The sequence below is a fragment of the Lutra lutra genome, chromosome 9, assembly GCF_902655055.1.
Source record: "Lutra lutra chromosome 9, mLutLut1.2, whole genome shotgun sequence".
NCBI lineage: Eukaryota > Metazoa > Chordata > Mammalia > Carnivora > Mustelidae > Lutra > Lutra lutra.
In genome coordinates, this window is record NC_062286.1 from 89,151,544 (window position 1) to 89,272,808 (window position 121,265).

A 121,265-nucleotide genomic window follows, 5' to 3' on the forward strand; every position below is an offset into this window, starting at 1 on the left:
CAGGAGATCGAAGAGAAGAGGAGCAGCAATTCTAGGAACAGAAAATCAACCACTTTCTGAAAGGTAGAATGTGCAGAGAAGTGAATCTGAGGTGATCAGAAGATAGACTGTGGGGAAGGGGCTGGCTCCTAGCAATGGTGGAGCAACAGAGCACAAAATCCCCACAGAGGGACATCACTCCAGAGGCCAAGTGGGGGTGGAGTCCCCCCAGGGACACTGTGGTCTCAGGTCCCATGGGGTCATGAAAGATCAGGGGTGTCTGAGTATGGCAGAGCTCCCAGGTATCAGAGTGTGGAAGCCGACTACAGAAAGCCAAGGGGTGAGGTCTCACCTCAGGGTTACCATAAACTATGATCTGCAGCACATTTGGACCACTCTTTGAAGCAGAGACCCCACAAGTGGCAGATTCAGAGAGACTCACCTTCCTCCTATGGAGGCAGGAATCTGCTGCTGGGTTTCGAGACTCCAGGCAAGGCTGCGCATCAGATACAGAAATGCTCGGTCACAGGCCAGATGAGCCCAGAGTATGGCCAGAGACCAGGGAGATGGGAGTGATTGACCCATTTTCTCCGAGGGCGCACTGAGGAGTGGGGCCCCAGCTCTCAGTTCCTCTGGGCCGGAGATTGGGAGGCCGCCATTTTCATTCCCAACCTCTAGAGCTCTATGGAAAGCATTCAGGGAAGTCCCAAGAATGAATCGGAACAGATTACTTAGCCCGGCCCCTGGCAAAGGCATTGCAATTCTGCCTTGGGCAAAGACATTTGAGAATCACCACAACAGGCCCCTCCCCCAGAAGATCAGCAAGAACATCCAGCCAAGACCAAGCTCACCGATCAAGAAGAACACCAGAATTCCAGAGGACGAGAAAGCAAAGCATGGAATTCATGGCTTTTGCCCCATGATTCTTTAGTCCTGCAAAGTTAATTGAATTTTCTAAATTTTATTTTATTCTTATTCTAATTTTTTAACTTTTTCTCTTTCCTTTTTTAACATTTTTTAATTAGTTTATTTTAATAATACCTTTCTAAAAAAAATCTTTTTAGGGGTGCCTGGGTGGCTCAGTGGGTTGGGCCTCTGCCTTCAGCTCAGGTCATGATCTCAGGGTCCTGGGATCGAACCCCGCATCAGGCTCTCTGCTCGGCAGGGAGTCTGCTTCCCCTTCTCTCTCTGCCTGCCTCTCTGTCTACTTGTGATCTCTGTCTGTGAAATAAATAATTTTTTTTAAATGTTAAAAAAAATAAAAAAATAAATCTTTTTAAACCTTCATTATTATAGTCATATTTTATCCTTTCTTGTATCTAACTTTATTTTTTGTATACATATAGGATTTTTTCTTCTAAAAAAAATTTTTGAGATATAATTTCTTCTAATAGATCAAAATATACCCTAAATCTAGCACAGGGCTTTCTTCTAGTCTCCAGCCTCAACAAATTCTCTTCACATTCTTTTTTTTCTTTTTCCAACCAACTTATCTTCTCAATTCCTTTCTTAGAATTTTTTTTTAAATTTTCATCATTACACTCTTATTCCATCCCTTCATCATGTTTGCCCTTATTTGTGTGTGTGTGTGTGTGTATGTTTTTGTTTCTTTAAAATTGTGAGAGGTAGTTTCTTCTAAGAGACCAAAATACACCCAAAGTCAAGTGGGTGACTCTGTTCTATTCACCAGTCTAAAATATATATATGTTTTACTTTTTTAATTTAACTTTTTAAATTTAATTTAATTAAACTTCTTTTTAAACCCTTTCTTCCCCCCCCCCCAATTTGGTGTCCCTTCTGATTTGGTTAGTGTACATTTTTCTGGGGTCTTTGCCACCCTTTTAGCATTTTATTCACTTCTTCATATATTCTTATCTGGATAAAATGATAAGGCAAAAAAGCTCACCACAAGAAAAAGAACAAGGGGCAGTACCGAAGGCTAGGAACCTAAACAATATGAACATTGGTAATATGTCAGATCTAGAGTTCAGAATGATGATTCTCAAGGTGCTAGCTGTGCTCAAAAAAGACATGAAAGATATTAGAGAAACCCTGTCTGGAGAAATAAAAGCCCTTTCTAGAGAAATGAAAGAACTAAAATCTAACCGAGTTGAAATAAAAAAAAGCTATTAATGAGGTGCACTCAAAAATGGAGGCTCTTACTCCTAGAATAAATGAGGCAGAAGAGAGAATTAGTGATATAGAAGACCAAATGACAAAGAATAAAGAAGCTGAGAGACAAAAGAGAGACAAACAACTACTGGACCACGAGGGGAGAGTTTGACAGATAATGATATCATAAGATGAAACAATATTAGAATAACTGGAATTCCAGAAGAAGAAGAAAGAGAGGGGAGCTGAAGGTATACTGGAGAGAATTATTGGAGAGAATTTCCCGAATATGGCAAAGGGAACATGCATCAAAATCCATGAGGCACAGAGAACTCCCCTCAAAATCAATAAAAATAGGGCTCCACCCCATCATCTAATAGTAAAAGTTACAAGTCTTAGTGACAAGGAGAAAATCCTTGAAAGCAGCTCAGGACAAGAAGCCTGTAACATACAATGGTAAAAATATTAGATTGGCAGCAGACTTATCCACAGAGACCTGGCAGGCCAGAAAGAACTGGCATGATATATTCAGAGCACTAAATGAGAAAAATATGGACCCAAGAATACTATATCCAGCTAGGCTATCTTTCAAAACAGAAGGGAGAAAAAAAGCTTCCAGGACAAACAAAAACTAAAAGAGTTTATAAACACCAAACCAGCCATACAGGAACTATTGAAAGGGGTCCTCTAAACAAAGAGAGAACCTAAAAGTAGTAGACCAGAAAGGAACAGAGACAATATACAGTAACAGTCACCTTACAGGCAATACAATGGCACTAAATTCATATCTCTCAATAGTTACCCTGAATGTAAATGGGCTAAATGCCCCAATCAAAAGACACAGGGTATCAGAATGGATAAAAAAACAAAACCCATCAATATGCTGTCTGCAAGAAACTCATTTTAGACCCAAGGACACATCCAGATTTAAAGTTACAGGGTGGAAAACAATTTACCATGCTAATGGACATCAAAAGAAAGCTGTGGTGGCAAACCTTATATGAGATAAATTAGATTTTAACCCAAAGACTATAATGAGATATAACAAAGGACACTACATCATACTCAAAGGTTCTCTCCAACAAGAAGATCTAAAAAATATCTATGCCCCTTACATGGGAGCAGCCAACTATATAAACCGATTAATAGCAAAATCAAAGAAACACATTGACAATAATACAATAATAGTAGGGGACTTTAACAGCCCCATCACTCAAATACACAAATCATCCAAGCAAAAGATCATGAAGGAAATAAATGCCTTAAGTGACACGCTGAACTAGATGGACATCACAGATATATTCAGAACATTCCATCCCAAAGCAACAGAATAGACATTCTTCTCTAGTGCACATGGAACATTCTCCAGAGTAGATCACATCCTGGGTCATAAATCAGGTTTCAACTGGTATCAAAAGATTGGGATCATTCCCTGCATATTTTTAGACCAGAATGCTCTGAAGCTAGAACTCAATCACAAGAGGAAATTTGGAAAGAACCCAAATCATGGAGACTAAAGATCATCCTTCTAAAAAATGAATGGGTCACCAGGAAATTAAAGAAGAATTTAAAAATTCATGGAAATAAATGATAATGAAAATACAACAGTTCAAAATCTATGGGACACAGCAAAGGCGGTCCTGAGAGGAAAATATATGGCAATACAAGCCTTTCTCAAGAAACAAGAAAGGTCTCAAATACACAACCTAAGTCTACACCTAAAGAGATGGAGAAAGAAAAACAAAGAAAGCCTAAACCCAGCAGAAGAAGAGAAATAATAAAGATCAGAGCAGAAATCAATGAAATAGAAACCAAAAAAACAATAGAACAAGTCAACGAAACTAGGAGCTGGTTCTTTGAAAGAATTAGTAAGATTAGTAAGATTGATAAACCCCTGGCTAGACTTATCAAAAAGAAAATAGAAAGGACCCAAATAAATAAAATCATGAATAAAAGAGGAGAGATCACAACCAAAACCAAATAAATACAAACAATTATGAGAATATATTATGAGCAAATATATGCCAGCAAATGTGATAATCTGGAAGAAAAGGATGCATTCCTAGAGACAGATAAACTATCACAATTGAACCAGGAAGAAATAAAAAACCTGAACAGACCCATAACCAGTAAGGAGATTGAAGCAGTCATCAAAATCTCCCAACAAACAAGATCCCAGGGCCAGACGGCTTCCCAGGGGAATTCTACCAAACATTTAAAGAAGAATTAATAGGTATTCTCCTGAAACTGTTCCAAAAAATAGAAATGGAAGGAAAACTTCCAAACTCATTTTATGAGGCCAGCATCACCTTGATCCCAAAACCAGACAAGGATCCCACTCTAAAAGAGGATTACAGACCAATATCCTTGATGAACACAGATGCGAAAATTCTCACCAAAATACTACCCAATAGGATCCAACAGTACATTAAAAGGATTATTCACCATGACCAAGTAGGATTTATTCCAGGGCTGCAAGGTTGGTTCAACATCCACAAATCAATCAATGTGATACAATACATTAATAAAAGAACAAGAATCATATGAAACTTTCAATAGACGCTGAAAAAAGCATTTGACAAAGTACAGCAGCCTTTCCTGATCTAAACTCTTCAAAGTATAGGGATAGAGGGCACATACCTGAATATCATCAAAGCCATCTATGAAAAACCCACCACGAATATCATTCTCAATGGAGAAAAACTGAGAGCTTTTCCGCTAAGGTCAGGAACATGGCAGGGATATCTGTTATCACCACTGCTATTCAACATAGTACTAGAAGTTCTAGCCTCAGCAATCAGACAACAAAAAGAAATTAAAGGTGCAACTGCCCCTCAGAACAATGTATTACTTAAACTATAACCCCTGGATGATTTTACTAGTTACCAAGCACATTTAGATATGGCCTTAAGAAAAACATATATTGGCAACAGGTCTTTGGGGGAAAGGATGACATATGACCTTAAAGCTGAGCAACTGGGGATGCCCAACGCCACCTGCTTCCCTTTTCCTTTGTCTCTCCTTTCTGCTCCCAAAACCACCTGTTGTTAGTTAGATGAGTCCTTTGAATGTGCTTGGTTAACCATAAACTTTACCCTCCTTCTTGTTTGTCCACAAGACATGTGACTAACGTTCGACCTTCATCGGCTTTGTTGGTTATTGTTTCTATCTAATAAAAGTGAGACTGTGGAGTTGCTTGGGGCCACAGTCTTTTCGACTGTTGTCCCCTGCTCCCTTTCTCTTGCAGCTGACTTGTTTGTGTCTAATTCTTCTCCCGTTCGCCAACGGAAGCGGCATAAAGGCATCCAAATCGTGAAAGAAGAAGTCAAACTATCACTCTTTGCAAATGATATGATACTATATGTGGAAAACCCAAAAGACTCCACTCCAGAACTGTTAGAACTTGTACAGGAATTCACTAAAGTGTCAGGATATAAAATCAATGCACAGAAATCAGCTGCATTTCTTTACACCAACAACAAGACAGAAGAAAGAAATTAAGGAGTGGATCCCATTTACAATTGCACCCAAAACCATAAGAGACCTAGGAATAAACCTAACCAAAGAGGCAAAGAATCTATACTCAGAAAACTATAAAGTACTCATGAAAGAAATTGAGGAAGACACAAAGAAATGGAAAAATATTCCATGCTCTTGGATTGGAAAAACAAATATTGTGAAAATGTCTATGCTACCTAAAGCAATCTACACATTTAATGCAATCCCTATCAAAATCCCATCCTTTTTTTTTTTTTTTCAAAGAAATGGAACAAATAATCCTAAAATTTATATGGAACCAGAAAATACCCCGAATAGCCAGAGGAATGTTGAAAAAGAAAGCCAAAGTTGGTGGCATCACAATTCCAGACTTTAAGCTCTATTGCAAAGGTGTCATCATCAAGACAGTATGGTACTGACACAAAAACAGACACATAGATCAACAGAACCAGAGAGAGAGCCCAGAAATGGACCTTCAACTCTATGGTCAACTAATCTTCGACAAAGCAGGAAAGAATGTCCAATGGAAAAGAGATAGTTTCTTCAAAAAATGGTGTTGGGAAAATTGGACAGTCACATGCAGAAGAATGAAACTGGACCATTTCCTTACACTACACATGAAAATAGACTCAAAACAGATGAAAGACCTCAATGTGAGACAGGAATCCATCAAAATCCTTGAGGAGAACACAGGCAGCAACCTCTTCGACCTCAGCCGCAGCAACTTCTTCCTAGGAACATCGCCAAAGGAAGGGAAGCAAGGGCAAAAATGAACTATTGGGACTTCCTCAAGATCAAAATCTTTTCCACAGCAAAGGAAACAGTTAACAAAACCAAAAGACAACTGACAGAATGGGAGAAGATATTTGCAAACGGCGTATCAGATAAAGGGCTAGTATCCAAAATCTAGAAAGAACTTATCAAACTCAACACCCGAAGAACAAAGAATCCAATCAAGAAATGGGCAGAAGACATAAACAGACATTTCTGCAAAGAAGATATACAAAAGGCTAACAGACACATGAAAAAGTGCTCCATATCACTCAGCATCAGGGAAATACAAATCAAAACCACAATGAGATACCACCTCACACCAGTCAGAATGCCTAAAATTAACCAGTTAGGAAATGACAGATGCTGGCGAGGATGCAGAGAAAGGGGAACCCTCCTACACTGTTGGTGGGAATGCAAGCTGGTGCAGCCACTCGAAAACAGCATGGAGGTTCCTCAAAAAGTTGAAAATAGAGCTACCTTATGACCCAGCAACTGCACTACTGGGCATTTACCCTAAAGATACAAATGTAGTGATCTGAAGGGGAACATGCACCTGAATATTTATAGCAGCAATGTCCACAATAAACAGAACTATGGAAAGAACCTAGATGTCCATCAACAGATGAATGGATAAAGAAAAGGTGGTATATATATATACAGTGGAATACTATGCAGCCATCAAAAGAAATGAAATCTTGCCATTTGCAATGATGTGGATGGAACTGGAGGGTATTATGCTTAGCAAAATAAGTCAATCGGAGAAAGAGAACTATCATATGATCTCCCTGATATGAGGAAGTGGAGATGCAATGTAGGGGGTTTGGAGGGTAGGAAAAGAATAAATGAAACAAGATGGATCAGGAGGAAGAGAAACCATAAGAGACTCTTAATCTCACAAAACAAACTGAGGGTTGCCAGGCGGAGAGGGGTAGGGAGAGGGTGGTGAGGGGGGGAAAAAAAAAAAAAAAATATATATATATATATATATATATATATATATATATATATATAAAATATTGCCAGTATTCAGTTGTGAATTACTTGGGTTTTATTCTTTGTTCGGTTTTGTTTAGTGTTGTTCATTGTTGAGTTCTATAAGTTCCTTATATATTTTGGATATTAACACCTTATCGGATATACCTTTTGCAAATATTTTCTCCCATTCCATAGGTTGCCTTTGTATTTTGTTAATTGTTTCTTTTGCTGCGCAGAAGCTTTTTAATTTAATGTAGTCCCATTTATTGATTTGGGCTTTTGTTGCTTATGCTTTAGGTGTCGTATCTTAAATAGCATTGCCAAGACCAATGTCAAGGAGCTTTTTCTCTATTTTTTATAGGAATTTTATGGTTTCAGATATGAGGTATAAGCCCTTAAGACCACCTACCAACTTTGGAATCACTGAAATTTGATTTTGAATCCTGACACCACTATTTTCTACCTGTTGATTGCTCTTTTTCCTGTGGTTCTCGTGTTTGCCCCAACGACATCCAGCCAGAAGATGGTGGAAGAGAGAATAAAGGATTTTTTGAAAATGTCTTAATAGGCCAAACCATTAAATATGAATTCAAACCAATATGAATGCCTCATATACCTTTGGATTGAAAAATCTAACTATAAGTGAGGTTGAGAAATGTTGTCTCACTGTGGACCCAGGAAAAAGAAATGAGTGTGGTGATTAGTTAACAGTCTCATTGAAATTCACCCTTCTTGTTACCAAATACCCATTTTTACCTTTCTCTCCACTCATAGAACACAGCCCCTCTCCCCACAGGTAAGAGCCCCAAAATCCCATCTAGTTACAGCTTCCAACTCTAAGCTGAGAATATCTGGATGAAATGTAGTCATCACCAACAGGTTTGAATATGGTGCAACTTCCGAACCAAATGATAACATTTTTGACAGCCTATCCATACAATTTATAGTTATATAGAAGGCACAGGGCACTTCTATTTGGAAAGAGAAAAGAATAAGAATTGCACAGCAATCATTGATACAGTAGTTGGTGAAATCCTACAGGGCAGGTATCAGGAGATCTCTCTGCTCTCACATTGCACAGAGTTCCTCCATTAGACTCAATTCTTCCCCCTTAGAAATGCCTTCCTGTACTGTCTTCCATAATCCCTAAGTTCTTCCTTGTCAGTGGCCACATCTGTGCACATGAAGGAATCATTCTATAAAAGGATTGACTGTGGGGGAAAAAATGTAAGGATTCTGAAAGTGATGAAAATGGAAAATTCTTTAAGAACATTTTTACTCTGTCCTTCAGCCCATTTACAAAACAGCATTGTAGTCTATGAGAGTGACTCAATTGAATTCTCAGCATAGTTGTGATGTGATAACTGGTTGTTTTGTTTTGTTTTATTTTTTGGCCCTAAATCCAATAACAACTCAGAACAAAGGGTCCTTCAGTCAGACTGGCTAAAGCCCAAATAGATGAGTCCCAGGGGAGGAGTCAAGATGGCGGAGAAGTAGCAGGCTGAGACTACTTCGGGTAGCGGGAGATCAGCTAAATAGCTTATCTAAAGATTGCAAACACCTACAAATCCAACGGGAGATTGAAGAGAAGAAGAACAGCAATTCCAGAAACCAAATAGATGAGTCCCAGAATTAGTAACTAATAAAAAAGATATTTCAAAGGGATCACACTGAACCAGAAGTGGGAAAGAGTTATCACAAATATACCATCTACTTCTGTATTATAGTTGTGCTCGTCAAACACCGATTTTATATTGGCAATAATTTGTAAGCTGTATTAAATAAGATTTCAAGGCTTATAAAATTCAGAATATATAAAATTTAGAAAAGCCTTCTCACTTTTCTTATTTATGGTACCTTAAAGAAACTAGTGTATCTTAACAATTACTTAGCTCATTTGACTGGCATATGGTTGTATTCCTACCAAACTATGAAAGCACATACCATATAAATTAAATAATGAACAATTATTTTGCAAAATAAGTAAGACTTGTTTATAACTCTTAACAAATACATGATATTTTAAAATTATTCATAAAATGTACCTATGTTTAGAATTATAGACTGGTTACAACTGTAAGAGACTAGATAAGCTACTCAGTTCACATTTTCATCTTATACTTAGTCCCGTAATATATTATCATTTAGGAAGAATAGTACCACCAAACTCTTCATCTAGAAATACATTTATTTGAGGAATTATAAAAAGACACATCGATGTTATAAATTAGATCCAAATATATGCATCATAAAAGGCAATTATCTTTTTAGGTTCATAAGGCACAAATATTAGTTAATTAAAGTGTTAAGATATTTGAACGTCTTTGAAGCATCAGATAAAGACTTAGAAACTTTTAGGTGAACAAACATAAATGATATTTATGATATCATGTGGGTCTATGTGCAAAAGAAGAACTGAACCATAGCAGTAATTTGTTGATTTTGAGCATGTCGGTGGATCAGTGAGGTTCAGCACACAACCTATTTGGCATTATTATACCAATCGCAAAAATAGTGAAAAGGAAGAGAAACTATAGCTGTGCTCAATTCCATGTGACCCATTGCCACCTGAAATACAGGTGCACCATCTACTTCAGTCATTTACAGACACTTAAAATGCCATTGATAGATTCCATTTAAAAACTAGAGATTTCCACCAGATGGCAGGGTAGGAAGATCCTGAACTCTCCTCAGACATACCAAACCTATAGCAGCATATGCATCAATTCTCTCTGAAAAATAAATTTGCAAAATAGATGAACTGCCTCTCCATAACAAAGGATAAAAAGACCACACTGAGATTGGTAGAAGAGGGAGAGATGTGGTCTGGCCATAAACCCCACTTCCAGTGAAGTAACACACAATAGGGAGGCATCTCACAAGTTCAAAACTTGTCCCAGAAGAGCAAGGAGTTGGTATACCCCAACCCCTGGCATCTGCACCAAAGGTATAAGCCCCAAAAATGTCTGGATTAGATAACCAATGGGACTGATGTCCAAGGGACCAATGTGCTAGAGGAAATGGAGAGTCCTCTTTCAAAAGGCTCACATGCAGATTCATTGGCCATGAAAGTCAGTGATAAAAAAACAGCACTTTGAAAAGTGCCTACATAAAATTCAGAGGAAGATGGAGCTAGGAGGATGCTGAGCTCACCTCCTCCCACAGACACTCCAAGGTAACAGCTACATCTGGGCAACTCATTCTGAAAATGACCCAGAGACTGACAGACTAGACCTTCAACAGTTAATTGTAGAAAAGAGGCCCCAATGAAAAGAGTAGGTGGAGCAGAGATCCAGTTGGGAATCAAACTCCAAATGAGACTAACCACAAATGAACATTGAGAAGGGAGATCAAACCCCACACCAAGTACTCCAGGTACTGTGGACCCACAGGAAGATGAGTCCCCATAACATTTAGCTTTGAAAATTCATAGGCCTTGGGACACATGGGTGGCTCCATCAGTTAAGCATCTGCCTTTGGTTCAGGTCATGATCCCAGGGTCCTTGGATGGAGTCCCGTGTCAGGATCCCTGCTCAGTGGGGAGGCTGCTTCTCCCTCTGTCTCTGCCTTTCCCTCTGCTTGTGCTATGTCTCTCTCTTCCTCTCTCTCTCAATCTCTCTCTGATAAGTAAATAAAATCTTTTTTAAAATTTTCTTAAAGAACTATTTAAAAAAAAGAAAATTGATAAGGCTTAACTTCATGAATTTTTAAAAACAGTGGGGCTTAACTCCAAATACATTAAAAATCAGCAGTTCTGGGGTGCCGGGGTGGCTCAGTGGGTTAAGCCGCTGCCTTCGGCTCGGGTCATGATCTCAAGGTCATGGGATCGAGTCCCGCATCGGGCTCTCTGCTCAGCAGGGAGCCTGCTTCCCTCTCTCTCTGCCTGCCTCTCTGTCTACTTGTGATCTCTGTCTGTCAAATAAATGAATGGAATCTTTAAAAAAAAATCAGCAGTTCTACCATGGGAGAGTTGGAAGGTAATAGGAAATAGTCCTTGCCCTTAAAGAGCCAACATAATAACTAATCCTGCAGAAACACAACATAGAAGTGGCAGTTTGAACACTGACTGGGGTATATATATGTGAAAGAAATTCATTTACTAATCTCAGAATGCGCACTGGAGGAACAGGGATCTTGAGGAGACTTCTCCAAGTACAAAACTGTTGGTGGGTACAATTTCTCTTCCCCTCCCACAACCTAGATAATCAGACATTTGCAGGAACCAGCATGGACACTCCACCTATCTTGCTACACTGTGTGCCCCCTCCCCAGGTTCCCCAGCCATCCTGTCCCATACAACCAGCCAGCCTCCACAAGAGTCCCTCCAAAGCAGCCCCTGCCCTTGCCACACCTGGCAAGCAGCACCAGCAGTGACTAGTGTCACTTCAAAGTGACTCTTGTCCCAGGGAGAAGGAGAAATAATCCTACACACCAGCACACCTGTAGTTCCAGCAGGTAAGCCTCTTACCTGGTTGTGCAGATTAGTGCCCAGGAGGCTGTGGCAAAGGAACTGAGTGCAGACATCTAATCTGATTGCCAGCTCTGCTCACCAACAAAAGCCCCTCAAGAGGCCACATAGGGAGAGCCCTGTCAGTAGTGAAATTGCAGCTGTGGCAGACAACTAGCCTGACTGCTGACACCACATACCTGTAAGCCAAAGGCCACCTCAGATAGGCATCCCAACAGTGCAGGGGCCCAAACCTGCCCAGTGTGCCCTGCAGATCACTGCAGCCAAGTGGACTGAAGGCAAACATGGCTTAGCCACAACATTAAGCCTCATTTCATCTACAGAGGAAATGTTCTTAGAGTGCTGGGTTTTGGTGACTAGAGGACATTATGCTACAGAACATCAAAGGCCTCTTCTACACAAGGCCACTCCTTCCTATACCAGGAGACATAGCTGAACCTATTATATAAAAACAAACACAGAGTTAGACAAAAATAAGGAGACAAGAATATGTCCCAGATGAAAGAACAGGACAAAATCATAGCAAAAGAGTTGAATGAAACTATCAGGCAATATGCCTGATAAAGAATTCAAAGTGATAGTTATAAAGATACTCACTGGATTTGGGAAAAGAATGGAGGATCTCAGTGAAACCTTCAACAAAGAGATAGAAAATGTACAAAGGGACTAGTCAAAGATAAAGAACTCAAAAATAGAAATAAAAGTACACTAGAGGGAATCAGCAGTAAATTATAAAACTCAGAGGAATGGACCAGCAATCTGGAAAACAGGATAATGGAAAGCAACCAAGCTGAACAACAAAAAGAAAAAAAATAATAATAAATGAGAATAGAATAAGAGAAGATCATCATGGTATCCTCATTGTAGGGATATCAGGAGAAGAGAGAGAGAATTATCCCAGTCATGCTTACGTGATAGCCTAAATCAGAGCAGCAATCTATAGCCCATATGCCAAAATCCACTCCACCACTTCTTCTGGTAAATAAAGTTTTATTGGAACACAGCCATGCTCATTTCTTTATGTGTTGTCTCTACAACAGTAGTTTAGTAGTTGTGACAGAGACCCTATGGCCCCAAAAGCCTATTTTGGACCTTTATCTGGATCTTTATAGTTTGCTTTCTGAAATAGAAAAGAATTAAAAGTCACTATTCCTAATATTTGGGATGGGAAAAGAAAAAAGAAACATCTGTCTGCAAGTATTTCCAAGATATCATACCCAAGAGGGGACTTGGAGGCAAGTAACTTCAGTTATGGATCCTGAAACTTCAAAGAAGCCTTGAAGGAGTTTCATGCCCAGACACCCTCTTTCCCCTCCATGAACTAAAGCCCAATTCCCCACCTCTGTTTGTGTTCCTAGGATCAGATTCTGAATTTGCCTTACATCTGAATAAACCAATGTTCTTAATCTGCTCCCCCATAAAATCTTTAATGATTGCTACACAGAGCAACTGACACGGTTAATCACACTGATCATGGGACACAATGATTAGCTTCTATACTATGCCCAATAATATTTACTCAATAAGCCACACAGTCCTACTGAAAGGTCTATGCTCTGAACTGCTAATAAAATACCAGCCACTTGGGGGTGATATGGTGTGTGGAATCCTTATGGAACTTTAGTCCATATTTTTAGGCCATTTTTTTGCTACCAAATAAGGTCTTCATCTAAAATGCAAGATTAATTAGTATCTCAGATATTTTGGAGCCCTCTGCTGGTTGTTTTTGTAGTCACTTAGAGGCATGGAATGATGCAAATTCTGACTATATAAATCAATCTGCTATCTTTACCAGGTTCACAGAGGTCCTGTGACATCCATCCTACCAAGTGGCAGGTTACACATCCCAAGATAATTATGCAGTGGCCAGGACTGAAAACAGTCTATATACATGAAAACAAATAGGATTCGATACAAGGCAATCCATATTCTCTGGCCCACACATCTATCCATCACTTCTTCCATATCTACTTCTTTCATGGACCCTCAGTGCTAAAAGCAGAAAAGCCAGGTGGTTGTTAACAAGTTTTGTCACTAAATAGTATCCACTTATCTACCTCACTGTTAAGTTTTTATTTGATCACAAGAGATACTTAGTATGTTTCAACATAAAGGTTCATAAATTAAATAATGCATTCATTCTTTCAACAAATAATCATTAACATTCCTACACTCTTCCCTAGGCACAGGAAACAGAGTGATAAACAAGAATACATCTCTATCTTAGGGACTCCTCCATTCTGGTAGTAGACATTAAACAAATAAACCAATAAATACAATTTCAAGAAGTGGTAAGTGTCATGAAGAAAATAAAGCAGGATACAGGGCAAATATCATTTTCGTGAAAGTGGTTACAGAAGGTATCTCCAAAGAGAATGATGAGAAATTAAGTGCAAATAAGGGTGGAAAGCATTAAAAATAAGGCTGAAGACTACTGGGTATTTACCCCAAAGATACAGATGTAGTGAAAAGAAGGGCCATCTGTACCCCAATGTTTATAGCAGCAATGTCCACGGTCGCCAAACTGTGGAAAGAACCAAGATGCCCTTCAACGGATGAATAGATAAGGAAGATGTGGTCCATATACACTATGCAGTATTATGCCTCCATCAGAAAGGATGAATACCCAACTTTTGTAGCAACATGGATGGGACTGGAAGAGATTATGCTGAGTGAAATAAGTCAAGCAGAGAGAGCCAATTATCATATGGTTTCACTTATTTGTGGAACATAACAAATAACATGGAGGACATGGGGAGATGGAGAGGAGAGGGAGTTGAGGGAAGTTGGAAGGGGAGGTGAACCATGAGAGACATGGACATTGAAAAACAACCTGAGGGTTTTGAAGGGGTGGGGAGAGGGAGGTTGGGGGAGCCAGGTGGTGGGTATTAAGGAGGGCACGTATTGCATGGAGCACTGGGTGTGGTGCAAAAACAATTAATACTGTTACGCTGAAAAGAAATTAAAAAAAAAAAAAGAAAAGAAAAAAATAAAGCTGAAGTTATGGATTGAGCAATGGGAAGGAGTTTGAATTTTATTTTAAACATGCTAAAAAGCCATCAGAAAATTTGGAGCAGGAAAATGACAACTGACTTGCACTTTAAAAGTATTATTCTGGGGGGAAAGGCAAAATGGCTGAAGAGTAGGGGAACTCATTTCATCTGATAATTTAGCTAGGTAACTATCAAACCACTCTAAACACCTATGACTTCAACCTGAGATATAAGAAAAGAATTGTTGGAATTCTACAAATAAAAAAGCAACCACTTTTTGCAAGGAATGAGGTGCAGAGAAGTGAATCTGAGGATATATATCAGAAGTCAAATGGCAGGGGGTGGGAGCATCTAAAAGCTACAACCATAAAGTGATATAGCTCTCGAGTTCAAAATCAGAACTTTTTGAAATCTGCTCTAGTAAGACATCCCTGCCTGAAAGGTGCTCAGGTAGTGAAGCAGAGCAGAATCCTAGGTGGGACAGTGTGGTCTCAGAATCCCTGGATTCTCAGAAAGAATGGAATGCTTGAGCTGGTGGAATCCCCAAGCACTGGAGCAAGGAAACTGGCTATGGTCAGCGAGCCCAGGATGGGGATCTCAGCTTGGTTTGCCATAAACCACAAACCACAGCAGGACTGGGCAACCAGTCTCCATGCGGGAGCCCTGCAAGTGTAGAAATGTCATGACCCTCCACCTTCCCCTGGGAGAAATGGCACCGAGGTGTATCACAGGAGTCTGCAGAGTTTGGGGCATGTCTCTTGGACATGATGCCTATTTTCTTCCCCAGATCAGGGAAGTTCTCAGCTATGATTTGCTCAAATACACCTACCATCTGGCCCTCTCTTTCTCTCTTCAGCCTCAAGCACCCAATAATTATTTACTCATTTAGTTGTTCTTCATGCAATTAACAAAAATCTGATAATTTTTAGTTATCTACTCAAGTTTACAAACGCATAGCATCTCTAGCTAGTACACTAACGTCACTGCATCCTTATCTTGAGAGCAGAGCCCTGGCCATGACAAATGGACAGAAAAGTGAAGCCAGAAAACTGCTTCTTATGCCTTTGGGGGAATTTGCTTTTATAAAGCAAATCTCTGTGTCCATTTTGGTGACTAGAAACTAAATTGTCTCCGGCTCCAAGGCTCAGACATCCCACCCCTCCAAGGAAGATGCACCCACCCCACACCAACCCCTGCCATTTATGAAAAACAAGGCTATCTTCAGCTATAGCTTCGAGGGGGAAACTCTCTGGGCCTGCCTCAGCTCCAGCAATCTTAGTATTAATGATCCTACCAACTGCCCTCAGCCTATTCTTACCAACTCCTTCCTCCTCCTTCCAAGATTCTTTTTTTTTTTTAAGATTTTTTTTATTTATTTATTTATTTATTTATTTATTTATTTATTTATTTGACAGAGAGAGAGATCACAAGTAGACATAAAGGCAGGCAGAGAGAGAGTGGAAAGCAGGCTCCCTGCCAAGCAGAAGGCACAATGTGGGGCTTGATCCCAGGACCCTGAGATCATGACCTGAGCCGAAGGCAGAGGCTTAACCCACTGAGCCACCCAGGAGCCCCATCCTTCCAAGGTTCTTTTAAGAAACTCAACTTTTCAATAGTCCTCCCCCACTACATTGTTAATATCTTTGCTTTTGCCAAAACTCTAATCCTTTCCTTTATATCTTCCAGACATCCCTCCTTGTTTCTCTTTTTGCCAATAGAATGTGCTTGGTTTCCCTACTGTTAATCAAGGCAAGATCTGGAAAGGAGTAGAGAGGTGAACTGAGTCAGTCAGCCATCTTGAATCAGGTAGCTGTTCAGCATTTAAACACACTAAAGTCCTTTTGTTTAAAAAACACTTAGATTTGACTTTTAAAATAGTTGACTGCCTGCGCCTTCTTAACTCTCTTCTACTCCCTTCTCATGACAAGCGCAGTCAGGCTTCTGTCCCCAGCAGTCCATCAAAAGTATTACGTCAAGGTCACCCAGGGACCTCTTGCCATTAAATTCAATGAATACTTTTAAGTCTGTATCGCCTGATTTCTCTGAAGCATTTGACAGTGTAACCATCATCATCTTCTTGAAATGCTCTCATCTGTCAGCTTCTCTAATAACAAACTTTCCAGATTTCTCCTCCCACCTTTTTTTTAAGATATTATTTATTTATTTGACAGACAGAGATCACAAATAGGCAGAGAGGCAGGCAGAGAGAGAGAAGGAAGCAGGCTCCCTGCCGGGCAGAAAGCCCGATATGGAGCTTGATCCCAGGACCCCAGGATCATGACACAAGACAAAGGCAGAGGTTTTAACCCACTGAGCCACCCAGGTGCCCCATCCTCCCACCTTTCTTAGAGTACTTTCTCATCTGTCCTCATCCTCTTCTTCAGTGATTCTAAACTCTCTCCTCTTTTTTTGCCCACTCGCTCCCTGGATTATCTAACCCTCATTCTCTCCAGTGGCACTTGGATATGTATATTCAGGCGAAATCTTATTCTTGAGCACATCAGTCTACCATTGAATATCCCATTGGCACCTCAAGTTCAACTCACACAAAATGAAGCCCACAACCTTCCTCCACTAAATCTATTTTTTTCTCGTTTCTTATTTCATCAAATAGCTCACCACGCTCCCAACTTCCAAGGCCAGACACCCACATTTCATCCTAAGCTTCTTCCCTCATTCCCCATAACATATCACTAACACATTGCCACCTTGATATTTCTTAAGTCCTCCTGCTTCCTTCCATTCCCAATGAATATTGCTGACATTGCTGGTTCCCCACCCAGCCACTATGACAATTCCACCCCTTTGCCATGCACCCCATGTGCTTCAAGGAAAATTGATCTCACCCCTTGCTCCATTAGCTAGTCTGATTGGTTAAGTATAATCCCATTCCCTCGGCAGTGATTAGTTTAGGAATTAGCATAGAATATATTGTGGCCATGCAGAGGTTTGCAGAGAATTTTGATTTGCAGGAAATTTCTCACTTGTCTCAGATGCTTCAAGAATTTATCTTCTCAGGGACACCTGGGTGGCTCAGTGGGTTAAAGCCTCTGCCTTCGGCTCAGGTCATGATCCCAGCCTGGGATCGAGCCCTGCATTGGGCTCTCTGCTCAGCACAGAGTCTGCTTCCCTTCCTCTCTCTCTCTCTGCCTGCCTCTCCACCTACTTGTGATCTCTGTCAAATAAATAAATAAAATCTTAAAAAAAAAATTTGTCCTCTCACTTCTTTTGGAAATTTCATGTGTAGGAGTTGAGGTTTGAACCTGTTGCAGCAATTTTGCTGCCACACCCTAAGAATAAAATAATTAAAGAAAATCAAGGCCAATAAATTCATTTCTTATCTGTCCAGACCATGGATCATCACCATGACTAGGCCAATGATAACAGATATAGAGAACTCTGTTCTAGAAAATAATCAAAATTTTCCTCTCTAAGAGCACAAAACCAACAACATTTGTAAGTAATACAATGCTATCTAAACAATAAAACAATTCAATTTAAAAACAAACTCCCAACAAGAGAAATTCAACTAGTCAGAAGAGACCAACTGAGGAGAGACAAAAATTAAACTGAATTGCTCTAAACTTACTGGACAACCAAACCAACTGTCTTTCAGCATGTATCTTGTCCAGGTGAGTAAATGGTGTTTATTTTATAATAAAATTTATAATCAGAAGCAGAACAAAAATGACTTGCATTTCTTTTCTTATGATCGAACAGACCTGTACTATGTATAAGTAGGTCAAGCACCATCAATATGTACCTGTGACTTACTTAAATAAACAATAGCATCTTTATGCAAAGAATGTGGTGGCTTGTGTAGAACAAAAAAACCTGAATAACAGGTTCTTGTGGGAGCCAGGTGTCCAGGGATTGAGAAAAGAATAGTTTAGTATAGATTTTAGTTCAAGGCAAAATCCTGGACCAAAGGATGACAACACGGTTTGGGTACTTGTACAAGCATCCCGAAGCTTCTGAGACTGAATTTGGAAACTGATGATCAAAAAGTCTCTGTATTAATTCTGTGCATGAATTCTACATTGTTAGCAGGCATAGAGTTTTCACCAGTAGACTGGAATCATCATTGGTTCTAGAACTGTATTAATTACTGAATTTAGTAGCCTATATTCAGCCTGTGCTGACACAATAACATAAATTGAAGAAGTACAGAATGAGGTAAGGCAAGGGACCCACTGTCTTTTATAACACATTAGATGCTACATTTGATGCATCCTTCACATTGTTGGACTGAAATGTATACATACATGTTCTCAAACAAGAGACTCCCCAAATGTTCTGAAAACAATGAAGGAAGTAAACTAGCTTGCAACCATCTACAAGACAGTTGTTCACATAGAAGGACACTATCCCTTCTTAAAATTCCAACCATCCCATTCGTCTTCCCCCCAAAACAGCTTGCATTGTTTATACCATTTTCTTTTTAACCATTAGTCCAGTTCTTCAGAAATGCTTTTCTCTTTTTGCCCAAATTTTAAAGTCATACGCCATCTCTAAATACCACACAAAATTTTAGATAGGAAGGTGTTGCAATAATTACCAATGTCTCTTCTTAGGACTACATAAAGTACACTTAAAGGACAAATATTTATTGAGAACCTACTATGTGCATTACATAGTGTGAGGCCATCCCAGGTGTGAAGAAACACTAAACAAGTCAGACATGGTCCCTTCCTTCATGGCTGCAAGTGGGGAGGTTCTTGATCTTATTAGGAATCATTATAATTACAAACGAAACCAACATTTTAAAAGTATATAGGACCTAATATGGATGCAGTTTGTTTTATACTAAAGTTATACATGTAGAATCAGGACAATAAATTTTCTTACCCTTAAATAAAGACAAGCTGTGATAAAGCAGGAAGATAATATTTTAAAAGTTTGAATCCCTTGCTCCTAACAGAAGTTCCAAAGTAATAAAAGTTGAAATGCTTGCTTTTTTCCTTTATTTTGAGGCAGTGCACATGAGTGTACTTAATCTTAGCTTAAAGATCCCTAAAACACTGGATATGGAACTTTTGCTTTCCTAAGCCACATCAACCTGGGGAAGAGCTATCAAGGAAAGGGAGTGATGATTCAGAGAGTGACTAAACTAACTTTGCCTCTGAACCACTTTATTACACCATGGCTTTGGGCAACTTACTTAATTGTCTCTTACCCTGTGTCCTCCTCTTTGAAATAGGAACAATAACCTCAATGAAGAGTATGGGCCTTGAAACACTGAAGTATTTAGGACAGAAATGATCATATCTATAATTTGCTCTAAAATATTACCCAAAAAAAGGGCACATGTAGGAAAATGGAGAAAAACAGGTTAAACAAAACCAGTCATGTGTTGATAATTGTTGAAGCTGAGTGATAGGGGTACTCATGTACTCATTCATGCCTATTTAACATGTTTAAAACACATGTTTAAAAGTTTCCATAATAAAAGTTAAAATAAATATATATAACACTTAATACATGTTCTAGAGTTAAACTGGGTTTAATCCTAGCTCTTATAAATTTTGTGACTTAAATTTTTGTGACTTAAGCAAGCTATATGACCTCTCTAAATTTGTTTCCACTTCTACCCTACACCAACATCCCAAATTTTAAGACTTCTCTTCTGAGATCAGAGTGTGTTCTTTTAACATTTATTATTCCCACACTCTTAAGAAACCCTCTCTTTGCTTTCTTTGCATCTCAGTTATATGAGTCCCTCTTTCTTTCCCTATCCTCATCACCATTTGGTTTCATTACCTAACTTGGGCTCTACGGTTTGGCCTTCCAAAGGTGCTTTAATCACTATGCTGGAATCCCCCTCCTTTACTGTTTGTCAGGTCCAGTTTTTGAAACTATAAAGTTGTACAGTTCTCTTTTCCCTTGACTCCACTTTCCATTTCCCCCTCCTATTTTTGAGCTACTAAGACTTGCTAGACAGAAATTATAAAAATTAGGTGATTCATAGACCTGTACCCCTGGGGCTAATAATACATTATATGTTATTTAAAAAAAGAAATTATAAAAGTTATTGTGAGACTCATGATGTTCTTCTATCTAATTTCAGTTGAAAACTCACTGCCTCTTTGCATTCCTTTCAGTCTTTGCTTATGAACTCCTGTCAAACTTTTTTCAGCAACTGTTTCAAACATTTTCCACTCTTTTCAAGTCTCAAACCTACTGGAAGCCGAAGACCTTGCCTCCCACTTTATCGAAATCAAACTACAAACGCCCACAACCTATTTTCCAGTAGGGGTCAGGATATCCCCTCTGTACTTGAGACTTACACATCCAACTGCCTTTGTGACCTCTCCCTTTGGATTTCAATGGCACCTTTCAATATCCTACACAATTACTGATGTTCCTGAATGGTTTCTATTTCCCCTACTTTTCCTTGAGAGAAGAGACTATATTTATTTATCTTTGGATCATCCAATTGTATACAACGCATAATTAGTTAACTAATTAACAAAGTTCCTGATCTTCCCCAATCCTACTCTTCCCACAGTCTCTGCCAGTTCAGTAATTGAAAATATCATCCTTCTGTATGGAACCATCCTTCGGATGGATGGATGGATGGATGGATGGATGGATGGATGGATAGCAGATGATCCATCTGCTAAGATTATGATCCATCCATCTGCTAAGATTAAGTACATTCACGTGCACTGCCTCAAAATAAAGGAAAAAAGCAAGCATTTCAACTTTTATTACTTTGGAACTTCTGTTAGGAGCAAGGGATTCAAACTTTTAAAATATTATCTTTCTGCTTCATCACAGCTTGTCTTTATTTAAGGGTAGGAAAATTTATTGTCCTGGATCCATGGGTGTTTGCTTTTCTGCACCACTCACCTCTGCCTGCCCATGTGCTGAGCAGGTTCTCACTACAAAGGGATTGTGGAGAACCCCTAGGGCATGAAGTGAGACATACAAGAGCACAGGCCTGGCAACATGCCATCAGGCTATATCTGTGCAGAGGTGATTGAAGCCTGCATGATACCAATGTCTGCATCATGACTGAAATTAGACTGAGGCAGAAAGGATTTGAATGCTATATGTCAATAACTGAGGGTTTGTGATTTTACCCTACTCACAAGCTCACTAAGTAAGCCTGCCACAGTTTTATAGATCCTGACAGAAGATACTAGACTCCTAGGTCAGAATCCAAGGACTTTTTAAATTTACAACAATAGCAATAGCCAGAGTAGCAGTGTTTTTCTAAACCCCCAGCTCTCATAGGGCAGCGTAGAGACAAATTCTTAGCAGTGGGCTATATTACAAATGAGGACCTGAGCTTAAAAAGCCTCAATTCTTTAATGGTCAGTAAACATGCCTTACATCTTCTTCAGTAAGAGACACCATTTCTATCTTTTAAAAACTGTTCACTATTGGAGTGCCTGGCTGGCACCCTTTTAAAAGAGAGATTGACAACCCATAAAATCACACAGGGCCTGAAAGATAAAGGTCCAGAAAAGTAAGTCACATAGAAGCAAAGATACAAATGAATGTGGCTTCACTTAGTAAAACACAAAATTTCCATGCCTTTAGCCCTGGAAATGAGATTCACCAAACATCAAAAACCAAAAAAATAAAAAAGAAAGAAAGAAAAGAAAAGAAAGAAAGAATTTGACCAAGAGCTCTGACTCTCTACCCTGGGTCCCCCTTTTCCCATGAGGATCCTTCACTCTGCTTCCCACTGCCACAACTACAACACTGCAGGGACTACCCCTTCTCTCTGGTCAACTGCTTGCCAAAAATTCCTCCTTTGCTTCTCCTGATTATAGCTGAGACAAGCCTTGTTCTAAAAAGACTACAAAGGGTTAAGGAAAAATCTCAAAGTTTAAAAAGGAGAAAACCCTAAGGAAAACACATGAAGCATAGAAGGCAGGTCAGTTTGCACAGATTAGTGTGTTCCTAAAACAGTCAGTTAACTCTGAAGGTCACAAATTATGGCCCAATCTCTGTGCTACTGAAAGTAGCAACACTCTAGGCCCAAACAATATTACAATATTGCCAAAGGCCCTCAGTTTCTCAGTCTCCACAGGGTAGTCTCCACATCTATAGAGATGGCTGATTCCTTTCCACGGTTAAAGCCATAACTAGGGCTTCTGGCTGGCTCAGTCGCTAGAGTACACTATTTTTTTTTTTTAAGATTTTATTTTGCAGGGCACGTGGGTGGACCAGTGGGGTAAAGCCTCTGCCTTCGGCTCAGGTCATGATCCCAGGGTCCTGGGATCGAGCCCCGCATCGGGCTCTCTGCTCAGCGGGAAGCCTGCTTCCTCCTCTCTCTCTCTGCCTGCCTCTCTGCCTACTTGTGATCTCTGTCTGTCAAATAAATAAGTAAAATCTTTAAAAAGAAATTTTAAAAAAGATTTTATTTTGGGGGTGCTGGGATGCCAGGGTGCCGACAGTCAGTTAAGCTTCTGGCTCAGGTCATAATCCCAGGGTCCTGGGTCAGGGTCCTGGGACCGAGCTCTGAGTCGGGCTCCCTGCTCAGTGGGGAGTTTGCTTCTCCCTCTCCCTCCACTGCTCCCCCTGATTATACTCTCTTGCTCTCAAATAAATAAATAAAAGCTTTAAAAGAAAAAAATTTAAAGATTTTATTTTTAAATAATCTCTATACCCAACATGGGGCAAGAACTTACCACCATAAGATCAAGAGTCACATATTCTAGGGAAGAAAGAGAAACAGATGGAGCACAGGGGATTTTTGAGGCAGTGAAACTATTCTGTATAACACTGTAATGGTGGATAAATTTCATCATATACTTGTCAAAATGCATAAAACGTACAAAACAAAGAATTAATCTTAATATAAACCATGGACTGTAGTTAATAATAATGTATCAGTATCAGTTCATCAATGGTAAGAAATCCTACTAATGCCAGATATTAATAGGATAGATGATGTTGGAGATTCCTGTCTGGGTCTGAAGGCCTGGGAATAAGGAGCACTGGGCTAGGAGATCAGTGCCCCACTCAAACAGTCAGGCAGGAAGGGTGAAATCTTCTTTTCTCTACATTTTTATTCTATTCAAGCCCTCAACAGGTTGGAAGATGTCTACCCACATCAAGAAGGGCAAAGTGCTTTACTGAGTCCACAAATTCAAATGGTGAGTTCATTTGGAAATATCCTCCCAGAAGTCAGAAATAACTTTTAGCCAAATATCTGGTTATCACATGATCTAATCAAATTGACACATAAAATAACTATTGCACTGAGTGTACCTTTTTTTGAGAGCCCTGACTTTCAAAACTATATTAATGTTTCACATGGATGGGAAAATAAAAATGTGATATAAACAGAAACAAATTACTCTAACCATATCTCAAATGAGTAATGAAACCACATTAACAAAAAAAGTGACCCAAGTAAATTTTGAACATAGTATTTTGTTTATGTAAAGTAGCAAATTTTGAAATCTACATAGTAGGTTTATTTCTCACAGTAGTATGGGCTAGAAATTCTGAAACCATTTTCTCTTAATTCAATTAATGTGCAAGAAACTAAATATATGGTAGATAATGAGGTCAGGTTATTCGCTATGAGAGAAGAGAGTTACAAAAGTGGAAAGGAGGAATCCAGCATGACTCCTGTGTATTGGAATGGAACTTGTTGTATTCATATGAATTCAATTTTCACTAAATAGACAAAGAAATACATATCAACATATGTATGCATAAATATATGTACTTATAGACATATACATATACAGACACATATGTATATTCCCTAGTTCTGTATTAGTTTTCTATTGCTGCTGTAACAACTTATCACAAATTAGTATTTAAAACAACATAAATCTATTATCTTAAAGTTCTGTAGGTCAGAAATCCAAAATCAAGGTGTTGGCAAGCACCTTCTAGACACCTCAGGGGAGAATCTGTTTCCTTACCTTTTCCAGGTTCCAAAGGCCACCTATACTCCTTGGACAACAGTTTTCTTCGTCCATCTTCAAAGGGGGCAGCACAAGGTCTTTTCTTCTTCCTGACTTCTTCCATCCCTCTTACAAAGACCTGGCGATTACACCAGACCAACTCAGATAACCCAGAGTAATTCTACTATCTCAAAATCTTGAATCTCATCTGTAAGGTGTCTTCTGAATGAAAAGTAATATATTCATAGGTTCCAGGGTTAGGATGTAGACAACTTTGGGGAGCCATTACTCTGTATACCACAATGTGTATATATATATATATATACACACACACACACACACACACACACACACACACACACACGCATACATATATTCCCTAGTTCTTACAGCTGAGAGGGTCTAGGAGCAATAACACCCAGTAGCAATAAGCACACTGTTTCCCCAGATCCTGGCTGCTAAACACCACACTCCATTAAAAGGAACAAGAGCACCTCAAAGAAATTATTGATTCCATGACTAGATCAGGGAAAGTATAAGGTCTAGAATATATTTTTGCAACAGAAAGTAAGAAAGGGCTCTAACAATGATAAGGACATGTCTAAAGAACAGAGGAATTGACTAAAAAAGTTTCCTATTAATGAAATCTAGTACAATTCACACATCAAAATAAATAAAATTAATATTGAATTATAATCCACAGAACTTTAAAAATGAATCCACAGTGTTAGAAATAAATCAAATTAAATAAGTAAATAAATAGAGGTGAAGGGAAGGTTCCTACAGTAGTAGAATGCCTAAAAAAAAAGTAGGAAGAACAATGGAATTAGAAACTTGTCATAAAAGTAAAGAGTGGAGGAGTAGGAGACTGAAATAGCATTAGGTCCCAGGAGTTCAGCTAGGTAGTTATCAAAATATTCTGAACACCTACAAACTCAACAGGAGATAGAAGAGAAGAAGAGCAGCAATTCTAGGAACAGAAAATCGACCACTTTCAGGAGGAAGGACTTGCGGAGAAATGAATCTGAAACATGGAAAGATAGACCACAGGGGGAGGGGCTGGTTCCCAGCAAGCAGTGGAGTAGTGGAGCACAAAATCAGAACTTTAAGAAGTCTGCATCACTGAGGGACATTGCTCTAGAGGCTAAGCAGGGGTGGAGCCCTCACGGGGACAGTGTGGTCTGAGGACCCATGAGGTCTCAGAAAGACCAGGGGTGTCTGTCTGAGAGCAGCAGAGCTCCCAGGTATCAGAGCAGGGAAGCCAACTATAGAGATGGAGATGAGCAGTGGGCTCTCTCAGGTCAGGGTTACCTTAAACTGTGATCCGAAGCACAGTGAGGCCACTGCTCTTCAGGCAGGGACCTGACAAGTGGCAGATCCAGGGAAACTCACCTTCCTCCTCTGGAAGGATTGGTGCGGGAGTGCGTGGCAGGAATCTGCTGGGTTTGGAGATTCCAAACGGGGCTGTGCCCGAGATGGAAACACTTGATCACAGGCCAGGTGAGCATGGAGTGCAGCCAGAGACCAGGGAGACGGGAGCAATTGACTGCTTTTCTCATGGAGCACTGAGGAGTGGGGCCCCAAGCTCTTGGCTCCTCCAGGCCAGAGATTGGAAGGCCAACATTTTCATTCCCGTCCTCAAAGTTGTACAGAAAGCATTCAGGGAACAAAAGCTACGGAAAGTAAACCTGAGCACACTACTTAGCCTGGCTCCTGGCAAGGGTGGTGTAATTCCTCCTCCAGCAAAGACATTTGAGAATCACTACAACAGGCCCCTCCCCCAGAAGATTAGCAAGAACATCCAGCCAAGACCAAGTTCACTGATCAATGAGAACTGTGGAACTCCAGAGCTGGGGGGAAGCAACACATAGATTTCATAGCTTTTTTCCTGTGATCCTTTAGTCTTGCAAAGTTAAATTTTTTTTTAATTTTTTATTTTTATTTTATTCTTATTCTATTTTTTTAACTTTTCCTCTTTCCTCTCAATGTTTTTTTATTATTTTATCTTATCAATACCTTTTTAAAAATATTTTTAAATTTTCATTATTATAGTCATATTTTATTCCTTCATTGTATTTAACCTTATTTTTTGTATACATCTAGGTTTTTTTCTTTAAAATTCTGGGATATAATTTCTTCTAATAGATCAAAATGTACCCTAAATCTACCTCCAGCCTGATCACATTCTCTCCTCTTTTTTTCTTTTACCAACCAACTTATCTTATCAATTCCTTTTTTAGAATCTTTTTAAATTTTTATCTTTACAATCATATTCCATCTCTTCATGTTTACCTATATATATATATATATATATATATATATATATATATATAGGCTTTTCTTTCTTTAAAATTTTGGGAGGTAGTTTCTTCTAAGAGACCAGAGTACACCCAAATTCGAGGGGGTGGTTCTGTTTTATTCACCATTCTAATACATATATATACATATATATATAATTCCCCCCCCATCAAAATCCTTGAGGAGAACACAGACAGAAACCTCTTTGACCTCAGCCACAGCAACTTCTTCCTAGAAACACTGCCAAAGACAAGGGAAGCAAGGGCAAAAATGAACTATTGGGACTTCCTCAAGATCGAAAGCTTTTGCACAGCAAAGGAAGCAGTCAACCAAACCAAAAAACAACTGACAAAATAGGAGAAGATATTTGCAAACAACATACTAGATAAAGGGCTAGTATCCAAAAGCTAGAAAGAACTTATCAAGCTCAGCACCCAAAGAACAAATCCAATCAAGAAATGAGCAGAAGGGGCACCTGGGTGGCTCAGTGGGTTAAGCCGCTGCCTTCGGCTCAGGTCATGATCCCAGGTCCTGGGTTCGAGCCCCGCATCGGGCTTTCTGCTCAGCAGGGAGCCTGCTTCCTCCTCTCTCTCTGCCTGCCTCTCTGCTTACTTGTGATTTCTCTCTGTCAAATAAATAAAATCTTAAAAAAAAAAAAAGAAATGAGCAGAAGACATGAACAGACATTTCTGCAAAGAAGACATGCAAATGGCCAATAGACACATGAAAAAGTGCTCCACATCACTCGGAATCAGGGAAATACAAATCAAAACCACAATGAGACACCACCTCTCACCAGTCAGAATGGCTATAATTAACAAGTCAGGAAACAACAGGTGTAGGGAAGGATATGGAGAAAGGGAAACCCTCTTACACCATTGGTGGGAATGCAAGCTGGTGCAGCCACTCTGCAACACAGTATGGAGTTTCCTCAAAAAGTTGAAAATAGAGCTACCCTACAACCCAGCAATTGCACTACTGGGTATTTACCCTAACGATACAAATATAGTTATCTGAAGGGGGAAAGTGCACCTGAATGTTTTTAGCACCAATGCCCACAATAGTCAAACTATGGAAAGAACCTAGATGTCTGTCAACAGATGAATGGACAAAGATGTGGTACACACACACACACACACACACACACACACACACACACTGGAATACTATGCAGCCATAAAAAATGAAATCTTGCAATTTGCAACAATCTGGATGGAACTAGAGGGTATTGTGCTAAGTGAAATAAGTCAATCGGAGAAAGATAATTATCATATGATCTCTCTGACATGAGGAATTTGAGAGGCGGGGCAGGGGATCATGGGGGAAGGGAGGGAAAAATGAAACAAGAAATGACTTGGGGAGACAAATCATTAGAGACTCTTATTCTCAGGAAATAAACTGAGGGTTACTGGGGGGTTGAGGGGTAGGGATAGGGTGGCTGGGTGATGGACATTTGGGGGGGTATATGCTATGTTGAGTGCTGTGAATCGTGTGTGACTGATGATTCACAGACCTGTACCACTGAAGCAAATAATACATTATATGTTAATTAAAAAATTAAAATATAATGCTGACTGGCTAGAGTACATTCATGTGACTCTATAATATTTTTGTATCATGGAGAGGAAGGTATTACACTAAAGGTCAAGAACCCTAAGTTCTGAAGTAAATAGAAAGATATTCCATGTTCATGGATTAGGAGAAAAATATTGTTAAAATATTGATACTACTCAAAGCAATCTACAAATTTAAAACATTCTCTATCAAAATACAAACAGCATTTTTCATACTACTAGAACAAACAATCCTAAAAATTTGTACAGAAGCACAAGAAACCCTAAATAGCCAAAGCAATCTTAAAAAGAAGAACAAAACTGGACATATCACAATAATAGATTTCAAAGTATACTACAAAGTTATAGTAATCAAAACAATATGGTACTGTCACCAAAACAGACATAGATCAATGAAACAGAATATAAAACTGAGAAATAAACCCACAATTATATGGTCAGTTAATCTGTGACAAAGCAGTAAAGAATATGCAATGGGAAAATTAGTCTCTTCAACAAATAGTGTTGGGAAAACTTGACACCTACCTGCAAAAGAATGAAACTGGACCACTTTCTTACACAAAAATAAACTCAAAATGGATCAAAGACCTAAATGTGAGACCTGAAACCATAAAAATCCTAGAAGAAAGCACAGATAGTAATTTCTATGACACCAGACATAGCAACATTTTTCTAATATGTCTCCCGTGGCAAGGGAAACAAAAGCAAAAATGAACTACTGGTACTTCATCAAGACAAAAGTCTTCTGCACAGCAAAGGAAACAGTCAACAAAATTAAAATCAACCTACAGAATGGGAGAAGATATTTGCAAATGACATAACTGATAAAGGGTTGGTATCCAAAATATAAAAAGAATTTATAAAACTCAACACCCCCAAAACAAATAATCCAATCAGAAAGGATGAAAACCCAACTTTTGTAGCAACATGGATGGGACTGGAAGAGATTATGCTGAGTGAAATAAGTCAAGCAGAGAGAGTCAATTATCATATGGTTTCACTTATTTGTGGAGCATAACAAATAGCATGGAGGACATGGGGAGTTAGGAGAAGGGAGTTGGGGGAAATTGGAAGGGGAGGTGAACAATGAGAGACTATGGACTCTGAAAAACAATCTGAAGGGTTTGAAGAGGTGGGGGGGTGGGAGGTTGGGGGAACCAGGTGGTGGGTATTAGAGAGGGCACGGACAGCATGGAGCACTGGGTGTGGTACAAAAACAATGAATACTGTTATGCTGAAAATTTAAAAAATGATTAAAAATAAAAATGAGCAGAAGATATGAATAGACACTTCTCCAAAGACATACAAATGACCAGACACATGAAAAGATGCTCAATATAACTCAATATCTGGGAGGTGCTAATCAAAACTACAATGAGATATCACCTCACACCTGTAAAAATGGCTAAAATCAAAAACAGAAGAAACAAGAGGTGTTGGTGAGAATGTACAAAAAAGGAAACTTGTGCACTGTTGGTGGGAATGTAAACTGGTGCAGCCACTATGGAAGAGAGTATGCAGGTTCATCAAAAAATTAAAAACAAAATTACCCTGTGATCCAGTAATTCCACTATTAGATATTTATTTATCCAAAGAATATGAAAATGCTAATTCATAGCATTATTTTTAATAGCCAAAGTATGGAAGCAGCCCAAGTGTCCATCCACAGATGGATAAAGATGAGGCATATATATAATGGAATATTACTCGGCCATAAAAAAGGAATGAAATCTTGCCATTTGCAATAACTTGAATGGATCTAGAGAGTATAATGTGAAGTGAAATAAGCAAGTCAGAGAAAGACAAATATCATGTGATTTGATTCATATGTGGAATTTAAGAAACAAAACAAATGATCAAAGAAAAAAGAGACATACAAAAAATAGACTCTAAGCTATAGAGAACAAATGGTTACCAGAAGGGAGGTGGGGGAATGGGTGAAATAGAGGCTGGGAATTAGGAGTACACATATTATGATGAGCACTGAATAATGTATAGAATTGTTGAATCACTATATTGTACACTTGAAACTAATAAAACACTGCACATTTATTATACTGGAATTTTAAAAATAAATAAAAATTTTTTTCTAATTGAAAAAAAAAGAATCCTCAGTTCTGGTTCCAATATTCCCACTAGCCATTTTATGGCCTCTGACCAATATCTTAAACTCTGGCCTTAGTTTCTTATGCCCATTTATAAATAAGTGGGCAAGATTTATACTGACTTTAACAAATATAGCTGAGGCTCTAATGGGGTGAAAACTAATTTCTTGAACTAAAACTTGCTAATGTACTAACAGAAAAAAGATCAGATGTCACTCAGAACCCTAAGTAACAGGTGTATTGTAATGAGGCCCTTCTGCAAATAATGCCCCACCTTTGTCATCTAAATCATATAAGGAGGAAATGATGGCACCATGTCAACTCATGAAGAAGTTATATTTACTTAAGCAGGGCCTTTTAATATCCTCAAATTATATTATTTGAATAGTGCTGGTTGACACAAAGCAGTCTCCTTCTAGCATTCAATGTGCCCAGTAACATAGCACATATTATTGACAAATGTCCCTATTTTATATTTTTATGACACATTCAAGGTGATTTTTATTTTCTTTTTGAGATTTTCCTGTATTTTCCAGATGTTCAATAATGAACCTACATTACCTGTACAACTGGAAAGAAACACATCATTAAACTGGTCAGAGTCTCATTATGCTACTATGTGTCTTAAAAACATGAACTCATCAGTCCAAAGAATGTGAAATATAAAAGATAGTTTTTCTAAAATCTAAATATGGGGGTGCCTGGGTGGCTCAGTGGGTTAAAGCCTCTGCCTTCAGCTCAGATCATGATCCCAGGGTCCTGGGATCGAGCCCCACATTGGGCTCTCTGCTCAGCAGGGAACCTGCTTCCTCCTCTCTCTCTGCCTGCCTCTCTGCCTACTTGTGATCTCTGTCAAATAAATAAACAAAATCCTTTTTTAAAAAATCTAAATATGTGTTTACTATGGACTTAAGAATATCAGGAGATCTCAAAGGTGCACAATCAATTTATAAATATCTTTAATTCACTTAAGAAAATATGAAAGATGATAAATATATTTTGGGGATTTCAGTGCTCACTGTAACTGAGATAAGTAATTAAAGAATTTTTTTCCTTCAGAGAAACAAAAGCAGAAGCTATCAAATGGTCAAGGACATTATGTCCATCTCTGTCATCTCAGAGAATAAAATTCTTGCACAAATGATATCCAGAAAGACGGGTGGCAGTGAACTGGAACTGAGTGAGGTATTTAGTTGCAAGGTGGCCTGGGGACATTGTTAAGGATGCACTGACCCTTGTCCCCTGAGGACTCCATGCTGCTCTACCTAACCTACAATTTACAGACAGTGTTACTCAACCCAATGCCGAGAGAGGACAGGATGAGGAATGCAGGATTGAAAGGAAGAAAAGAAGTCTTTTTTTGGTGTCAGATGGAGAAAAACAGAACTGTACTGTAATAACATCAATTCTTCTGCAGCTATTCACGTAGCTGCATTCCTGGAATGTAACTATTTCTTGCTGTGTTTCTCTGAACGACCTCTACAGGATTGGAGTGAGCAGAGTCTGGTTAACCTGCTGTTTTACTGCAAGTAATTTACCTATAGAGATAATGCTGCTTACCTTCGGTCACGAGGAATGAAATCTGAAGAGGGGGTTAGATTAGAGGAGTTGAAAAAGGATGGAATGATTTAGCACAAGAAGGAAGTTAGCTGTAAGTACATAGTTAGAGCATCTCAGGAAGTTTCCATGAATGGCAAGCAGAAATGAGCATCAGTGGAACAGAAATGGAGATTAAACAAGCTGACCTCTAAGGTACCATCCAACCTGGAGAGCTAAGCACCAAAGGCCTGTGTTAAAAGAACATGGCCAGCTACAGAGCCAGCTTGAGGGGGTTCTCATAAATAAAAAATGACACAATTTAAACATCAGAACAAAGAATAGCTGCAATAGATTGAAATTCATGTACCTGTTCTTTTAAAGATTTATTTATTTGTTTATTTTAAAGAGAGAGAGTGGTTGGAAGGGGCAGAAGGAGAGGAAGAAAGTCTTAAGCACACTCCATGCTGAACACGGAGCCCAACCTGGGCCTCAATCCCACAACCCCGAGATCACAACCTGAGCCAAAACCAAGAGTCAGATGCTTAACCAACTGCACCACCCAGGTGCTTCCATCAACTGTTTTTAAATCCAAGAATGTTGAATGGTTACAAGAGGGAAAAAAACTAATTTGTCAATTTGGGATAATTATTTTGAAATCCATTGCTTTGAAAACTAGTTAAGTAAAGTGAAAATCAAATGCTTACCCTCAAGATAACAAAACAGTTAATGATAGAAAGTTCTTCCTTGAAGAATCATTTCAGCTAATACATTGAAGAATGATAGGATCTGAACATCACCATTTTGCAACTCCTAATGATCTAGGCAATGATCATCAATGACTGCTCACATCACAAGACAACAGATTTTATGTATCTCCTCATGGAAGTACATAACATCCCTTATCAAATACTCTTCACATACACATTGCACACACACACAAACTAAGTCTAATCAAGCCTCTAAATTTAACTAGTACTTTATAGGAAACTGAGGAAAAGAAATATGGTAAATGGGACACAATACAAAATACGCAATACAAAAAATCCAACTGTAATGGTGGGAATGCAAGCTGGTGCAGCCACCCTGGAAAATGGCATGGAGGTTCCTAAAAAAGTTGAAAATAGAGCTACCCTACAACCGAGCAATCGCACTACTGGGTATTTACCCTAAAGATAAAAATGTAGTGATCCGAAGAGGCATGTGCACCCGAATGTTTATAGCAGCAATGTCCACAATATCCAAACTATGGAAAGTACCTAGATGTCCATCAACAGATGAATGGATAAAGAAGATGTGGTGTATCTATACAATGGAATACTATGCAGCCATCAAAACAAATGAAATCTTGCCATTTGCAACGACATGGATGGAACTAGAGGTATTATGCTGAGCAAAATAAGTCAATCAGAGAAAGACAATTATCATATGATCTCCCTGATATGAGGAAGTTGAGAGGCAGCATGGGGGGGTTGGGGAGTAGGAAAGGAACGAATGAAACAAGATGGGATCGGGAGGGAGACAAACCATAAGAGACTCAATCTCACAAAACGTATTGAGGGTTGCTGGGGGGAAAGGGGTAGGGAGAGGGTGGTTGGGTTATGGACATTGGGGAGGGTATGTGCTATGGTGAGTGCTGTGAAGTGTGTAAAGACCTGGCGATTCACAGACCTGTACCCCTGGGGCTAATAATACATTATATATTTTTTTAATTTTTTTATTTTTTTTATTTTTTTATGTGACAGAGAGAGAGAGATCACAAGTAGGCAGAGAAGCAGGCAGAGAGAGAGGGGAAAGCAGGCTCCCGGCTGAGCAGAGAGCCCGATGTGGGGCTCGATCCCAGGACCCTGAGATCATGACCTGAGCCGAAGGCAGTGGCTTAACCCACTGAGCCACCCAGGCACCCCTACATTATATGTTAATAAAAGAAATTTTTAAATTTTTTTAAAAATCAACTATAAGAAAATGCTTAGGATAAACGACTCCATTTCTTTAATAACTGAAAGGAAAAGGGAAGAGATGGGGTGGCCTATAGATTAAAAGAGACTTGAGAGACATATAAATCCAATTGCAATGTATGGCTCCTAATATTCCAAAAAATCAAACTCTAAAAAGAATATTTTGTTTGCTGCCTGGGTGGCTCAGTAGGTTAAAGCCTCTGCCTTCGACTCAGGTCATGGTCTCAGGGTCCTGGGATCGAGCCCCACATCAGGCTTTCTGCTCAGCGGGGAACCTGCTTCCTCCTCTCTCTCTCTGCCTGCCTCTCTGACTACTTGTAATCTCTATCAGATAAATAAATAAAATCTTTTTTTAAAAAAGAATATTTTGTTAAGAAATTTAACAAATATGAACATGGGGCACCTGGGTGGTGCAGTCAGTTAAGCACCCAGTCTTGGTTTTAGCTTGGGTTGTGATCTTAAGGTTGTGAAATTGAGTCCTACATCAGTCTCTGCTCTCAGTGCAGAGTCTGCTTGAAATTCTCTTTCCCTCACCTTCTGCCCCTCCCACTCATGCTCTCTTACTCTTTCTCTCTCTTTAAAACAAATAAATCTTTTTAAAAAAGAAATCTAGCAGGGGCTCCTGGGTGGCTCAGTGGGTTAAAGCCTCTGCTTTTGGCTCAGGTCATGATCTCAGGGTCCTTGGTTGGAGCCCCGCCTCTGGCTCTCTGCTCAGCAGGGAGCCTGCTTCCCTTCCTCTGCCTCTCCGCCTACTTGTGATCTCTCTCTCTCTCTCTGTCAAATAAATCAACAAAATCTTTTTAAAAAATTAAATAAATAAAATTTAAAAATAAAAAACAAATCTAGCAAATGTGAACATTAATGGGATATGTTATGGTACTAATAATTCTCTGATTTTTATATGATAATAGTATGGTTTTACTTACCTTAAAATGTTTGTCTTTTACAGATACATTCATAAATATTATAAATTAATTATTTGCTCTCTGGGATTTGTTTCAAAATAATGTAGGATAATTAGGGAGGTAGTAAATGTGAGTAAAAGGGAAATAAGATTATGCATTGTCAATTATTGAAGATGGGTGATGTATATACATGAGGGGGTAAGCATATGCTTGAGAGAGAAAGAGAAAGAGATAAAAGGATGTGGCCATCTTCCAGGCCATGCTACCACAATGGAACAAATGTCCTAAATAAACAAAACCATAACTTCTTGGGCCCCACTTAAAAGACTTAAATGCTATTAGAATATCATCAAAGAGTACACAGAATAGAAAGAGAGAGATAAAAGGGACACGACAAGAACAGAGGCACTTTCAGAAGTGTAGGGGGCTGGAGCGCATGGGTGGCTCAGTCAGTTGAGCACCTGACTCCTGGTTTTGGCTCAAGTTATGATCTCAGTGTTGTGAGATAGAGCTCCACATCAGGCTCCATGCTCAGTGGGGAGTCTACTTAGATTCCTCTCTTTCTCCCTCCATTCTGCTCCTCCCCTGCTTGTGCATTCTCTCTCTCTCTCTCTCTTGCCCTCAAATAAATAAATAAGTAAATAGTCATCTAAAATTTAGAAAAAGGAAGTATAGGGGTTGAAGGAAAATCATATTTTTAATTTCACCAGCTTTAAGTTATATTTTTATAATAAAGGCATAGCAGTGTTTTAAAAACAGAGGGTTTTATTATTGTTGTTGTTGTTATTATTATTACATGTACAGAGAGTTGATAAAGGGCATCTATATAAAACCTATAGCTAACATCATATTTAATGTTCAAAGACTGAATGCCTCTCCCCCTAGGTTGGATGGAGCAAGAGTGTACACTCTCACACTCTTAATCAACAGAGTACGAGAAGTCTTAGCCTGTGCTATAAGAAAAAGTAAATAAAAGGCATACTTCTGAAAAGGAAGAAATAAATTTGTCTCCATTCTTAATATGACATGATTGTCTATATAAAAATATCTAGGGGGAAAATATCTATAAAAAACCTCAAACTAGTAAGTGTATTAGAAAGCTTATAAGATGTTGAGAGGCAATTCTGGGGTGCCTCATTGGCTCAGTCAGAGAAGCATGAGACTCTTGATCTTGGGGTCATGAGTTCAAACCCCACGTTGGGTATACATATTACTTTGGGGGGAAAAAAAAGAAAAAGAGAGGCAATTCTGCTTGGATTTCTCATTATTCTGTGCATCTTTCAGGCAGAGGCCCTCACAGTTTTTGAACTGGACTGTTTTTTTCAAAGATCTTGTGTAGCTGAAATAAATGGTGTCAGCAGTGGGGATCTAGAGCTTTTAGAGAATCAAACACATTAGATATGCATTTGGTTCAGCTCCAAGCAGCCACCACTCTACTCAGAACAAAATGTAATATAAAGTCTTGTTTACTGGCATGTAGCTGCCCTTTCCTTCTCAATCCTGATCCCTCTCTTCCCATCCATTCCTTCTACCCAAATGCTTTTTTAAAAAAGACTAGGGTTTAAGCAAAGGTCTTCCTCTCTGCAAGTTGAATATATCAGTCTTTATGTACCCACCTGAATATGCTAGGGAACCTCAAGAGTGAGAGACTCAAATTTTTATGACCATCCTACCTAGACCCTTGTAAGGGTTCCATCAATTGATGGAGTCTGGACAAGGTTCATCATGCAGGAAGGAAGCTAAAGTGACCTTATGGGAGGGGCCCTCTTAGTTGATTCAACTGCTACTGTTTCTGTATCTGAATTTTAGGTAGGAACTTATGGGTTGCGTGCTGGTGTCTCCCCAACCCATAAGTGCCAGAGGGCATCTTCCCAATAAAAAGAGCCTCACATTAAAATGGGTTAGTGGGAGAAATTCTTCTACCATTTGCTACCAGTGGGTGGGTTAGGATTTAATGCAAATCCCTCTCTTCTCTCATGTCCAAAAGCATTCACCATAAAGATGATGTGCATTTGGGTGGTTGGCAAGTTAGAAGCCTCAATTTAAATGGCCCTGATGGGGTGTACACATCCCTTCTAACAGAGAAGGCTGGTAAATCCCAGTAAAAGTCAGGGGTTTGATAACAAGTAAAATTTCTTGGAACTATGAATCAAATGATTCCTATTCACAGAGCTTGATCCTTCTGAAAGTCAAGGAAAAACTGTTGTCTCTCTGCTTCCCTCCCCCAAAGAGCTTATTCAGCTCTTTGGAAGCAGGGGATAGTACATGCTTCATTTGGGCAGTCTACTTGGTCCTTTCTATGGCTGTCCCATAAACTGATATCATTTGAGTGTAGTACAAAACAACAGACTTCAAGGAAGCTCTATAGCAGGCTTTGGCATGCTCGCTACCTTGGGGTTCCATATCTCTAATAACCACTTCGGACCAAAAGTCTCTGTGACTGACGATTTTGTTGACGAAAGCTTCTGGGGAAGGGAGGCAGCCTCCATGAGGAAGTGCCTCTGGGGTTTTGGACTCAGTGCCCCCCATCAGGGTTACCAGGTGCACCCCTTCTGAAAAGCAGCTATTAGCTTGCTACAGAAGTGTGGTCAAAACTGAATGAATGGCCCATGTAAGCCTTATAAGTCTCTGGCCCAATATCTCATTTTTGGATGACTCAACTCAAACTCTATGACTGAAAATGTGAACAAGGCTCACAAAACCTTGATACATCATCAAATGTAAATGATATGCTCAAGAACAGCCAGCCGGGCCCCACAGACAGCCAGGCTTCGCAGAAAAAAAAGAGGCAGCTATCTCTCTGAGGAAAATTTTGCCATCCACTCAGTCATGTGAGCTATTTTACTGGCTCATTGGACCCTCAATTCACAGATTCCCCTAAATTCTGAGCTTGGCTTGGCTATGCTAAAACTCAGTGGTTTCCACTGACTGCAGTCACTGTCCAACCTCAGTGCTAGCACTGCAACTCCAAAAATGGACATGGCACCTCCACCCAGAGGACTAAACTCAAGGTCCTTTTCAGGGCTCTGGCTAATACTGCCTGATGAACCTTGCTTTGTGTTTACTGACTCTTGGGCTTTTGCCAGTGGCCTAGATATCTAGGTCTAGACCTTTTCGAAGGTCTGCCACTTCGAAAACTACAGATTGATAAATTAAAGACACCCCTTTTGAGGCTATGAACTGTGGAAACAAATTACAGCTGCTGACTAAACTTTCTGGGGCCCTCATGTAGGTGCCCACAGAAAGGGCCCATTCTCTGATGGGACTACTCAGAATCAACTGCTAACTGGGCCTGCACTGCTCTTGCTGCTACTATAATGCTGCCTGGAGCCATCATCATACCAGACATCGTAACACATCCACCATCACAAAAAAGGCCCTGAGGGAAGGGCTTTGTTTCTGTGGAGGCTCCCTCTGCATTCCAGACCTGTGACTCCTGTCCAAAGTTGGCCTGGCTATCTCTGGGCCAACAGACATTCAACATCCCTGCCCCACCCCCTCCCATACCTCATATCATTTGAGTGTAGTACAAGTTATTTCTTAATGATGCCTCATCACAAATGACACTTTATCAGTTTATGGTGCTGTTGTTTCAGCCCAATCAGCCAACCACAATCACTCCATTGTGACCCCTGAGACCACTATGTGTCACATGTTTGGTTTTGTGGACAATTTGCAACTTCACCATAGTACACCATTTATTAAAAAAAACTTATTCACAATGGGCTGGCAAGGTATTCAATGGATCTTCTATACTCTCTGCCATCTACAGGCATTTGGTATTCTTAAGCACTGAAATAGCCTTCATAAACATCAACTTGAAAAGGTTTTTAACCACTTCCTTGGTATCCTGGTCTGCATACCTTACTAAGGCAGATGGTCACTAAAATGTGGCTGTCCCTAGAAAAAAGATCATTTCTTATCTTCCACATCCTAGGTAATGATCAGGATGAAAGCTTGGCAGTTTCTTAAAGAGTTAAGCAGGGCGCCTGGGTGGCTCGGTGGGTTAAGCCGCTGCCTTTGGCTCAGGTCATGATCTCGGGGTCCTGGGATCAAGACCCGCATTGGGCTTTCTGCCCAGCAGGAAGCCTGCTTCCCTCTCTCTCTCTCTCTGCCTGCCTCTCTGTCTACTTGTGATCTCTCTCTGTCAAATAAATAAATAAATAAATCTTTAAAAAAAAAAAAGAGTTAAGCATATGCTTATCAATAGAGCCCAGCAAATATAACTTGTAGGTATGTACCCTGGAGAAATAAAAACTTGTGTTTTCACAAAACCTGTACATGAAAGTTTATAGTAAGCCTATACATAATCACCTAAAACTAGAAACCCAAATGTCCTGCAATTGGTGAATGATAAAAATTATGTTATATCCATATAACAAATAGTATTTATCAAGAAAAGAGAACAAATTATTGCTAAATGAAACAATTTGGGTGAATCTCAAAAGCATTTTGCTGAGAAAAAAAAGCATTCTCAAAGGTTTCATTCTGCATGTTTCCATTAACATGCCATTCATGAAACAACAAAACTACAGTGATGAAGAATCAACATGGAGGTTGCCAGTGATTAGGGATGGGAGGATGTGTGACTAAAGTGGAGTAGAATGAAGGAATTTGGAGGGATAGTAAAACTGTTCTCTAGCTTGACTATCCCAGGGATTCATAAGTCTGTACATGTATTAAAATTCGTAGAACTGTGTACCCAAAAAAAAGTCAATTTTACTGAATGTTAATTGAAAAAAAAATTAAAAGTGGAGAAGACTATAGTCATCAAAAATCTCAATTTTTTTAAATTCTTTTTTTAAATTGAGATATAACTCTCATCATATATATTAGTTTGAGTGGCATATAATATAATGACTCACTATTTGTATATATTGTGAGATGATCACCATAGTAAGTCTCATTAACATCTGTCGACATTAACAAAAACAATTCTTTTCTTGTGATGAGAACTTTTAAGACCACTCTTTTAGAATCTTTCAAATATGCAATACGGTATTATTAAGTATAGTCACCATGCTGTACATTATCTTCCCATGATAAATAATATCTTGTAACTGGAAGTTTGTACATTTTGACCACTTTTACCCATTTTACCCACTCCCCACCTCCTGTCTCTGGCAACTACCAGTCTGTTCTCTGTATCTATGAGCTTGGTTGTTTGGGGGGCAAGGCTGATAATATGTCAAAGATATAAAATAATTAACCAAAATGTCAATTTTATAAAAGACAAAGAAATGTCTCTGGAAACGTTCCAGATTAAAGATGACTAAAGAGACATGACAACTAAATGCAATATGACCCTAGGTCAGATCTCATACTGGAAGGGGAAAAAATATAGCTAGAATGCTTTATATTAATAGAGAGAACAAATATCACTGTAGTTGCAGGTCTAAGCATACTCAAAACCTGGAAAAAATTGATTAGTGAACTTAAGTTCCATTCTGCTAACCCTTTCCTATATCAATTAATAAATTCAATTAAGTATTCATAATGTGCCTTTATATACAGGGCAACAGAAACTCCTCTTTTTCTCCAAAGGCTGCCCAAAATGTTGAACTCTTCTAATTCTTCCTGCAAAAGTATTTACTCACTCCTCTTCAATAGTTTGCTGCCATAGAAACATTAAAATGTTTGATGGCTTTTAAGAGTTACTTGCTAGTTTTTTAAAAAGTTGTCTGAGATTATTTTTCTAGTCCCCACAAAAGTCACACATTTTTATAACATTGTACAACGTCCAGATTTATGGATATTTCTCAAGTCAGCTCATCTTATTAGAGAGATAGTTTGTGTTTTTCTCAAGCTGGCAAACTTTTCCTCCCAAGATATGTATAATGCTGTTACAAGTAACAGTAAATCCCAATGCTAACTGGCTCACTTAATAAAGAACATTTATAGACTCATTCATCATAGATTGATCAGCACTTCAGCTTCATTCTTCTGTGACTGTCTTCGTTCTGCTTTTCTCCTGATAATCAATTTTGTCCTCAGGCTGCCTTCCATCATAAGAGGCAAATGTCTATCAAAAGCAATCAGGGCTGCATGTTTCTTCAATCATATTCAAAGAAAGAGAAAACATCATCACTAAACCAAAATATTAAACAGAAGTCCCAAATGTCACTGACTGTATCCCTGACATCATGCACTATCTTTGAATCAATCTCAGCCAAAGACTAGGTACTACACACTATCAAAGAAGAACAGATGTGGGCGCCTGGGTGGCTCAGTTGGTTAAGCGACTGCCTTCAGCTCAGGTCATGATCCTGGAGTCCCTGGATCGAGTCCCGCATCAGGCTCCCAGCTCCATGGGGAGTCTGCTTCTCCCTCTGACCTTCTCCTCGCTCATGCTCTCTCTCAAATAAATAAATAAAATGTTAAGAAAAAAAAAAAAAGAAGAACAGACGTTGGGGAGGACATTGTTGTCTGCAATACTTTTTTTTCCCTCTATTATAGATCTCTCTCTTTATTTAGTAATGATTAGCTACCATTTATTTCACACATACTGTAGGCTGCCTCTTCATATCCTTACAGCCAGATCAAACTCCAGGGAACTAAGTTGTATATTCCAATTACCTCATTTAAGGAGCTTTGTTGTAAACATTATGGGAAAGAAGGGATGACGGTAAACCATTTCACCAAACAGAAGGAGGGCCAGTCAGGACACAACGGCAGCTCTGGCCACTCAAACAGCAAATCTAATGATTGTGCCCTCCTAAGTAAGGATTCTTGCTCTCTTCTCCTGTTTGGTGTCTTTCCCCATCTCTGTCCCAACTCCCTGAGAGAGGCCCTCTCTTTTGCTTCCTACCACACCAGCATGGGTTCAGAGCCCTCTAGGGCAGAGATCCCCGGGGCACCTCCTCTCAAGAGCCAAGAAATGGGGGCGCCTGGGTGGCTCAGTCGGTTGAGCGGCTGCCTTCGGCTCAGGTCATGATCCCGGACTTCCGCGATCGAGTCCCGCATCGGGCTCCCGGCTCCTTGGGGAGTCTGCTTCTCCCTCTGACCTTCTCCTCTCTCATGCTCTCTCTCATTCATTCTCTCTCAAATAAATAAATAAAATATTAAAAAAAAAAAAAAAGAGCCAAGAAATGCCTGCTTCAGGAGAAGCTCCATCCTTGGCTTCCTCAGCGTCCTAGGAAGCTCACACGACACCCTGCCCGACAACATCTGCCTTAAGAAACGCCTCGAAATCAGCGGTCTGACAGGCACTCTGAGGCTTCCCCTCAACAGCAAGGTATCTGGCCTTTCGGGGGTGCCTACCCCCAATCCTGTACTCCCATCATATTTACTGGATTTTAAGATAAGGAAAAAGGGGCCCTGAGGGGTAATTTCCCCAATTCTCATAGCCAATAAATGGCAGGGGCAGGATTCAAACCCATCAGGGTTTATGTCACTCAACACCAGAGTCTGAGCCACCCGGTGACCCCGCTGAAACTTTCTTCTTCCGTGTTGGTTAGGCAGCCGCCGCTAGGCGCCAGGGAAAGCGGAGAGTTCAGCAGGCGTGGCAGAGCGCGCGCAGGGACCCTCCTCCCGGAGCAGAAGCGGAAGCGGAAGCGTCACCCGGCTGTAGCTATGGAGACGCGAGGGGTGGGACGTCCCCGAAGAAGCGCGACCTTTAACCTGCCCGCGAGGGTACGTCAGAGGCGGCCGCAGACGGAAGTGGGGAGGCGGCGGCCAGGCTGCCGGGCTGCGGGGCCGTGGCGCTGCCAGGCTGTCGGGCCGCGGGGCTGCGTGGCCACTACAGGCCGGCTGCCATGGAGGTAACGGTGCCGGGGCGGCTAGAGTGGGACCGGGGCCCACCACCTCCCTGCCGGGCCTTCCCGCGCAGCGGATCGGGACTCGGGGGTGGGCGCAGTGTGAGGGCTTGGCAGCCACCCCTCCGCGCGCCGCAGCCCCGCTCTGCCCTCGTCTCTCCCTCTTGCCCCAGACTCAGCCCCTCGCGATTATCTGGCTCTTTTACAGCCAGACTGTATACGATTTCCCACACGACAGACCCCCTTTTCCCTAGTTCTTTCTCACGTAGGAGTTTCCTACACTTGATTCCACGGAAAGGCTTTTACCTATTAAGATTCCAGCGTTCCGTCTGGGATTAGGAGAAGAGTTCTGACACCTGGGTTTGATTTTGTTTTCCAGGATCCTGTTCAAGATGGGGTGGCTTCACCAGCCACCCCTGGGACCGGGAAGTCTAAGGTGAAAAGAATACAATACTTTAATACTGGCTCACCGAAGGGTGAAGGGGTGATGAATGGAGAACTTTGGCATGGGTAGGGGGGTGGCCTATTTAAAAGAAGTCCTTCTCCAAGGGATCTCAATTTTAATTCACACAGTAACCAATCTGTTGTTTTTTCGGTTTTTGGTTTTTTTGTTTGTTTGTTTTCGAAGTTCCCTACTATGGAAAGTGTTGACTTTGTGTTTACTTCCTGCTCCTGGTTAGCACTGCTGAGAGATTCTGCAGTTTTTCAACCATTAAAGCAATCTAATTTATAAGCATTTATATAGTGTAGTGGCAAGAGCAGTGACGTAAGTAGGATTCAAGGGACTCTGTTCTGTAGGCTTCTCCAATGTAAAAAAAAAAAAAAAAACTGAATTAGGTCATTTTTATGGTCCCATACATTTAATACTCAATGAGTATTAACCACTAAGAAGATTGTGGTTTATTGCTTGCATACTAAGTCTTTGGCATTTACCTGAACACTTAGTTACTTCATTTAAGCTCCATGGTAAGCTTAAATGGTAAGACAGGTACTTATTTATCCAGATTTTACAGATGAGAAAACTGAGCCCAGGGGTTAAGTAATTCCCTGATTTCTTAAAAAGACTTACTGCACCCTAATTCTTCTTTACTCTAATTATGCTTATGTGTTTTCATGTAGCCAAAGACTGATTTCAGCCTTGAATAGGATAATTTTACAGCTCCAAGGAACTATAAGTAGAATTAGTCCCAGTCCCCTAATTTTACAATTAAATCAAAACCCAGAACGTGTCTTAACCTAAACAAGAATGTATGTACAGAAGAGGATATGTGTTGGTTTTTTACATTTCATAGTAATTGCTTAACTAGTAATTGTTTAGTTGAAGTTGCATTTGCTGCTTCTTCAAAATATGGTTTGACTGACAGATTTATTCAGTAGGATGTTTTTAGGAGGGCATTGTTTATTTTGTGTGTGTGTGTGGTATAATAGAAACATAAGTTATAACAAACTGGTAACATCATTACACCTTTCAGCTGGAAACATTGCCCAAGGAAGATCTTATCAAGTTTGCCAAGAAACAGATGATGCTAATACAGAAAGCTAAATCCAGATGTACAGGTATTGAGTTGAAAATATTCATCTTCACCACAATCTCATTGAAACACGGTTAAAAATAGTAGGTTTTTAATAGTATATTAGCTTATTTTATCGGTATATCCAATAAAATCATAATTATAATGAAATCTATATTCTTTAACATTTTAACCATTTGCCTGTGATTTTTTTTTCCCATTTCACATCTCTAAACTGCAGTTATCTTTGAATTATTAAAATAAAATCAGGGAAGAGGATCTTAAAAAAAATTGTTAAAATTAAGCACATTTTTTTTTTTACTTCATTTGGATTGTATATTGATCTGAAAAAGCATTTTTTTTCCTAGAGCAATCAGTTGAAATGTTAGAGACATAAGGTTGTGAGCCCAAAGAGGTAAAAAGAGGCCTCAAGTAAAGTAATAAAAGATTTCCATTCCTGGAATGTTGAAGTATATTTATTTGCTGAAGTTGAATGATTGCCTGTTCACCCTTATATTCCAAAAGGATGTAGATATCAGTATCCTTTTTAATATGTGTGGTGAGGCCATGAATTTCCAATGATTAACAAATGTTAACTGCCAAGCCTAAAAGCCGAGATTTATTTTCTACTGGAAAAGGTCAAATTGTGTTTAGGGAGGTTGAATCAGCTTGTGATAAAGAGAGTAATGGATTTAGAAAGGTGTTCTAGGCTCCAGACCTAGCCATGATTTAATGAAATAGGTTAGCATTTATGCTTAACATGAGGTTAGTTGTTGCTTTAAGATTATACAGTAAGAAGTTATTTACAACTAAAATAATATGTCTGGGATTTGCTTCAGAAGTATCAGGATGGGTAAGAAAAAAGGAAAAGGGAGAAGTAAATATAGGTTGCGATGAAACATGGGAAGAATCCATGTAATAATTGTTGAATTAAGGTGTTGGGTATATTAATCATGAGTTTTCTGTAAGAAAAAGGATAGTAAAAGGTCATACTAGGTAAAGTTAATACTTTCTCAAAATATCTGCTGTTTAAATGTATTCTGATTTACAGTGTTTTTTTAAGAATGTACTTACCACTTAAGACAATAATTTCTTCATTTCTGAACTGTTTTTTTTTTTAATAACTATTTAGAACTGGAGAAAGAAATTGAGGAATTGAAATCAAAACCTGTTGCTGGAGGAACTGATGATATTATTAAGGTAATGCAATGGTTGCAAATATCGCTTTAATTTTTATGTATTTACTTAGAGGAAATGTGTAATGACAAACTGGATTTCCTTTAAAGCTGTCAGTCTGCCAGAGCCGTCTGGCTTTCTGTCCCTGTTTTTCCACTCCCTCCCTGCCCTTGGTTTAAGTTTTTTACCTCTCTGGTTGCCTGTAAAAAGAGTTAAATGACCTCTTCGTCCCTTTCTGTTCTAAAATGAGTGTTCCTCTCGTCTTCATCCCACACACTCTGTAATTAGGGGGTTGCCTTAATCACAGCCCTGCTCTTCCCTCTCCCCCTCAGAAGACCCATGCTCAGGAATTTGATGATAATTTTTAGGCTGATAGATACATATAATCTGTTAATAGACCTATATCTCTGGATGTGACTACTGACATTTATAGCTGTTTGGGGAAAGAAATATTCACCCATTTTTCTTGTCTTCATATTCATATTCAGACCAAATCCCCTTGCCTGGACAACCAGTGGCAGCACTGTTTTTCAGGACTTTTAACTTTAGAGACTCTTCAGTTTTCCTCTTTCCTTTATCCTCTACATGTGTCCGCCATCAGTGACTTCTCGTTCTTTCAGGATAGTGCTGCAGTTTATCAGTATGCTTTTTCCATTTCTATGGCTGTATGGTAAATGCCTCATGTCATACTCGACTTTTTTTGATACCTCCTTAACCAGGCTGTCTTTTCTCTTTTAAGTTTTGCGTGCTCTTACCCGATCACAGGGTACTATTTTTATTTTGGTACTTCCTGTCAAAGAAGGTTATCCTTATTTATATGCCCTTAATCCTGACTGATTGCCTCCTCACCCCCAGTTTGGCCTAACCTTCTTTACAGTTTCTTTTACTTCTCAAAGCTCTGCAGTAATTATTTTCCTTTTTTGTATTTATAATTTGAGTCTAGATACCTGTTCTTTGATTATACATTTATAAATTATCATATTCTTTTACTAGGGCCCTCCCAACTTGTGAGCAGTGTACAACTGAAGGTCTCCCAGAGAGTTACTGTAAGAAAGCTTTAAATCCTGATGCATATCATGCACTGTTGCTTTGTTCTTTATTTAGCTAAGACAGTATAAAAAGCTTGCACAGTGTGCACAAATACCACTTGGATTCACAGTGTACCGATTTACTTAAGTATTACTGAATTCATAGTAGTTTTCTTTGCTTATTTGGTCATTTTGTATTTTCTTAATCAGTGATAGCTAAAGTAAAACTACTTGATATTTACCTAAGAGTGTTGACTTTAGAGCCAGACAGCCTGATTCAGATCTTTGGGTCCCTGCTCTGCCATGTACTACCTATATGGCCATAGCTAAGTTTCTTCCCTTTTAGCTCCTTCACCTGTAGACTAGAGAAAATAATAATACCTACTTTACATAGAGGTGTTGGATTTTGAGTTAATACATGCTTAGCACTTAAAATTGCATCTGTCGTGTAAGTTCTCAATAATTAATTATAGGGACACCAGGGTGGCTCAGTTCGTTAAGCATCTGCCTTTGGCTCAGGTCATGATCCTAGGGTCCTGGGATCGAGTCCTGCATTGGACTCCCTGCTCAGTGGGTAGCCGGCTTCTCCAAGAACTCTCCGTGCTTCCCCTGTTTGCGCTCCCCCCACTTTGCATCTACTATCTCTCACTATCTCTCTCTCTCTCAAATAAATAAATCCTTTAAAAAAATAAAATAACTTATTGTAATAATGTTACTGGCATATTTTGTTTGTTGGGATATTTAACACATACACACTAAAAGGGGGGTTTTGTATCTGAAGAGAGAACCACAGAGGCTTCTTTCTAATTTAGTATCAGTTAACTCTTTAGCCCTTGAAATACTTGCTATACACTTGCATTCCAGGATATCTAAATATCTGCCCTGTATTTCCTTCTTATCCCCACTTGGTGTATTCTCCCTTTCTGCCAAAACTACTGAAGAGGAAATTAGAAAATTTGTCTAAGTTAACGAGCTTTACTTTTCAGGTTAATTTCATAGTAAAGCATGTTATCCTCACCACTCAAGTTTCAGAAAGTAACTTAGGTAAAATTCATGGGAACAAAACCTTTGGCTTGTAATTCTAATGAGAGAAATACTTCGGGGATTGATTGAAAGAGATATATATCAGTTATTCCATTGCTATCGGTAATTTTTCTGTTTTAGAAAATGCCTATACTGTGATGTAATGTATTCTCTACACCTCTGGAAAACTTCTTGCTAAGTTTTATCTCTTCATTGGGAAAAGTACCTGGAAAAATGTGGCTCTGAATACAGAACTTTCTGTTTTTCATATAATCTTAAAAATTTATGTCTTTTTTAAAAAGTTAATTAAAATTTCTGGAAATCATCTTATTTCTGGTAGTGATCTTCCAGTGCATTGGGATACATCTAAAATTTTATTCAAAGCTGAATGTTAGATTTTTATTTTAAAAATAGGAATAATAATCCATATTTTCCATGTCAAAATTTGAAGTGAACTTACTTGCTGCTTCCAAAGGCAAGGGGAAGGTGAAAACTGCATGTTAAGAGAATGGAATTTCTAGTACAGTCATCTTTGTTACTATCTCTTTGCTGGAATCAAATCTATGTTGGCTGTTTTCAGTTAATGGCCTCTCTATATCTCCTAAATTTAATAAATGTATTTAGGCTTCCCCTGATATTTAGCAATCAGAAGTTTATATCGCAATGCATTATGTAGTGTGAAAAACTAATTTTAAAACTAAAATAGTTTTAACCAAATTAATATATGCATGTATTTACAAGTAATGCTAATAACTAAAGAGCTTATTATAATACTGAGTAACTTGTGGGAATTATTTCTGTTTCTAAATAATATGGTTATACTGCTATTCCTTGCTTTATTCACTTTAGACATTTAGTTATTAATTTGCCATTACAGCAGATGAAAATTTAGCTATCTTTCACAGCAACTCCTACTTTAGAATGGTCAAAGCGATCAGATAATGTTTTCCATTTTTTTCCTGGACCATCTCCTTCTAGAGCCTTCTGTCCTGCACTGATTTGTTCTTGTCATTCTCTATGTCTGCCGCAGTTTTCCTGGAACTGGCCTATCCCGTGATCCTGTGAATTTCTACACTGCTTTCCTATATTGGCCCCTATTTGCTAGGTGACATGTCGTTGACTTTTTTGGTTAACCTCATGTTTGTAGAGCATGTCCTTCAATAGCATCCTAAGAAGGGATGGAAAATGTTGTCATCCCATATTTTAAAATAGCTTTAATCTACCCTTGTCTGAATAATGGCTATAACTTGATAGAAAACTCTAAATTTTCTGCATGTTTTGTTTTTATTAAACAAAGTTTTTCTTTATTTCATGTAAGTTCAGAGGCAAGCAGATCTAGGGTGATAGCGGACTAACACTTACTTCGTATTTTAATATTTATCTAGATTTTAACCTTTAGGATTAACTTTATCTGGATTCATGGTCAATTGGACTTATGATTTTCCTGTTTGTAAAGTCCTCAGATATTTGTATCGTTATGCAAATTTTATATAATAATTTGCGAATTCCTTCTTACTTTGTCTGAACAAGTTCATATGTAATTGGATAATCTGTTCTTTGAAAATTTGATGGAACCCACCTGTAAAACTTCCTTCTGTTTGATAGACAACTTTTAAGCCACTAGTTTGATTTTTAAGTAGTTGTAGTATTAATTGTGCTTTTTAATTTTTTCCTTGAGTTAATGAAGCTGTATTTTTCCACCAACTTTTATTCCTTTCACTTCAGTTTTTATTATCGTTGCCAAATAATTGTTCATAATATTCTCTTTAACTGTTGTATCTCTGATTTATATGTAGATATGTTTTATTTTTATTTTTATTATTGATTGTGACTTCTGTCTTCTCTTGGTCAGTCTTATTAGTTGTTTCATTAGCTTTTTTTTTTTTCAAAGAACTGACTCTTGTTGATTTAGTTTCTGTTTCATTAACTTCCGATCCTGTTTAATTTCTGCAGAGAACAAACCTGTCTCTGAGGAAGACAGGACACAGGTGATTTCTTGCCTAATGTTCTAACCACTTCCTATTCAGATTTTCAACCCCAGTTTTTCAAAAATCCCCAATTTTTGAATCCCATACATTATACTTCCCTTAACGGTATCTGGGGCCTCCAGTTTCCAAGCATTTAGTTTTCTAGAGTATTTGCCAGCTTCTTATATATGTTTCCTTGTAAAGGTACTGTAAGTTATACTTTTCCTCTTTCTAATTCAGTTCATCCTTCAATTTTCAGTTTTCAAAAAATATGGTGAAATTTCCCATATCCTCACCTCTTTTCTCCTTTTCTCTTTGTTCTTTTGTATAGACCTTTTTAAGTCTTTTATCCTTGCTTTAGTGTGGTTTGGAAAAAGTGAAGAGAAAATTATGCATGTGGTCAATCCACCATAATTAACCTCAGGCAAACAAATCATCCTGTTCCAAAACAGGCATTGACTGAACGTCTGGATGCCCTTCTTCTGGAAAAAGCAGAGACTGAGCAACAGTGTCTTTGTCTGAAGAAGGAAAATATTAAAATGAAGCAAGAGGTTGAGGTAAGGTGACCATTTGATATTAATTTTTTTAATTTGTTAACTAATATAGTCATGAATTTTAGAGCTAAGACCTTAACAAGCATCTGATCTGATGACTTTAATAATTTATAAGGAAATAAATTCATAGCTAAAAAAAATAGGATCACCTGGCTACATAGAAATGGACCCAACATTGTTGCATTGCTTAATCTTCCTTATTGCTATAATGTCATTTTTCATTAAAAATTAATAAAGATTACTTATTTTGTGAAATAGTACTTACTTAAGTAAATTGATTCTCACACATACTCTAAATATTATCTATTCAGTTCTAAGATACTGGGTCTGGGCTCACTTTCTCCAAAAGTTCCTTATTATTTTATTCAGGAGATACTAATTAAAGTCTTGACTTAATGCAATTTACATAATTTATCACTTTTTAAAAGGAAATTAAACTCAGATTTCTTATTTCTTAGTTATTACTTTGTGTTATTTGTTTTTTTAGTCGTTACTTTGAGTAGCATATTCAGTACTGTTGATATGCAGTATATTGTCATACTTAAGGTAGTCACAGCCTGCACAGAATTCTTGGAATCTCAGTATCATATTTCTCTATGGACATCTTTGCTCACTTCCTTTTTTAATTGGCCTGTGGCTAATATTTTTCCTGAAGGCAGGTGTTTCTTTTGTCTTAAATAATTGTTGTGTGCTTGTATTTATAATAGGATTCTATAACTAAGATGGAAGATGTGCATAAGGAGTTTGAAGAATCGCAAAGAAACTATATGAAAGAAATTGAAAATCTGAAAAATGAATTAGTGACAGTACATTCCAAGCACAGTGAAGATAAAGCTAGCTTGCAAAAGGAACTGGAAGAAGCAACCAAAAAACAGTTAGAACTTTGTGAACAACTTAAATTTCAGGGTGACTCCAAAGATAATGTTAAAAAACTACAAGAGGAGATTCAGAATATTAGGCCAGCCTTTGAGGAGCAAATTTTATGTCTGCAAAAACAATTAAGAGCTGCCACAAATGAAAAGGAGAAAGAAATTACTCATCTCCAAGAAGTCATTGAGGCTAATTCCCAGCATTACCAAAAAGATATTAATAGTTTGCAGGAAGAGCTTTTGCAACTGAAAGCTACACATCAAGAGCAGGTTAAAGAATTGATGTGCCAAATTGAAGCATCTGCTAAAGAACGTGAAGCAGAAGTAAATAATTTAAACCAGTTAAAGGAGAATTTAGTCAGACGATGTGAGGCAACTGAGAAGAACATTCAAGAGAAATATGAATGTGAATTAGAAAATTTAGAGAATGCGCCAAGAGCAAACCATGAAAATCAGATGTGTCCTTTGGTCTTACAAGAGGATGCTTTTGTAGAACAAGTAGTAAACGAAAAAGTCAAACATTTAGAAAATACTTTAAAGGAACTGGAGTCTCAACATAGTATCTTAAAAGATGAGGTAACTTATATGAATAATCTCAAATTAAAACTTGAAATTGATGCACAACATATAAAGGATGAGTTTTTTCATGAACGGGAAGACTTGGAATTTAAAATTAATGAATTGTTGCTAGCTAAAGAAGAACAGAGCTGTGTAATTGAAAAATTAAAGTCTGAGCTAGAAGATTCAAATAAACAATTTTGCTGTGCTATAGAACAACATAACAAAGAAATACAGAGACTTAAGGAACAGCATCAAAAAGAAATATCAGAACTAAATGAGACATTTTTGTCAGGCTCAGAAAAAGAAAAATTAACATTAATGTTTGAAATACAGGGTCTTAAAGAGCAGTGTGAAAACCTACAGCAGGAAAAGCAAGAAGCAATTTTAAATTATGAGAGTTTGCGAGAGATTATGGAAATCTTACAAACAGAACTGGGGGAATCTGCCGGGAAAATAAGTCAAGAGTTTGAATCAATGAAGCAACAACAAGCATCTGATGTTAATGAACTTCAGCAGAAGCTCAGAACTGCCTTTAATGAAAAAGATGCTCTTCTTGAAACTGTGAATCGTCTCCAGAGAGAAAATGAAAAGTTATCCCAACAAGAATTAGTACCAGAACTTGAAAATACCATAAAAAGTCTTCAAGAAAAGAATGAAGTATGTTTAGTTAGTCTCAGTCAGAAAGATACCATGTTACAAGAATTTGAAGCAAAGATAAGTTCTCTTACTGAAGAAAAAAATATTTTTGTAAGTAAAATAAAATCTTCTCATGAAGAGATGGATAATCTCCATAAAAAATATGAAGAGGAAGAAAAATTGATTATAGAACTTAGGGAAAAAGTGGAGCAAACCAGCCAGTACAACAGTGAACTAGAACAAAAGGTAAATGAATTAACAGGAGAACTAGAAGAAACTTTAAAAGAAAGGGATCAAAATAGCCAAAACCTAGAGAAGCTTAAGATTCAGTTAAAAACTATTTCTGAAGACAAAGAAGCACTGTCATCTGAAGTGAAGTCTCTTTATGAGAAAAATGAAAGTTTAAGTTCAGAAAAGAATCAGTTAAATAGGGATTTAGAGGCTTTCCTGTCCCAAAAAGAAGATTTTATGCTTAAGGAACACCTTTCTGAATTAGAAAAGAAACTTCAGTTAGTGGTTACAGAACGAGATAATTTAAGTACACTGCTTGAAAATGAGCAGGTTCAGAAGTTATCTGTCAAAACTCAGTTGTATGGTTTTCTTAAGCAGATGGAGTCCAAAATTTCAGAAGAAAACAAAGAGCAAGACGTTGCCAATGTCCTGCAAGCTATAGGTGAATCCTTAACTAAAATAAATGAGGAAAAACACAACTTGATTTCTCAATGTGATAAAAGAGTAGCAGAGTTAGAAAAAAAGATTGAGTGCCTTCAAGAAGAAAATGTGGTTCAGTGTGAAGAACTTCAGTCTTTACTAAGAGACCATGAACAAGAGAAAGTTCTCTTAAGGAAAGAGTTAGAAGAAACACTGTCACGTAAAGAGGCCTTGCAGTCTGATCTTCTAGAAATGAAGAATGCTAATGAAAAAACAAAACTTGAAAATCAGAATCTTTTAAGTCAAGTTGAAGAAGCCTCTCAAAAATTATGTAGCAAAAATGAAACCCATGATGTAAAAGAACAATGTTTTGTAAAGGAACTTGAAAATCTGAGGCTGTCACTAGAACAAAAAGAAGCTGAATTCAAGGATGTGAAAGCAGAGTTGTTGTTATTAAAGGTACTATTATTTCAATTTTATTAGTTTAAATAAATTCTTAATTCTAGTCCTAGATTTTAGGAAATATGTACATTGAATTTTTATACTTTGAAGTTAGAAGTAAATTTTCATCAGTTAAGCTCAAGTGACAATTTTCTGAAAGTACATTAAATATTTTCATGTTGTATATCCTCTGTCCACATTGGTCACTTTTTATTTTGATCATTTTAGAATCTTGATCTTGCATAAGATTAAATGATTAAGGGGTTAAATGTCTTGGTCAAAATCGTCCATCCAGGGGCGCCTGGGTGGCTCAGTGGGTTAAGCCGCTGCCTTCAGCTCAGGTCATGATCTCAGGGTCCTGGGATCGAGTCCCGCATCGGGCTCTCTGCTCAGCAGGGAGCCTGCTTCCCTCTCTCTCTCTCTCTCTCTCTGCCTGCCTCTCTGTCTACTTGTGATCTCTCTCTGTCAAATAAACAAATAAAATCTTAAAAAAAAAAAAAAAAATCGTCCATCCAGTCACCATCAAAACTAGAACATGAAAAAGACTTGAATTTCATTCTTGTGTGACATACATAATACTTTTTTTTTTTAAGATTTTATTTATTTATTTGATAGATCACAAGTAGGTAGAGAAGCAGGTGGGGGGTGGGGGCATGGGAAACAGGCTCCCTGCTGAACAGAGAGCCCAATGCGGGACTCGATGCCAGGACCCCAAGATCATGAGCCGAGCCAACGGCAGAGGCTCAATCCACTGAGCCACCCAGGCGCCCTACATAATACTTTAATTCTTAAAGAGCACTGTTGAGCAGAAAACTGGGCTATTGCAGTGTTTAACTTCAGCCAAAATTTTAGATTTTTCTCCAAAAATTTATGAAAGTATGACGAACTATAATCATTTAATCTTTTCCTTATTGCATTATGTGTTTTATATGTGTCAGGTTGTTCATCTTGGCCTTGGATACTACTGTTTTTTTTTTATAGTAAATACTGTATGCATGATAAAGTCAGTATTACCTGGTCTATCAAGGTAAGAAAAAGACTTCATCAAATTGCTTTTTATGTGAATTTTCTTTAATGAGGATTTTTTCATGCATGACATGATAACCAGTTCATCATGGGGAATGAAGTGACTTCTTTCTTGTTTTTCCTATAAAATCTAGGATTCCTTAGAGAAATCACCTGTGGAAAATAATCAATCTTCTTTAGTAAAAGAGCTAGAAGAGAAAATAGGTAAGTATGGTTTTGCCTATGGCGTTGCAGTGAATTACACACATTCTTCTAGTGTTAGAGTCTATTGAGAAATGTGGTAACCGGTTAATGAGTTGTTAAATTGTAATAACTAGCTGTCTCTTTTTTTTTTTTTTTAAGATTTTATTGATTTATTTGAGAGAGAGAGAGAGATCACAAGTAGGCAGAGAGGCAGGCAGAGAGAGAGGGGGAACAGGCTCCCCACTGAGCAGAGAGCCCGATGTGGGGCTTGATCCCAGGACCCTGAGATCATGATCCGAGCCGAAGGCAGAGGCTTAACCCACTGAGCCACCCAGGCGCCCCTAGCTATCTCTTTCTAATGTCCCCATTCTTGTTTCTCTGCCATCTGTTTGCCTTCCCTTCCAAAATTACCACTTTCTTGTGTAATCCAAAGGACTGATGTGATTCCCTTTATAAATGGTTCCATGATTGTCTTGGGACTTTCCATTGATTTAGCAAATTTTGTTTGAAGGCCAGGCTATGGTAATAGCAGAGTGATTAAGATACAGACCAAGTCTTCAGAGAGTTCAATGCCAGAAGGGACTGTCATTGCAGTAGTTTGAGGTGTGGACAAGATACAGTGCTGGCACTACAGGAAGGCATGATTAACTGTCTGTCTTGAGTTAGGAAAAACATCACAAAATAGGCTATACTTTCGTTGTGTCTTGAAGAATGAGAAATTTAACAAGAGAAGAGGCAAGAGGGAATAGGCGGATATATGTTAACATATATAACATCAGGGAGCATACCAAATAGTTCCTGAAGGGACAGGAGTCCCATCACAAAAGCAGTAGAACGTGTGCAGAGCAGCTGGGACTTTCTCCTAATGCATCTTCATCAGACTAACATTATGGGGTAGCTATTTTATTCCCCTTTAAAAATGAAGAAACAAATACTTTTAAGTGTTAAGTAATGTGACCATAATGCTTCAGTTTAGTTCCCAGTTAGTCTGGTGGGGGAGAGGGAGAGGAGGAAGTTAAAGATTTAATGATGAATCCTATTTTTCTTGTGGTGGATGATTGGAGCAAGTCAAATTAGATGAGATTAGGAACTCAGTTTGAGACATGTTTAAATAACAGCCCAAATGGAGATGTCATGTAGATTGCTAAATATGAAGGAGGTAGCTAGAGGGAGGTAGCTAGACCAGAAATAAAAAGTTGCAGTTAACATAGTAATTGCATTAAAAGCTGTGAGATGGAGATCACCATGGAAAGGAATATAGAAAAAAAAAGATCAGAGACATTATCTGACATTTAAAAATTTGAAAGATAGGAACAGCAAAGGAGATTGAGAAGGAGTAACCAGTGAGTTAGGAAAACCCAGAGTATAAAATGTCTTAGAAATTAAGACCAATGAAGCACAAGTGATGGAAGTGTTTCAAGAGGAAACAAATATTTAATCATGGCAAATGCTGCTATAGGTCAAGTAACATTGGTACAATGAACTAATCATTAGATTAAGCAACATAGAGGTCACCGGTAACCTGATAACCTGTTCTGTGATATGCTAAGTCCAGAACCTGATTGAAATGAATTCAAGAAAAAAAAATGGGAGAAGAGAAACTTCAGAGCATGCGTACACAACTCTTAACACAGAGTTTTGCTGTACAAGAAAGAGATGAGACAAAATCCAGATGGGAAATGTGGTGATTTGCCTTTTTGTGTGTGTGTGATGTTTCACTAGTCCTTTGTAACCTCTTCCCATCCTGTTTGGTGCTTCCACTGTTTGCTCTTAGCTTTAAAGCTCTTGATATTTTCCTTATTGCATGTTGGAAAAAATATATTAGGGGGATTTGCTGCGCAAGAAGGAGTGTGCATTGCTGCACTGATGCCTGATTCAGTGAGAAGGTACAGAATAAAATGCAGAAGTGGAACTGCTGGCAGGTACTGCACACACAGAGACAGTCACCTGTAGCAGCAGAGGAAGGCAGAGGCTGTGAGCACAGGTACATCTAGATTAAGAGCAAGGACAGAAATTCGGATTGTAACTTAAGCAGAAATAGCAAGAAGATCTGGAACACAGGAGTTGAAATAGAGGACATTGCTAAAGACATTAAAGGAGAGATCAGGATTGGATACATAAAACACATTATGGGTTTAGTTGTAAAAATCACACCTGCCAACCAAGAGGAGTGTGTCTATGCAGCCTAAGTATTTAACTGTGTCTGGTATTTCCCCTACATGACCCTGATTTGCACATTGCCACCAAAAGTCCTACGGTACTTGAGTTTCTAGGATATCTTTTCTTTTTTTTTTTAAAAAAAGACTTTATTTATTTGAAAGGGAGAGTGCACAAGTAGGGGTGGGGAAGAGCAAAGGGAGAGGAAGAAATTAACTCCTTGCTGAGCAGGGAGCCCAATAGGGGGCTTGATCCCAGGACCCTGAGATAATGACCTGAGCCAAAGTCAGACCCTTAACCAACTGAGCCACCCAGATGCCCTTTAGGAAATCTTCTAATGTTAAAAGAGTCCTAGCAGCCTCTCCAATTTCTAGCTGCTTATGAAATGATTTTTTTAAAAAGTAGGCCATTTTGATGGATTACAGGAAATGAACATTTTTTACATTATTTGCCTTGCTTAGGTAATGAATAAGCTTTCACTTTAAAAATATTAATATTTTTGCTACTTATTTCAGTACTTTTAATTCCAAATTACAGATTTTATGTTCCTGATTAAAGGTTAATTTCTAAGGCCAAAGTAAGTAAATAATTTGGATTTTTCTTCCTTTAGAGTTCATGTATAATTCTTTCATTTTGTGTTTTTAGGATATCTGGAAAAAGAATCCAAAGAGAAAGAGGAAAAAATAAATAAGATAAAACTGGTTGCTGTGAAGGCAAAGAAAGAACTAGATTCTAGCAAAAAAGAGGTAAGGGGACTTAAAAATGCAAGATTCAAGAATCTTACATGTTAGAAAATTTAGTTTTTCTGTTCATAAAAAACTTACCATATATTTAAAATAGGCCCAGACTCTACGGGAAGAACTAGAATCTGTTCGATCAGAAAAGGATCAGTTGTCTGCTTCCATGAGAGATCTCATTCAAGGAGCAGAAAGCTATAAGGTAAAAGTAGTTATTTTAATAGCAAGTTATGTTTGTAACTTCTAAGTTAAGGAATATTATTAGAAATGTAAAACTCTTGTCCATAACACAGTCACCTTGTACTTTTTAGTGAATCCTTTTTTCTATTGTTTTTGTGTAATGTGGTAGCATCCTAGTATCAAGATTTTAAATGTCTAAGCTTTAAAGTTCTTTCAGGCTATTATTTTTTAAAACCAAAATTCTCTTTTGGGATTTCCTAATAAAATAAGTAACAAAAAAGATGGCTATTATTACTGTTATTATTTTATATTCTGGCCAAGTGAATAAATTGAAAGTTCAAATAACAGGTTTAAAAAGGAAAATGAGGGGCGCCTGGGTGGCTCAGTGGGTTAAGCCGCTACCTTCGGCTCAGGTCATGATCTCAGAGTCCTGGGATCGAGTCCCGCATCGGGCTCTCTGCTCAGCAGGGAGCCTGCTTCCTCCTGTCTCTCTGCCTGCCTCTCTGCCTGCTTGTGATCTCTCTCTGTCAAATAAATAAATAAAATCTTTTTTAAAAAAAAAGGAAAATGAATGCATTATTTGGAGGTAATAATGCTTGTCAACCTAAAATGAGAATCTATTATTAAAAATATAAAATGAGACTGTAATGACATCATTAAATGTAAAATAAAAACCATTATGTTCTTTTATGTATCTATTCAGCAAATATTTATACAGTCAGGCCGAATACTGAGTTCTAGGGAGATGCAGCCAACCAAATACACTAATTTCCCTCCAAGGACCTAAATGTCAGTGGCAATAATAGACAAGTAGACCAAAATTTAAGAAACTTACTGTGTAGAACAATAAAAGTGGGTGGTAGGGATAAAAGAGTAAGTGGGACTGATTGAAAGAAGAAAATTCCATAGTAGCCAAAAAATAAAATTTTGGAAGAACTTTAATGAGAAAACTTGGCCTTCATGAAGAAAACTGCAAAACACATATATGGCAACTATTATTATTTGAAATACTAGTTTTCAGGTTGGTTTATATGCTCCAAAACAATTTCACTAAAAATCTAGGATTTTTTTTGATCGGGCAGTCTTGATAATTCTAAGTTTCAAATGGAAAATAAGCTTATAAGAGTAATTAATACTTTTTAAAATGGAAAAGGAAATTGGACATCTTGATTTAGCAGATGCTAAAATTTTATTAGGAAACCACAATAATGTGATACAGGTCTGATACAAAAATAAGACATTAACAGAAGATATAGAGACTTCTATATAACAACAAACTCTTCTAGGCCAGGCTCCCTTCTAAGCATTCTACTTTTCTTTATCATACTTAATTCTGGAAAGAACCCCAAGAAATATGTTACTAACGTTGTGAGTTTACAAGTGAGAAATCCAAGGCACAAAGAGATTAAGAGACTGAAATCACAGAGCAAGTAACATAGTAAAGCCAGGATTGGATTCAGGCAGTGTGGTTCCAGATCTGTTCTAATACCAAGCTTAGTTGGTATACTAAGCTATGCTACATACTATTCCAGTAAAATTTAAAAACATAGAAGCCAACAAAGAAGGAATTAAATAACTACTTCAGAATAATTAAGTCAGATTTTTACTTCACTCCCACACACCAGAATAAATCCTAGATGGATTTAAAGAATTTTGTCAAATGTGGAAGGGATTTTAAAAAACCTAGTATAAGACACTTAAATCATTTGAGTTGTAGATATGAAATACGTTTTCTTTCTTAAAAACGTAAAGCAATTAAAGAAGTTACAAAGAAAAAGATAGACTGCACTATAATAAAATATAAAATTAACATGAAAATATGACAAGAGATTAATATCCTTAATATATAAAGGTATCTGACAAATTCACTTTTTAAAACACTTATTTGAAGTTTAAATATATAGGCTTATTTGTCGTTTATGAGCCATTAGCAGCTTGCTTCTTTCAATTTTAGAAATTCCATAACATATTTTATTCATGTCCTGCATGGGTAGACCAGGTATGCCAAATTCTTTGTTTAAAATAGATTTCAAAAGACTGAAAAAAGAACAGAATATCAAAGAACTGTGAGACAAGAACCGAAAGTATAACTGCATAATGAGAATACTTGTAGGAGAAGAAAGACATGCCTTTCAACAAACGTAAAAAGTTCTTTGGAAAATGATACAGGTCAGACTCAGAAAAGGCAACACGATATTGAAGAACAACAAAACAGGAGGATTAATCTGACCTCAAGACTTAGAATAACACTACAGCAATCAAGACAGTGTGGATTTGGTGAAAGAATAAATAGATCAGTGGAACAGAATAAAGAACCCAGAAATAGACCACATAAATATAGTCAACTGTTCTTTGACAGTGGAGCAAAGATAATCTTTTCAACAAATGGTGCTGGGACAACTGGACACACACGTTCAAAACAAACGGAATCTAGATACAGACCTTATATCCTTCACAAAAATTAACTCAAAGTGAATCAAACCTAAATGTAAAACATAAAACTGTGATATCCCTAGAAGAAAACAGGATAAAACCTAGATAAATGTGGGTATAGCAGTGACTTTTTAGATAGAACACCAAAGGCATGATCCATGAAAGAATTGATAAGCTGTATATACTTCATTTAAATTACAAATTTCTGTTCTGTGAAAGATTATAGAATGAGAAGGCATAGACTGGGAGAAAATACTTGCAAAGGACATAAATATGGTGAAGGACTGTTACCCCAAAATACACAAAGAACCACTGAAACTCAAAGTAAGAAAACAGAAACCTGATTTTTTTTAAATGGACCAAAAACTTCACAGATACCACACTAAAGATGATAAAGAGATGGCAAATAAGCATATGGAAAGATACTCCAAGGAAATACAAATGAAAACAATGAGATAACCTATTATCTCATATCACACCTATTAGAATAGCCAAAATCTTAAACATCAACATCATCAAATGCTAACAAGGATTTGGAGCAATGAGGAACTCTCATTTAGGAACTCTGGTAGTGATGCAAAGGAGTAAGTACAGCCATTTGGGGAGAAGTTTTGCAGTTTCTTTTTTTTTTTTTTTTTTTTTAAAGATTTTATTTTATTTATTTGACAGAGATCACAAGTAGGCAGAGACGCAGGCAGAGAGAGATAGGAGGAAGCAGGCTCTCCGCCGAGCAGAGAGCCCGATGCGGGGCTCGATCCCAGGACCCTGGGATCATGACCTGAGCCGAAGGCAGAGGCTTTAACCCACTGAGCCACCCAGGCACCCCAGTTTTGCAGTTTCTTAAAAAACTAAACCTACTATCTAGTAGTAACCATTGATATTTACCCAATGCAGTTGAAAACTTATATCCACACAAAAATCTATACATAGGTGTTTACAGCAGCTATATTTATAATTGCCAAAATTTGGGAAAAACCAAAGTAGCCTTCAGTAGGTGACTAGATAAGCTGTGGTACATTCAAACAATGGAATATTATTCAGCACTAAAAAGAAATGAGCCATCAAGCCATGAAAAGGTGTGGAGGAAACTTATATATATACCACTACTAAGCAAAAGGAACCAATCTGAAGAGTCTACATAATGTATGATACCAAATATATGACATTCTGGAAAAGGCAAAAGACAGTTGAAAAAAAAATCAGTGGTACCCAGGGGTATGTGGGAGAAATGGATAAATAGGTAGGGGGCGGGGAATGGAAAAAGGAAAAATGGAAATAGGTGGAAAAATCCTATATGGATTTTTAGCTTGTGGAACTGTCTCTATGATAATCTGTAATGGTGGATGTATGTAATTTTAAATTTGTCCAAACCTAGAGAATGTATAACACCAAAAGTGAACCCTAATGTAAACTCTGGATATTGGAGGATGACGTGTCCTTAAAAGGTCATCGGTTACAAGAAATAAACCACCATAGTGAGGCTTGTTGATAATGTCAGAGGCTCTGCATTTGGGGTGGAGGGGTAATGGGAAATCTCTATATCTTCCTCTTAGTTTTGGTGTGAAGCTAAAACTAAAAAAAAAAAAAAAAAAAAAGTCTATTAAAACTTTTTTTTTAAATAAGTTTTATAGTTATAAAATTTTCTCAATCTTTGAGTAAGGTAGGGATTCCATTTGTGATGAAACATCAAGATTTAAGATTAAATCAGCAATGCTGATATGTTTAAGGATGATGATCATTAAAAGCAAAACAGCTGGAAACATCACATCTGGACTTCAAGCTATATAACAAACTGTAGTCATCGAGACAGCATGCTACTGGCACAAAAACAGACACATGGATCAACGGAGAAGAACAGAAAACCCAGAAACAGACCCACAACTATATGGTCAACTAATCTTTGAGAAAGCCGAAATGAATACTCAATGGAAAAAAGTTTCTTCAACAAATGATTTTGGGAAAACTGGACAACAACTTACAAAAGAATGAAACTGGACCACTTTCTTACATTATACACAAAAATAAATTCAAAATGAATGGAAAACTTAAATGTGAGACAGGAAACCATCAAAATCCTAGAGGAGAACAAAGGCAGCAACCTCTTTGACCTCAGCCATCTCAACTTCTTACTAGACATCTTGTTGGGAGCAAGGGAAACAAAAGCAAGAATGAACTATTGGGACTTCATCAAGATAAAAAGCTTCTAAGCAGCAAAGGAAGCAACAAAACTAAAAGGCAACCTATGGAATGTGAGAAGGTATTTGCAAATGATATATCTGGTAAAGGGTTAGTATCCAAAATCTGTAAAGATCTTTTTCTTTCTTTTTTTTTTAATTTAAAGATCTTATTTATTTATTTGACAGAGATCACAAGTAGGCAGAGAGGCAAGCAGAGAGAGAGAGAGGAGGAAGCAGGCTCCCTGCTAAGCAGAGAGCCTGATGTGGGGCTCGATCCCAGGACCCTGGGATCATGACCTGAGCCGAAAGCAGAGGCTTCAACCCACTGAGCCACCCAGGCGCCCCCAAAATCGGTAAAGATATAATCAAATGCAACACCCAAAAAATAAATAATCCAGTTAAGAAATGGGCAGAAGACCTGAACAAACATTTTTCCAAAGAAGACATCCAGATGACTAGCAGATACATTTTTTTTAAAGATTTTTATTTGTCAGAGAGAGTACCCAAGAGCACAAGCAGGGAGAGCGGCAGGTTCCCCACTGAGCAGGACCCTAGGATCATGACCTGAGCTGAAGGCAGAGTGAGCCACCCAGGCATTCCTAGCAGATATGTTCTAAAAAGATGCTTAACGTCAGTCATCCTCAGGGAAATACAAATCAAAACCACAATGAGATGCCACCTCACTCTTGTCAGAATAGCTAAAATTAACAAAATAACAGATGTTGGTGAGGATGTGGAGAAAGGGCAACCTCTTGCACTGTTGGTGGGAATGCAAACTGATGCAGCTACTCTGGAAAACAGTATGGAGGTTCCTCAAAAAGTTAAAAATAGAACTACCATAGTACCCAGCAATTGCACTACTAGGTATTTACCCAAAGAATACAAAATTAGTGATTCAAAGGGGTGCCTACACCCTGATATTTATACCAGCATTATCAACAATAGCCAAACTATGGAAAGAGCCCAGATGTCCACTGACAGATGAATGGATAAAAAAGATGTGGCATATATATACGATGGAATGTTACTCAGCCATCAAAAAGAATGAAATATTGCCATTTGCAACAATGTGGATGGAGCTAGTTTATCATGCTAAACACCATAAATCAGAAAAAGGCAAATACCTTATGATGTCACTCATATGTCAAATTTAAGAAACAAAACAGATGAACAGAGGGGAAGGGGAAAAGACAGGAATGCAAACCATAAGAGACTCTTAAATGTAGAGAAAAAAACTGAGGGTGGGTGGGGGATGGGCAAAATGAGTGATGAGTATTAAGGAAGGCACTTGTGATGAGCGCTATGTATTATATATAAGTGATGAATCAACAAATTCTACACCTGAAACTGATTTTACCATATGTATTAACTAGTATTTTAATAAAAAATGAAATTTAAAAAAAAGAATGATAATCACTTTTTATAAAAACAGACTTATAGGGATGCCTGGGTGGCTCAATTGGTTGGATGACTGTCTTCGGCTCAGGTCATGATCCCGGGGTTCCGGGATCGAGTCCCACATCAGGCTCCCAGCTCCATGGGGAGTCTGCTTCTCCCTCTGACCTTCTCCTCGCTAATGCTCTCTCTCACTGTCTCTCTCAAATAAATAAATAAAATCTTTAAAAAAAAAACAGACTTATAACTGAGCTCCGTTAGGCTTCTTAGGGAGCATCAATATTAGGATGCTGAGTAAATTTGTGGATTACTTACAAATTTGGCCAATTTCTTTTTTCAGTATTCATACCGCTTACAATAATCATCTTTATTAGTTTTTTTAAAGATCTAACACGCAACAGTTCGGAAGGGATGATAATTCGTAATTATTCTTTGCTGATTATAGTCAGAATTTCCTGTAGAGAGCCATTATTTACTAGAGACTGCTTTGGTATTCAATTTTTGCAGCCCTTGACAAGTGTTAGAACCATAGCGAGTAAAAACGACGACGAACAGCTAGAATGTAAGAGCATAAAGAGCTCTGATCTATAGAGTTGAAGGAATCTGCACAAATACAAAACAAGCATGGAATCTTCTCTCTGTGGAAAAGAACACAAATGATTTCTCAGTATACCAGGAAGTAACAGAATCCTCAGACAAATAAACATGGACAAACAAATTTTTAAGCCAGATTCTAGATTCCCAATTCCTGCCTTTGTCACAAGATGAGTAGACCATAAAGTTGAAACCCAGATTCTAACACTCAGCTATCAGTGTGGAGAACAGTTGATTATATATAAATCAGAATTAGAAACAAAATTAGATTTGGCCAAGAATCAGATTTGGCGGGGCACCTGGGTGGCTCAGTGGGTTAAAGCCTCTGCCTTCGGCTCGGGTTATGATCCCAGGGTTCCGGGATCGAGCCCCACATCAGGCTCTCTGCTCCATGGAGAGCCTGCTTCCTCCTCTCTCTCCCTGCCTGCCTCTCTGCCTACTTGTGATCTCTGTCTGTCAAATAAATAAATAAAATCTTTAAAAAAAAAAAAAAAAAGAATCAGATTTGGCAAGCAGGAACCAGAAAGAGCATATAATTGTAACACATGAGACCTCAGAGGAGACTGGGAGGGGGAACAAAGGACTCAAGAGGTCCTGGTCTGGATGAAGGCCACTTTTTAGGCTTTCCAAAATAAACTTTCAAAGAAAACTCAGAAAGATTTTGTTATTCTGCACACAAATTCATTTATGTGAAGAACAAGTCAGTAGTTCTCCAGGAACAAAAGTGGAAACAGGATTTGTAAGAGAGAAGAGAGGAAGGAAAAAAAAAAATCCCACTTATAGTCTGGAAACAGTGAATCTCATGTACATATTTTGGAGGATAACCTGATTTGCTAGTACGTCATGAAAAGGCCAGTCTGGGCACTTTGTTCTTGAGTAGGGGCAAACCAGAAATATTAAAGAAAATTCCATTGGTTTTAGAGTTCAGAAAATGTTAAATATTTTGTCACAGAGTTTAAGAGACAGTTTTTATAAAATATCTTCCCATGTTCTTCCATTAGCACTTCTACCTTTTATTAGGCTGGTCCTGAAACATTTCCCTCATCAGAATTCTTTAGGTAGAAGGCAACCAGGTTAAACTTTTTCTCCTCCTTCTCCAAATGTTGTTCATGTTTCAGAAGTTTATTTTTGTTGATGACTAGAAAACTTGCAGATATTATATTGTATAAATGTAAAATCCTTTTGCCAATTTAATAGTTCCCTCATACTAAAAGTCATCTGAATTATACTAATTATATAATGCCAGTTAGCTATTCAACCAAATGTTGAATTTAAATATTTTAAGCTTTATTCATAAATGTTCTCATGGACTCGTGAACTCAATAGACTCATAAATGTTCTTTCAAGATGGCTTGATAATATAGTCTGACTGCTTGAATGTATAATAATTGCCTGAAGTTAAATCCTTTTGTCTTTTTTTGAAGAATCTTTTATTAGAATATGATAAGCAGTCAGAGCAGTTGGATGTGGAAAAAGAACGTGCTAATAATTTTGAGCATCAAATAGAAGACCTTACAAGACAATTAAGGAATTCAACTTTTCAGGTAAAATTTCTTGAGATATAATTGACATATAACATTATGTTACTTTAGTTTCAGGCATACAACATCATGATTTATATATAGTTAATACCTGTCACCATACATAGTTAATTTTTTCTTGCAATTAGAATTTTAAGATTTTACTTTTTTAAGTAAAATTTTTTATTACTTCATCAAAATCAAAAGCTTCTGCATAGCAAAGGAAATAGTCAACAAAACAAAGAGGCAGCCCACAGAATAGGAGAAGATATTCGCAAATGACAGCATAGACAAAGGGCTGATATCTAAAATCTATAAAGAACTCCTCAAACTCAACACACACAAAACAGATAATCACGTCAAAAAATGGGCAAAAGACATGGACAGACACTACTCCAATGAAGACATGCAAATCACTAACAGACACATGAAAAAATGTTCATCATCACTAGCCATCAGAGAGATTCAAATCAAAACCACATTGAGATACCACCTTACACCAGTTAGAATGGCCAAAATTAATAAGACAGTAAACAACACGTGTTGGAGAGGATGTGAAGAAAGGGGAATCCTCTTAAACTGTTGGTGGGAATGCAGGTTGGTGCAGCCACTTTGGAAAACAGTGTGGAGATTCCTCAAGAAATTGAAAATAGAGCTTCCCTATGACCCTGCAATTGCACTACTGGGTATTTACCCCAAAGATACAGATGTAGTGAAAAGAAGGTCCATCTGTACCCCCATGTTTATAGCAGCAATGGCCATGGTCGCCAAACTGTGGAAAGAACCAAGTTGCCCTTCAACAGACGAATGGGTAAGGAAGATGTGGTCCATATACACTATGGAGTATTATGCCTCCATCAGAAAGGATGAATACCCAACTTTTATAGCAACATGGATGGGACTGGAAGAGATTATGCTGAGTGAAACAAGTCAAGCAAAGAGAGTCAATTATCATATGGTTTCACTTATTTGTGGAGCATAACAAATAGCATGGAGGACAAGGGGAGGTGGAGAGGAGAAGGTTGTTGAGGGAAATTGGAGGGGGAGATGAACTATGAGAGACTGTGGACTCTGAAGAACTGAGAGTTTTGGAGGGGAGGGAGGTGGGAGGTTGGGTGAGCCTGGTGGTGGGTATTATGGAGGGCACTTATTTGCATGGAGCACTGGATGTGGTACATAAACAATGAATTCTGGAACACAGAAAAGAAATTTAAAAAAAAATTTTATTGTTGGGGCGCCTGGGTGGCCCAGTGGGTTAAAAATTTTATTGTGTTATGTTAGTCCTCATACAGTACATCATTAGTTTTTGATGTGCTGTTTCACGACTCATTGTTTGGGTATGACACCCAGTGCTCCATGCAATCCATGCCCTCCTTAATACCCATCACCAGTTCACCCATCCTCTCACCCGCTCCCTTCTAAAACCCTCAGTTTGTTTCCTAGAGTCCATAGTCTCTCGTGGTTCGTCTTCCACTCCAATTTCTCCCCCTTCATTTTTCAGTTCTCTTAATGTCCTCCATGCTATTCTTTATGTTCCACAAATAAGTGAAACCATATGATAATTGACTCTCTCTGTTTGACTTACTCACTTAACAGTCTCCTCCAGTCCCATCCATGTTGACACAAAAGTTGGGTATTCATCCTTTCTGATGGCTGAGTAATATTCCACTGTGTATATGGACCACATCTTCTTTATCCCTCTGTTGAAGGGCATCTTGGCTGTTTCCACAGTTTAGCTATTGTGGACATTGCTGCTGTGAACATTAACTATAGCACCATGCTGTACATTAAATTTCATTATTTATTTATTTTACAAGTGTAACTTTGTACCCCTTGACTCCCTTCAGTGATTTCACTCACACCCCACCCTGTGCCTGTGGCAACCACATATTCTCCCTCTCTCTCTCTGAGTTTAGTTTGTTTTTTTTTTTAATTCCACATATAAGTGAAATCATACAGTATTTGTCTTTCTCTTTCTGACTTATTTCACTTAACGTAATGTCCTCAAGGTCAATTCATGTTGTCACAGATAGCAAGATTTCATACTCTGTATGGCTTAATAATATTCTGTTGTATGGATACACCACATTTTCCTTATCCATTCATCCATCAGTGATCACTTAGGTTGTGTCCTTATCCTGACTATTGTTAGTCATGCTGCAATGAACATGACTGTACATACATCTTTTTGAGTTAGTGTTTTTGTTTTTTTTGAACAAATATGCAGAAGTGGAACTATTGGATCATATAGTAGTTCTGTTTTTAATTTTTTGAAGAACTTCCCATACCGTTTTCCACAGTGGCTACACCAATTTACATTCTCACCAACAGTACACAAGTGTTCCCTTTTCTCAACATCCTTGGCAACACTTGTTTTTGGTTGGTATATTTTTTTTAATAATAGTCATTCTAACAGGTATGAGATGATATTTCATGGTGGTTTTGATTTGCTTTCTCTAATGATCCATGATGTTGAACATCTTTTCATGTACCTATTGGCCATCTGTATGTCTTTGGGAAAATGTCTGTTTAGATATTTTGCCCATTTTTAAATCGAATTCTTTGGTCTTTTGCTATTGAGTTGTAGGAGTTCTTTATTTAGGATATTAACCCATTATCAGCTACAAGATTTACAAGTAATTTCTTCTTTTCAGTAGGTTGCCTTTTCATTCTCTTGATGGTTTCCTTTGCTGTAAAGAAGCCTTTGAGTTTGATACAGTCTCATGTGTTGATTTTTGTTTTTGTTGCCTTTGCCTTTGGTGTCAGGTTCAAAAAATCATTGACAAGACTAATGTCAAGGAGCTTACTGCCAATCTCTAGGAGTCTTATGGTTTCAGGTCCTACATTTAAATTTTGTGCCATTTTGAGTTAATTTTTGTGTAAGGTGTAAGATAGTGGTCCAGTTTCATTCTTTTGCATCTGTCCATCCAACTTGCCCAACACCATTTATTGAAGAGACTATTCTTTTCTCATTGTATATTCTTGGCTCCTTTGTCATAAATGAATTGAGCATATATACATGGGTTTATTTGGGGACTCTTTTTTCTGTTTCATTGATCTGTGTGTCTTATTATGCCAGTACCACTATTTTGAGTGCTATAGTTTTATAATACATTTTGAAATCAGGGAGCATGATACCTCCAGTTTTGTTGTTCTTTTTCAAGATTGCTTTGGCAGTTTGGGCTCTTTGGTGGTTCTGTACAAGTTTTAGAATTGTTGTTCTAGTTCTGTGAAAAATGCCATTGGATTTTGATAGGGATTTCTCTGAGCCTATAGATTGCTTTGGTCAGTATAACAATATTTGTACTTTCAGAAAATATTGATTCTTCCAAACTATGAACATAGAATATCTTCCATTTATTTGTGTCATCTTCAGTTCATTTCATCAGTGTCTTATAGTTTTAAACATACAAATCTTTCACCTCTTTGGTTGAATTTGTTATTAGGTATTTTTTTTTCTTTTAGATGCAGTTATGTGGGATTATTTATTCTTAATTTCTCTTCCTTATAGTTTGTTATTAGTGTATAGAAACACAACAGATTTCTGTATATTGATCTTATATTCTGCAGCTCAACTGAATTCATTTATTACCTCACATATTTTTTGTGGAGTCTTTAGAGTTTTCTATACATAGTATCCTGTCATCTGCAAATAGAGTTTTACTTCTTTCTTTCTAATTTAGATCCCTTTTCTTTTTCTTACTTATTGCTATGGCTAGGACATCTAACACTATGTTAAATAAGAGTGGGAATCTTCTCTTGTTCCTGATCTTAGAGGAGAAGATTTTCATCACTGAGTATGATGTAGCTGTGGTTGCATCATATATGGCCTTTATTATGTTGAGGTACATTCCTCTACACTCACTTTGTTGAGAGGACTTTTCAGGTAATTTTAAATTGAGTAAATGCAGACGTGAAAAATGTAATAAGTATATTTCGATTTCAAAATTTTTGCATAAAAATTAAAATTAAATTCATTAAAATTAATAGAAACAATTTCATTTTGTTCTTGCCATTGTTGGGAGAAGAATATGATAAAAAAACTGGCAACTCTCCTGTCTTATCTATTGCTCTAATCTCCACTCCCTGGGTGTTTTGGTTTGCTTTTTGTTTTTTGCCTTTTCCTCTGCCAGCGTGCCTGGTCTCTTGTAATGTTTGCCAAATTTATTTTAAGAGTAATAAAGTTTTAAACTTATTCTTGATTTTACATTATGTGGAATTGTTTTTGAAATCTTTATTTTTCATACTCTGCCAGTAATCTTATAATGTATCATTTTATTCTCCTTCCCCTATACATATTTTCTACATGTTTACAGTAGTGAATCATTTGTCATTCTAGTGCGAAAAATTAAGTTCTGATAATGAAGATCTCTTAGCTCGTATTGAGACACTGCAGTCTAATGCGAAGTTATTAGAAGTACAGATTTTAGAAGTCCAAAAAGCCAAAGCAGTGGCAGACAAAGAGCTGGAAGCCGAAAAACTTCAGAAAGAGCAGAAGATAAAGGTAAAAACAGTCCTGTGGGATTAGTTCATGTTATATAGTGATACTTTCATCATATTATTTAAGTGAAGGAAAGACTTTGTAATGAGAAGCATTTGTGAATACAAGAGTTCATTAATTCCTTAATATATAATGTATGTCAGCTATGAAGTTGAGAATCCCAAGCTATGATTTTGGGATGCATGTTTTTTAAATATTAAAAGATTTTCAAGCTTTTTATATTACAGTATGTCAGATTTATTCTATAGACCCTTGCAAATACGTTTTTAATGTTGGTTTGTTTGGGGGGTGGAGTGGTGATATTTTTATTTTTAATTGTAGGAGCATGCCAGTTCCATAAATGAACTTGAAGAACTTCAGCTGCAGCTTCGGAAGGAAAAGAAACAGCTTCAGAAAACCATGCAAGAATTAGAGCTGGTTAGAAAGGTAAAATAAAACACCAGATTCAAAACGGAGGTCAATATTCACAGTGTTAAACAATTCTGATAGTTTAGAAAGGAAATATTTCAAAAATGAGGTTTTTGAGGAACTAACATAATCGTGTATAAATTGTTAGCCTCGAAAGAATGAAAGTTTTAAGATTTCTCTCAGTCCTATCTTCTCAGAAGAATCTAAGCTCACAGATGCTTTGATACTTCATTTTTTTGTCCAGGATTGTTATAGGACACATGAAGTTTTAATTAATGTCAAAAGTTGGAATTCATATTATACTTAAACCTTTGACTAATTTTTCTCTGCTTTATTCAAAGATGAGGCTAAAAAGCAGGGTGTTTTAAGAGTTGCTTAAATGTTAATGTTTTATAAATGAGAACTCCATGAGTAGAACTGTCAGTTGTTGTTAATGAAAATTCTGATGAAATTTGATGAAAATACTTTGTAAAAGTACAAAAATAGAAGGTTCCAACTGTAGCTTCTTCATATGATGTGCAAACTTACTGTGTTACAGAAGAGCATTAATAGAAAGTGTTTATTCCTTTGGCATAATTTACAGGTATACAATTAGCAATATTACAAATAAGATTAACTGATCTACTATTATGTGGATCTTTTATTTCTCATGCGTGCAGGATGCCCAACAAACCACGTTGATGAATATGGAAATAGCTGATTATGAACGTTTGATGAAAGAACTGAATCAAAAGTTAGCTAATAAAAACAGCAAGATAGAAGATCTGGAGCAAGAAATTAAAATTCAGAAGCAGAAACAAGAAACCCTGCAAGAAGAAATGAGTGAGTAAAACAAAATTTAATTTACCTTACCATAATTTCGTTATAACAGAATACAGGCAAGCAGTATTAGTTGTGCATTTCACCAGTCTTTGACTGCCAGCAGATCTTTCACACAGTGCTAAATATTCTTAAGGACCAAGAGGGTTGTAAAACCATTTTTTGTTAAGATGTGACAGTCTGTGTTGGTGCATATGCAGTCATTTACGTAAACATTTCTTAAGTACCCGCTGCATGGCTGATACAAAGATTTTTAAAAAATGGTCTTGTCCACGATTTGCTGATTGTCAGCAGAGTGGGATCATTTAAATAGCAGTGAAATCTTTTTTTGAGGTGATTATATTCCATTCTCTCCATAAGATAATTTCTAATTTCAAGCATCTAAAATTATATATCCCTTTAGGCACCCTTTATCCACATCTCATAAATTGGTATGTTGTACTTTTGATTTTAATTCAGCTCAAAATATTTTTAAATTTCCTTTGGATTTCTTCTTTGACCCATGGGTTATTCAGAAGTGTGTTGTTTAATTCATTTAAAGGAATTTCACTTGTCTTTCTGTTAATGATTTCTGTCTGAATTCTTTTGTGATTAGAGAATATACCATGTATGATTTCAGTCCTTTTAAGTTTATTGAGTTTTGTTTTATGGCCCAAAATAAGATTTCTTTTGGTGAATGCTCCTTAGGCACTTGAAAATGTGTTCAGTGTTAGTTGTTGGATAGTGTTCTAACTAATGTCAGTTAAATCAAGTCAGCTGACAGTTCAGGTTTTCTGTATTTTTAATGATTTTCTGACTACTGCTCTACTGAGAGAGATACATTGAATTTCCTGAACATAACTATGGGTTTCTTTTTCTTTTCACTTTTGTCAGTTTTGACTTCATGTATTTAGGAACTCTGGAATTAGCTACATATACATTTAGAATCATTACTTGCTCTTGGTAATTTAATTTCTCTATTACTGTGAGGTGTGTTTTTTTATTACAGTTAGTATTTCTTTTTCTAAAGTCCACTTTGATATTAATATAACCACTCCAGCTTTCTTTTGTTTCTTGTTTACATGGCATGTTTTTTCCCATCCTTTAGCTTTCAACCTAAGTCTATAGTGTTTCTTTAAGATAGCTTATAGTTGAATCTTCCTTTTCTCTCCAAGCTGACAGCCTTTGCTATTTAAGTGGAATGTGTAAGTCATTTATTTTTAACATAATTATTTATGTGATTAGGTCTGAACCTACTACCTTGCTGACTGTTTCTATTTGTCTTATAATTTATTTCCTTTTTCCTCTTTTTCTGCCTTCTTTTCAATTGAGTAATTTATATGATGCCATTTTTATCTCCATTATTAGCTTATTAGCTATACCTTTTGTTAGTTTTAGTGGATGCTTTAGGCTTTATGTCATGAACTTATTACAGATTACTTCTAAGTAAGTTATACCACTTCATATGTAGACTAAAATTCTTAGTAATACTACTTATTCCCCCTCTTTTGTCCTTTATGCTATTTTGTCATACATTTTACTTCTACATGTGTCATAGATGTAATAATTGTGTTATTTTTGTTTGAAGATAGTTATCTTTTAAAGAGAGATCAGCAAACCAAGACCCACAATAGCTGTGTGTCATATGAAGGTTTTATTGAAACACAGCTTTGTCTATTTGCATCGTCTTTGGCTGCTTTCATGCTACTCAGAACGGTTGAGTAGTTGTAGCAGAGACTCTATCACCTACAAGCCTATCATATTTATTATCTCACCATTTAAAATGTTTTCCAATCCCTGTTTTTTTTTTTAAAGATTTATTTATTTATTTGAGTGAGAGAGAGTATGAGAGGAGAGAATGTCAGAGGGAGAAGCAGACTCTCATTGGAGCTGGGACCGCGATGCAGGACTCGATCCGAGGACTCCGGGATCATGACCTGAGCCTAAGGCAGCGGCTTAACCAACTGAGCACCCTAGACGCCCTCTATTCCCTGTTTTAAAGAAATGAAAAACCAGAGAATTTTTTTTTTTATATTTGCCCACATATTTACCATTTCTGGTGCTCTTCATTCATCTATAGGCAAATTTCATCAAATAAGACTTTCCTTTTGCTTGAAGAACTTCTTTTAACATATCTTTTTTTTTTTTAAGATTTTTTTTATTTATTTGTCAGAGAACACAAGCAGGGGGAGCGACAGGCAGCAGGAGAAACAGGTTCCCCGCTGAGCAAGAAGCCTATCGTGGGACTCGATCCCAGGACCCTGGGATCATGACCTGAGCTGAAGGCAGACACTTAAGCAACTGAGCCACTCAGGCGCCCCTAACATATCTTATAATGTAGGCTATAGGCATTGAATTCTATAATGTTTTGTTTGCCTGAAAAAAAAAGGTCTTCCTTTTTTGAAAGATAGTTTTGCTGGAAAGCATCTGGGTGGCTCAGTCAGTTAAACACCCAGTTCTTTTTTTTTTTTTTTTTTTTTTAAGACTTTATTTATTTACACACAGAGAGAGATCACAAGCAGGCAGAGAGGCAGGCAGAGAGAGAGGAGGAAGCAGGCTCCTTGCTGAGCAGAGAGCCCGATGCAGGACTCGATCCCAGGACCCTGAGAGCATGACCTGAGCCGAAGGCAGAGGCCTAACCCACTGAGCCACCCGGGTGCCCTCTTTTTGGGATTTTTTTTTTTTTTTTTTTTTTTAGTTTTAGTTTTTTTATTTTTTCAGCATAACAGTATTCATTATTTTTGCACCACACCCAGTGCTCCATGCAATCCGTGCCCTCTACAATACCCACCACCTGGTGCCCCCAACCTCCCATGCCCCACCCCTTCAAAATTCTCAGATCGTTTTTCAGAGTCCATAGTCTCTCATGGTTCACCTCCCCTTCCAATTTCCCTCAACTCCCTTCTCCTCTCCATCTCCCCTTGTCCTCCATGCTATTTGTTATGCTCCACAAATAAGTGAAACCACATGATAATTGACTCTCTCTGCTTGACTTATTTCACTCAGCATAATCTCTTCCAGTCCCGTCCATGTTGCTACAAAACTTGGGTATTCATCCTTTCTTTTTTCTTTTTTTTTTTTTTTTTACAGCTTTATAAACATATATTTTTATCCCCAGGGGTACAGGTCTGTGAATCGCCAGGTTTACACACTTCACAGCACTCACCATAGCACATACCCTCCCCAATATCCATAACCCCACCCCCCTCTCCCAACCCCCTCCCCCCATCAACCCTCAGTTTGTTTTGTGAGATTAAGAGTCACTTATGGTTTGTCTCCCTCCCAATCCCATGTTGTTTCATTTACTCTTCTCCTACCCCCTCAACCCCCCATGTTGCATCTCCTCTCCCTCATATCAGGGAGATCATATGATAGTTGTCTTTCTCTGATTGACTTATTTCGCTAAGCATGATACCCTCTAGTTCCATCCACGTCATCGCAAATGGCAAGATTTCATTTCTTTTGATGGCTGCATAGTATTCCATTGTAAACACCCAGTTCTTTGTTTCATCTCGGGTCATGATCTCACATTGTGGGTATTGAGCCCTGTGTTGGGCTCTGTGCTCAGTGTGGAGTCGGCTTCAGATTCTTTCTTCCTTCTCCAATGACTCTCCCTGTACATGCAGTCTCTCTTTTTCTAAAATGAATAAATCTTTTAAAAAAAAAAAAAAAAAGATAATTTAGCTGAGTATGGAATTTTATGATGTGCCTTGGTGGGTCTTTTTTCACTGTTTATATCCTGCTTGTGTTTTGTAGAGTTTCTTTGTTGTATGTAGTTTTTCTAGTTATCTTCAAATATATTTTTCACCATTATTTACTTTACTATTTTTTGGTCTAAATCCTCTTCCTTTTTTCCCCCCCAAGACTCCCAATTACACACATTAGACCACTTGATATAGTTTCATAGGTTAGTAATGCTGTTTATTTTTTTCTTCACTTCTCTCCTTTTTTCACTTTTATTAAATAGAATATAGTTTCGATTCTAGTCTTTTCTTATTATTAAATAGCCTTTAAATTCTCTCATCTTCAGGGTCTAATATGTTATTACCACCTAGTGATATTTTCACTTTAGATACTGTATTTTTCATCTCTGGAAATTCCATTTGTATTTTCTTGTTCTTGTTTTTTTTTTTATTTGTCTTTTCATTATGTTCATGTTTTCCTTCAAATCCTAAAGAATATTCTATAATTTCTTGTTCTAATTCTACTGATTGTATTTTTTCCTGTTATAAGTAATATTTTCCTGCTTCTTTGCATGGGAAATAATTTTTTAAATTGGTGTGAATTTTACATTGTTGAATGCTAGATTTTTTGTATTCATTTACAGAGTTAAACTTTGTCAGGTCATTTGTGGATCACTTTTTTTTTTTGTGGCTTGTTTTTCATCTTTTTTAAAACAAGTGTGGCGTACACTTTCCTATAGATTTAGTTCAGTTCTTCAACTAGGTGGGGAATCTTCTGATGTCTACTGAGTGCCTGTATATTAAACGAAATCTCCTTACTTTAGCTGGTGGGAACGATTTATAGCCTTCTGTGAACCCTGGGAATTGTTCCAGTTGTAGCTCCGTATTCACTGTTCTTTCCCCAGCCATTGTTCTTTGCATGTCAGGAAGACTACTGCTCTATTTGGGATTCCCCTCCTGTTCCACAGTCCAGAAATTGCCTCCGGACAGAAAGCTAGAACTATAACAGGGCTCACCTTATTTACCTTCTCAGAGATCACAGCTAGATTTCAGGAATTTTAATATGGTTTGTTCAGTTTTCTAATTGTTTACAGCAGAAGGTATGTCTACGTCTTGTTATTCCCTACTGATGAGAAGCTGAAGTTCCATAAAATGATTTTCATTGGCTGCAAAGATATTATTGTACAAGATTTTAGATACATAAATGATGAGGAAATGGAATAAAAGGAAACATTGAGATGTAGGACTATACAGTGAAGTCAGATATAAGATCAAGACATAAAGTATATGTTTTGTGTACTTTTGCTATCACTAAGGTCTCCATAAATTGGCTTTGAGCTTCCCAGAAGCCATGCAAATGTGATGCTCGTCAGCAACACAGCTTTTCCTGGTACTTAGATGTGTGAGAGAAGTTTTTTAAAAGACATTATTAATAAAAGGACCACTGTGTCATATGCAACAGTGCTCCCAGACCTAACTTAAATATCACCGTGTATCCACAGAGCTTTTTGGAAAGCCCAGGCACAATTGTGAAGAATCAGAATCTTAAAAAGGTGGGGCCTTGAAATCTGTGTTTTCAAAAGTCTTATATGTGATTTTTGAAGTTAATGCTACCTCAGGAATATCAAACACCCAGAAATAGCAAAATTAAAGCCACCAAATAAATAAATAATGTTTAGTAAGAATCTATTTTACATATAAAAACAGACCATGAACTGGGAATTTTCAAATTCAAAGACTGATAGCCTAGAATGGCTTATAAAGTGAAACAAGGGACCCCTGGGTGACTCAGTGGGTTAAGCATCTGCCTTCGGCGCAGGTCATGATCTCACGGTCCTGGGATCGAGTTCCGCATCGGGCTCCCTGCTCAGTGGGGATCCTGCTTCTTCCTCTGCGTGCTGCTCCTCCTACTTGGGTGCTCATTCTCTCTCTGTCTCACACTTACAAATAAAATCTTTAAAATAAATAAAGCGAAACAAGCAAATTTAACCTTTACAATGATTGCTTATTACAGTGGGGATTTCCAGATGACAAGTCCACTTATTTTGCAGAATGAGCTAAATTAAGTTTCACCTTCTTAAATGGTTTTATCTGCTCAGGCAATTTTCAAACCCTGTATCCATTTTCTATTTAATTTTAATAGAAACCACTGATAATCTGGACTTGTATTCTCAGTGGCATTCCCGCAATAAATAAAGTAGCACATCTCCCTTGACTACTTTGTAGTATTTCATGCAGCCTGTAGCCAAATCAGTAAAGGTGATTCCATGAATAAACAAAGCATTGAAGCTCCGTATGCAGAGTTCTGATGATCTACCTGAATCCAGGAGAAAAATTTAGAATACTCAGGTAATTGAACGGATTGTAGAGTTTCCAGACAATTCATTATGCATATATCTTCCATTATGCGCATATCATATTTTCCAACTATTTTCCTGATGCAAATTGAATAGTAGAGCTCTAGTTTATATTCCTGCAATGCAAATATTTGGTTTTGTGAATTAGTGAATGTGTATATTTTTGATCATTAACTAAGCTGAAAGAGAAGCTATTGATACCCTAGAAAAACTAAAAAGGCTAGCTTTTTCAAGAAGGCCATCCATGTCTCATTGATAAGTAAGTACAGAAATGAATGGTACAAGAAGTGAGTGCTCTTTAAGAGTTCGGGGGAGGGGGTTGGCGCCTGGGTGGCTCAGTGGGTTAAAGCCTCTGCCTTCAGCTCAGGTCAGGATCCCAGCGTCCTGGGATTGAGCCCCACATCGAGCTCTCTGCTCAGCAGGGAGCCTGCTTCCCCCTACCTCTCAGCCTAGTTGTGATCTCCATCTGTCAAATATATAAATAAAATCTTTAAAAAAAAAAAAAAGTTCAGATGGGGAAAAGATTCTATAGACTGAAACAATCACAAGTTGGGGCTCAAAGTAGATCTTAAAGGTAAGGTTTGGAGAGAAAAAGACTGAAAAAGGGTATTCCTTTCTGCAGCCATGAAATACAGCAAAATGAATGGGCAAAATGAAACATAGTATAATTTTAGAAGTCTTGACCAGTTGGAATGAAAGACTTGACCTGTTAGGGAGAAGTGAAGTATAATGAGGAAGACATTTTTTTTTTTAAGATTTTATTTATTTGTCAGAGAGAGAGGGAGAGAGAGCGAGTGCAGGCAGACAGAATGGCACGCAGAGGCAGAGGGAGAAGCAGGCTCCCCGCCGAGCAAGGAGCCCGATGCGGGACTCAATCCCAGGATGCCGGGACCATGACCCGAGCCGAAGGCAGCCGCTTAACCAACTGAGCCACCCAGGCGTCCCGAGGAAGACATTTTTGATCCAATTTGTGAAGTACCTGAAATCTACCAGAATATATTTGGGTCCTTTTTGAAGGCAATGGAGAAAGATTGGTCTGCCAGCATATCAGATTTATTGGAATGGTATAGAATCTGTCAAAAGCCACCAGGCTCATGGGAGCAAAGGTCTGGGAAGCCTGAGTTAAGGAGTTGCAGTGGAGTAGGGAAAAGATAGAAAGCATTCTGGACAATGTTCTGTGAAAAAAGAAAAAAAAAATGTTGCCTAATAAATGAGCAACACACATATAAACTGAAACCCCTCCAACATCTGACTTTCCACCTTAATTCTCATTACTCTCTCACAGATAGAGGACTGCTCCTTTTTCCTGAGACACGATTTGTTGTGTTTTTCTGTAATGTGTATCTCTTCTCTAAAGGAAATCTTTCATGCCCTCCCCCTCCTACCTCATGCCCACCCTTTAGAATCCTTCCTAATCTTAAGTGTTTCCTGTTCTATGAAATTTTCCTTGTCCTTTGCAAACTTTATATAACCTTTAGCCCCTGTGGACACCCCACCCCGTAGGCTTTTGTATTTCTTTTGTAACATTTATGTTTTGTTTTGTGTTGTTATGTAAAATATTATCCCCTAATTTCATTTTTATCCTTTGAGCTCAGGAACTAACTATATCTAATCACAATTCCTGGAGCACTTAACAAAGGTTTCGTATATAGTTTGTGCTTTATAAAATGCTTTTCAGAATTGAGCGAATAGTTGCCAGGAAATAACTAAATTCAACTTATCATAAAAAGGCATAGCTAAGATAATATTCTTACAGTATACCTGCTCATGTTTACCAAGTAATAAGGTCTATATACATGGGTTTAACTACATAAAGTTAATCATTGCTTATAAGATATTTTAGTAGCACAATTACATAGTGCCGATATAACTGGCCTAGACCAGGTGTCAAGCACACTTTTTCTTGAAGGACCAGGAAATCTTTCTTCGTGGCTTCACAGGCCCCATGGTCTCCATCATATACTCTTTATTTCTTTCACAACAGGCTGTGGCCAGATTTTGGGGTACCTATGATCTAGACCATAAAGCTACTCACTTCTATATGATATTTGTTGGTTTTTTTTTTACCTTGTTAGCATAAAAGTTTTTTGTTTTTATCATGGTTCAATTTGTTCCTTAGTGAACTGTCACTGACAGTCCCATCCTACGAAACAATTAGTATCACAAAAACAACCAGGTGTGGCCTCTGCAGTGATATAATTGGAAATACATGGTACCACTTTTGAGGAACTTCTTAAAACTAAAGTTTTTATCTTTTCAATATACTCTAAGTATGTAACTTCATTTTAAAGGTACATACTGAAATATTTACAAAGGATTTCTTGTGAAGAACCAAAAACAAACAAACAAAACAAAACCAGGAGGGCATAAGGATTAGGTGAGGGTATAGGTTAGGAGTTGGCAAACTTTTTCTATCAAGGGCCAGACAGTAAATATTTTAGGCTTTGCAGGCCATCTTGTAGTCTCTATAACCATCATTGCGCTAAAGCAGCTATGAACAGTATGTAAATAAATAAGCTTGACTGTGTTCTAATAAAACTCTTTACAAAACAGGCCGCAGCCAGATTTTAGCCTATGGGCCACAGTCCTGTTCTGGGTAGTAAGATTGGCCATGTATTGGTAATTGTTAAAGCTGAGTTATAGGTACATTGAGTTTATTTTACTGTTGTCACGGCTGTTATGTATGTTTGAAATATTTCAGAATAAAAAACTAAAACAAGTTTCTTTTATTTTTATTTTTTTTAAACAAGTTTCTTTTGAAGATAGGTTAATACCAAGAAAAAAGACTTATCCATTTATTTAAATTCATTCATAAAAATTATTTAAGGGCACCTAGGTGGCACAGTCATTTGAATGGCTGACTCTCTAGTTTCAGCTCAGGTCATGATCTCAGGTCAGGGTCATGAGATCAAGCCCTACATTGGACTCTGCTCAGCACAGAGTCTGGTTGAGAGTCTCTCTCTCCTTCTGCCCCTCCCCCTCCTGTGCTCTTTCTCTCTAAAGTAGGTAAATAAATCTTAAAAAATTGTTCAGGGGTGCCTGGGTGGCTCAGGGGTGCCTGGGTGGGTTAAGCCTCTGCCTTCTGCTCAGGTCATGATGTCAGGGTCCTGGGATCAAGCCCTGCATCGTACTCTCTGCTCAGCAGGGAGCCTGCTTTCCCTCTCTCTCTTCCTGCCTCTCTGCCTACTTGTGATCTCTCTCTCTCTCAAATAAATAAATAAAATCTTTTAAAAAAAAGTAAAAGCTGGATACCTTATTAAAAAAAACTTTAATCTGTTCTGAAATTATTTCCTTTGCTAGCTTCACTACAGTCTTCAGTGCAACAATATGAGGAAAAAAACACCAAAATCAAGCAGTTGCTTGTGAAAACCAAAAAAGAACTGGCAGATTCAAAGCAAGCAGTATGTTAATTTCCCAATTCCATATTTCATTTTATGTATTTATCAATCACTTCTTTTTTAAATTTAATCAAAATTCTTATTCTGTAGGAAACTGATCACTTAATACTTCAGGCAACTTTGAAGGGTGAACTGGAGGCAAGCCAGCAACAAGTAGAAGTCTATAAAGTAAGATTCTTTTTACTTTTTAGGATTTACAAAAAAATTTCCACATAGAAGTAAGCTACTATGTAGGGAATTTTCTAAATATCTGTATGTACATATTTTTATACACACACATTTTTTCCCCCTAGATATCCTTCATTTGAAAAAGTAGAAGCAGTAAGTATGGCATATAACTGGAGTATCCCCTTAAGATTTAGCTTAAGCTAAAGGGGATTTTGGAAATCTTTGAGGCACTAAAAATAATATAACATAAAATATAAAATAAACATGCCCCAGAACTGCATCTGAGCTTTTTAAATGATCTGAGTTTCTGAAAGTCACAGGAATAAAAATGGTTTTATATTTGTATGTTGTATACATGTTATATGTATATTTATATTATTTATGTATTTTTATATCTAATTATAGATTTTATCTATAATGTATATTTATATCTATTTATAGTATATATATTTATAGCATATCTATTGGTAATATATATTTTATATATCTATATTTCTATACATGTATTTGTAATATATATTTTACATCTATTTTATATATGCTTATATATATCATATCTATTTACATATAGTTTTATCTATTAATTTGTATTTTTATACCTATTTTTATATTTTTATCTAGATACCTATATATATTTTTATATCTATTTATATATCTTTATATCTACTTATACTATTTGTATATATTTTTATATGTATTCAATAAACATTGAACTGTAACAAATAGTCTGGAATTTTTTTTAATCACTGTTTTAATTTAAGAAAAACTGAAATAATTTATTGGGAAAATGTTCTATTATATTCCCAGTACTCTTTCAGTAATAGTAGTTTTTTATCGCTTATATACACTCATGATTCAAAACTCAAGTATGTTTTTAGGGGCACCTGGGTGGCTCAGTGAGTTAAAGCCTCTGCCTTCGGCTCAGATCATGATCTCAGGGTCCTGGGATCGAGCCCCCATCAGGCTCTCTGCTCAGCAGGGAACCTGCTTCCTCCTCTCTCTCTGCCTATCTTGCTGCCTACTTGTAATCTCTCTCTCTCTCTGTCAAATAAAGAAATAAAATCTTTAAAAAAAAATAAAACTCAAGTATGTTTTTAAGGAAAGTCTCTTTAGCCAGTTTACTAGAGCTTAATTGAAAGGTTTTGCCCCAGATTCAGCTGGCTGAAATAACCTCCGAGAAGCACAAAGTTCATGAACACCTGAAGACCTCTGCGGACCAGCACCAGCGCACACTGAGCGCATACCAGCAGAAAGTGACAGCCCTTCAGGAAGAGTGCCGCGTTGCCAAGGTACGTGCCTCACACAGACCCAGCAGACAGATGTTACCACCTAGCAGGCAGTTCACATGAGGGCTGTGGTCTCGCCTTTTAGGATTTGCTGTTGTTTAAGAGCACTTATTAAAAGTAAGTACCTGTTGCGGCTCATCTGACCTGAACCCTAGCCCATCCAATCCTGTCACTTGCATAACCTTTTTTTGTTAAAAGAGAAGACATGGGTACATGTTGTTTCCATTTTAAACTTGTTTTGCAATTTCTGTGTGTAAGAGTTATTTTCCTTTAATTTTATGCTTTACATAGTTCTTTCTAGGGCCAAATGATTATAAACTAATATTCTGATAGAATGGTTGTGAGGGCCTACTTTCTTCAGCATGCAAAACATGTGAGAGGTAGCTTTGTGAGAGGTGCGGCTCTGATATGAGCCAGTTCGGCAGAAGGGTCCCAGGAGATCACGGGAAAGTAGAAGACCTAGAATTTCATTTTTCCTGCTCTCTTTGAAATCTGAAGTTCAAGTGGCTTAATTTCTTTGAATTTATTTTTCTTATATTTATGAAAAGAGGAACTCCTCTCCATAAGTGAAAATCTTTCTAAGGTTTCAAAGGCAAATAAATAGTGCCATTACGAAATTTATGAGTACCGACGCTACCAGGAGGAAAACATGGTAGAAACATCTTTTGTCAAACAAAATTCTATCATTCAAATGCTTTTAAAAGGTTATAAGACTTGGGCACCTTGTGGCTCAGTTGGTTAAGTGTCTGGCTTTGGCTCAGATCCTTATCCTAGGGACCTGGGATCTAGCCCGTGTCTGGCTTCCTGCTGAGCAGGGAGTCTGCTCTCCCTCTGCCCCTCCCCCTGCTCTTGCTCTCGCTCTCTCTCAAATAAACAAATAATCTTTTTTAAAAAAAAGTTTTAAGGCCAACAGAAGCACACTTTTTAAAGGAAGTTAATCAAGGGGCTAAGGAGTGTTGGACATTTTACTCATTTTCTAAAACACATTTTCATCTTAAATCATTACTCTGAAAGAAAATAGGATTATGTTACAATGAATCTGCAATAGAAAAATCATTCTTTCTTTTAAATGTTATAGGCAGAACAAGCTACTATAACCTCTGAATTTGAGAGCTACAAAGTCCGAGTTCACAATGTTCTAAAACAACAGAAAAATAAATCTGTGTCTCAGACTGAAACTGAGGGAGCTAAACAAGAAAGGTAAGGTCTAAATTAAAAGAAACATCCAGGGTTCCCCCCTTTCCTCCGAAATGGATTCTCTACCAAGTAGGCTGAGAATCCTGCTTTGATTTCATTTGACTGAGGAATTTTACATGTAATGAGAGCAGAGTTTCTTGGCTTCACTCTTTCTCCAGGCAGCAACAGGGAAACATCTCTATGAAGGGCACTGTTACAGACTCATAAAACTAATATGTAAGCAGTGAAACCAGAAAATAGGCTAAATAGTGTTATCTTGTTGTAGCAGGAACCGGTTAGAGCAGAAATACAGACATTAAAATTACATTATGATTAGTTTTTCCAATTTTGAAAATTGAGAAATAGAAGAATAAAATTGCTTCCTTGATATACCCACCATTAATTAGGCTAAACAGAATTGCTTAAAAACATTTTATTTATTTCAAAAAGTTTTAAATTCTGCACTAAATTCTAGCCTAGAATTACATTTTTCTTCTTAAATTTATGGCTGTCTCAATTATGTTTCAGTGGTATCTTGTTTATTTCATCTTTAAAACTAACATACAGATCATTTTTAAATTATTCAAAAATATACTAAGAATATGAAATAGGATAATCTATAGCATGTGTGCTTTGTTTTTTAAGTAGAGGTTCAGTATTCAAAGTAATTTTACATCTGCCTCTTACTGTTCTAAGTAGGACTAAATATCTGCAATGTTGTATGATACTTTTCATTCAAATATCTATTAAATATGGGAACTGTAGACTGAAAAATGAGGTATTTTCTCTGTTAATAGCTCATCTTCAAATTTCAAAGTGAAATTGAATATTGACACCTTTAATATGAAAATGTCAGCATTTGCAAGAGCCTTTTTTGATTATGCTGGAATTTTGGATTCATATTATTTTAATGTAAATGTTTTACATTCCTTCTATTTTCTTATGCATAAGATAGTTTTTTTGAAAAAGGAAATTCAGTGAATTGTATCAGTTGAGACAGAATGAGAGGCTTTCACTATTTTTTTTTATACCATTCTTCTCATAATGGTTGGCTTACAACTACGTAATTTTTTTTTTAACTAAAAGCATAGTGCTATAACACAGTAGGCCATTTGGATGCTATTTAAAATAGTCTCTTCTCCATTTGAGTATGAAATTTATAAGTTCAGAGATGTTTTTGAAAATCTGCAGGGCCTAGGATTTAAAATCTGACTATAACATATATTTAATCCTAGTCTCTGAATTCTCCCAATTATTCAATTTCCTTTAGAATCATAATAGTAGCAAGTGTATGACATTAAAAGATGAAACGATTAAAGTAATAAAATTTATTTGAAACCACAAAATCAGGTTTACCTCTTCTAAAACTTTTTGTAAAACTGTTTGTTTCAGAGAACACCTGGAAATGCTGATTGATCAACTAAAAATCAAATTACAGGACACCCAAAATAACTTACAGATCAATGTTTCTGAACTTCAAACACTACAGTCTGAACATGATACTCTCCTAGAACGGCATAACAAGATGCTTCAGGAAACTGTGTCCAAAGAAGCAGAACTCCGGGAAAAGTAAGGTTGCTGGCAGTACTAACAGTGTTTGCACTGGGCAGCAAAATATTTCTTTGTTGGAATTCCTAATGTGTTGTTCCTTGGGATAAATACAAATTGAAAATAAGAAATAGATATTTCTGGGGGCACCTGGGTGACTCAATTGGTTAAGTGTCTGAGTCTTGATTTCTGCTTATGTCATGATCTGAGGGTCATGAAATGGAGCTCTTGGGATCTTTTTCCTCTGCCTCTTTTTCCTCTCTCTAAAAAATAAATAATAATCTTTAAAAAAAGAAGAAGAAGAAGAAGAAAAAGAAATAGATATTTCTAGAGACTTAGTAACATTGTTTTTCTACCTTAAAGGCCCCCTCCCATTTTGATTGTTTTTATACTTCACTTTTTTAAGAACAGTTAATTTTATCTGTTCATCCAGTAATCTGTTTCTCCTTTGGCCTTCATGGCCAGAATGTTTCTTTAAAAAATAAAAGAAAGAAAGAAAAAGAAAACCACTTTCCAACTCAGGTGTCAAATTACAAGCATTTTTCTTTTTCTCTAAAGGAAAACATTCACACAGCTGCTGACTCAAAAAGAATATGGCCCTTACCTTTGCAACTGTTTTCAACTTGTCATAGTGTTACTTTTGTTAATCAGTACTTTAAATAGGCATCAGGATTATTGGCAGGAGGAACAGATTGTTGTGAACAAGGAAATTTGAACTCCTGTAATGAAGAAATTGGGTGGTAATATCTGTTGTACCTTAGACTAAGGAAAAGAGTTCTTCATTGAGCATCAAGTGTGTTGGAATACTTTATATATTTCAGGTATGCTTTTAATACTTATCTAATTGATGGTAATCTTGAAAGCTTCATCTTCTTGGCTTTTTAATCTTTTAATAGTGTAATTTATATATGTTAACCATGTAAATCAAAAGTTTCAGGGAAGATCTACCAGTTTTCTAGCTACCTATCAAAAGTGTTTACTGGGAGATTTGCTGAAATACAGCGATGCTTGCTATTTACATCAGAAATTTCCCACATTGATTCTTTACTCTAGAAAAGTTATTACAAATTATATTGCTAAGACAAATAAATTGCAAGTGATGCCTCTGAAGTTCAGTGACTATTTGGGGGGGGGGGGGGGGGCTCTACTATGTGCCAGTCTCTCTTAAGTACTAGAAATTCACATGATTTTCAGGTATCTGTAGAGATCTTATTCCCCTTCTTCAGAAATAATAAGAATAATGTTGTTACTGTCTGTCCCCCAGTGTGAAGAAATAGCCTTTTCTTTATAAATTCTCTTCTTTTTAAGCATCTTAATACTCATACTTTCCCCTATGAGATTATAAAAATGGCTCAAGAGGAATAACTAGACTGACCAACTAATACTTATATTGCCCAGAGGATCCAGCCATATAAACACCCCAGTAACAGCTGAGACATAGTAAATTTCCATCAGCATAGTCATTCTGGGTCCAAGTTGGGGTTCAGGCTTTTAGCTCTTAAGTAGGTAAAGTCAGATGTGTCACTGAGACCACCTGCAAACTACCAACCTTACTTCCAACCTAGCTCTAAAATGTAGCAATGATCTTCCTTAAGAAATTATTGTTGTGTCTGCCGATGGTTTTTCCTTTACTTTCGTACTAGTGTTTGAACATAATGCTCACAGAAAAATGCAGATTTGAGGAACAACATGTACAGTAGCATTTTCTGAACTCATTGATCAGTGTGAACTTGAAGCTTAAGAAACCTTTTCTGAAACATACAGTATTTTTATTGTATGTCACTTTTAGCCACTAAATCTTGTCTTAAAACCTTATATAGTGTGCATATTTGTAGCACATAGATAAAAAATCTTGGAATGCTATGTGCTAAACCATTAACAATGTCTACCCCTGGAGCTGGGATTTTACACTGCAAAAGGTGGGAGTGAATAAGAGAGAGCTCTCACTTTTTTCTATAATTGGTTCCTTATTATTTGAAATTTTATGAGAGTACTTGTGGTACTTGTGGCTCTCTGGCATAAAAAGAAAACTTTTTTCTTTTTTTTCTTCTTTTTACTTTTTTTTTTTTTTTTTTTTAACCAAAGCCAAACTTAAAACATCAAGATTACAATAGAACCACGGAAAATAGTGGTTCCCAAATGATAGTTCCACTGACTAGTACCAAGCTGATTAAATAAAAATCACACGGAAAAGTGTTAAAAGTAGGCGATTTCTAGGACCACCTTTGGAAATTCTGATTCAGTGGCTCTAGAATGAGAACAAAATGTATTTTTAACAAGGGACCCAATGATTCTAATGTGCAGTGAGATTCAAAAACAGCCATAGTAAACCAAGCCTTTGTGTTTCAGAGTGTTACGTTAATTGGCTCAAAAATGATTCAGAAAACTTCCTTTCAGGGTTTCCTTAAGATTTTATTTATGAATCAAAAGAACATATTCTTTTTCCTGTTTTCAAGGTAATAAAAAAAAGATACCCTATGCTTATATGAGCATCCACATAAGATAACCTGAAAGGGGGACTGATTTAAAGTATATATTATGCTCCAAATTTAGTCCTATTTTCTGATAAGTGATGAAGGAAGTTCCTCATCTGAACCATAATAACATAGTTACTCAAACAAGGTTTCTTGAATTATAGAACACAGAGATGATTTGAACGAGATGAGTCCCCAGACGGTTAACACAGCAAATACCAGTATAGATGCTTAGCAGTTAATTCATACATTTAATAGATATCTCGGGGCTAATTATCAAGTAGAACCCAGTTGAGAAAAGCTGAGTCAACATGTCAAGTTCAAAGATCTGCTACGAAATTAAGTTCCTCTCACCCTTCAGGTTGTGTTCAATACAGTCAGAGAACATGATGCTGAAATCGGAACACACACAGACTGTGAGTCAACTCACATCCCAAAACGAGGTCCTTCGCAGCAGCTTCCGTGATCAAGTGCGCCATTTGCAGGAAGAGCATAGAAAGACCATGGAAACTTTACAGCAGCAACTGTCCAAGGTGGAAGCTCAGCTTTTCCAGCTTAAGAGTGAACCAACCACAAGAAGTATGTGTGTGTGCATGAGAACATCAGTCATTCACCTTTGCTCACGTAGTTATGTCACTTAAATACATTCATCACAAATCCCTAAGAAAAAAGAAAATTTACTAGGTGACAACCAGTGCCAATTCTGTGATTAAAGAATTTTGGTTTTGCTTACTGAGAAGATATTTGAACCATTTGACCCCTTCCTGGTTATACTTACAACAGCCTGTATCACCTCTTCTAGTACTGATTTTCCTGTATCTGTTCCCCTCCATGTAATGCCATTTCCTGTTCTCTGACTCGGACATACTCTGCAGTCTCATGATGTGTGTCCAAATTCCAGTATTCACTGAATCCATTTGGTGTTCTCCATCATTAGTTATCAAATATATCTATTTTGTAATTAGGAATATTAGAATGAGAGGCTTAGAAATGCCCAAGCCCCACTGAACTTATAGGATTGATTGGTCAGTATAGCTTCTTCCCTTTAAAATTTCTCCTTAGTTGAAGATTTAGTACAGCTACAGCTGGTATCTTCCATTCTCCTCCCTGGAAGAGATGGAAATGTGCCAGCCGAGATGAGGCTACATCATCTTTAAGGTATCAACTTTATACTTAATACCATTTACCTTGAAAAATGTCACCAGGACACTGGCAGTAATGGGTCATTCATCAGGGTGCAAACCCAGCTTCAAGAAATTCAGCCTAGGCTGCCTGGATGGCTCATTCGTTAGGCATCTGGCTTCTGCTCAGGTCATAATACCAGGGTCCTGGTAACAAGCCCCACATTGGGCTCCCTGCTCAGCGGGAAGACTGCTTTCCCTCTCCCACTCCCCCTGCTCATGTTCCTGCTCTTGCTGTTTCTCTCTCTGTCAAATAAATAAATAAAATCTTTAAAAAAAAAAAAAAAGAATTCAGCCTATGCCAAGAGTCATCAAAGGAAGTAATCAGTCAGGGAAACACAGTCACATGAGAGATTGTGATCTAGGAATCAGCAGTGGAATAAACAGTTGGCACAATATCAGAAATCCTGGAAAGTGCTTCAGCAAAGGCAGCTGGAGGCTAATGTTTGAGAAAAATGAGGCAACATCATGGAATGGAAAATAAATGGAAATTGGAAGGTAAAAGATATGGCATAGAATTTGCTTCCTAACCCTGCTATGATGCCTTGGGCAAAGTCATTTAATTTCCCTGACTTTTGTGTTTCTTGGGATTAATCAAGTAATGTGTTTGAAAGTGTCTTATAATTCTTACAGTTCTATCCAAGTGTTCACTATCAGCAAACAGGAAAGCCTGGCTGGGGGAGTAAAATAGATTAGTTCCCTGGGGCACCTGGGTGGCTCAGTGGGTTAGGGCCTCTGCCTTCAGCTCAGGTCACGATCCCAGGGTCCTGGGATCGAGCCCTGCATTGGGCTCTCTGCTCAGTGGGAAGTCTGCTTCCCCCTCTCTCTCTGCCTGCCTCTCTGCCTGCTTGTGATCTCTGTCTGTCAGATAAATAAATAAAATCTTAAAAAAAGAAAAAATAGATTAGTTCCCTGCCCTGGGTGCTAGGCGTTTCTTGGTTGAACACTGAAGATGTGAGGGGGCGATGGAAGGACCCAGCAAAGATGAAGGTGTAAGGTAGTGATGAACAAGTACATCTGCTCAGCAGAGTTCAGCAAGTATATTGTGTTCAGAAAGTACGCAGCTATCTGAAATACCTAATCCTCAAAAACAGTCTAGTTTGAGAATTTCTGCCAGTATTCTGCAACTGTATAGCCCTCCCTGTTATGATATCTAATAATAGAGCTTATCTAGGTGGTAGCAAATAATTTATAGTTAATGTTGAAATTACTTAAACAACTAAAAGTTAATAACTAAGTTTTTAGGGCAGTCTTAGAAATTCTTTATGCACCATTTATTGGTCTTCTAGTTACTGAAATTCCCTGTCATAATGATTCCTGTCATAATGATTCCTATGATCATTTTAATTTCATTGTGTATCTCTGTGAATGCAGAGTCCATGATTTTGAACAATCTCACACTTACTTTTTTAAAAAATTCAATAGGCCCAGCTTCATCTCACCAACCTTTGAAGAACCTTCGAGAAAGGAGAAGCACAGATCTCCCCCTTCTGGACATGTATGCCATTACCCGGGAGGAGGGAGAAGGAATGGAGACAACCGACACAGAGTCTGTATCTTCCTCTGGCACTCACACACAGTCTTTAGAGCAGCTGCTTAATTCTCCTGAAACTAAACTGGGTATGTTTTTCCTCTTTAGCTCTACTGTCTTGTCTAATAAATCCTAATTCTTCAGTTTTTTGTGCTTTTTTGAGCTACTGTAAGAAAATTTCTTTCAGTGTTCCACTCCAAATGGAAAACTCTCCTACAGAATGAAACAGTTGAGTTTTTTAAAATAAAATGCTAGTTCTGCCCCAAGCTTGAGCCAGAAATAGATGGTTGGAAGTCCTATAGTGATAACAGAAAGTAAGATGAACTATTCTCTCATCCTTGTAAGAATTTGACAGCTTTTATTTACATACTAAAGCTTCAGTATATGTTAGTTTTAACCTGTCATGAATGTTCACAATTCAGGGGGAATTCTGTTCTCTCCTGAAGCTTCAGGATCTAGAATAAAGACTGTTTATGTCTTTGGTCAGTAATCTTGGTGTGGATGGAAACTGCAATCCCACCAGGCAAGGTTAGTAATGATGACATGGAAGCATCACAAGAGAGTGGCAGCAGACTCCAGAATTACATCTGGCTTTGTGATTTTTGCCAGATTACTTATCAACTCTGAGCCTTTTCCCTCATCTACACAATTTGAATAATGATACTTACCCACCTCCTATAATATTCTTATGAGCATCCGTGATATAAATGATTGATAAATGTTACTACTCCCCTCGTTTATAAGTAAAACAACATAAACTCTTGGGATATAGAGGAGTGTGAGTGGGAAAACAAAACAGTCTAGAAACACAGGGCATACAAATTCTAAAATTGGGACTCGTAGAGCTTGAATTCAATTAGATTATATACTTTACAACAGAGATTCTGCTTTATTTGTGTCACGTTCGACATGTAACCTTTCAACTGAGATATGTTGAATAGAAGAATGACAGAGAGTGGGCCTGAGTAATACTGCAGAGTAAGATATCTGTGCTTAGATATATTTCTTACTTAGAATCTTCATCTGTAATCTCGGATTTTGAAACTTAATGACTGGAACAACATCTTGCAGAGCCTCCTCTATGGCATGCTGAATTTACCAAAGAAGAATTGGTTCAAAAGCTCAGCTCCACCACAAAAAGTGCTGATCACTTAAACAGCCTGCTTCGGGAAACGGAAGCAACCAATGCAATCCTTATGGAGCAAATTAAGGTAAGGTCAATACTGCCACCCAGAAAATTGTCTCTGCAACAGGTTGGTTTTCTTGACCCCCACACTCTCCAGATGAGACACATCCATCACGTCTTCATTCTTTATGATGTCACATTCCTGAAACTGAGAAATATAAATTGCTTTGGATATATATTATATAAAGACTAACTAAATTACTATCTTTTCTAAGAAACTATGATAGATTTAGAAATGGATTAGAGTAGGTTCATAAGTCATTGTTCCACATATGCTTATGGAAAATGTAAATGGGTATGAGCCCTTATGTTCTAAAGATAAACCAGGGACACTTCTCATTCAGATCATTCAGCTGATGTTTATGGCACTAAACTTATCACATATTGTGGGTGGAGGTAGTAAAGTAGCATAGGAAACTTTCCTACTTCAAGGTGACAATAGAAACGTGTGGCAATATGTAGATAGGAGAGCAGTTGAGGGTTACACAATCCGCCGTGGCTCACAGCTAAGTCACTTCTCCAAACATAGTCCTGCTACTTAACTGAGCAGTTCTTGTGAGCCAGGCCCTGGGCTTTACATATATCGTCTATCTAATCCTCATTCTCACTGGGGAGAGAATGACTGAAGCTGATAAATGGTGGAGCAACATTCCAGCTCATGTCCGTCTGGAAAGCACATGCTTCTGCCCTCTGCGTGCTTCTCCAAATTGACTCTCCTCCCTCTGTGCAGGGCCTCAGCTATCCTTGTTAAATTAATTTTTTAATGCTGAATTACTTAGCTATTCATAGTAAATTGTGTATATTTTGACATTCCACCTCTAAATATTTTAGTACGCATCTATATAAAACATTTTCCTACATAGTCAAAACATTATCACGGGCGCCTGGGTGGCTCAGTGGGTTAAGCCGCTGCCTTCGGCTCAGGTCATGATCTCAGGGTCCTGGGATCGAGTCCCACATCGGGCTCTCTGCTCAGCGAGAAGCCTGCTTCCCTCTCTCTCTCTCTCTGCCTGCCTCTCCTTCTACTTGTGATCTCTCTCTGTCAGATAAATAAATAAAATCTTTAAAAAAAAAAAAAAAAACATTATCACATCTAACAAATAGCTAACTAGCCCAGTGAACTAAGTGACTACTCAGATGTGGTATTTTCACAAATTTACATTCTTGAATGATTTCTTAAACATTATTGTCACTTTTTAAAATGACCGTAGGTTTTAGAACAGAGTTGGCTCTTTTCTGAACTAACCTAAAATGAAGAAATGTAACTTTGTTTCAACCCAAAAATCTTACTCAAACACTTTAGCATTCTACTGTCTTTTGCATATCCTGTTGCCCCATTTTTCTGGTAGTATTTTAGATTGTCTTACATTCCTGGATTTTCACTCTATCATAGACTTGGCTTTTGTTTTGGTAAACAAAACAGCTGTGGTTCATCTGGTAAATATAACTTCCCACTGGACACCGTAACTACCTGCAGTCTGTGAGCAGGGCAGGAAAGGGGTTAGTGGTGGATGTAGATGTTTACTTTAGTCCCTGGTTTCAAGCTCTGCTTGCCCTCTGCAGTGTGTCTTATCCCACAGCCCTGAGCCCACTGGTTTACTTTCTGTAGAGAATAGGAGGTGAAGGGAGCATCATGGTAGTTGGTACCATGATAGGTTGGCTATGTAAACTTGACATCAGTCCTCAGTCTTCAACCCCATTTCCTGTGCTCCTCCATACTTTGAGGCAGGAGCTTCTTGGTGTTTCTGCGGGATCCATTCTGTCTTCTTGTCAGTGGTACTTGGTGTACCACTGGGCTGAGTCTCTTCCACTTTATCTTCTTCCCATCTTGTAGGAATTTCTTGATATTTCTCATCTAATTTTTTCCTTCTCTCCTAATCACTCCTTTATAGTCATTTTTTGGGGCATTTCAGGGGGAAGAGAAGAAGAGTGCATATGTTCAGCCTGCCATGTTTAACCTGAAGCTCCTAAAACTCATTTTTAACTCATTTCTCCAACATCAGCTCCTCAAAAGTGAAATAAGAAGATTGGAAAGAAATCAGGAACGAGAAAAGTCTGTAGCTAACCTGGAGTACTTGAAGAATGTCTTGCTACAGTTCATTTTCCTGAAACCAGGTAGTGAGAAAGAGAGACTCCTTCCTGTTATAGACACAATGTTGCAGCTCAGCCCTGAAGAAAAGGGAAAACTGGCTGCAGTTGCTCAAGGTTGGTGAAGGAAAGTATTAAAACTCTTGTTGGATAACTTACACTAAATGTTGGACTTATGGTTGAAACTCTGTGTGCTTACAATCTTGTTTGTGACATTGTGACTTAAAACATTTATATTTGGTTCATTTGAGTGAGTTCTATCATATATGTAACCTGTGACTAGATTTGAAAAGCTAACATTTTAATACTTCAGGGCAACTATAGTACATAATATAATTTTAAGATGCAACAAGTACAATACAGTGTTTAGTTAGATCTTTGAAAGTTAGACATGTAATTCTAGCATTGAATTCTATCAAAGTGGTTTTATTTTATATCATAATTAACATGCATTAGCTTATTCTTTCCTACTCACTGCCCCCACCACCACCACCTCACTCTTACTCCTTCCCCTGCCAAATAGTCTAGAGGCAGCAGGGTCATATGACCCAACAGTTGGCCCATATCATACATGACAGTCCCATTTCTCAAGGCAGACTCTGTTTTAAAGCTGTCCTATATTTGGTGCTTAGATTTTTGCGGCAAATAGATTTAACACTGTGATTTTATAAACTCCTTTAAAATGATTCTCATGCAACTGCTGTAGTTACCAGATTTCAGACTACACCTTAAGGATCATGGTTTCATTTTTGTTAGTTTAAATTTTTAAATTTTTTTTTTTTTTAAAGATTTTATTTATTTATTTGCCATAGAGAGAGAAGCGAGAGTGAGCACAGGCAGACAGAGTGGCAGGCAGAGGCAGAGGGAGAAGCAGGCTCGCTGCCAAGCAAGGAGCCCGATGCGGGACTCGATCCCAGGACGCTGGGATCATGACCTGAGCCGAAGGCAGCTGCTTAACCAACTGAACCACCCAGGCATCCCATCATTTTTGTTAGTTTAAAATGTTTTTATTTGTGACCTTTTCAAGCATACAGGAAGAATGCTGTCATGTCCTTTGTAGCTATCATCTTTAACAATTTTCATGATCAGACTTCTTTTGAAAGGGGAAGAGCAGAGCTAGAGTTTTTTTTTTTAAGATTTTATTTATTTATTTGACAGAGAGAAAGCACAAGCAGGAGGAGCAGTAGGCAGCAGGAGAGGGAGAAGCAGGCGTCCTGCAGAGCAGGGAGCCCGATGCGGGGCTGAATCCCAGGACTCTGGGATCATGACCTGAACTGAAGTCCAATGCTTAACTGACCAAGCCACCCAGGTGCCCCAGGGCTAGAGATTTTAAAGCAGATCCCACACATCATATGATTTTTTCAGCAAACACTTCACTGTGGATCAGACTCCTCTGCCATCTACACCCGGTTTATGCTCAGTGTTCCTATTATTGCAGATGTCTTTGTGCAGCATCCTAATAGGGCTCACACATTGCATTTGGTTGATGTCCCTTAAGCTCTGTTTTGTTTTTGTTATCTATAGCAGTTCCATGTTCCTTTTCATAATATGTCAATTATTAGTTGAAGAAACTGGTCATTTGTCCACTACAAGCTCAGTTCTGAATTTGGCACTTTGAGATAGCATGTAAGTTCCATTGTTGCCTGTAACTAGGAAGTCAGAACTCTGTCAGATCTGTCTGATCTGTCAGATCAGCCACTTAGATACAGGTGCAATTGGAGAGGGTGGGAGATAAAAATCCCTCATAGATGTATTGAAAGTACTGTGTACTTTCTTTCTTTTTTTTTTTTTTAAGATTTTATTTATTTGACTGAGAGAGATCACAAGTAGAGAGAGAGAGAGAGGAGGAAGCAGGCTCCCCGCCCAGCAGAGAGCCCAATGTGGGACTCGATCCCAGGACCCTGAGATCATGACCCAAGCCAAAGGCAGAGGCCTAACCCACTGAGCCACCCAGGCAGCCCCAGTACTGTGTACTTTCTGAGACATCACATTAGTAGGCCCAGAATGTCTGGTTGTCCCGCTTTTGACTGGTTTATCTCATCATGTTGGTGTTTTGGGGTTGTTGTTTTTTTAAGATTTTATTTATTTGAGAGAGAGAGAAAATGCACAAGCATCAGGAGGGGCAGAGGGAAAGAGACAAGCAGACTTCCTGCTGAGCACAGAGCTGGACACAGGAGTCAATCCCAGGACCCTGAGATCATGACCTGCACTGAAGTCAGACACTTAATCAACTGAGCCACCCAAGCGCCCCATGTTTGTGTTCTTCAACACATTCCTTTATTCCCTAAAAATCCTGGCTACACTAGTAACGCTGGAGAGTGATCCTCAAGATGGAGCAAGTGTCAGAATCATCTGATGAGATGATTAAAACTCAAATTGCTGGCCACACACCCCCAAGTTTCTGATTCAATAAATTTAGTGTGGAACCCAAGAGTTTGCATTTTTAACAATTCCCAGGTGATACTGATGCTCTGGCCATTATTAAGCTAGTGTACCTTTGAAAGATTATTCGCTTCTTATCTCTTAATTACATGAGAAAACAAAAGAAAACTTATAAAAATTGAATTAAAAGTGTTATGGTCTGGCAGCAGATAGAGATATGGCTAAGCAAGAGTTATTGAACTGAAAGATCAGAAGGAATCATCAGAAGAAAGAAACAAAACAATGGAAGAAAAAATGAAAGAGTGGGTAATAGACATAGAGGGTATACTGAAGACAACTAATACATATTTAATAATTGAAGTTCTAGAAGAAGAGGAGAGGAAAGAATGAGGTAGAGACAGGATTTGAAGAGAATGAAAATTTCTCAGAGCCGCTGAAGGACATCCATCCACACATTTAAAAAATCTCAATACGATTTTAAGTAGAATAAATAAAAGGAAGTCTGCCTCTTCGCATAAAAGTGAAACTGCCCCTCCAAAAAGGACAGAGAAAAGTCTCAAAAGAAGACACATTGCCTCTTTACCTTTAAAGGAGTGATAGGCTCACAGTGACTTCTCAGCAGCATTGGTGAAGTACTATCTTTAGCATGCTGTAAGAAATAACTGTCAGCCTTCAAGAAATATTTTTCGAGATCTTTTCTGATAGAAACTTTAAGAATTTGCCTCCATTGGAAATCTCAGCAACATACTCCATGTAAAAGGAAAACCTAAGTGAAAGGTCTAAGGTGCAAGAAGGAATGTCATGTACAGGAGACTTGTCACCATGCTGCAGATAAGAGTCCTGAGCCTCACCAGCAAGGACAAGGACATTTCTTTACCAAGGCCTTCAGGACAACAGACCACGTCATACATGTCTGGGGTGCAGAAACGAGGCTAAAAAGAGGGCTGCTCTTCCTGGCACTGAAAAGAATGGAAGCATAAGAGCAAAAAACACAAGTACCTCTTGCCTCCTTCATCTCCTTTGAAGCAGTATTTACATTTTCTGATTTTGTATAGAGTGTATACCAGTATTTTTCATTCAGGTTGCTAACCACTAATGGATGTTGAAATTAATTTGGTGAATCACATCCAGAATATTTTTTTTTAAAGATTTTATTTATTTATTTGAAACAGAGAGAGAGATCACAAGTATGCAGAGAGGCAGGCATAGAGAGAGAGAGGAGAAAGCAGGCTCCCCGCTGAGCAGAGAGCCCGATGCGGGCCTCGATCCCAGGACCCTGAGATCATGACCTGAGCCGAAGGCAGAGGCTTAACCCACTGAGCCCCCCAGGCGCCCCAGAATATTTTTTTTAATGAAGAGAATGAGACAGACATCAGAATACTTGAATCTCGTAGGGATAAGAAGTGTTTCATGAAATTCTCTGGGTATATGGGTGGATGTTGGTATCTGTCTGTATCAACTCCTAATATAAAATGTTTGTCTTTCTGTGGGTCTGGGTCACAAATGTTTGAGAAACATCAGTTTAGGGGATAAACTAGATTATCCAACTCTGACAAGTGATGTCAAACTTCCTGTAATAAACACCCTTTAAGGACCCAGCTCACACTGCAGGCAAGTGTCAGGAGCTGCTCAGAGCTGCCTGTGGCATTGCTACATAAGGCAAAAAAAACACAGAGCACTGCATTAGTCTCAAAACAAGTAGTGTGAAGAAGACACTGCTGGCAAGTGTCAGTTGTTGCTGTATGTGTAGTTCACATGTCAATTCCCCCTGCTTCCCGCATGTTAGATCCCACCACTGTTCACAGACTGCATTTTTCTTTTCTTCTTGAAACACAACTTGAGATGAGCAGAGTTTGCTCCCTAAGTCAGTCAGTCATACAGTGCTTCTCTTTGTAAGAGTGGAATCTCAACTTGGCTACTCAAGTAGAAGCTGAAAGTTGCTTCTTTACATTTTTGCTCCCTAACTAGGTTATAATTTACAGAGCTGTGTGTTGATACTTACTGTACAAAATTACTAGTCTAATACTCTGTAGAAGTAAATAAAGAGGAAATAGACCTGAAGTTAATACAAGGTTATATGCCAATTTTACCTCAATTAAGGACAAAAAAAGAGAGAGGAAAAAAGGCAAAGACTTATCAAGCTTTTTTTGGTCATCTCTAGATTGACAGGAAGAGAACACACTCATACTCACTGTAAGTGTCGAATTTGGTTTGCAGAGGACTCAGAACCTTATCAGAAAAGAATAGTTACTCAGGGCAGGTGCAAATGCATCCAATCTCAGCCTTTTTGTGGTCCTCATATACCTAAGACATGAACAGCTGCCAGGAACATTGTCTGCATAGGGCAGAATCCTGCCAGATCTGGGACATGGCTGAATTTTTGTTGTGTCACAAGTCTTATACTCAGCACTATTCATTCCAGATGGACATACAGCAGTTTCTGCGTTTCATTTAGGAAATGCAGCCACCTGGCTCTCATTCTTGGGAGCAAGGCCACTGCCTCCTCTAATGGGAGAAAGCAGAGTCAGTGCCCAGTTTTTCATCCCTTAATGTCACTTCCTCCAGCTTTCTGTGGAAAGACTGACTTCTAAAAATGCCACTTCTGCCACTCCAATGCCCTCTAGACATTCATGCCTTTATGTAACCCTCTCTCCTTGAGTGGCCATTAGACTGGCCTCGTGATTTGTTTCTAACTAGTAGAATACAGCAAAGGTGACAGGGTGCCGCTTCCATGATTAGGTTAATTGTGACTTCTATCTCATTAGCAGACTCTACCTTCTCCACTTACAAGCTGACATTATTAAAGAGGCCACAAACCTAACCACTAAAAGAGTGAATCTCATGTAGATTATTTCTCAATATTTTTAAAATTAAAAACCCATACATAAATGTTTAGAGCAGCTTTATTTTAAATTGGGAAAAACTAGAAACAACGCAAATATCCTTCACTGGTAAATGAGTAGAACAAACTGGTACAGCCACACAGTAGAATCCTGCTCAGCTATAAAAATGAAGGAGCCACCGATACCCACAGGAACATGGACAGTTCTCAGATGCCTCCTGCTAAGTGAAAGGAACCACACTCAAAAGATACATGATGTGGCCCAATTTATATGACTTTCTGGAAAAGGCAAATGGTGGGCATGGTGGTACTGCACCTCAAGAGGATGAAGTACTGTAAGCAAATTATGCCTCAATATATACCTGATTTCAGAGTGATTAAAACCAGTTGTTTTTGTTTCTCTTGGTTTAGTTTTGAGGTTTACCACACAACTATTGGGTTTAGGTTCTAAGTTATGTAAAGGCTTCCATATTAAAAGAATGTACAAATTCCCCTTATTGTCAATAATTCTAGTTGTGCTGGGGTCTTTATTTTGGAATTGTCTAATGGAGAAATGCAAATACTGAAAGGTCAAGAACAGATTTGTAACGTCAAAATATGTTCTGAGAAGATTAATGCATTTTTTTTTTTTCTTTTTGGACTCCCCAAAGGTGAGGAAGAAAATGCTTCCCGTTCATCCGGATGGGCATCCTATCTGCATAGTTGGTCTGGACTTCGGTAGATTGATGGGAAAACATTATTTATTAACCAAATAGAATCCATGTGGCAAAAAAGAAAGTTTCTCATATCTGTCATTCTTTTGTCCAAAAGTGTATATGTATATGTTCACATCTACATATATTTGTATATACGTCTGTCAGGTATATTTAAAAAGTCTCTGCTTGAAATAAAAGTATGAAGTTAAAGTACAGCAGCCTGAAGGGTTGATACCAGTCCACAGCCCTCTGACTCTGTGACCTCCCAAGAGTGCTGCCAGATGAAAACACCAAGAAACGACGCCACTCCCTCCTTCCGTGGAACCTCAGGACCCGCCTGTTTCTGGGCAGTACTGTGAATTTCGAAGTTAAGTTTTGGTACAGTACCAACTGGAATTTAGGTTTTGAAAATAATGTTACAAGACTATTTATTGCAAGAGCAAACTTGCAGATAGATTATTATTATAAATTGTTAAAATGTAATTAGAATATGAAGGAAAATGCTTTGTGCATAACGTTGACATGTTTATTAAGGGATTATAAAGCAAATATGTACAGTTAATTATGAGACTAACATTTTACTTAGTAACTTTAAAATGAACTGGCTTTTTTTTTTTTTTCTCTAAAATACATTATCTCAAAACTCATTATGTTGTCAGAAGCCCTCGTGTTGGCTGGTGTAACGCAGAACATGAACACGGGACCAGCTCATTACCTTGGGGTGCTTTTGTGGTGTCTCTCCAGGCTCTTGAGAGGGTTCATCTACTTTTAAGCCATAAATCTGTTTTAAGAATTCTTTCCATCTCCCCCCATTAAAAACTTAATCAGAACATCGACTGCATCATGCAGCATTGTATCTAATAGGAGAGTGGTGCTCCCCGTGGTTCAGCAGACATGCTGTTCTGTACGCTCTCCATCCCAAGGAACTTCAGGAACACATCTTCGAGGTCAGTGTCACATTTTCACAGGTCTTGTGGTGTTACCTGCCTTTGATGCCTCTAAATATATTTTATTGACAAGATCAGAATTGTGTTCTTAAATCATAAATTTGAGAATTCTATTTTTAATATTTATTTGTTAAAAAATCACCACACAGTATGCTCTGCAAAAGTTCCCTTAAGCCTTCCAATTTATACTTTGATTTTCATTCTCAGCTGGTGAACTGACTTGGTTTACTCAGAACATTCGTTTTGATTCCAGTTTAATTTAACTGAAATTTGCTGCTGACATGTTGAGTTTGTTCTTTACAAAATAGCTCCTATATCTGTCTTTCCTCCAGTTTTAGAACAGACCTAACTAGTGAATGTATTAATGAAAATGCATCCATTTCAGAGCTGACTTTAAGTTTAGTTTTTTTACTTTGTAAACTGTGAATATGCATATACCAGCAGCATACAATGTAACTGTAATAGTATTTAAATAAATTTCACTATAAGTGTAGACCTTTTTGAAGTCTGTATAAACTTATTTTGAAATACAGTCTCTACTTATGAATGTAATAGCAAAACTACCATTTTGCATGATAAAAAAGTTAACTTTGATTACAAAGTGATATTCTTTCATGATTTCAGCAAGAGGAAATGTATTGATTATTTTAATATTTCTATTAAATATGTTTAGCTGCGTATCATATTTTTATGCCTACTTTTTTTCTGTTAGACACTGTCTCTTTGGAGTTTTTGAGTTAGTCTATGAATTGGCATTACACATTCCCTTACTACTGTCTTTATACAGTTGGGACCTAGAGTATCAGGTACTTGAGAGAACATAGATTGACCTTTTGTTAGGTGTTGTGTGGATCATGATGCCTTCCATGTCTGACATCTACCTTCCAACTGGAAGTGGGAGCCACACTTAGCCTTTCTTTGGGTGCCTCGCAAGTTCCAGCCTCCTCTGTGATGTATACAGTGAGCTTTGCTTATGCTCCAAAGAGCATACGATCAAGAATTATATTCCTTTAAACAAACTTTGAGCATTGCATTCCTTTAAACAGACTTTGGGAGAAGTGTAACTGAACTGCTTACTAGCAAAGCAAAGGCTTGCTAAAGGCAAGCAGTGTTTTGTGTTCTTTGTACACCCCGTGTTAGCTGGTGATGTCACTGGAAATCTATAGTATTGAGGAGTGTACAATTTCCAATAAAGATATAATTTGGTATTTGGCGAATAGCATGATGCAAACAAAAAATTACTCATACTGTATGATTAAGTTGGAATGTAGTGGTCACAACTTGGTGTAAGACTATTCTACTTTGACTTGGTATCTGAAAATCAGCTATTGTTTCAAAATAAATGCACACTAAAGTAAACAATCTGATATAAAATTGCAGGTGACTTTGAGCTCATTTTTACCCATGAGTGTTAAAAAACATTTCATTATTTACATATAAGTTATATACAGAAGAAAAATCTTTTCCCCCTGCATTCATAATGTGACTAATGGAGGGAAAATCAAGTTGTGACCTTCAAATTGTTACTTTAAAAAAGATAGAAAGGTGCATGTTAATAGAACATTGAGTATGGTGAAGAAATATGTTTTCAGTTTCAATTTCAATAACGTAGGTGACCACCGCAGGTTTCCTTCAGAGTGGGCTCACCCGGAGCCCACATAGTGGCTACCTCTCCAGATATCTGCCTAGAATTGAAGATGACAACAATCCTATCCACCCCTTTTTCTGGTAACTTTTCCCCCACCACCATGCCAAGAGGCCAACAGAATCAACTGAACCAGGCACAGAGCCCTAACCCAAGCCAAATAGATTAGATTCAGGAACATGGATTTGGGACCAGAGTCAGGTTCACATCTCTGTGTAACTGGAATTGTGGTATGTAATGACAGGAACTCTGGAATGCCCAGAAGGAGCAGAGAAAAGCCCACCTAGAAAGCATGAAGAAGGCTAAGCTGACATGAGGAGGTAACAAATATGGGGGGAGGGGGGAGGGGCAGCTTCAATTCTGCTTCTAACACCTGAGACAGGTACAGTGGGTTCCAGACTCTATCCCTTGCATCCTCAGTAAACTTCTACATGTGCTTCGAGAGTGACTGTCAGGTGTCTGGAACACAGTGTGGTGGTGAGAGGAGAAACTCTACACTCAGACCTGGAGAGGATGTCGGCTTCACTACTGACTGACTCGGGCTGTGCTCTTGACTGTTTGAGCCCCCATCTCTCTCTCTGCAAGACATGGACATCATCACCCCAGCACAGTGGGCACTCCAATGTTGTCCCCCTTTTCAGTCTTACCTTCCTACTTCCGCAGCCTGCAGCAAGGTTTACCAATTCTCTTTTCTTTTTGTCCCCTTTATTGTCCTTCAGTGCCCAGCACATAGCACTAAATAAGTGTGCTTAATGAGTAAGTGATTTTAGTAATCAAGTGAATATAACATTTAACTGCACATGCCTCTGATAATCAATCTCTTGTTTTTTAAAACTTTACAATCTGCCCCAAGCTAGGATTAGAATCCAGATTTCATGAAACATGATCAGCTCATTAATGAAAATAAGCAATTAAAAATGTACAATGATCTCTTGAAACTAAAGTTCAAAAAAATTACAAGGAAGTGAACAAAATCAACTATTAAAAAGAGAAAAGGAGATTCTAATCTAGGATGCTCAGGATTTAATTGGAATCTCTGGTCTCTGAAAATAAAATAGGAAGAAATTTTCAAAGAAATAATACAAGTTTACAAAATTAAAGGCAAGACTCTAAAATAAAAGACTTATCAGAGATCCAGTATAATAAAGGCATAGTGATACAACTTTTTAGAATAGAAAGTGCTCCTAAAAAGTTTTCCAATGACAGGGATGCCAGGACAGGGTGAGAGTCCTGACTCTTGGGTTTTGGCTCAGACTGTAATCTCAGAGTCACAGGATTGAGCCCCACATCAAACTCTGTTTAAGTTTCTTTCTCTGTCCCTCCCCCCCACTTACATAATTTTTTTTTTTTTTTAAAGATTCCAAAATGAAACAAGATGGGATCGGGAGGGAGACAAACCTTAAGAGACTCTTAATGGGGCACCTGGTTGGCTCAGTGGGTTAAAGCCTCTGCCTTCGGCTCAGGTCATGATCCCAGAGTTCTGGGATCAAGCCCTGCATTGGGCTCTCTGCTCAGCAGGGAGCCTGCTTCCCTTCCTCTCTCTCTGCCTGTCTCTCTGCCTACATGTGATCGAACACTGCATGTGAACTACAATTTTAAAAAATAAGAGAAAATACATTTACAGTACTGCACTGCATTAAAAAAAGTCCACTTGTAAGTAGACTTAGGCTGTTCAAACCCAGAAATTAAAAAAATGAGAGAGAGAATCTCTTTTTGGAAGCAGTTAAATGGTATGCATGGAGAGAAAATTGTGTTATTTAGTGTAATAATTGCTAAATGTTAAAATAAAATTGACAAAAGAAGAAATTTTCCAGAGACAAAAGCAAGTTTCAGACACAGGAAGGGAAGGAAGATTGCTTCAAACCTCTCAAACAGCAGCACAGCACAGCAGAAGACCTCAGAGAAATTCCTTCAAAATTCTGAGTCAAAATGATTTGCAACCTGAAATTCTACAAACAACAAACTTCCAATTAAGTGGGAGAAAATAGGCTTTTCAGATCCCTAAGAACTGGGGAAAAAATGACTTCCCATGCATCCTTTCCTGTTGAGAGAATATGCTCCAGAAGGCTGAGAGAAAACAGAAGTAAAAAGGAGCAGCCAGGAAATGAGACTGAACACAGGAGAGTGCTGAAGAGTGATCCCAGGATACCTGCTGTGCTTGAAGAGGAAGAACCAGGAACTAAGAGTCCAAAGAGGAATTCTCCAGAAAGGAAAAAAAAAACAAAACTGGAACTCGTGGGTTACTTGATGTAGCTGAAGTGTGAAATTTTATTAAAAGATGTTGGAAGTGGAAATGTGAACACTGACAAAATATTTTATACTAAGGAAATATATTTAATTTGTTTTGTTTGATAATGTGTCTATCTTTAAAACTAAAAAATAGATAATGTGTCTATTTTTAAAACATGCTAAAATATTTATAGTTAAAATCATATTTGATCCAAATTAATATGGGAGGGACTGTGTGGGTGGGAGTGTGAGTGAAAGAGGGTTGACAAGGAGTTGAGGGTTGCTTTCTTATCTACTCAAACATCTTCATTCTGTGTTCTTTCCCATCTACACTACAAGCATACATCTTTTCTTCTGACATCATTTATACATTGTTTTGTTTTTTACATATTTGTTGACATATAATTTACATGCCATAAAGCTCCCTTGTTGAACATGTACAATTCAATGATTTTAGTACAGAGTTGTGAGAACATCCCCACAATCTGAGTTTAGAAATTTTTATTACCTCCCAAAAAAAAAAAAAAACTGCCTACCCATTGGCAGCCGTTCCCCCATTAGCCCGCCTCAACCCTTGGTAGCCACTAATCCTCTGTCTTTGAGCTGCTTATTATTCTATACTTTTCATACAAGTAGAATCATAAATCTGTGACTGACTTCCTTCATTGCCATAATGTTTTCAAGGTCATTTGCATTGTAGCATGCAGCCGTACTCATTCTCTTTTACTGCTGAATAATCATCCTTTGTATGAATTGCCATGTTTTATATATTCATCTGTTGGTGGATATTTTGGTGTTTCCAACTTTTAGCTATTAAGAAAATTGCTGCACAATGTCCACAATAGCCAAAGTATGGAAAGATTCTAGATCTCCATCAATAGATGAATGGGTAAAGAAGATGTGGAGGTTGTGTGTACGTACGTAGACTCACACACACACACATATACACACAGTGGAATATTATGCAGCCATCAAAAAGACCAAAATCTTGCCATTTGCAATGACGTGAATGGAACTAGAAGGTATTATGTTAAGCGAGATAAGTCAATCAGAGAAAAACAATTATCATATGATCTCACTGATACGAGGAATTTGAGAGGCAGGGCCAGGGGGTTGGGGGAAGGGAGAGAAAATTGAAACACGATGGGACCGGGGAAGGAGATAAACCATTAGAGACTGTTCATCTCAGGAGACAAACTGAGGGTTGCTGGGGGCAAAGGGGTAGGGAGAGGGTGGCTGGGTGATGGACATTGGGGAGGGTATGTGCTATGGTGAATGCTATGAATTGCACAAGACTGATGACTGGCCTGAACTCCTGAAACAAATAATATAATACAATATATGTTCCCTAAAAAAAAGAAATATACACTAAATTTATAATTTTTTAAAAAATTGATTTGACAAGTCAGCATTTTATTTAGAAATATGAAAGTAAATACCAGAAGAAAAAAGTAAAAGTGTTTAAAGTCATTGCCTTTGGAGAAAAGGCCTAGGGTCAGAAAAGGAGAGCAAGGGATTTGTGTTTTTCTTTTATAATACTTTAAAACTAAAGCAAATAAGTGGTACTTTACATAATGAACAGGAATCCAAAGATACCAGAGATATTGCTCTAATACAGTAGTTAAAGACTGAATCATGCCATCCAAATTCATATGTGGAAGCCTTCTCTCACAACATGACTCTATTTGGAGATGAGGCCTATAAGGAAGTAAGGTTAAAAGAGATCATAAAGGTGGAACCTTAACCCAGAGGATTGGTGTCCTTAGAACAAGAGGAAGAGACCAGAGCTTGCTCTCCTCTCTACATGCATGCACCAAGGAAAGACCATGTGAGGACATAGTGGCAAGGTGGCTGTCTGCAAGCCAGAATGAATGCCCTCACCAGAAACCAAATCAGTCAGAACCTTGAGCTTGAACTTCTGGCCTCCAGAACTGTGAGAAAATCGATTTCTGTTGTATAAGCCACTCAGGTGGTGGTGTTTTGTTATGACAGCCAGAGCTGACTAATACACATGTCAACACAATACTATGTTAAAGTTGTATTTTTAGGATCTATAATTATTGTCCATTTTTTGTTGTGTTTACTAAATCTACTGATCTTGAATAACAAATATCAATAGAAAACATCAATAATTATTAGCTTAGTAAGACTCATTTCTCACTACTGTAAGTGAAATGATTTTTGTGGCTATTTTTCCTTCTATTTCATTATATAGTACTATATTAATTGGGGTTCCCCAGAGAAACAGAACTAAGAACTCCCATGATCTGCTTTCTGCAAACCAAAGGATCAGGAGAGCCAGTGGTGTAAGCTCCAGATAACATAAAATTAACGTTCATAATTACTATATGTAAAAATAACTTGTGAACTTAACAGCTCTAGTCAAGACACCTAAATACTTCCACATCCTATATTTCATGGGGTAAGCTGGATAAACTGAAAGCAACCCACTAAGCACTGTAACTTGATTTTTCTCTTCCAACGTGCCTTACTATTTATGTTGTGTGGTATGATGATTTTGCAACATTCTATATTAGAAATAAATTCTTAATGCACCCACTTAATCCAGATTTTTTTGACTAACACTAACCTAATTTCATTGGTTGGATATAAATACATTAGTTAGAAATACATCTTAGAAAAAATTATATACTACTAACCTTTTATTTCAGGGTAGTAAATTCTATAAGCAAAATGTTCTATACAAAAATCTCATGATTTCTGCAGTTAACTTCATCCTGTCTGAGAAGGCAAGGTGGTGAATAGGAGCACAGGGTTTGGAGGCACAGTGCCGGGTTTCAAGAGTTCCTCCACTGCTTACTAACTTATATGACTATAAGTTATACTAAATTACTAACTTATAGGACTCTGGGTAAGTTAGTTATCCCTATTGCACATCAGTGCCCACATCTATTAAATGGTGTGGGAACACCGTAAGTTGGCTAACCCATCAGCCATTCCACCTTCTTCTCTCCTGCTCCTCCCATTCCAGATGTTTGAAGGACAGACACCTTGCCAATCTTCCTCACAGCTAGGCATGACCAAGCTATAGTCAGTCTTATTCTTCTTCCTGGTGAGTGAAGAATAAAACAAGGAAGGCTGCTAGAGGCCACCTGAGAAGGCTTATGAATTTTATGAAAAAGAAAAGAGAACCTTCTTGGACCACTTTCCTCCTTTTCCTGACTGGAAAGTACATGTGTTGCCTGGAACTGTGGCAACCATGTAGTTACCATGAGGCAACAGTTATGCAAAGAATGGTAGATTTAAAAACAGAAGGAAATGGTTTAGTTCTTTTTAATAAACTATCCCTGATTTATCCAGATTTTTTGTTACATGAGAGAAAGAAACCCTCATTAATATGTCTGTTACATGTACTGACTCATTCCTAGTTTCAAGTAAAAATAGTAACCTCATAAGATTAAATCAAATGATATAGGTAACAGACTGACTCAGCACAGTGTCTGGTACATAGGTTATGTATGACAAATATTAGATATATTTTCCACTCCAAATGTGTAATTATAAACTAGTTCCCTCACACTCTCCTTAAGAAGATTAACCCCAATGTCGCCCAGTCAAATAATTGTGGCTACAAATCATTTCTGAGGGATATACTAAATTCTAAATATAAAATTAATATTTTAGAGCTAAAACAATGGTATCTAGAGCATTCCTATTGCTGCTTTATTAATTAGTGAAAGCAATTCAAAATGCAATTTATCCAGAATATTGCGATTTCTGTTAGTTGTGTTGCTTGAATCCTTTTTGGTAAGTTGGGCAAAAATAGGTGTTTGATTTTTCATTTGTATTTTGATCAACTTTGCTAAACATTATGCTCACTATTTCTCAACAGTGCTGTTGTTGGCTAGACAAGAGTATTCTTTCCTTTGGGGGCCTCTTTTGAGAACTGGCTATCCCTTCTTGGCTCTTTTTCTCACCCCAGTGGATTACCAGGTCACACTCCCTTGAGAGACCCTTCCGTTTCCCCTTCAGTCTTTACCGTCATTAACTTCACCAAGGAAAAAGATCCGTTCATTAAGGCTGAGCTGCCTGACATCAGGATATGTATTATTCGGTGTATAGCTGAAGCAATCAGTGATGTATTGTTCCAGTTACTTTGTGTGCGTGTAGGTGCGACGTTACCCATTGCACGGCTGGGTGGTCATATAAGTCTAGTGGAGAAAAGATTGAGGTTAACTGCAAGTCCCACCACATAGGGTCTCTCAGTGAAGATTCTTTTTAGCTGCTTATAAACTTATAAACATGGGAAACAATGAATGAGCCGACCTTATGGCCATACTGATAACAAATGATATACCGGGTTCTAGAAAGAATCTTCCTTTTGTAAGAGCACTGCTTGCTAATCACCACCGATGGTTTTCAGTGTCTTGTTTGTAGACAAAAGCATGATTTTTATTACTTCTCTCTCTCTCTCTCTCTCTCTCCTATTTTTTTTAGAGAGAGAGAGAAAGAGAGAGAACATGCATGTGTATGAGTGGGGGTGAGGAGCGGGGAAAAGCAAAGGGAGGGGAAGAGAGAATCTTAAGCAGATTCCATGCCCAGCGCAGAGCTGGTATGGGGCTCGATCTCATGACCCTAAGATCATGACCAGAGCAAAAATCAAGAGTTGGAGACTTAACCAACAGGGCCACCCAGGTGCCCTACTTCTCTTATAACCAAAGTGGACGCCAGATTCAGAGCTGCTCTGAAGAGTTTAATAGTTTATATTTATTTTAGTGCAGTTTAAGATTACAATATGATACAGTTCCTGAAGAATGGAATATAATTTTTCACAAAGTTTGGGTCTGAGGTGTCTATAAAACAATAGCAACATACCTCCCACACTAAGCATAATCAGAACATCTCTACATATGGTGGTATAATGTAATCTTATGTAAACTAAAAACTCATGTTGAATATTGGACATTGTCCAGTGTTTAATTCGTATGATTCATTCTGAGTTTCTGACTGAGATCATTCTCTCTGGCCTTGCCTATTTCTCCTGGGACCCATAAACTATGCAGCTGACTTAATTTCATGACTGCATTATTTCTGCTTCCTTTCCTGGAAAAGGGGAAATCATTCAGATCAGCTTTCAAACTGCCTTATAGACAATGACTGAAATATTTTTAAAGGAAATCTTTTGTTCTGAAACTGCTCTAATACAGTAGCCACTAGTCATATGTGGACTTTTGAAAGATGAAATGCGGTTATTTTATTTTATTTTTAAGATTATTTATTTATTTATTTATTTGACAGACAGAGATCACAAGTAGGCAGAGAGGCAGGCAGAGAGGGGTGGGGGGAGCAGACTCCTTGCTGAGCAGTAAGCCCGATGTAGGGCTCAATCCAGGGCTCAATCCGGGGCTTGATCCCAGGACCCTGGGATAATGACCTGAGCCGAAGGCAGAGGCTTTAACCCACTGAGTCACTCAGGCACCCTGAAATGTGGTTATTTTAAATTCAGATACACTATGCATATAAAATACATACCAGATTTCAAAGACATATGAAAAAAATACAATAACACATCTCCTTAAAACTTTTTATAATGATTACATGCTGAAATTTCAAAATTGTGAATATTCTAGCTTAAGTAAAATATATTATTGATAAAATATATTCATATGTTTTTTCATATTTTTTAAAGATTTTATTTATTTATTTGACAGCGAGAAAGGGAACACAAGCAGGGCAAGTGGCAGAGGAAAAGCAGGCTTCCTGCTGAGCAGGAAGTGGGGCTCCATCCCGGGACCCCAGGATCACAACCTGAGCCAAAGGCAGATGCTTAATGACTGAGCCACCCTGGCACCCCGATAAAATATATTCTTAAAATTAATTTCACCTATTTCTTTTTCTTTTTTAAGGATTTTGTTGATTTGTCAGAGAGAGACAGCAAGCACAATCAGGGGGGGTGCCAGGCAGAGGGAGAAGCAGGCTCCCTGATGAGCAAGGAACCTGATTCAGGACTTGATTTCAGGACCCTGGGATCATGACCTGAGCCAAAGACAGACGTTTAGCTGACTGAGCCACCCAGGTGTCCCTAATCTCACCTATTTCTATTTACTTTTTATAATGCGCCTACTAGAAAATTTTTTAATTATTTGGAAGGATCTTATTTGTGGCTTATATTACATTTTTATTATACAGTGCAGCTCTAAAGAGACATTCTGTTAAGTCCTAAAATTAACTCCAAATGCCTCAGGAATAAAGTGCCAAGTAAGAAGCTTCCCTGAACTTCAATTCCTAAAAGCCAGCAAGCATGATAAATACGCCTTCTCCCTTCAAAAATATTCACTCTTCATCTCCAGTTACATATTACTTGGGGGCTATTAAGCTCCTTTTTTAAAATGTGAATTGACGAAGATTAGACCTAGGTCTTTCCCATCTTAGTATCAATTATAAAATCATATAATTAGCTTGCCTTTTCCCCTAAAACCTGGCAAAGATAAATGAACCTTCAGGGAACTACGGAACTTTTTGTCATAATATTCTTGAATTACAAACTATATTAAAATCTCTCCTCTTAAAGAGTTGAACATGTGTGAAAGTTCTGTTAACCCCTTAGAGTAGCTAAAAATTCATATGCCTTGAAATAAGTGCAGGGTATAAAATTACTGCATTTTTACAAAACAAAACTTAAAACTGACTTTGAAAACTGCATAAAATATTGAAAGCCAGGTTTCTTGCTGTAAGAAAGAAATTACAAATGAGCAAAAGGAGAAGGCTAGAATGAATCTCATGGTGCTGGGCTGGAATCAGAAATGTCAGTATAAATCATGTTTGTTTGTTTTGCTACACGCACACAGGTAAAAATATAGATAAGTGTATATATATGAGTTGGTATACATATACTTTTTTTTTTTAGCTCTGTTGGCTAGGAGGGCATAGATGAACATACTTAGTGCCCAGCTCTTGGTTTTAAAACTTAAAATATTATCTTCCGATAGAAAGAACTAGGGCTCCGTGATGAAATGGTTGATGCCAGAGCTGGGTAGGGAAAATATAAACGGAGCCTGGAGCATCTTGTAGTGCTAAGAAAGTAAGGAAGTGCTAAAAAAAACCAAAAGTATGGACACATATCAAAGGGACACAGGAACCAGTCTGAAAGAGCTCCCAGTGGCCAAAACTGGAACAATTTGAGCAACTAAATAAATAACAGTAATATTGGATTATAATCTAAAGAATAAAATCGATACCCATGAGTTCCATGCATGAACTTAAAACTGGGGGAGAAGAAGCGACTCTTCCATACAGAAGAATTCCAGTTAACGTATTTGTTAGGAGTGGGGGAAATAAGAATCACTGTCAGAACACCAAAGCTAGTAATTGCTGTAAGCAAAATCAAATGAGGAATATGAAAATTAGTGTCCAAAGTTTAAGAAGGGGCAGGATATTGCATAGCTGAAAATGTCTCTCCCAAGAATATTTGTTGGCTGCAAGGAATGATAGTGACTCTGCGTTGGAGAAACCTGTCAGAAAACCACCATAGCCGGGAGCCAAGGCTGGTATCAATCCGGTGCTGGGTACCCCTAATAGGGTGCTTTGGAGAGGGGACTGCAGCCTTGTGGTATCCTTCCCCCAGAATCCATGAACTATTTAACCACGAGAAAACATCCAACCCAAACAGAGGGACAAGTCACAGAATAACGATGGCCAAGGATCATGAACTGAATCCTGAATTAAACAGGAGACTGGAGGAAAGGCTGGTAAAATCTGACCAAGGTAAAAACTGACAAATCTTTTAGAATATGTCCTAGTTGTGGGGGTCCCTGGGTGGCACAGCCCATTAAGCGTTGGCCTCTTGGTTTTGGCTGGGGTGGGGTCATGACCTCAGGGTTGTGAAATCAAGCCCCACTCCACACCTGATGTGAGCCTGCTTGAGGTTCTCTCTCCATCCCCGTCTATCCCTCTTCCCTCATGTGCTCTCTCTCTCTCTCTCAAATAAAAAAATCTTCAGGGTGCCTGAGTGGCTCAATCTTTTGAGTATCTGACTCTTGGTCTGACTCTTGATTCCGGCTCAGGTCGAGGTCCCTGGGTTGGGGGACCGAGCCCCACATTAGGCTCGACACTCAGGTGGAGTCTGCTTATCCCTCTCCTGCTCCTCCTCCCATTCACTCTCTCTCTCTCTCAAATAAATGGATAAATAAAATCTTTAAACATAAATAAATAAATAATAAATCTTTAAAAAGGAAAAAGAATATGTCCTGGTTGCAAAAAGATAAATATAACCTTCCAATGGAGGGATACCTTTATTCTGTGATCTGAACCCCTCTACGAGTGGGGTTCTAGACATTACGTGCCTGGAAAAAAAATAGTATTATCTGTGAAGAATCCTTGCCAAAAATGTTTGATATAAGTATATTCTAATCTTCAGATTAAAATTCCAGTTTACTGGAAATAAAAGAGAGAACAGCTAAAGAAAGAGCACCATCAGGAAGCAATCCAAAAAACACAAAAATTGAAAAAAAAAATTGGTCTTAGACAACTGGCTGACTATCTCCAACAAGTTGAAGATCAAGACAGAAAATGGGAGCTAGGGGGCGCCTGGGTGGCTCAGTGGGTTAAGCCTCTGCCTTCGGCTCAGGTCATGATCCCAGAGTCCTGGAATTGAGCCCCACATCAGGCTCTCTGCTCAGCAGGGAGCCTGCTTCCTTCCCCCTCTCTCTCTTCCTGCTGCTCTGCCTACTTGTGATCTCTGTCTGTCAAATAAATAAATAAAATCTTTGAAAGAAAATGGGAGCAAGTACTATGCTTGATTTTTAAAATGTTTAGAAACAAAACAATGAAATGCAAATCGTTCTCCTTAATTAGACCCCAGTTTAAACAAACCAGCTGTAAAAGGCATTCTGGGGTCAATAGAGAAAATGTGAAAGTCGTCCAGCTTTTAGGTGACATCAAGAAACAACTGTCAGTTTTGTGAGGTGTGAGAATTGCATTGTGATTATGTGGTAAAATAATTTTCTTTTTCAAAAATATACATTCTGAGTAATTTAGGGGTGAAAAGTTTAAAGTAAATTACTTGAAAAATAAACAAACCAGCAAGAGTTGGGTAGATGCCCCCCAAGATGTTCTCTCTACTCTATTCTTCCATTCCTGTTAATATCACTTGCTGAATTACCAAAACAGAGTTCTACCTTTTCTCCTTGACCCTAGATTTCCTACTCTCAAACCACATACATATAAATATTGCCTTTGAGTTTTTCTCTATTTAAAATCATCCATATCGGGGCGCCTGGGTGGCTCAGTGGGTTAAAGCCGCTGCCTTCGGCTCAGGTCATGATCCCAGGGTACTGGGGTAGAGCCCCGCATCGGGCTCTCTGCACAGCGGGGAGCCTGCTTCCCTTCCTCTCTCTCTGCCTGCCTCTCTAACTACTTGTGATCTCTCTGTCAAATAAATAAATAAAAAATCTTTAAAAAAATAAAATAAAGTCATCCATATTTACATTATACATTTATAACTGCGGGGTTGGTTTTTTTTTCTTTTTTTCCATAGAAAATTCAGCATTCTCTGATATTCAGGACTCAACCTGGCTCATTTAATTTCATACCCTTTCCTTTAGCTGTTTATATCCGGAATATGCCACTGTCTTTCTACCTGCTTAATTTTTTTTTAAATTGAGGTAAAATACACATAAAATAAAATTTACTATCCTAACTATTAGGAGTGAAGTTCAGTGGGATTAGGTATATTCATGTGCTGCAACCATCACCACTGTCCACTTCCAGAATTCTTTCATCTTGCAAAATGGAAACTGTCCCTATAAAAAACTTTCTTCTCACCCTCCATCCATGCAGTCCCTGGTAACCACCACTCTATTTTCTATCTCTATGAATTTGACCTACTCTAGGGACCTCTTGTGAGTGGAATCAAACAATTTCAGTGTTTTTAAGATTCTGCCTGTTCAACTTTTAAACCAAATCCTGGACTTCCAGGAAGCCAGCCCTGAAAACCACCTAACCTTATTTCATTTGTTTTTGATCCCACCACAACTTTTCTGACTTTTCCAAACATTTTAAACCCTCAAGTAATTTCTTTATGTATTACTCTGACTGTCTTACTTATCTCTCTCCCCATTTGGATTATTAGATCTTTCTAAAAAGCATTTATACATAAACATTTATTTGTTTGTTTTTAAACTAAGCTATACACCCAATATGAGGCTTGAACTCAACCCTGAGATCAAAAGTTGCATGCTCTATTGACTGAGTCAGACAAGTGTCCCAATTATTAGATCTTTGACTCATAAACTTTCACTTTTCTTATATTTACATCCATCTACCTTACTGCATCCTGGATGCCCCACAAACTCCTCAAATGTGGCAAGTATGATACTGAGTGTATCATCTGCCTGCTACTTCCTCTCCACCTTCTCAATTGCTCTCCTTTACATTATGTCTACACCATGCACTAGTTTGGACTAGTCAGGAGCCCAGAAGTCATTCAACATTCTTCCTCTCTTTCATTGGACTCCATACTCATGTTCATTCCATCCCATCAATATCTTGCAAACCACTCTCCCCAGTGTCACCCCTACTCCTGTGTATCAGCAGACCTCACTTGGATTTCTGTAATTGCCTCCAACAGCTCTCCCAGCTCACTTTCCACATTCATCTTGTACACTCGGGAACTATGGGTCATTCTTCTCAGACAAAAACTTAACTGAGGATATAGAATATCTGAATTAATAAATTTGATCTAAGGGACATATATGGAGGGTTGCATCAAATAATTAGAATATACCTTTTTCCTCAAGAAATAGAGGACATAATTTTGGAATATTTACAAAAATTTATCATGTCAATAAAAAACCAACAAATTTTAAAGAATAAACATTATTCAAAGCTAGATCTCTATTACTCAGATTAGAAATAAAGAATAAGACAAATATATCAACAAATTAAACAACCCAGGAAAAATAGATAAATTCCTAGAAACACACAACTTATCAAGATGAATGATAAGGAAAAGGAAAATCTGAATAGACCAATTACTCATAAGGAAATTGAATCAGTAGTAATAAAATTCCCAACAAACAATAGCTCAGGACCAGAGAGTTTCACTGATGAATTCCACCAAATATTTAAAAAAAAGAATAACCAATCTTCTCAAACTCTTGCAAAAATAAAAGAGGAGGGAACTCTTTCAAACTCATTTTACACAGCCAGCATTACCCTGATATCAAAATCAGACAAAGATACCACAAGAAAAGAAAATTACAGGTCAAATTTCTGATAAACATAGATACAAAAATCCTCAATAGAACATCAGTAAGTTGAATTCAACAATACATTAAAAAATAACACACATGAACAAGTGGTATTCCAGGGATTCAAAGATGGTTCATCATAGGCAAATCAATGAATGTGATATACCACATTAACAAAACAAAGGATAAAAATCATATTGTAATCTTGAGGCACCTGACTGGCTCAGTCAGTAGAGCATGTGACTTGATCTCACCGCTGTAGGTTCCAACACCACACTGTATGTAGAGATTAATTTTTTAATTTATATATTTTTTGAAAGAGAGAGAGAAAGCAGCAGGGAGAGGAAGAGAGAATCTGAGGCAGACTCCATGCTGAGCGCAGAGCCTGACATGGGACGTGATCTCACGACCACAGGATCATGATGTGAGCCAAAAACAAGAATCAGACACTTTACCAACTAAGCCACCCAGGCACCCCAGGTGTAGAGATTACTAAACAATAAAACCTTTAAAAAAATCATATGGTAATCTTAATACATGCAGCAAAGACAAAATTGACAAACTGACAAAGTTGACAAAGTTCAACACCCATTTATGATAAAAACACTAAAGAAAATAGGCATACAAGGAACAAACTTCAACATGATAAAGACCATATAGGACAAGCCCTCAGCTAACATCATACTCAATGGTGAAAAGCTAAAAGCTTTTCCTCTGAGATCAGGAACAAGACAAGAATGGCAACTCTTGGGGCGCCTGAGTGGCTCAGTGGGTTAAGGCCTCTGCCTTCAGCTCAGGTCATGATCCTGGTGTCCTGGGATCAAGCCCTGCATCAGGCTATCTGCTCAGTGGGGGGGCCTGCTTCCCTTTCTCTCTGCCTGCCTCTCTGCCTACTTGTGCCTCTGTCTGTCAAATAAATAAACAAAACTTAAAAAAAAAAAAAAGAATAACAACTCTTGGAATACCTGGGTGGTACAGTGGCTCAGTCATTAAGCGTCTGCCTTTGGCTCAGGTCATGATCCCGCAGTCCTGGGATCAAGCCCTGCATCAGGCTCCCTGCTCTGGGGGAAGCCTGCTTCTCCCTTTGCCACTCCCTGTGTGCTCTCTCTCTCTCTCTCTGTGTCAAATAAATAATAAAATAAAATCTAAAAAAAAAAATTGACTGCTCTTACCAGTTTTATTCAACATAGTACTGAAAGTCCTAGCCACAACAATTAGGCAATAAATAAAAATAAAACACGTCCTGGGGGGGCACCTGGGTGGCTCAGTGGGTTAAAGCCTCTGCCTTCGGCTCGGGTCATGATCCCAGGGTCCTAGGATCGAGCCCCATATCGGGCTCTCTGCTCAGCGGGGAGCCTGCTTTCTCCTCTCTCTCTCTCTGACTGCCTCTCTGCCTACTTGTAATCTCTGTCTGTCAAATAAATAAATAAAATCTTTAAAAAAAAATAAAATAAAAACTAAAACACGTCCAAATTGGAAAGAAAGAAGTAAAACTCAGCATTTGCAAACAACATGATATTATATATAGAAAACCCTAAAGATTACCAAGAAGCTATTAAAACTAATGTACAAATTGAGTGAAATTTCAGGATACAAAACCAATATACAAAAATCTGTTTTGTTTTTATTCACAAATATCAAACTATCAGAAAGAGAAATTAAGGGGAAAATCCTATTTAGAATTACGTCATAAAGAAAAAAATACCTAGGAATACATTTAACCAAAGAAGCGAAAGACTTGCACACTTAAAACTGTAAGACACTGATGAAAGAAATTGGAGAAGACATAAAGAAACACGAAAGAAATTCCATGCTCATAGATTAGAAGAACACATTAGATTCCCAGAAGAAAATACAGGCAGTAAGCTCTTTGATATCAGTCTTAGTGATGATTTTTTTTTTAATCTGACACGAAAAGTAAAGACAACAAAAGCAAAAATAAACAGGTGGGACTATATCAAATTCAGTCTTCTTCACAGCAAGGGAAAACCATCAACAGAACGAAAAGGCAAACTACTAAATGAGAAAAAGTATTTGCAAATCACATTTCTGATAAAGGGCTAAAATCCAAAATATATAAAGACCTTATACTACTCAATAGCAAATAAACAAGAAAACAATTTTAAAATGGGCCAAAGAGGGGTGCCTGGGTGGCTCAGTGGGTTAAGCCTCTGCCTCCGGCTCAGGTCATGATCTCAGGGTCCTGGGATCAAGCCCCACATCAGGCTCTCTGCTCAGCGAGGAGCCTGCTTCCCCTCTTTCTCTGCCTGCCTCTCTGCCTACTTATGTTTTCTCTTGCTATCAAATAAATAAATTTTAAAAAAAATCTTTAAAAAAAAATGGGCCAAAGATCTAAATAGGCATTTTTCTGAAGACATTGAGATGGACAACAGGTACAGGAAAAGATATACCACATCACTAATCACCAGAGAAAGGCGAATCAAATCCACAAGGACCTATCACCTCTCACCACCTAGAATGGCGATTTCCAAACAAACAAGAAAACAAGTGTTAGGGAGGATATGTAGAAAAGGGAGCCCTGGTGCACTGTTGGTGGGAATGCAAATTGGGGCAGCCACTGTGAAAAACAGTATGGGAAGTTCCTCAAAAAATTAAAAATAGAACTCCCATATGATTCAGCAATTCCACTTCTGAGTATTCAGCCGAAAAAATGAAAACACTAACCCAATGGTATGTGCACCATCACATTCACTGCTGCCATTTACAGTAGCCAAGATATGGAACCAACTTAAGTGCCCACCAAAGAATGAATAGATTTAAAAAAAAACCTCTGAGACACACACACACACACACACACACACACACACTGGAATATTATCCAGCCATAGAAAAGAATGAAATCTTGTCTTAAAAAAAAAATACCTGTGAAACACACACACACACACACACACACACACACACACACACTGGAATATTATCCAGCCATAGAAAAGAATGAAATCTCATCTTTTGTGACATGGACAGAACCAAGGGCATGATGCTAAGTGAAATAAGACAGACAGAAGGAGGGCGCCTGGGTGGCTCAGTGGGTTAAGCCGCTGCCTTCCGCTCAGGTCATGATCCCAGGTCCTGGATTCGAGCCCCACATCGGGCTTTCTGCTCAGCAGGGAGCCTGCTTCCTCCTCTCTCTCTGCCTGCCTCTCTGCTTACTTGTGATTTCTCTCTGTCAAATAAATAAATAAAATCTTAAAAAAAAAAAAAAGACAGAAGGAGACAAATACTGTACGATCTCACTTACATGTGGAATTAAAAACAAAACAAAACAAGCTCATAGAGACAGACAACAGTTTGGGGGTTACCATAAGCAATGTATTTTAGAAAGATTTATTAAATTTATTTTATAAACTATTAAGTTTATTATTATTGTAAGTAAAATAATCTCTCATTATTGTTGGGATATGTAAAAGCTTTGCTTTTTATATGTTTATTTTACAATTGAGTATCATGCTGAAGTTTCGAAAGAATGCTAGTTTTCCAATTAATTACATCATCTACAAGTGGTTATATTTTTTTCTCCTTTCCCAAAGTTACACTTCCTCAGTGGACTCCTTAATTTTATTCCTCACTTTAAACACATACATAGTGCATCATAGTAAATTTATTATTGATTTCATATTCCTTTAAGCATACTGTAATAAGTTTTATCAGGGTTGTAAGTTGAATTATAATATTTTTAGACATTTATTAAGATGATTGTATGGCTTTCTTCCTTTGCAAGTAGAATAAAATATATATTTCTTACCAGAAAGCCAAACTTGTATTTCTAGACTGCATGCTAGCTTCCTTGATCATGGATTAATGTTCCTGTGATATACATGTGATATTGATTTAGTCATAATTCTTTAAGATTTTTTAATCTACTTAATTCTTTTCTACTTTCTTTGACAATTTTTGGTCCTAGGGTCATGCTAACTGTATAAAATGAATTAGGATGCTTTTTCTACACCCTGGGACAGCTTACATGGCTTTAAGTATTTCCTCCTTGAAATGTTAAAACAATTCTCCTGGCGATGCCTGGGTGGCTTAGTCGGCTAAGTGTCGGTCTTCGGCTCAGGTCATGATCCCAGGGTCTTGGGATCAAGCGCTGCACTCTGGGCTCCCTGCTCAGCAGGAGTCTGCTTCTCCTTCCTCTGTGCTTTCACTCTCGTAAATAAATAAAATCTTAAAAAAAAATTATCCTGGACTTTACTTACCAACTCCTCCATCTCCATTATTTCTCAGTTTTTAACATCGGTTAATACAATTCACCCAAATACCACTAAATTATTGCGGTTCCCAGTGTTCATCCTTTTGAAGAATTTAACATTTCACCCCATTTAATAAAGAGATTTATAAAAATTATTTAAATTTATTTATGTTTAAATGGTTTCAGTTCCACTACAGTCTTTTGGTATGAGGTGGATTTAATAATCCCAACTTTCTTTCGTGTCTAAATGGCTTGGAATCATCTAAGTAGCTTCTTTTCTCAAGAAACGTTATAATTTCTGAACACTTGCATATCTGAAAATGTCTTTCTTTCACTGTCTTCACTTGTGAAGGCATCTTCACAAGGTATAAATTCTTGCATTAAAAACTTCCTTCTCCAGGGTGGGGGGTGGGAGGTTGGGGGCACCAGGTGGTGGGTATTGTAGAGGGCACGGATTCCATTGAGCACTGGGTGTGGTGCAAAAATAATGAATACTGTTATGCTGAAAAAAAAAAAATTAAAAAAAAAAAAAAAAAAACTTCCTTCTCCAAAATGCGAGGGGGTAGTTTCCTATCAACACCTGGCACAGCACAAGGCTGGCTTGGTTTTTCTTCTCTTACAGGTTACTGGCTTTTGTTTGTTCTTGCCTTTATCCTCATAATTCAATACTTTAAATTATAATTTGTGTCTAAATTACAGGATGTGTCTAACTATAGAATGCTTTTCTCAGTGATTTTTCTGGAACATTATGAGTTCTTTCAATCACTACATGCAGATTTTTCTTTGGTCCCCCCAAATCTTTATTCATTCTATCTTTGAAATGCTTCTGCTCTGCCTGTTCTGTTCTCTTTCAGAAACATCAAACACTCCAGATAAAGCGCCAACCTTTGTTCTACCATCGACTGTCCACTCTCTTGTTGGTACCATCTATAGGTGCTCTGCATTCTGAGAGCTGCTCTTTGTGTGTTTGTGACACTGATTCTATCTTCTGAAGTGTCTGCTGTGCATTTTTGCTTCTGCGTACTTCAGTTCCTGTAGGTGTCACCATACTCACTCACCTTAGCCTGTTCTCTATGGCTTTCTGTTTCTGCTTCATAAGTAGCATATTTTCTTATATTCTTTTGAAGAGACCAAAAGTTTCCTGAAAATTTCTCCCAGTTTCTGGAAATGAGATTATATAGTCACAGAGCATAATTTTATGTGTTTAGGACCATGTTCCTTCTCTTTGTTTTGCAGTATTTTGCCCGAAGTCCCACCAAACTTCTGCCTCACCCAGACTTGTGGCTACTTCACTCATCTTTGGCTGTAACAAGAGGTATCCCTGACTAAGATTTTTTTGCCTGTTTTCAGGTTTTTTTTTTTTAAGATTTTATTTATTTATTTGACAGAGAGAGATCACAAGTAGACAGAGAGGCAGGCAGAGAGAGAGAGAGAGGGAAGCAGGGTCCCTGCTGAGCAGAGAGCCCGATGCGGGACTGGATCCCAGGACCCTGAGATCATGACCTGAGCCGAAGGCAGCGGCTTAACCCACTGAGCCACCCAGGCGCCCTCAGGTTTTTTTTTTTTTAAACTTCTGTTGTGCATATATACTTTGGTGATAATTATTTTAAAAAATAAAATAGAAAAAAATTCTGTCTTTAAGTACTCTGTGAACAGCACAATAAAAAAATCACTTTTTGTGAATCTAGGATCTATACAA

The 121,265-nt window shown here is 37.9% G+C and overlaps 1 protein-coding gene across 2 annotated transcripts; it reads left to right on the forward strand.

Annotated features, from left to right (window-relative positions):
- The first annotated feature begins 42,694 nt into the window (after positions 1–42,694).
- Positions 42,695–100,953, forward strand: GCC2 (GRIP and coiled-coil domain containing 2). Of its 2 annotated transcripts, none has more exons than XM_047744909.1 (23): positions 42,695–42,813; positions 43,187–43,243; positions 44,280–44,364; positions 45,451–45,518; positions 49,965–50,069; positions 50,774–53,242; positions 54,385–54,454; positions 57,236–57,336; positions 57,431–57,529; positions 65,531–65,650; positions 69,966–70,130; positions 70,449–70,553; positions 71,195–71,357; positions 80,674–80,774; positions 80,862–80,939; positions 82,091–82,228; positions 83,304–83,425; positions 84,794–84,970; positions 87,785–88,002; positions 90,030–90,224; positions 91,207–91,346; positions 93,325–93,536; positions 99,284–100,953. In XM_047744909.1, the coding sequence occupies exons 1-22, from the start codon at positions 42,808–42,810 to the stop codon at positions 93,532–93,534; spliced, it is 4,992 nt and encodes a 1,663-aa protein (XP_047600865.1). In that variant the 5' UTR covers positions 42,695–42,807; the 3' UTR covers positions 93,535–93,536; positions 99,284–100,953. The 2 variants fall into 2 exon arrangements, with proteins under 2 accessions (XP_047600865.1, XP_047600864.1); XM_047744908.1 differs by having other exon boundaries at positions 93,325–93,526.
- Positions 100,954–121,265: the final 20,312 nt, after the last annotated feature.

Coding starts and splice junctions, on each gene's coding strand:
- GCC2 (XM_047744908.1), top strand. Junction 54,455..57,235: donor AGAGCTAGAAGAGAAAATAG/GTAAGTATGGTT, acceptor TTGTGTTTTTAG/GATATCTGGAAAAAGAATCC. Junction 57,530..65,530: donor AAGGAGCAGAAAGCTATAAG/GTAAAAGTAGTT, acceptor CTTTTTTTGAAG/AATCTTTTATTAGAATATGA.